The sequence below is a fragment of the Streptopelia decaocto genome (genome assembly GCF_964273445.1).
Source record: "Streptopelia decaocto genome assembly, chromosome: 5".
Lineage (NCBI taxonomy): Eukaryota > Metazoa > Chordata > Aves > Columbiformes > Columbidae > Streptopelia > Streptopelia decaocto.
In genome coordinates, this window is record NC_138659.1 from 15664824 (window position 1) to 15784697 (window position 119874).

Consider the following 119874-nt stretch of genomic DNA (forward strand, 5'->3'; position numbering starts at 1 on the left):
CTTCACATCACCTTCGAGCTGGGCAACATTAAGATGTAAACCAGAGCATCCAAGATACTATTGCTTCGTTTACACGGATTCACTAAACAGAGTCCAGCTGGAGGAATGAACAGGTTTTGTTGTTTGTTTCTTGATTGCTGATGACCTCAGCCAACAGGCAGTGTCCAGTTGTCTATCCAGCCAAAGCAAAATATGATCTTGTATGTTTAATCTGTATTTTGTTGAACCATGTAAATATATTTGAAAATTAAGGGCCTTATCCTGAAAGCATGGAGTTCCGCAGGGTTTTAGTAGACTTTCAGTCGCAGCTCTTAGGAAGTTGCCATGGCTACCCCAGTCATCACCGAGTTTGGGTACCATTCAGGGGAGGAAATGGTCTGTCTTGAGGCACATTCCTCTCACCTGTTCTGTACGAACACTGTTTTCTCAGTCCTCCCCTTCCTCCATGCAGAAGTAGGTGGCCTATTCCCTCTGAGTGGGATGTTTGAGCACAACAGGGATGGATGATTGATGAGGCTGGTGGAGCTTGACACGTGAAGCCACGGGAGGGATTCCCAGATGGAAGTGTATCCTGTAAATGGTCTCTTGCTTTGTGATGTAAAATGTACAGTGTTTGCACTAGAATAGAAATGATCATTTTCAATAAAAGGGGGGAAAGACTCCCCAGTCCTTTCTATAAGTTGCTACTTAAGTGTCGTGTGTGCTGCCCTGAGGTGTTGGCTGGGGCTGGGAACACACTGGGAACACGCCTTGGGCTGGGGGACAAGGGGACTGGGGCCAGTGGAGCAGGGCTCGGGGCTGCCTGCCCAGCGGGCTTATCCTGGGGACACCATGCAGCCGATCAGGGGACCACAGAGAGACGACAGCAGCGATGGGGACCCCTCTGCAGTGTGCGCAGTGCGAGCCAGCTGGTGAGGCAGGCAGAGATGGGCACCGCGTCCAGACCCTGCCTGAAACACAGGATTCTTCTAGCAACACAGGCAGCTGTGAATGAGTTCAGCAGGAACGTAAGGTGGGAAGCATCCACAAAGGCTTCTCCTAAAAGAGACAGTTTTCAGGAAGACATGAGACACACAGCTCCCTCCACCTCACCGGGCTGGTGAGACACCATCATGGGGACTGAAAGTGGAGCAGAAGTAGTGCAGGAGGAGCTGGGCATCCCTGGGTGGGTGCTGGGGGTGGGTGACCAGGAGGGAAAGCCACAAATTAGGAGAGGAAAGGGGTTGAGTCCCACCACCTGTGCAGGGAGCAGAAAGACATGGACTCAGGAGGGAAAACACTTCACTGCAAAGCAAGGGAGATGGTCAGAAGGAGCTCAGAGGCTAATGAGGGCTAATTAGTGCAGTAGGCTATTAAAGGAGTGGGGTGGGTGCTGCAGGAGAGATTTTGCCAAAGGGTGACACCAGGCTGGGCTGGTGAGTTGTGCTTCAGAGAGTAGGTCTCTGCTGGGAGCTGTTGTTGGGGGTGAGGTGGGGGGGGAAGGAGAAGACATGTTGGGCGGCTGGTGTCTTTCTGTGGCTTCCCTTCTTGGTCTCTAATTGATTCATTGAGATTTGAGTCAAATGCTGGGAATCCTGAGTGTGTCTGGGTTGGCCTCCTGTTTCCCCTCTTGACTTGGCTTTTGACTCTCCATGGGCAGTGTGTGTTTGGGTTGTTAACCAGGCTAATTACAAGGGGCAGATAATGTTCTGCATCACAGCCCACAGAGAGACCCTGTTAAGGGGAGCTGGGTATCTCTGCAAAGCCCTTAGCGGTCAGCCAAGCTTGCATTCCTTGCAGAGCTGATTGTTCACCTCTCTGAAGCTGAAATAATAATAATAATCAGCCTCTTACTTATTATTTCTTGGTTGCCAAAAGAAGTAGAATTGCAAATAATGTAGCTTCCAAGTTGTTTTTGAGACCAGAGTGGTTTGGATTGAGTTCAAACAAGCCTCAGATATCCATCCAGACCTGCAGCTGGCTCCCTTTGGGCAAGTGTCTGTCTCCCCACCTGACATTGCTGTGCTGTGGCTCCTCACCTGATGGCTGCCGGTCACCAATGAACCAAGAGTTACTACCGCATGGTGCTCTAGCTCCCAGTTTGGCCTGGATTTCCCAGCAAGACCAGTAAAAGCTATGGCAGAAGCCGTGTATGACAGCCCCTCTGTACACAGCCACCTCAGCAGAGTTCTGCTCAGCGGAATCCCCCTGAGTCGGGGGAACCCCAACCAGGGTTGTTGCACCATCCGACAACCAGGTGTTGATTTTTAAATGAAGTTGGAAAGTAAGGAACTGTCCTCTATCAAGGTGAGGCCAGGAGATGGCTGGGCCTTGCCCTGTACTCCCCTGCAACCTCACAGCCCATGTGCCGAGGTCCCATGGGCGATGCTGAGATGGGGCCCTGGGGTCTCCAGCTGTGAAGATGAAGCTCAAATGACTGAGGCAGGAGGGGTTGACATCTCCATGTCACAGAAGGGAGACGCGTAGTGGGAGTTAACAGCGGGCTGAAGGATGACAAATGGCAACCAGCACCTTATAATGTCTCATCTCTTTTTTTTTTTTTTTTTTAATAACTCTTTTTAAGATTGGAGTTACTCTTTCCAGCGTCTTGGCCAAATTCTGCTGTCCGCCTAGCTGGAGTCCCTCGGCAGCCTTGGACAGACACTGTTTTCCTTCACTTCCTGTCTCTGCCTGACCGAACGATGCCAGATGTTGTCTCACAACTGCTGCTTTCCAGTCCAGAGGTGGTTCCAGCATGGGGCTGGGTGGAGCCCTCTCCTTGCAAATGGGAGGTGCTAAAATTAGCCACGCTATAAACACATCTTGGGATACCACTGTGTACCCCATTTTGGTAGTCAGGCTGCCCCTGAGCTGGGTGGTGAGGCTGGTCCCACCTGCCCAAAAAGCAGCTGCATGCAACGGGGATGAGCACTCCTCCATGGCCAACCTCAGTGAGCAGAGGAGGTGGTAAGGCTTCTTCAAGGTGAGTGTGGGACATGTGGGTTTCCCACAGCTCCCTCCTCCCACCATAGGGCTGGCATGGTGGTGGTCTCAGTAAAGCCCATCCCTGGACAGGAAAGGTCACAGCATGCTTCTGAGGTGGGTCCTCATAATGCTGCTGAGGTAACGGGGTAGCTCTCCTTCCAGCAGATGTGCAGATTTAGGACTGGCTTGGTAACATGTGTGGACTATGGTCAAACTAGAGATGAAGGCAGGATTAATTTAATGGCATGTAGCTCTATGAAAAGCCTTGGCTGGTGGAAAAACAAATGCAGCTCCAGAGTATGCTTCATTCCATGCTATGAGGAGTGTTAAGACAGCTGTGTCCTCCTCCACAGGAAAGCGAGCTCAGGTGAAGAGCTATCCTGCCTGGGATGTGCAGCTTGGTGTGGACCACAAAGGTGTGTGTTTGACCAGGAGGATGAACCAGGTCCGTGACACAGTGGAAGGAGGTGACTGCCATGGCAGGTGCTTTGCCTGTGTGACTTCACCCCACAAAACTGCCTGGCTGTTGTAGCAGTATAGGTAGAAACAGTTTCTGGAGGAGCTGTGCTGGGGAGTTCTCAGTGGATGTGTGGGTTGACATGGCTGAGCTGAGCCTGGTCCTGCTGTAAATCTGAGAACTGAGCTTCTTCCAAGCCAGTCCCATCATTATCTCCCCTGCTTCAGCAACAAGACACAAGTCTTGTAGATATGGGACCCTTGGGGAATAGGGCTGTCTTGGAAGAGAGCTGACGAGGCACAAGGAGATAGCCAAGCTCTCCACTCCTCTGGCTTGGGAGGGCTGGATGGGACAAGGAGCCAGGGAGCTCTGCCATGTGCCCTCTCCTGCTATTGCCTCCCATCAGAGAAGCAGCCTTTTGTGGGAAGCTTCAGCCCATCCTCAGAGGGGTGGGACAGCAGCACTTCCCTGGGCTGGCTGAGGGACAAAGACCATGTTAGGTCCTTATCTGGAAGGCAAGTGCAGATCTCCAGATTGGCAGAAGATTTATCGCTGTGGCCGAAGGCTGTATCTAAAGCCGGTTGAAAAATTGAGTTTCGTTTCCTGCAGCAGCTTCCAAGACTTTGCATATTTGACTTCATCCCAAATCAGGCCGAGGAGTGGAAATCTCTAAAAATACTGTAAGGAAAATGCAAATATGTACAGGCATGGCAGGAGCACTGACACGATAGATTTTCCAGCCTTATTGAAGTGGAACATGTTGAGCACTTGGAAAACAAGCTCCAGGAAAACTGTTGCATTTCTGCAACGTCTGTCTTTGTGACGTGAGTGAAATGTCTAAGCAGGACACTTCACATCCTGAGCTTGGCAGGACATAGGCTGTTTTCTCTAACACCTCTACCATGGGCTAGCTCTAGGTGTCTCCTCCAGCTGTCCAATGAGCCCTGTGGTCAACCTGGGTGGCTGGATCTTGCCCATCATCTCTACAGTAACTTCATGCACAAACAAAACTGCATTGCAGGTTTGGAGGACAACCTGGATGCCTGCTCCTTCCCTATCAGTGAGCTCATTTAGGCTGTGAAGGTCCCATGATGCCATCCAGGTTGGGACACAGGGCAGAAAGAGCAGAATCCCAGGAGAACAGGCTGCCCAAGATCACAGGGACCAGGGCTGGGAGTTATGGTGATGAACTTCTTGGTTGTTTGAGCAACACCTGATGGTTGAATTGTTTCCCTTTGGAAGCTATTTGTCCAGGTGGGGTTTCATGGATGGAATGTAAATGTCCAGGAAGGTTTTCAGAGGTAAATAGGCAGAATCCTTCCAATACTATGACTTGCCTGTCATGTGAGACCAGAGATGAAGGTCCTAGAGGTGTTGAGTACATGCAGCAGAGACTCATTCCTTGCACCTTGGGTCAACTTCTCCCTCCTCAATGAACATCTGCAGGGTGGCAGCTGTGGCCACCCTTGCTTTACCAAGGAGAGCTTGCTGGCCAAGCAAGCTGGCAGCTTTGAATAATAAATAATAATGATAATCTGTCTTTAATTTCCCATCCTTCTTTTTGGTGATGAATGGCTCCCATTGCAGTGTGTGGAGGCGAAGCAGCTGTTGATGCGGACCAGGGTGGCTTCTCCAAGGTTTATTGTTTTAATCATGGCCTGAGTGAAAACGACAGCCCAAAGATGAATTATCTGCTGAAAGGAAACCATAACTCTGGGTGACTCCACTTAGCTCCATGGCTATTAAGAATGTATTTTTGTTGGACACAGAGGAATGTGATTTCAGCCGACTATGTGCTTAAATGCCCCCTCTGTCTGTGTTAAAGCTGTTGCGTTTGCAACAACTCTGGTGCTCCAGTTGAGAGCCCTTAGGCTTACCTGAAGCCTCATGTTGGAGCCTTGGCAGGTCTGATTTTTTTGGTGGAGCTGTGCTGTGCTAAGCAAGAGAAGCCAGGACAGTGAATGGAGCTTTATAATCCCAAAGGAGGCAAGGTGAGTAAGATGATGGGCATGGGGGAAGCTCCCTGCTCAAGGGGAAGGACCCTCCTGGTAGGGGCTGGAGGGTGCCAATGAAGAAGGGGGTGCTTTGGGTGACACCCAGGCAACTTGCACCTACCTTGCACCTACCTTGCAACCTCATCAGCCACCTCTTGCTCTGCCCAGGCTCTTATGTCCCTCTCTGGATGTCTGCAGCACTCAGCACCATCAGACTCAGCTCTCACCCTGCTGCTGGCCCAGAGCCAGCACCAAAAGGTACGTTTGGGGGCTGGGTGGCAGCACACAGAGCACAGTGTCATGTCCTGATGGTGATAGTCTTGGTGTTGGGTGCTGTAAAGCTGTAGATGGACGGATGGCAAAGAAACCAGCCTACAGTGAACATGGTCATCCCACTGTCCAGCCACTAGACTGGGTGTCCTGGTTTTGTTAAAAACAAGTTTCTCTTTCAGTGAATTTTGCCTGTCAGCTAAAGCCTTCATATTAACTGCATTTTCCTGGAGAACCAGACACACGTTTTGGTAAACCTAGCAATGGAATGCAAACTTATTGATAAGCATGGATGGACATCTCGCGAGAGGGGCGACGAGAAACAAGTGACTAAGAAACTGACCAACTGTGTATAACATTCCATTCACGTGAATACTTCATATAAAAGTGGGAGATCACAAGGATCTCGTCCCTTTTGCCTTTTTGCCCTTTTGCCCTTCTGCTTATGGCCGACCTTAGGAGAGGATCTTGCTGGTCGTCCCTGAGAACTGAGGCCTAGTGAGAGACTGAATCCAGCTCCGCTTGGCTGCAGAGTCTAATCCAGGACTTTGGTTGCTGGCTCTGCAGTTGCTGAGACATTCAAGATTGGTTTTGTATATTTTGTATTATTTTCTCTATTCTTATTAGTAGCATTAGTAAAACATCTTTAATTTTTCCAACTCTCTTCTCTCTGTCCTTCTTTCCCTCCCGATCGCGTGTCCTGAGTGGGAAGGGGGGAGAGGGAGGGGCAAAAGGGGAAGTGTCGGGGGAAGAGGGGGTTACCAATACATCTGCCAGGGTTTTATTGTCACCCCGCAATCTTAACCCTCGACAGTGGGACTCCTGCACATCTCTCCCCATGGCGTGGACAGAGTTAAATGGCACATATTGCTGCAAGTTGTATAAACTGGTGCATCTTTCCTCCAAACACCATAAATATGGGGGAGAACAGTTAAAAATAGCATCTTCCATGTTCCTGAAAAGAATGTTCTTGTGTTCCGCTGGCTGTAGATGCTGTTATGAAACAAAATATTTCCCATCAACAGTCATTAGCCTTCTAGTCTGGGCTATGATGCCGTTTATTACAGTATGAGTAATTACAGAGAATGGAACAAGATTAGAATAGAAAAGTTAGCAAAGTTATTTTTCCTAATTAAAAAAACACATCATAGACCACTAATGGTGCCAGGATATTTACCCTCCTTCCATTGGATGGAAGCCCTGACAGCACCCTCACTGCTGTGGTCAGTCTTCGGGCTAAGGTGGCAGGGGGAGTGTATAAGCATGAATGTGCCCATGCAACCACATGCACATGTGTGTGTGTACCCACCATACGCACTCCAAGAAAGCTGTGCATGCAAAAGTGGGTCCCTCCTTTGAGGAGATGGCATTGCTGCCTTTGCGTAACCTCAAGTTAATTGTTGCATGCACTGCCTTTATTGAAACCACCGGGGAGAAGCGTATGCTAAGTGGCAGTTGGAAGATGCTTGTGCCCAAAAACATGAGTTTAGAGAATGTGTCGCAGAAGCTGCACACATGCAACTAATGGTTGCATGTGCTGTGTTAATGTCTGCAGATATTTACTTGAGTTACAGCTGTAGGTGCAAGAGTAAGGACAGCAGTGGTGAGATTTGATTTGTTTGCTCTGGTTTGCATATCTCCCTTCCTTCAGGCTCTCATCCTACCTGGAGACCTAGTGGGACCCTGACCAAGGACACCAGCTGGTGTGGGCATCCCTCTGCAGTGCATTTGCAGCAGGCACACCATGCTCCTCGCGTTGCTGCATGGGGGACAGTTTGGACACGGACCCGCAATGGAGCTGTGATGCTGCCTCCAACTCAGACCTCACAGTGCTGATACACCCCTCTTTGCCCTCTGAGGGTCCAGGCTCTGCTTTCCCATCCGCCCACCCTATGTGCCCCTTTCTTCATCAAACACCAACAGGTAGCACAGCTCCTCTGGGGCAGCAAAAGAAGGGAAAAGAAAGAGATGGAGAGGAGAAAGAGAAAGAGATGGAGAGGAGGTAGGTCCTGGGGAGGGGTGGAGTAACTGTGAGCAGGGCCTGAGGGAAGGGTCTGCTGCGTATCGGGGCTGAGACCATGCAAGGGCTGGGGAACCCATTGGAGAGACCTGGGATGAGTCCTTCTGTCCCTGCATTGGCTGGTACAATGGGGGCTTTTGTCCCTGTTGGTCATTTTCTGGAAGAGAGGAAGAGTGAGTCTGTGTTAGTGTGGCTGAAAAGCTGCTTTCTCTCCATGGTTGTTTGGTTTTTTGGTTTTTTTTTTGGTCACCTTTTCTAGTATTAAAAAAAAAAAAAAAAAAAAAAGTGAGAGTTGGAGGGACTTGTTTAAAAATGAAAAATAATTGTTTTTCCTGGCAAAAAATACATTGAACAAACAAATCCAAAATCTTTCAAGAGAAGACTGAAAATGTGTAAACCCCCTCCAAAACTCTTATGTACTCAGACGTCACTGTTTTAATGAAATCTAACATTCATGGTTTATTTGACACTGGGTGACTCTGCCTCAGCTTGTTTTTCCTGGGACACCTTCAAGGTATGGGTCATTAACCAAACACTGCTTGGAGAAGCTGGTGTGTTGGCTGGGATGGCAGCGCGGTCGTCCATGTCTCGTTATGAATAACGAGGACACGTACACTTGGTGATTAATAGCAATCCCCATGTTAATGATAGAAGTGATGAGCTGGAAGGAGCTGCATTTCAAAGCATGGCGTTGCCGGCTTGCTAATCTGGGGAGCGCTGACTCCTGGTGCCAGAGCCTGCTCAGAGCAGTCAATCAAAACCTGGCCAGTGAGGAAGGAGATTTTTTAACTTTTTGACACTATTTTTTCTTTTTTCTTTTTTCTTTTTTCTTTTTTCTTTTTTCTTTTTTTCTTTTTTCTTTTTTTCTTTTTTCTTTTTTCTTTTTTCTTTTTTCTTTTTTCTTTTTTCTTTTTTCTTTTTTCTTTTTTCTTTTTTCTTTTTTCTTTTTTCTTTTTTCTTTTTTCTTTTTTCTTTTTTCTTTTTTCTTTTTTTTTCCAGTCATTCCTAGGAGGTGTAAGTTGTCATGTCCAACAACAGGTTTCTTTCCTCCCAGTTGAGCTCTGGCAGCTCAGTGGAGAGTCTGGTTGAAGGATATCTGGACAATTCTGCAACTAGTAAATGCTACCCTCAAGCCAAAAGGCTGCTGAATGGAGCAGCTAAAGCATGTCCTGGTCTCCTTGTGATGAGGCTGAACAAATCATGGTGGTGCCAGACACAGCTTCTATTCAGGAAACTTATTGCTGTTGTTTGCAAAAGATCAAACTTGTCCTAATAACTGCCAGGGCTGAAACAACATTTAAAGCTGGTTTAATTCTCATCAAGCTTGACTTGTTGTATTTCTGTCACCGTGAGAGCTGGTAAGCAAAGATGTTGCAGCTCCCAGCATTGTGCTCCTTCAGCTCTGCAGCTCTGATGCTCTGCTCTGGAGCCTTGTTTCTCCCTCCAGCACCTGCTGCTTGCAAAATCAATCACTTTTTTACAGTTATTTTGATCGTATGAATCTTGCTGATGATGTATGTCTAGGCTGAGACCCAAGAGGGAGCAATTTCAACCCAAAGAAATTTGTCTTCAGAAGTACATCAGCTGCTGGGACTCAAGGAAAGGCGATGCTCCAGAGCTCATGTCTGGGAGTGAAACTGAGCCTCTCACAGGGCTATCGTGCTTTGAGAAGTTTACACAGACTTTGCCAACTCTCCTAAACAAAGCAAAAAATCATTATTTTTTTCCTCTTGTACTTTCAAGGATTTATTTGGCTTGATTTCTGGCAGGAAAGCTCTGACAGTGAAATTGCAAAGACACTGGTGAAACTTGTATCGGTCAAAAACCAGTTAAGGAGTTTGTCCCAGCGGAGAGAAGGATCTCCTAAACTTGTTGGAGATGACATTTTGTTTCCTAGCCAGTGACCCCTGCGAAAGCCCAGACACCGGAGCTCTGTGGTACTGGAACTGCTCTGGAAAGCCACCTGCAACATGGAATTTGATTGTTTGTAATGCAGCTTGTCCCTAACTCATACAGTTTATGCTTAAATGGTAATGTTGTGAAATCCTTGGTTTGAAGAGCAACTAGGAGACACAGTCCTCCATCTCTTGGAAAATGGGGTCCTGTAGCCCCATTGCTGCCTCCTGGGCTTCATCCCTGCGCCAGGTATCCTGCTTCTGTCTCAAGGCTCTTGTTGATGTCTGGTTGTGACCCTTTGAGGGACAGCTCTGAAGGACGATGTGACAGCAGTGTGGTCATCCCTGGCCTCTTCCCAGAGAGAACATGAACTCCCTCATGGGGGCTGGGTTGCGACGGGTTCCCCACTACTCTTCCTTGCCTGTTACAGAGCTGGAAGAAGGGAAACACATAACAAAATGCTTTCCATCACCAGGCAGCTCCCTCAGCCCTTGTGTTTAGTTTTATTAATGACAAACATTAGCAGGGCAATATGTCAGCAGGCTGCATTGCTCCAGGACTTGGTCTCTCTGAGGAATCACCCTAAAGCAGTAAGACACAGGGTTCTCGGTGTCTCTCAGAGGGCACCTCCTGTAACCCTGCCTCTGACAGGCCCTATAAATCCCTCTCAGATTGTTGATGGGACATAAATCTCCCTGAAACCGCAACGCTTACCAAATGTTATTGTTTTATTGAGACATAAATCCCGCACCAGCTCAGTGAAATATCTGTGGCTATCAAGTTAAACAAGTCAAGACAGCTACTTAACTATTCCCAAACATTACCTTATTAAAATGCAGGCAAGGAGCATATGAGGAACAGCACAGAGATGTTTTCTGAAAAGCCTTTTATCACATTTGTATAACAAGTCATAAGGAGGTCTATGTGTTTTGGCCATTCCTTGCATTTCCAGGAACGAAGATTCATCTGGGAAGAACAGATACAGGAGAGTCTGTTTAGATGCAGGGTGAGGAGTTTTGGCATCAGCCTAGTTGCTACAGAAAGGACCTTTTTTCTGCTGCAGCCAGATGGTGCTATGGCATTTGCAGCTTCCATTTCTCAGGAACGAGAAGGGCAGCTTCCCAGGAGGGGAAGAGAGATACAGATACACAGAGAGGGCTTATGAGAACTAGGCAGCTCTAAAAACCCACAGTGAGGCACGAAGTTAAATACTATGTACTGTTGTAGCTAAGAAATAATGGAGTTTTTGACATTTTGGGTAAGAAAAACAAAAAACAAAAATCAAACAAAAAAACAAAACAAAACAAAAAAATGAAACCAAATCAAAACAAAACAAAAAGGCAAATAAAAAAAGCCTTTCTGTGCTGTATTTTATCATTCCAGGCTGCAAATGAATCCCTATCTTTAGCTGGAGCATGGTCCATAGCAGCAGTGTCCAGGCTGGACATTGTGAATTCCACCATGGAGCTGCAGTGGGTTTCTGCATAGTAGGGAGGATTTACAGCATTTTGTTCCCATTACACTCTCCTTCAGCAGCAACAGCAAGGGTGCCCCTTCTCCCTCATCTTGGGAGTCCCCTTCCTTCTCACACTTTACTTTTTCTTGTGGTGGAGAATATTTTTTTCCCCCCCAAAGTGCAGGTGAGGCTGTTATTCTGCATCAGCCTTTCAACCCACCATCACCTGTGACAGTGCTCCAGAGGCTGGGGATGCCCGGCAGGCCCTGGGGGGCTGCAGTGGGGGGTCCCAGGATCTGTTCCTTTTGCAGACACTGGAAACTGAGCCAGAACCAAGGAGCCTCTTCGTACACCCAGCCAGAGAGATCTCCTGACAACAAAATGAATCAAACCCGCCGCCAACTGGAACAACCCAATTACGTTGTGTTTGCTTGAGGTCAGGGGCTGGGAAGATTTAAAACTCTTTCTCTCCAGGACATGAAGCCCCGCGATTTGGCCGCTCCAGTGACTGTTACGGTTGGTGACAGTGTGAAATGTCAGCACAGTTGCTCCTCGAGGCCTGTTTGAACTGGTGACGTGGGAGCATCGCACGGGCGGGCGCCTGAGTCAGCACCCAGCGCTGGGACTGTGCCCAGCATTTATGTAAACTCTGAACTGCATACAGCCATGCAGCCAAGCTATAAATCTACCAAGAAGTAGCTCTTGCAAGGATGCTGGGCTTTCCAGGGTAAGCTGGAGTTGGAAGGAGAGGGAAAATAAATTTGCTTGCCGATTGGCACTGCATGGACCTGAATGGAGCAATCTGCTGGAGGATGCACAAGGAGATGCTGTCTTTGGACAGTCTCCAGGGCTTTCAGGACCAGTCCAAACACTCCCTCAGGATGCCTTGGGTAGAAAGCAGCATCCTATTGTAATAGGAGTCAACCTATCCCATCCCCACAAGGACACAATTTCAAAATGAACACTCACACATGCAAGCCATCAAAACCAACAAACACTTCTATTTTGTCTCCAGCAATGCTGTGCTTCTCTCAAAAAAACCCACTTGCAACAGTATTGGAAGACCTCAGGAGGTCAACCCACCAGTTAATCCATTCGGTAGCATGTCCAAAATACGTAGGACCAGGTAATGGAAACATTTTGCAAGCTCTTTTGGTGCATATAGCCACTTTAAATGCTTGAAAGTGAAAAAGGACTTTTTTTCCATGGGAAAAATAAATACAAGGACTGCTGATAACTTAATTTGTTCATGGGATCCCACCCATTGCCTTACATCCTCCTTTAAAGGCTCTTTAAAAATTGTAATATAAAAGCAAAAACCTTCCAAGTGCCTCAAGAACTTTAGGGAACTGTTTTCAAAAGGAAGTTTCTCTTGGGAGACAAAGTTCCTTTGAGACAAAGTGCTCAAAAATCACTTGCTTTTGAAAGTGGAAGTTTGGCATCTGTGAAAGGCTGTCAAATAGCAGTCAGAAAACCACTCCACAACCCCAAAAAATGTGTTAAAAGGAGATTCACATCATACTGTCACTTGCTTAGACCAGATCTATAGGCCCACTCTCCTGGGCTGGACCATGTCATTAATGCCCAACTTGTTTGCATCCTGTGGGCAAGCAGCTCTTGTGCTTCACCTAGTAAAATCACCTGGCAGTGCTGCAGCTGGGTGGCCCATGCCCAAAATCTAAGCATCACACCCAGGCATGAGCCACTCCATGGTGTTGGCAGGAGAGGCACCACCAAGTGGGAGTGAACAAGTGGGTCCAGACCTGTAATCCCAAGTCGAGGAAAACCCAGCCAAGGAGATGTCATCAAATTAACAAACCAAGCAGTTCCTCCCCGAAAAAACTCTGCTGGCTTCTTCCCATCCAGCTGGGCTTTACTCTGTGGGCTTGACCCCTTTCCTCAGGGCTGGAGTTCAAGTGACCTAAGTGTAATTTCTCACCACCTTCTGACGAGTGTTTTCATAAGACTTTTCTCCTCCCCAGCCTTGGAGACCTGCCAGAACTTAGCCAGAGCTGAAATCCTTCTGCTCTTTGACATCTAATTTTGTTCTCCACAGGGTATTTCCTGAAGGGCTCATAGGAGTCTTGAGAGAGGCTGCCCAGCACTATGGTGGAAGGAATCAGCGCTGATGGGGATTGCAGTGATGCTTTTTGATCTTAGACGTGGTTGGCAAGTACCAGGAGTGACGCAGACTTATGCCAGGGATAGTACCAAGCACATCCCTCAGCTGATGGATGCCTGGCAGTGATACAGAGGAGCTGGAGGGGCTGTGGGTTGAGTTAGGAGGGAGGTGGGCAGGGATGAGAGAGACCAATGCATTTCCTGCCCGGCTGTGTCCTCCCCTCTTCTGCCTGTGGGTGACCCCTGAGATTTGTTGCTGGATGATGAGCCAGTGCCTGTGCATGGACCTGAGGTGCTTGAGGCTGGTCCTGACAGCCCCAGCTCTGCCTTCATAGAATCATAGAATAGTTTGGTTTGGAAGGGACCTTCAAAGGTCATCTAGTCCAACTCCCACTTCAACTAGATCAGGCTACTCAGAGCCCTGTCAAGTCTTGCCCCAGGAAAGATGGTGAAAGGCTGGATGGGGGGAGTGGGAGTGGCTGGAGATGCAACAAGAGATTTTGGAGAAGAAAGGTCAAACAACAGCTCTTTGGAGAGGAGCCGAGGAGTAGGTTGAGGATGGAGATGGGGACAGAGATGAGGCCATGACCCTGCCCTCCTGGGAGGGGGCACCAGAAGTGGAAACCATAGAGCTACCATCCGAAGCTTGGTACCGTGCTGGACACCGGCAGTCAGGAGGGATCAATAGTGGGGGGTGGCACCCAGCAGCACAGGGGGTGCAGGGGGAAAGTGTGTAGGAGGGTGCCAGCTGCCATCCCTTCTCTGGGCTGCACTGCCTGTCAGCATGGGTGCAGGGCTGACCTGAAATCACTGCAAGTGGCATCAGGGGCTCCATGAGAGGATGCTGGATTACCTACAGGAGAATTGATTGCACTAGTCATGAAATGCACTTCGATTTTACAGGGACTGAAATACTGCACGTGGAAAGCAGGCATTTCTTCAGCTATCTACCCATGCTGCACTTTGCATTTTCTTTCCCCATCTTTGGAGACATGCACCCTCCTACATCTGCCATCCTCTCCCTGCCGTCTGGCTTCTGGGTGATGTTATTCTGGCAGGACTTTGTGGCTATGTTTTTGCTCTAAGCTCACAGCAGAGATGCATCTCCTGGTCCCTGCTTCCCAAGGCTAGTGGCTTCCTCTCAGGTGCTTTTAGTCCAACAGCCACCCAAGATCTGCTAACAGAGAAAAATTTCCATGAGCCTGGGCTTGTTTGACCCAATCTGCTTTGGTGTGCTATTTTCCCCCTTCCACTAGTTCTTGCAGTGTGTTTGGAGGCTTTTTGGCTGAGATGGAGCCCTCTGAGCCTTTGAAGCATGCAGGTCTGGAAACAGAAAGCACTTTGGGTAACTCTTCGGGTTATGTAGCCCCATTGACAAATAGGAAGCCCACACCTCTCAGCCTTTTCATTGCCCATCAGTCACTTTGTGGGACAGGGAAGCTGTCACATGTCCCCTGGACCCAGTGGCCATGCATTTAGAAATGCCTCTGGCCTGTGCACATGGAGAGGAGCTGTCTTTTGGTGCCTCTGCTCATCAGACATCTCTGCAGCTGCTCTCACATGTAAGAGTCTGAGCTGGTGCCAACAGCCTCGCACTTTGACATGGAAGTGGCCAAACTCCGTTTTTGGTGTCCTTGGCTCTCTTTGATGTGTTGCCTTACTGCCTTAAGCTTACGCACCCCAACCCATGCTATTCCCCAAAGTCGAACCCCTCTTTCTCAACAGCCATGAGAAACATCCTCCTTGTGGTGTTTCCAAAAGGAAAAATATGTCCTTTGTTGCTGTAAATAGCACAGAGAAATGATTTCTCATGATCCTACTAGGACCAGTGTTTCTGTTGCTTGAGCCTCATAAGCTCCCTAGGCAAATGTCAGTGAAGAGCCCTTCTCACCACCCTGTGGCCGGGCCCTTCCCATGCTGTTGACTCCACACAGGCCTTTAGGAGCCCCTGGGGAGTCAGGGGCACGACTGTTTCAGGTGCTGTGAGAAATAGCCCTTTTCTCGGAGAAGTCAGGCCCTACAAAGGGAAGATGAACATGCCCACTTTGCGCATGCCAAACAAAGCTTGGAAACTCTCAATGCACTCAAGTTGCCTGATAATTAGGTGTTGAACCTTCAAGTATGAGTCTGAGATCCTTTCATATGGATAGTAACTGACTTCTGATTGTCTGACCTATGATAGGTATCTCAGAAGCTGTTCAACAAATCCTGGCACTGAAATGTCTGTGGTTGGGTGAAGTGGTCTCCATCCTATCCGGGTACATTACAGTATGCATCTTTTTACTATTGCAGTGACTACGGCAAAACAGCATCTTCCAGGCCACCTGCATGGCCGCTGGCAGAACAGACCAGCCCAAATTCGCACCCACAGGCTCGTGCTACGCAGAGACAGGGCAGCAAATCACAAGGGTCAGAGGTACAGCTGGCCTGGCCAAGGAGAGCATCTGGATGAAGGGAGCCATCACTCCCTCCGTGGGAGGGTGTTTCTATCTGAAAGCAGCAGCAATGTGCCCCCAGAGCACTTCAGGTGCAGTCTGGTAACCAAGTAAGTCCCATGTGGTGTGTTCCTTGCATCTGAGGCTGCCCTCTGCGTCGCTTTCAGGCTGCCACAGAGATAAAACTGGCCAGGGAAAAAAGAAGGCATTTCCCATGTGGGAATAGGACCATACCTAGGGAGCTCTGCTCCCATGCTGCTATGAATCATTCTCTTCCCAGCCCTTGGGGAAAGTGCCGCCAGAGGCAGACTTGGCATATGGAAATTTCAGCCCTTAAGTCAAACATTATTTCAAAGCTAATGACAAACAAAATCTATATTTGCAGTGGTCTTGTTTGAAATATTTCCCCTTAATCCTCTCGAAATAGCAGTAATTGAAAACGGTTCTTTGAGATGCCAGTGCATACTTCTTTAATTATATGCTGCTCTGCCTGTTTCCAATGAAAGGGCTCTATCTGTTTGCAGTTACCGACCTTATGAAAACCAGGCTTGGGCCCAAGTCGGCGGGAACCTGAAATAAGAAACATTTCCCTTCAGAGGCATAATTTGAGCTAATTAACTTTAATCAGCCCAGAAACATCTCTTTGAGATTTCTTCCCCTGCCTTGGAGCTGGTGCACATCCAAGGAGCCTGCAGGGTAAGGACTGGCGGTGCAGTGCCACCCCTTTGCCCCTTCATCCCCAGGTGACAGGCACAGTGACAGCCCTCACTGATGCATCCGAGTGTCCTCAGGCAGAGGCTGGCAATGCAGTCAGTGGCTGACCAGGGCTGCAAAATCACAGCCCAGTGCAAGGCAATGAGAAATCCCCTTCTGGAGCAAAAGTTCAGGACTTTACAGGCAGTATGAGCTGATGAGGAGCTGGATTTTTTTAACTAGGGTGGGATGGAGTCACCACACAAGGACCTGCAGTTAGAAAGAATGTTTTTACAAGGCTACATCAATGATACTACAAAGAGGGAGTGATGAGCCACTGGCTAGAATCATCATCTTTTGAAGGTGAGGACCAGACCTTTAACAGAGGGAGTTTTCTGGGCAGGGAGCGGGTGATGTGCAGCAGAGCAGCTGCCACGGTGCACTCCCAATGCAGGAGCTGGAGCATCACCAGCGTGTGTGAGTTGGTGTTTGGAGGCCCAGACTGCGAGAGGGAAGCAGGTAAAAGTGGGTGGCTGATGTGGCATCTTCCTCACCCGGGGGTTGGCACACAAGCCGGTAGTTTTGCACAGGCTGATTTTAACAGCAGATGCAAAGCAAATCCCTGTCACTGCAGCACCAGCAGTTAAAGAGTTTTGCTGTGCTTAACAGAGGCTTAATTATTAACACTTTCACTCCTCTGTTTCTGTGGAGCTGGTGGGATCAGAGTGATGCTGTCATGCAGGGGTGATGTGGGGTTGTCCTCCCAGTTTACAGGATGATGTGTCCAGGTGCGCCACCAGCGTGGGAACAGAGCAGTGCCTCATCCCAGTCCTCACCACGGCACAAGCCCAAGGACAGGAGCTGTGTGCTGGACCATGAGCAGCTTCCTTAAAAAGCCCAGCCCGGCAGTGGCGGTGCTGGAGCGGCCCCCCCGTGGTCCGCAGAGGGACCTGAGTGCCCACAGCTGCCACGATCCCCACAGGGCTCAGCCCCGGGGCGAGGGGAGGCTGAACAGCAAGAGTTGATTTGGTACCATCAAATGTCCCAGCCTGAACGGTGGGGGTGCTGATGTACCGGTGTGGGGCTGGTTGTGGGTGCTGCTGAAGGAGCTGGTACCCGGCCCGTGGCACCAGCTGGAGCAGGGAGCTCTGTGTCTGCAGGGGAAGGATGGAGTGGAACAGCAAGTGTAGGCTCCATGCACTTCCCACCCACCTGTGTTTGGTACTTGGGCTGTGCATGGAGTGGAGCTGATGGGTTTCCCCACAGTCTGGCCTCCACAGCTCTGGGCTTGCTCAGCATCACGGCTGTGGGCACTGGGGAGCATGGATGTGCTCTGGATCCCTGCACCCAGCAGAGAGATGGCTGCATCCACACAGAAACCAGTCTGGGGCTGTTAACCCTTCCTGCCATAAGCATCTCTTTCTGCATCTGGGCCATTTTGGACCGGAGCTGGGTTAACTTCAGCAAAATGCTTCTCACCTGCTGTTTAACCTACACCATGACTAAGCCTAAGGGAGGAACTAAACTCATTAGCCTGAGTGTCAAGGCCCTGAGGGCACTAATGGGTTTAATTGCCCCAGGCAGCCTCATCTAGGACCACCCACATACACACATCTGTTGCTGGGACCCCATTTAAGGTCAGGCTCAGACACTCCCCCTTCTGAGAATTTTTCCAAGCCTTTATCTGCATTGAGTTGTGAGTAGGGAAGGTCCAGTTTTGACACCTTTCCTGTTGAGTTGGGGTTTGTTTCTTCTCAGGGGATAGAATGCTTCCCTAAGCCAGGGGAAGTGAGCTGGGAGTTTGATGAAATTCACACTGAATGGCACCTTAAAGACCCTTGCTAGGATGGTCTGTGTGCTCCAGCACTGTCCTGGCCAAGCCTGAATGCCTGCAGACCCAGCAGAGGGCTGCACTAACCTGGGAAGCAACCAGCAGACCTTGCTGATCCATTACACATCCCCGGACTGACCCAGACAGAGGCAGTGTGTGAGAAGACCAACCTATGAAGGGCAACTTCTGCATCACTTGTGGAGGGCCCCAGGCTCTTTCAGAGTCCAGAGACAGACTTAAAAATTCAACAGGTAAGTTAATTAATATCTTAATGCAAATGAACTTAACCCTAGAGACAACATCTTCTACCAGCTCCTTAAAACCCCTGCAGAGAAGGGCCTTCACCTTGCAGGAGCAGATAGTGGTGTCAACATAGCCAAGCTGCATGGTTTTAGAGATTATAAAAGGTCTGTGGAAATATGAAGAGACTGCTGGGAAGGGAGCAGCCTCAGGAACAGAAGATGCTGTAGCAGCCCAGTGAGTCCCAGCACAAACTGGGTTCCAGGCATGGCGTTACGCATGCCCAGCAGGCAGGGTTTGGGCCAGGAGCAACCTGTTTCAAGACTGAGAGCTTTTCTGCCCCAGATACCCAAGTATGTTAGGGCTGCATCTGTCAGGCTCTCAGTCTCTCAGCCTGGTGTACCAGGGAAAGCCAAGGGCTGCAGATATGGGCTAGAAAAACAGGGAAAATGTTCTTTGCAAGCTTGCTGGGACAATTGAAAGTAGTTGCAGGAGCATAAATGAGTGATTACATGCTTTGCTGTCTGCTCCCTGTGTACTTGAGGATATTTATTGAATGGTAGCAGAAGATCAGAATGGCCCATTCCAGATTGTCTGTGTGACTGAGCACTAATTATGGTTAATGGTTGTACTGAAGTGGATGATTTTTTTTTTTTTTCCCTAGCATGACAGCAAGTATAATAAGATTTAACAATATCCCTACAGCAAAAAGGCCAGAAGCTGTTCTGAGGTTATTTCTGCAAGTTTTGGACAACAGGCAGAGCAATAGCAAGACAACAATGCAAAAGGGCATTGGCATGGAAGGAAATCAGTTCCACTGATCTGGGGTTTGGGGTAGGCTCAGCCAACAGAATTGCTCATCTCTCTGGGTACAATGGAGCTCTTGAGGCAGCAAGCCACAGGGGAAGAGCCCCAGTGATGGTTTTTCATGCAGAGATTTATTTATTCCAGCTTTCTAGGCTGCAAGCAGCTTACGAGTGCATGGAGCAGAGGTCTGCTTCAGGGAGGCACACAGGGAGAAGTGACAGCCACGAGTCTTTTCCACCCAAAAGCTGCCAGTTCCTACTCAGTACGTGTGCAGTAGAGGAAGAAGGCAGAAATGTGTAGCTGTGTTGGAGTGCAGGTCCTGAAGAAAAAAGGGGCTGTGTTGCACCCATGGCTGGTCAAAGCTTTTTGGTTTTTAACATGAGGAATTTGATGCTTTTGCTTCAAAACCAATCTGATCACTAGGACTGCCTGGGAGTAGGGCATGGGAAGTATAGATGGGTTGTGGGTGCAAAGGTGAGAAGAATAAATAATACAAGCATAAAGACATCTTAGCAGTAGAGATATTGCTTTTGAATATGTGAATCTGGGAAGTCATACAATATGTAAATACATAAAACAGCTCACAGAACCGTGGGCTACATGACCCAATATAGTGTGGAGAAAATGAAAATAAATATAAATAAAATATAGGCTAGCCAGCCAGGCTGGGCAGCTCCTTCAGGCTGCCTTCCCTGGGGCAGCAGTGATTTAGCATCCCGAAAGGGCAGAGCTAGTTGGAATGCGAGTGTGGGTATGAAACCTGGGATGTGAGGTGGGCTTTTGTTTGATGGATCTGAACGCTGATGGAAAAGGCAGCAGGGTTTCACCTGTTCATTCAGTGTTTCTCTCAGGTTGTCTGGCACAAACATCAGATAAACTGGATCGTCTGTGCAATGCTAATACCTGTTTAAGCATCTGGATGCATTTTTCTTATGTGTGTTAAGTAATTCCAGTATATGGCTGGGAGCTATAAATATTCCCATAGAGAAAGCAGGATACCCCTTAGAAAAGCTTTATCCAAGCCAGGTTTAGAGCAGGCTGTATACGAGAGCCACAGGAGGGAGCTAGAGATTAATTTTAAGGCTCTTCTTTAGGGTGTAAAGGGGAAGTTTTTCCCACATACTGCTTATGAACGTTTTCTCTCAGGGTAGTTGCCGCCTTCCTGCTCCAGGGTGGTTAAACCAGACGCCTTCTGCAAGGTCCCTCTCTCCCGAGGACAAAAAGGAGAGCATGGTGAATTAGCAGGAATGACGTGACCATTAAATCCACAAAACCTGTTCTCAGGCAGGTACGATCACAAAGCATCCGGGAGCAGTTTTGTGCTAAGACTTGAGCTGCGGTGTCCTGTTCGCAGAACAAAGGCTGTGTTTGTTCCTTCTGCAGTGGGGGTGTGCAGAAAAACCTTGCAATCCCAGCCGGGGACTTCACTGAGACTTGGGGCTCCAAGCAAGGCTTGTATGTTTGTGATGGAGGACAACCTTTTCCTCAGGGAGACCCCTGTCAAAATACTGGCAGGGCAGGGGTAAGAGAAGCAGCCAGGAGGATGGGGTTTTCTTGTGAGAAGAGTAACCGTGGGATGATTCCCACACTTGGGAGCAGATCCCATGGGTTGTGTATGTCTGTAGAGGCTCTGGCCCCAGGCAAGCTGTGGCAAACACTCTGCAGGGCAAGGACTGTGCATGACGAGCCAGAGTGGTGCTTTGCCAGGGTTGCATGAAGCTGTTTGATACACGTCATCATGGACTGCCAGGTTGTGCAAGGCTTGGAGCAGAGCAGAAGCTGAGTACACATTTGGGTGACTTCATGCCAGGTGATTGCCCAAGGAAAGGATGATTCTGTGTGATATCCTAATAGCCAGGTGCTGCAATGGGGTGTCTGTGGCTTCTGTGAGGCTTTGTCTGTTGCTCTCAGCAGTTTATGGGTGCTCTAGGTATCCTGCCTGCATCAAGACAGCACCTCTAGAAAGCAGAACATGGGTAGGATTAAAAATGATGGAGGACAGAGAGAGAGAGAGACTCTGCCTAAGGATGAACCTCAGAAAAGGTGTGGAGATGAGTTGGAGGTCTGCAGGACACCAAGCTCCAAGTCTGGGTGATAGTGTTGGGTGAAAGGGGTTAGAGGAGAGATTTGAGATGGATGCAGTGAGACATGTTGTCCTGTTGCAACTGCTGTACCTAAAAAAGATTTCATGGGAGAAAGGCATGGTGAGTTTTTTGGTTGGTTTTTCCTTGTCTGGGAAGGTGGTGAGCTGTGAAACTGAGGGAGATGCTCTCAGAGCTCCCACCTCCGCTGAAAGGCTGTGGATCAGAACGGCTCCCAAGGAAACGAAAAAACAAACTTTCAGGGCTACAGAGGGTTAAGGAGAGCAAAGAGATGCTGTTACATTTGCTCCCCCATGGCAAGGCGTTAGCCTCCCTGGGCATGCTCCATTCATCAGCACCCAACCTGATTTGAATGGTCCTGGAGTCCTTTCCTGGAAGGATTTTTCTCGCAAACAAAAATGAGGAAGAAGGGTGTGGAAAAGCAAATGAAAAATATATCTTTAGCCGCATTCAAGAAAAACAAGAGCTGGCTAAGAAAGTGCTCTGACACAATTAGTGCAGAGCAAATGCGAAGCAAAGGCTCTTGTTTACTGCCTCACTTTGTGTAGCTCCAGCTGTGGATTTATTGTCCCCCATGACCGGCCCTGGCTGCTGCAGCGCTGCTGGCTGCTCTAGAGGCTCTGCCCAGCCTCCTGCATGGGGTGTTTCTCATTTCACACTTCAAAGATGGTTGAACAATGTAGCTGCACATCAAAGGGCTGAGCAGGGCTGGAGGGATGCAGGAGGAGAGGATGATCACGGCACCTCTGGCAAGTTTGGTTTGTCCCTGGCTGCCAGCAGAGTTGGGCAGGAGCCCAGCTGCGGCTCTGCGGCCGCGCCAGGTGATGTTATCAGAGGAGTCCCCATGTGCTCTCTGTGAGGCCGAAGGCTGCTCCTGGCTGGCATGGTGCCCAGCTGTCCCCGAGCTGATTGCTGCAGTCAAGGTGCTGCACTGGGATTTATTCCCCTTTGGTACATTGATGGATCTTCCTCTTTTCAGCTGCTTGGACAGAAATGTTCCTTAGGGAAGTACCTGGCTCTCGCTGTGGGTATTGTTTCACACACAGCGGCACAGAGCCCAGTTCAGCCAAAGCAGGAGAAGTGCAGCACATGGACAAGCCGCTGCCCAGCCTTGCAGCCAGCGTCTGTGCCAAGCATCCCTCTGGCTGCTCTGCCAGGGAGCCTTCAGGTGCAGCAAATGAGTCAAAATGTGAGGATTTTTCACCCTCTGCTTTGCTACAGCTACCAGCAGGAGGGTCGAAAGTACAGGGACTGGTTTTGGTGGCCAGTGACCCCTACCCACCATACCCACCACCTGTATCAGCCCTTGGTTAATGAATGCCTGTGTCTCTTGTGGTGCAGCAGCCCTGATAGTAGCCAGGACAAACAGAGCTGCAATCACACAAGCTGTGCACAGGCCCAGGGTCACAGCATGCATGGAGGCAAACTGTGGCATCAGCCTCTCATGATCCCTGTCACTGCAGGTTGTCCCCAGTTGGATTCCTGTTGCCATGCTGTAATCTGCTTCCAGCATCGCAGGAAGCCACCTCCAGCCTTATTCGTGCTGCTGGTGTGAGGCAGCTTTGGGCTGGAAGAAGGCAGGTTTTTGTAAGACTGCTTTTTCATTACTGTTCTTGCTCTTTTGGGGTTAGGAGCCATCTTCTGCTCTCACCTTCCTGTGGCATATGATAAAAAGTCAAACAGGAGTTTGCAGATTTGGGGCAGAACTACTTCTGGTGCCATTAGAAATGTTGAAACTTTTTATTATTTCCTCCCTAGCCCCAGGGAAAACCACTTTAACTTTTCTCCTTCTCTTCCCTTTCTTTGCCTTTCCACACCTGCAGTTCTTCTTCCCTTTGTTTTTCCTTTTTGGAGAGAAGAAATGTCCAAAATATTTTTTTTCTTTTGAAGAAAATGGCAGCTGTGAAATTGAGCCAAGAGGTCCATGACCTCTTCATTTTTCAGATGCTTGACGGCTGCGTCACTCCAGGTAAATGATTGACTCTTCCTGTACCTTTGTTCCCTTCCTCCTGCCTTGGGTTGACCTTTCCTGTCCCCATACCAGGGCCAGGAGCAGACGTGCTCTCTCTCTGCATCACTCCTGGGTGTCATTTTCTAAGAAATGTTTTAATTCATAGAAGTTCTCCTCCTTCTGCAGGTCGTGTCCTGCAGGAGAGGATTCACACCTCCTTTAGGCTGGGAATCCATAAAGCCAGCTCGGCAGTTCATTTGTATTAAGTCAACTTAACCATGACTCCAAAGCTGATCCCTTGGAAAGCCCAAGTACGTGCACAACACCAGGCTCCACATCTGCAAGCATGCCAAGCACATCAACCTCCTCCAACACAAGCGGTTCAAGGTAAAAAGCCCGGAGTGGAGAGGGGAAGAGATTTCAATGCTTCCCAGGATGCGTTCTGCCTGAGGGAAGCTGAAGGCATCTTGACTTTTCTCCTTCATACAGCAATAGCTTATGGCTTTGCAGAATACTCCATGGTTTTATGAGTGGCACCACATAAATGCAAAATAATATCATTACTGTGAAGTCCAGCCTTGTCTCAGTGTGCCATGACCTCATATCTAATTGTGATGAGGTCATTCAACCATTCCCTTTTCAGTGCCTCTGTTCATGCTCTTCTTCCTGCCAGGAGATGAAGAGGTTTACCTGCTCTTGTTTCTTCTAGTCCAAATGACATGTGTGTACCCATGGTTGGAAGAAACCCCTTCTTATGATTGTTGTCCAACTCAAAAGACCTCAGGTGCACCTCCTATCTCAAACACAATTAAAAATATAGTGGCATTGTCTGATCAGTTTTAAAAATTATTTTGCTATTAACAAGTCATGCATGGTGTATCGCTGTAATTTTCTTTCTCACTAATGATGGCAGCCTCGTTAACTGGCTAGGATGTGGCCCACAGGGCTGCTTCCCTTGTGCTGGGTATGTGGGGTGCTGGCAAGACCCATGCTGAATGCCATGGGGGCTGGGAGCCCTTGCCTTTTGGAAGACATGGTACCAAGTTACATGAAAGAAAGAGCAGCAGGGATGAGAGGCAGCTGTTGGTGCTGGAAGCTGTAGGGTGCACTGGGGAGGTGTCAGGAGAATGAATGAAGCGGGTTTGTGGGGTGCTGGCAGGGCAGCTATCCTACCACAGGTACGGCCAAGAAATGGATGTGTGCAAGGCTGCCACAAGGGATTTCTGGAGCTGGCTTACACCTGCAAAAGAAGTTGAATGACCTCATCACAATTAGATATGAGGTCACAGCACACTGACTGCTCTGCTTGTCCCTAGGCACACTACAGGATGTTACTGCTGGCCAGAGTATCATGGAGAAGCTGTACCCAGCTGCTATTTTTGAATTCCTCTGTTCTGCAGCTGCTCTAATGTGTGCAACTCTACCAAGAGGCCAAACCCCCCAAACCAACATCATTCCTCCAAAGGAGGGCACTGCAGGGTAGTGTTTTGCAGAGCAGAGATGTGTCCTGTGTTTACTTTTACACCAGCTACCACCTTTGACCTTCCTCTGCTATTTGAACAATTAATTATTTTTACACATGCAGGAGCAGTAACCACCCATGACACTTTCATCCACTACCAGTTTGCTCCAAAAAGCCAGAATTTTAGCCAGCATTTCATGACATTACTACTGCTAGATGTCTTGGGGATGCCAACACCAAGGCCAGCTGCTGGGTGAATATCAAATGAACCTGCATGGTGTCCTGCAGATCAAGCACCACAGCAATTATTTTTGCTTTGCTGGAGAAAGTGCTGCACCCAACAAGGACCAGTTTGCCCACCTAGCCTGCCTCCTGTGGCCCAAAGTTTGCTGAAATGGTGGGAAGCAACAGCATCAGTGTCAGGGGTGCCTGCTCCCCATGTCACATGCCACTGGGGCCAGGATCTCTGCCTCTGTATGGGTCAGTAAATACTTGTTTCCTAGAAATTCCTCACTGATTAAGGGCAATGAGCCAGGAGAGCCTGAGCTGACCCAGTGCTCACAGCTGGCCCAGCTATTTTAGGGCAAATGAGGATGGGAAGCACAAGTAAGCATCCAGCTCTGCCTGGTTTGCATCAGCATCACAGTGTGCAGGGACCCATAGACTGATGCATTTGCTATGTTTTTCTTTCAGACTACAGTCATCAGGATTAAAAAAAATAAATACCAGGACTTCTCAACCACCTGCCACTGGGTTGTTGTCACCGAAACTAATGGAAGGGAGGAACTGGCCATTTTTGATGCTGTGATGGTTGGTGTCAGTCACCAGATACATCCATGTGTCCTGCTGGAGTCCATGTGAGGTAAAAGCTGTTTATGGAGTGCTGCTAGAGGCACATGTATAGAGGAAGGGTGAACAAGCTGCATGTGTACCAGATGGGGAAGTCATTTGCAGGATAATACCAGCCAAGCAGCTGTAAGGTGGGAAGCCAGGAGGTGCTGGCACCTGGGACTCAGCCTGTACCTACTTCACTGGAGGGGGTGAAAGCAAAGCCTTCAGCCTGTCTTTGGCTGGAAGCAAATGGAAGTTTGTTATGAGGGTTGGAAAGGTACCATCCTGCATGGTTTGGGGAAAAGCAGAGGAACAGCCCAAATGCTCAGCCAGCACCATCCCCTTCCATCAGCATGGGGCTACAGCCGGGCTACGGCAGCGTCCTTGGCTGTTGACACAAATGTTGCATGGCACGAGATGGATGATTCACTGCTATTGGATTATTCCTCCTTAATGCCTCACAAAACGAGGCTTATACCTTTGAAAATATATCACAGCTGTTTTTGCTTGTGTTTCTGGTTTCGTGGGTAAAACCCAGAACTGACGCTATTCCTGGAGACCATGCTGCTGTTCCTGGGAGCCAGTGCAGGAGGCAGGTGATGCAGACCCATGGTCTCCAGCTGGGTTACCAAGCTGCTCAGACACTTCTCCGGAAAACTCCACCTAACTCCTGAAAGGGTGGCTGCAAGAAGAGGCCATGGTAGCTGCTTCCCCACTTTCTTACCAGCTCAGTCCCTACTGCAGTTGGTTTTTGGAGATGCTGGCAAAATCTGACCTGGTGTGCAGAGCAGGTGTTACCATCTAGGTTTACTGCAAAAAACAAAGCTGTTTGTAATCCCAGCTTTTTTTCTGTCTGCATCCCTGACATTTTGCAGCAACAGTGTTGCATGTCTCCTATGTGTGGCATTGGGAAATAGGGTGCTGGGAGATGGTTTCTGAGCTTGGGGGTCTGAGCTGGTCCCATCACTGTGTGACGCTATATTTTACAGGGAGGAGCACACGTTCCTGGCTCCACTCCTCTAGCCAGTCTTTAAATGTCTGCCAAAAAATAACATGGCTGTTTTGCAATACTTAGCACACAGCAGCTCCCATTTCTGCTGTCTCAGCAGCAAGACAATGGTCAATAGTTCTTACAGGCCGTTTACATGCTCTCCTGAAAACTTACGTTTACTGCATTCGTTCACTTCTCACAGCTGTTTTTTTTTCAAGCACAGATGTTTCTCATGAGTCGCCTGAGCTCAGGCAATGGCAGCTCTGTAATGCAGTGGTCCTGAAGAAAGCAATGAAATGAAGCCCTCAGCTCAGCCCTGGCTTCTCCCAATACATATAATCTGCCACGTCCCCATGACCAAAGTCTGGGTCCCAGCACCCTGGGATTTTAGGTTGTACCAAAAGTTGTGCTGAATATTGCAGTTCAAGGCTCCTGCAGCCCTGGACATTCCTTCCATCTCTTCTCCTTCCAGATATTGAGAAGTTCAAGGGCCAATATTTCCATAAGACCCCTGAGGGGTGTGAAGTGAAGACAATTTTGGCATTGGGTCTGGGGAATCTGTGGTTTGACATGGCAATGGGGCTCTCCCTATAGGCCAAGGAGGTGGTGGACCCCTCCCGAACAGAGGGTACGGTCCCTGCTGGATGGTCAGTCCATGCCTTTCCATATGTCCTGAGGTCACCTCCTGGAGCTAGCTCCCTGTTTGGCAACACTGCGATCTTTCAAAACATCTTCAAGGAAAAAAGGCACAGCAGCGATTATCAGAATTATTGTGAAACAGAGCTTGAAAATTCTGGTTTATGTGTCCTGCAGAACAACAGCACTTTGGGCCACACTTTCTCTTTAAATAAGAGGAAAACATATTTTTATTGTGTGTTTGCTATAATGAAATTTTTTGTGGTTTGTGACTGATGTGTTACAAGCAGGTCATTTCACCACGAGGGCTATGGCCCAGTCCCACACTGCATGTATTTCTGAACACAGGGGATGGAGGATCTGATGCCTGGGAAGACAGGTCAGATGTCTTGTTTCCAGTCCTGACCAAGCCATTATTACTCTCTGGATACTAATGCTTCCAGACAGAGGATGTTTTGTTGTTGTTGTATTGTGGAATTGATTACATATTTTGCCACATGATCAAAACCATGGGAGTCTTTCAGCTAAGGAGAAGGCTGGGCTGTCAGGCAGAAGCACTGGAGAGCCTGTATTGCTTTAGAAAAGACAGATACGAGGTGGCTGGTCTTAGGATTTGACTGTCCCAGGTCTGAGTAAGATCAAGATATTAATTAGGAGCAGCTATTGCCAGGTTATTCCACACATCACAGCTCCTGTTCCCAGACCCATGTTGTATGGATTAAATCAGAGGTCCCAGGCTTTTTTCTTTCCATCCCCCCAAGGTCAATGTGCCCCTTCTCCTTTCAGTCAGAGGGGATAGAAGTGGCAGAGCTTGGCTCACAAGCTCCCCAGCAACATTGTGCCTCCTTGCTGCACCTTTCTGTGAACACTGGGTTGTTGTCTCCTCTCATGCCATCAGTCCTTTCAACTATTTGCATGCTGGCTGCCTTGGCCACCGTGATCTAACCTCCTCAACTGTGATCTCATCAGCTGGGTGAAGTTCTCAGAGAAATAATCCAAAACTAGGACCCCTGCAGAACAATTTCCTCTTTAAAAATAATTCCCAAAATATAAATTGGAAACACCAGCTGGTGGGGCTAATCTTCGGTAGTGCTGAGCAGCCCCAAGACCCCAGGACCACCTGTAAGTGCTCAGACCAAGGCATTGGCCAATCAGAGCTCCTCTTATAAATTTAATCCATCAAGTTCCCATTTAAACTGATGGAGAGGAGATGTTGCAAATTCTCCTTTATTATCTCCAAATGTTGTCAGCTTGTCTCTGCTGTGGAGATAAAAAAAAACTTGACAGCCACTTCAAAGGCAAGTATAAGGTTGTGTGGGAGGTGCTGGAGTCTGCATCACCACAAGTTTTTAAAACAGGTGAATGAAACAAGGTGGTAAAGGTCAGTTAGAGATGCTCTGGTGGAGAGGATGGGTCAGATGTTCATGAGGTCTCTTTCCATCTTGTCTCCTAGGGTCTGGTGAAGCTGCCAGAGGCGAGAGAAGGCCTGCCAGCTGATGTGACCTAGTGCAGTTCTTCAGTGCCTGTGCTGGCTCCTTGGCAAGGTACTTCTGAGTGGTTTGAGAGTAACATCTTGCTTAGTGTTGGGGGGTTTGTTCATTAAAAAAAAAATATTTTCTGGAAATAGGCGCACAAAAGTGCTCTGAGGTGGAAGGCTGGGGTGGTGTAGGAGCACATATCTGTCTGAATTAGGAGTGCTGCTGCATCCCTGTGCCAGGGGACAGGAATGTCAGCCATGAGCATGCCTCTGCTCAGTATGGTCTTGGAGGGTTTGCAGGAATCAAAAGTATTCAAACTACCTGGTCTGGGAGCGTGGTCAATATTTACAGGAAGGAATCCATGGCACTGACTGAATTTTTGAAAACACTTGAATGCTGATGGGTGACTTCATGTGGCAGGAAGGGGCCTTCTGGACAGGATTTGCATGTTTTAAACATGTGCTCTCCAGGCTGCTTTTCCTTATGGTTATTTGCTTACAAGTTACCTTAACTGTCCTCCTGTTTGCTCTGACAGTCTCTTCTGTGGTTATGTTTTATTACCTGTGAAATGACAGAGGCAGACCCCAAACTCCTGAGGTTTGGCTCAGAAGTGATGGGGAGGGTCTCGAGACCTTCTTAGTGCTGCATGTTATTCAGGGTGCATCTCCCATGGTGCTTGGAGTGTATGTGTTGATCTGCTTTGAGTCCCAGTACAAAGACATAGTGAGCAAGGGAAGGTGTATGTGTCCATCAGGGTTGTTCTTGTGAAGATTTTTGGGTAGTTGTCTAGGAAAACTCTTAATTGTACATTTTTAAACCCTCAAACCCAAGAATTTTAAAACTGCAGCTCTGTTGGCTTAATTAATGCAATAGGAGGCAACAGATTTAACAATCAATTATTCCTTGACAAAGTCTTCAGGCTACATGCCTGGAAAACACATTGGCTTATTATTAAATCAGGTTAAACTTTGCCAAGTGTGTTGGAGTAAGACACTTGTGCCCTCCCTAGCAAGCAAATCCCATTTCCTATAGCACCTGCTGCAGCCCATGTCTGCTCCACCACATCCTTTGGGTCTCCTTAACAGCAATGTCTCTTCAAAGGTTTCATGAGGAGTTTAAGCTATGGAACACACCTAGCTCTGATTGAAAAAAAAAAAAGACAGCTCTGCCCGTGTTCATCACTGTTTGCTGCAGTGTTTCAGTCTCCTTTATGTGCTGGAGATAGTAAAATAAGTAGCAAAATAGTCCCTGGTGCTTGGGGGAGCAGTTTTGGGTTTGTTTTTTGGGGGTGGGTTTTTGGTGGTTGCTTTTGTTGAATTTTTTTTAAGGAGGAAATTGACTTTTGGCCTTGGGGCCAAAGCACAAGTAATTTTTTCAGGGCCAAAAATCCAGGCTCTAAGAAATGGGGAGGAAAATACATTTTTCCCACCAGCAGCTGCTTGCAGCCTCCATTCACCTCATGCATTGACATATCCTGCAGCCCCGTGGGAGGCAACAGCCATCTTCAGGCTGACTCGCATCCATGTGCATTGAAGAAACGGTGATTAAAGCTTTCTGGTCAGTAAGGGGAGGCAGTGATAATATTGGAGAGGGCAAAATCAGTTGTTTCACTGACGAGCCCAGACCTCACGTTCCATCAGTTTCTGAGCACATGTGGCAGCAGCGGCTGATTGGTGGTGAGAGTACCCTGCTTTGCTCAGAGACTGGCTTAACAAGAAAATCCACTGCTTTTTTTCTTATCCCCCTTCACCATGACACACACCAAAAGCTGCTGGCACAAGCCTAGAAAGAAGCAAAGTGGGTTGTGCTCAGACTTGTCTGTACATAGTTCTGCCCCTCGTTGACTTAAAGTGTTATTTTAAACACTGATGATAAAACTGGTGCCAGAGTTTTGCAGAGAAGGTGTATTTCTCATCTGATTAAGACTGAATGGATATATTAAGTTTCTCTTTCCCTCTGCTTTAAGGATAAAGAGCCTGTTGCAGACCCCAGGCTTGCACCATGGAGTTTAGCTTCTCAAGGGAAGAAGGGACTGGCCAGTGAGACACATGAACATTCTGTTCCCAGCTCTTGTCCTGAGCCACCACTGGCTATTTGCTTCTTCTGACTCTCCCCATGGTCCCCTATGACTGATACACCCCCAGCATGTAATGGGGCTTGTGTCCCAGCATGTCAGGATGTGGACAAAACCACTGTTCGGTGTCCCAGGCTAGGCAGAGGGAAGGTGGTAAAACAGTCCTCCAAATTACATGCCCTCACTTGGCCTCATGCTATCCCTCAGTGAAAGCCCATATTCCCCAGCAGTTTGTGTGTGATACTGGTAGCAGGACCTCCCTTCCCCCAAAACAGGGGTGGCAGCAGATCCTGCTTGCCCAGAAATAGGGACAGTGACCTCTGCAGCAGTGTCTGCTCCTGTCTTCACAATGACAGAAATTCAGGAAGACTGGCCCCAGGGTACAAAGGGATGCTCTAAAGGAATGCCAGGCCATGAAGGCTTTTTCTAGCCCTGAGAACATATGAAAACCCACTGATGTGTTGTCTGTTCCGTCTCTGCTGTGCACAGGCTTTCCCTGGAGAGAAGCTGCAGAGATGATTCCCTGGTGTACTGGGATGCCATCCCCTGCAGTACCAGCAGTAGAGGTGAGTAAAGCAACCAGAATTTCCCTGTGTGTTTCCAAAGGCTTTTCAGTGCCCAGGGCATGAACACACATGTGCGTAATTACAGTAATTACCTCCTTGCTATCACAATGTCCATCTACACTAATACTTTTTTCTGCGTACTTGGTTCAGACCACCTCAGGGGGTGTTTGCAGAGAGGAACAACACAGATCTGAGGCAGATCCCAGGAGAGCTTTAATCCCAGGGCACTGGGGCTTTGGAGATGTTTCTACCCTAGACTCATGTGGTACCACTCACTGCATCTCATCCTGCGCTTCCAGACTTGGCTCCTCATCAGGGATGGTCAGAGCCACCACTGGTGTAAGCAGCTGCAGTAAAAGTATCTGGCCCTATTTCTGTGCCAGTAGCTCACCTACACCAAAATACAACTTGTTCTTTTGGAAAACTTCCCTGAACTGCTGTCCCAAAAGCACTAACACCACTCCTGGGAAGCTGCCAGTGTCCCTCTCACTGTGAGTCACTCGGATGCCTGCTGGGAAACTCAGAAAAGCAGGAGCAGATAAAGAACAAAATATTTGCCTTTGTGGATTTCCTAGTCTGTTGTACTGAGTGTTGGCAAGTATTTTGCAGGTGCAAAGTTTTGTGCATCTGGAGAAGAGTCCAGTGGGAGTAAAGCTGTAGATGTAGCTTGTGCAAACCCCAACAGCATCAAAGATGTGCAAGGCTTGTTGCCCAGTAATGACGTCCCACTGGCCTGGGAGAGCAAAATCCGAATGTTTCTTCACGCTGCTGACAGTGGTTTGAAACCTGAACTCGAATGAGTTTGATTTCACAGACTCCAGCCCCTGCAAGCACATCACTTTAGGCTGCTGCTCGTGAGCTTTGCTGGAGCATGGCTGGCACAGCCAGCTCCAGACCGGGCTTGTGCTCTGGATCCAATGAGGTCAAACCGAGGAGCATCAGGCAGAAGCAGTGGGAAGTCCTGGAGCAGGGGGAGCCCAAAAAGGCTGATGAATCCTCCTGGGTGATGTAGATGGGTGGCAGCCCAGGCTGCTGCACTCCCAGCAGTGCCTCAGCACAGGAGTGGTGAGTTCTGCCCCTCCACAAGCAAAACACAGTTTGCTCAAGTGCCTGGGTTGCTACAAAGCTCAGCAGACTTTTCCTATGGCTGATTACATTCCTTGTTACCAATGTGCATCCTATTTCCACTTCTAGTTTCAACTCCCGTCTACAGCCCATCTCGTGCCTCTGCAGATCTGAACGCAGGCTGGGAGCAGGTGACTCCGTTGGACAGAGCTGCTTTATTTACCACTGTCTGTTCCACAAGACCTTGCATGGGGTTTTTCTCCCCACTTTCTTATAGCTTCCTTGGTTATTCAAGCTGCTTAAAGAGCTGATTTAAAATCTGGGCCCATCGCTCTGAGAGTGCATTTGTCAGTGACATGGACATGCCTTGATGGAGCATGCAGCTTTTATCACGTCCCCTGCAGTCACACTGCAGAGCCTCACTCCCATGGCACAAATAGCACTTTTTTTTTTTTTTTAAACACTGTTTTTCCTGAAGAGCCAGTGCTCTGTCAACTTTCTATCCATGGCCTCTGTATCGAGCTATATTCACATGCAGAGATTTCTCACCAGTCACCCCTAATAAGTTAAGTAGCTGGAGGGAAAGCCCTGTCTAAAGGCACCCTTGTCCCCTTCCTTTCCATGATCATTTACTCCAGGAGACACTTGGGCAGGTGCTGTGTCCTGCATTGATATTTCAGCTAACATTTCCACTTTCTTTGTGCTTAGGACCTTTGCACGCTGATGTCTGTGGCCATTTCACACTCTCCCAATTTGCATGGGGAGCCTCCTGTACATGTGGTTAATGGCAAAATGCAGCCTTCACATCCCGTGAGCAGTGACCAGAAAACCATCTCTCTCTTTTGGAAGGGGTCCTGGGTGCAAAGTTCTGCCAAAACCGCACTGTCCACTGGCTGATTTGTCTCACTTTTGGAAGGCAGCCGTGAGGCAAGTGAGAACATTTCCTAACTGGAGCTCCCCTCGCACACACTGGTCCTCCTTGCACAACCACTGGACACATCTGGACCACTCTGGTCTCTCCCACCCCCTCGATTCACTTTAGGAATCACCAGCCAGGCTGTCCGGCTCACCCCGTGTTATAGTGTGAGAGTCCAGCAGCTCCTCCCAGTGCAAACCCAGGTTGTGCAATCACCGTGGGAGTGGGGTGGCCGTGCTAGAGCGGCGGGAGCTGCCCGCCCGCCCCTGACTCTGCCAAAGCCCCACGTCTCGCCTATAAATCAGGAGCAGGAGAGGTTCTCCGTGAAGCTGCAGGACAGAGCACAGACGGCCAAGGCTGGGAGGTAAGTGTCCACGGGGGTGTGAATCTTTTCCATCCCTCCCTGCTCACGCGAGCACCTTGCAGCACAAGACTGTTGAGCTCAGCTGCTATGAATACTTGCAGGGATGATATGGAAAGTGTGGCAGCACCAGGCTTGGGGTGGCCAAGGCAGTGCTTTTGGTATGTTATTTCTAGCTTCTCTGCAAAAGGGTAGGGGATTAAACAGCACACATAGCTGGGAGGTGTTTGTGTTAACTTCCACCCAATTGGGGAAAAAAGGAAGCAAACCAGTGAACCAATAAGCAGCTTATATTATCACATTTTTCATTTAAAAAGGAAAAAGTCCAGTTGTCGTTCCAAACTTGGGAAGCAAAGTATTCTTTAGGTGTTGCCTTTTTATTGAAAGTTGAAGTTGTTCATGGGGAATTTGTTGTTTTGTAGGAAAAAAAAAATGCATGCAACCCTATTTTCCTACAGAAAGCTTTTTTTCTGGTGAATGCACCATGCCTTTTGTCTGGTAGATTCTGAAAGTGCTTCTCAGAGTGGAGGAGCTGGTGCCACCCGGCTGTTGTGCTGTCCTGTTATGTGGAGTTAATAATTCAGTGGAGCAGGGGACTCACCAGCAGTGCTGGGGTTAAACCAGGGGTTGTAACAGCCCCCCGTGGGCACCTGTGTGATGGCCCCTGCATGGGCAATGTCCAGTCCGAGCTATTGCGCATGGGCATCATCCCTTGCTTCATTGCCCTGCAGTAGCAAGAAGGGTTTGGGTCTGTCATTCCCCCTGCAGCTCTGGGGGCCTCAGAGGGCTGGATGTTGACCTGGGGGCTGCTGTCTTTTGAGCCCTGGGCTCAAGTCGTCTGTAGCCCTGCAAGTCTGTCTGTCTAGCCCAGACCTCCTCAGCAGGGTGGCTTTGGGAGACAGACACAGAAACATCCCTAAAGGCAAGGTGTGCTACATTTGCAGCCCCTGCGCTGGCCTTGGTGGCCATGTCAAAGTCACCAGTGTCATCCCTGGGGATGGGGGACTGGACTACAGTCAATGATGCAGAGGCTGAGTAGTCCTGGTGCACATTTCATTTTCTTTTCTAAGAAAGGCAGAGGCAGCTCTCCAAAAATAACATACAAATGTTTGCTGGGCTGATAAGGGGCCATAGTTTAAACACAACTTGTAAATAAAAACTGGCAGTGATTCATGGCTTAACTACATACTTTCAAAGCGCATTTCCACAGCAACTGCAGGGTTTCAAAAGCAGCCTGGCGAGCATACTGTAAAAGTGGATGCATTTATTTTAAAAATTTAAAAAGAAAAATGGAAAAAATTAAGATTTAAAGATATTTAATCTAACTTGTAAGAGCCCAGAATACTGGTAAAGGGAATGAAGGCTTGGGGGTGGCATACAGAGAAATCCCCTATAGAGGTCATGCTGGCAGCTGCTCCCTCAGAGTGTGGTGACCATCTGCAGGTTTTCCCCCAGGTTCAGCTCTGTTCACAGCTCGGGATTCCGCCAGAGGCAGTGAGGATGAGAGTGGCAGTGGTGGGTGCGGGTGTCAGCGGGCTGACAGCCACCAAGTGCTGCATGGATGAGGGGCTGGAGCCCACCTGCTTCGAGCAGAGCCAGGACATTGGGGGGCTCTGGCGCTACACGGTGAGCTGGTGGCACCCATACCCCTTCCCACGGGACCTGCAGTTTTGTGGGCTGGGAACCGGGTTGAGCTGGGCTCCAGCGGGAGGGGCAGGGGAGGTGGGGGTTTGCTGGGTGTTGCCCTCTCCCAGCTGCACCCCCCGAGACCAGGGGAAGGGGAGTGGGAGGGACGGTCCCCGCCCCGAGGTGCTGGACTAATGCACCCTGGGGTGCCATGCCAGGAGCACATCGAGCCTGGCCGGCCAAGCCTCTATGCATCAGTCATCAGCAACAGCTCCAAGGAGTTGTCGGCATTCTCTGACTTCCCATACCCTGAGGACTTCCCCGTGTTCCTGCCCCATGCCAAGCTTCTGGACTACCTCCGGCGCTATGCTAACCACTTCGGCATCATGGAGCACATCAAATTGGGGGTGAGTGATGGATGCCCCCATGCTCCACCGCTCCCTGCACATGCTGGGTGCCAGTGGTGACTCCACTTCACTTCCACATTCCAGACCACCGTTGTAAGCATCCGGAAACGCCCCGACTTTGCCACCACGGGCCAGTGGGATGTGGTCACGGAGGCTGACGGGAAGCACACATCATACGTCTTTGATGCTGTTATGGTTTGCACTGGCAATTTCCCTGAACCAACCATCCCCCTGCACAGTTTTCCTGGTAGGCTACATGGCTCCCTGTGGTTATCTGCTTCCAGAGGCTGCAGGAAGAAGGATTAGTGGTTCTTCAGGGAACCTTTCCTTGTCTTGCTTCTGCTTTTCAAACCTCCTGGTATGGACAGCAGCTTTGCTTCAGCAGCTTTGTTTTTGCAGGCACAGGTCACTTCAGAGCAAATTTCCAAGGTAGGATGGTTTAGCCTTAGCTAAACTGTCCACACAATATGCAAGATGAGGCAAGGTCCTCTCAGTAATGCTCCATCATCTTTGGCAGGGCTGTATTCATCACTGCTGTGATGAATCTCCACAGTTGTCTGTGCTGAGAAGGTTGCATTGTCATCAGTGTTATCAAGTGCTTTTGAAGGTGCTTATAGGACACCAGGTCTGCAGGCTTTTCTGAACCTCTGTGTCCCCATCTTGTAGAGGCTGAATCTGGAAACTGCACCAGCACAGTTCTTGTGTAATACGTAACTGTCTTCCAAGACGCACCCAGCATGTTTGTTCCTGCTCGCTGCCATGCAGGGATGCACGAGACCCCATTTTGGAGAGGAAGCACCTATTTTGTGTGTGGGGGATGGAGGGCTGGACCTCCCCTCGTCCCCAGTGGCCAGCAATTGCACCTGCACCACTCGCCATGTGGATTGCTTCTATGCCAGAGCTCCCAACAAAACCTGCAAATGCTCAAGTAATTCAAAGCTTTGCTTCTTTTTCCCCTAAGGCATCAAGAGGTTTAAAGGCCAGTACTTCCACAGCCGGCAGTACAAGCGTCCTGATGTGTTTAAGGGGAAGCGCGTCCTTGTGGTTGGCATGGGCAATTCGGGAGTAGACATCGCAGTGGAGGCCAGCCATGTAGCCACAAAGGTACCACTGCACAGGCACCGCGGGGATGTGGGGAGGGTGATGCTGGGGGCAACACCTCAGCCTGCCATTGCTGCAGGGAGAGCAAGCTGGGTTTATCCTGCATGGTGTCCAAACAGTATTTCTGAACCTGCATTTCTTACTCAAAAACCTACCCTGAAAGAAAGGTGGTTGTTCTCTCCTGTTTCACCTCCATCTCCAGCTGCTGGGAGTTCTTAAGGATGCTGCTGCTTTTTCATTCCATGGCTGCCTGCACTGTGCCCTCCCGGGGTTACTTTATAAAGGCAAAGCAGCAAACTCATCCCCCCAAATTGCTGATTCTCTGATCTCTCCCAGGTGACTGTTAGCACCAGACGAGGTGCCTGGGTGCTCGGCCGTGTGTTTGAACATGGCTACCCATGGGACGTGGTTTTCAACACCCGCCTTATGAGCCTGATCAGAAATAACCTCCCTGCACCTCTTGCACGGGCATTGATTGACTACAGCGTGAACAAGAGGTTCAATCATGAGAACTATGGACTTCAACCAGAAAAGAGGTACTTCTTGGTGGCTCCCATCCCACACGGTGTCACAGGGCTAGTGCTGCACACAGGGAGATTTCCAACAGCCAACATCAAGCAATGCCCAGACTGGGGTGATATCCAGTGGGGAGTTTGTAACCCAGGGGTGGAAGATAAGGGTGAAACATGTTGGTGTTTGGAGGGTGGGGAGGTATGGCTGTTTGCTCAGACCAAGTGACACCCAGAGGCTGGAAGGCTGGAAGGCCCAGGGGAAGGAGTGGGGGCACTACAGGGCTTGTTCATGGTCTTCAACACTCAGATCCCTTGGCTCTCTGCAGCTGCCTGGTGCGTGAGCCCGTGTTGAATGACGACCTTCCAAGCTACATCCTGACAGGGAGGATCACCATCAAGCCGGGTGTCAAGGAGTTCAAGGACAACTCAGTTGTTTTTCACGATTGCCCTGAGGAGGAGCCCATCGATATTGTTGTCTTCTGCACGGGCTACGATGCTTCCTTCCCATTCCTAGAAGAAAAAATTGTCAAGGTGGAAAACAAGCATGCATGCCTCTACAAATACGTGTTTCCAACCCACCTGCAGAAGCCCACCCTGGCCGTCCTTGGGCTGATCAGGCCATTGGGAGGCATCATGCCTGTGATGGAGATGCAAGCACGCTGGGCAACCCGTGTCTTCAAAGGTAGGAGAGCAAATGTGAGCTCTCCCGTGTACCAAAATGCAGTTCAGACTGGATACGTCTTGTCCCCTTCATGTACCAAGAGGAATTACAGTCCTTGGGGACTCTGAATCTCACTTCAAAGTGGGTGATGGAGCATTTCTGGGGCTCAGACTTCCCAAGTTATTTCACTTCCGCTGAGATACAGCAACATGAGTGCACGCTTGGTCCAAGCAATGTGCAAGTTCACAACCTTTACCTGAAATCACACTTTTTTTTTTTTTTTTTTTCCTGTTAAGCTGATGCTTTTAAGCTAATGCTTTACTCTACCTGTGGCAAGCCAAGAGTGGGTGCTCCATTCCTTACTGTGACTTGGCAGATGTGCAGTCCTGCACCCAAGCCTGCAAACTATGGTTAAACTAGGTTATTCAAGACAGTATTTTCTTTCTAAAATATGTTAGAAGTCAGAGCACAGAGGTTAATATGTAAACCTGGATGCACAAGTAAGGATTGTCTTTAAGGTACTGTGGGGGATCCATCCTGGCAGAATTCACTGCTCTTTAAGGGACAGGGTGGTTTGTCTACAATGACTGGCAGAGAAGAAAAGTCCTATTGCCCCGCAAGAGGATTATTTATAATTATTGGGGTGAGGAAAAACTACTTGGTGGTTGTTGTTGGGTTTTTTTGTTTGTTTTGGTGCTGTTTTGTATTGTTTGGGTTTTTATATAAAAATAATAATAGGATCCTCTGGCTGGGCTGGCATGGAAGGCTGTATCAAGGCTCCTCCACAGAGCCAGGGGAAGCTCTGGTGTTTGTCTTTGGGATTATCCTCTCTGGGGCTATCGTGGCCCATCTCACCTCGCATCATCTGCCTGTGCCCTGACAGCACAAATCTGTGAAAGCAGGAAAAAGTGTGGGTGAACAAGAAAAAAAAGTGTGGAGGGCTGTTCTCTGGCAGAATTACCACTGTCAAGCTAAATCTGAACAATGAGGCTTTCCTGCCCTCCTGGGGAAGGGCTTCCCATGTTTTGCATCACTGAACAAATTCACAAAGCCCTCCAGGAGTTAACTGCTGCGGAACACTCTTCTCTCTCTTCTAGGCTTGTGTCAGTTGCCGCCTCAGTCTGTGATGGAGAAGGAAGTAAATGAGAAGAAGAAAAACCAAGTGAAATGGTAAGCCATCCTCCCAGAGCCCCAAAGGTTTTTTTGTGGATTGAAGAGCCCCTCGAGTTTGGGGGGGAACAACACACAGTCTCACACTCTGCAGCTGCTCCCTGCACATGTAGCGGAGGTGAGGGGGGGATACTGAGATCCAGCCACTCCTTTATTTACTTGCACTGAGCCAATGTATTCTTTGATTTGATGCTGATATTTTGCCTGTTCATGATGGGAATAAATTAATTCAGAGTAGTTGAGGCTAACCCTTGATTAGGAGTTGGGGAAGTGTGCCAGGGTCCCCAGGGACTGAGAGATAAAATGGCAGAGAAATTACTGGTAATAAATGCAAAGTAATTCAGCAGGGGAAAAAAAAAAAAGGCAAGCCAACCCAAGGCATACTCACAAATAGTCTCACATCTCAGCACAGAGATCTGAATCACTGTGAATAGGTGCCTCGGCACATGGTTCATGGGCAGGCAAAAGGTGGAATCAAATGCTAAGAAATATTAGGAGATGAATGAGACAAAACCAGGAAAGTGGGCAATATCTTAATCCATGATTCACCCAGATTGCTATAGTAGAAAAGGTATAGAAGAGTGAAATATAGAATTGCACAGAACAATTGCAGTATAATACAAGGCTAAACAGGTGAACGTGGGGCATGAAATGGTAAATTCTGCAAAGATGAAATGGAAGCAATTCTTCAATTCACCACGCATTTATTTTTTACATACTCAATGGAAATGATTGCAAGGGAAACTAAAGGATCCTGCCTTTCTCATGCTGCACGTGAGAGTAAAGAGAAAACTATTAAAAAATTAAAAAAAAAAAAAAAAGGAGAGAGAAAGGAAAAAAACTGGTTTCACAAAGTCTTTTAGAAAAGGTCCACCAAGGTGAAGATGTGGCCCGATGCAACTTGTCAGTGATGAAGTGACAGACCAATGTTTTCTTCTCCGATTCCTTAAGGTTTGGCCTGACCTTTGATGAAGTCCTCAAAACCGAGTGGCTGGCCTACCTGGACATGCTCGCCTCCTTCATCGGTGCCAAGCCCAGCGTGCCGCGGCTGCTGTTCCGAGATCCTCGGCTGGCACTCACCGTTTTCTTTGGCCCCTGCACCCCTTACCAGTACCGTCTGGAGGGCCCTGGGCGCTGGGAGGGTGCACAGCAGGCTATTCTCACCCAGTGGGACCGGATCCTGAAGCCCACCAAAACGCGAGTCCCTGCCAGCACTTCCAGCCCTTACCCTCCTCTCCTGATTGTGATGGGGTTTCTCCTGCTTCTGGCTGCGCTGTATTTTGGCTTCCCGTAGATTTTGGAGCTTGTTTAGGTTGTTTTCTTGATGTTATCTCAGGTTAGGCAGCTCCACAGGGTTCCATGGGACATCGGGAAAGGGATTTCAGCAGATCACAAGGTTAAAACTTCAACCAGCAGCACAAACTTCTCTCTGCCCCAGCTCACCACCAAGAACAGCTCTGCAGATCCGACGAGCTGGGGATGGCAGCCTCTCCCCAGCTTTTATGGCCCCTCTGCTGCTCTCCTGCCACGAGCAGAGCATGGCTGTGTGGCAGGGCTATGCCTGGACCAGACTGGCCAGGAGGCAGCAGGGACACCACCAGCAAAACTGGCTTCGGGTGTCACAACCAGAAAGAAGGATGAGTGTCCAACCCTGCCCCAAATCAGCCGGTATTTGAGGTCTGTAGTTCAGCAAGCAGTTATCTGGGCTGGGTAATGCAGATCAGGCTGTCCTTTCTTCCAACCTTAAGCCCTATGAGCCAAAAATCCCAGTTTGGGTTTAATGGGTGCACCTTTCCAGCAAAGGGGCCCTGGCTGGTACCCTTTGAGGCTAAGCAGTCCCAGCTCTGCTTCCCCGTTCTCCTCACCACCAGGCAATTATGGGGCTTTGTTTTGTGCACAGAGAGACTTTTAATCAATAAAATTTCAGAAGCATGTTGCAAACTGCTGCCTTGCTGTCTCCCTGTGTGCATGGGAAGAACTGGTGGGTCCCATGCCTGGGCTGGGACCATGTCAGCAGGTGCCATGGGCAACCCACAAGCCTGGGGCTGCAAGGGCTTTCATTGACCACCAAAAATCAGGCTGCACTGTGCACCACGTCCCCCCCTCCATGCTATCTACTGCAGTGTGGGCAAAGGGAATGTGCTTTGCTGACTTCCCAGGGATGCAAAGTGAGCGCCTGCCCAGCACAGGCAGCATGTCGGGGTCAGGTCAGGACAAGCCTGAACTGCTGCCAGGGCTGGGGCAGCGGCGAGCTGCAGCGTGGGAGTGCTTGTAAGCATCGCCCCCTTGGGATTACAGTCTGGATTTCCACTCCGCACCGCTGCGGGGAGGTTGAGAACTTTCTGCCAGCACATTTGAGCAGTGCAGGGGAGCGCGAGTGTAAAGGTCAGTGGTGCAAAAGCCACGGTGAGCTGCCTGGACTTCAGTCTTTCTTTAAATCTGCAGCTAGAGAAACTCAAAGCGAAGTTTGGCTGAAGCCTGAGCAGCGAAGACGCATCACTGCCCCAACAAGGTTTGCTCCTTGCTTCTCTCTGTCTGGGTTTTGCAGGCTTTGAAAGTGGGCAGGCAGCTCCCCGGGGTTTTGGTGTTCGCCACCAGCTTTGCTTTGCTGCTGGCAGGGAGAAAATGGGTGTCATGGGGACAATCTGAGTGAAGCCATCTGTAGGCAGCACTGGGTAAGAGAGGTGACTTTATTTCTGCAGGCACATGTCTGCCCTTTCCTAAAGCCAAGGGAGGCTTTGGAAAAAGGGGTTGGGTGAGTGTTGGTTTGTCCTGCCCTGTTCCTGCACATCGAGGAGCAGCTCAGGCTGCGAGCAACTGGCAGCCAATCCAACTTTGGATTCAGGAGGGCTGGGGGGTTGCATCCCTCTTGTATTTCACTGCATTTCTGCAGTTTCCTCCAGCTCCTCTTCAAGTTAACTTGCTCTTTTGACACAAAACCAGGTTTAAAAAAGTTACAAATGACTCTTCTTTCAGGCTTTGCCACAGGAGTGTTTGTTATCTAATCAAAGTTCACGTGGGTTCATTTTTTTCCTAGTTTCTTTGCTTTCCAGTTGGGCTCAGTGCAGCTCGGTTTACACACCCCAAGCTTTGAGTTCCGCCCATTTATAACCTGCGTTTCCTGGCTTTCCTAGCTTTTGTATATGCTGTAATCCCAGCTGCACTTTCACAGTGTCTGACTTCTGAATCGTTGCGCTGTGTTCCTGCTCAATCAGGCATCAGGCACACAACACAAGAACTGTTTGTTTTGGGAAAAAAAAAAAAAAAAGCCATTTAATGGGAAATTAAAAATGAAAGGGTGAAAACAAGCCAGTTTAGCTGAAAGCATTTCTTGAAAAGGTTTCAGGAGGTTCACTTTGTGCAGGCAGAAGTGGATAGCTGCAAGCCCCTTCCCCTTTTTTGCATGCCCTTGTTTGGGCCAGGAAAGGGAATAAATAGAAGCAGCAGTGTGAAGAGGTTTAAAAGTGCCTTGTTTTCCCCTGCCTGCAGGAGGGGAATTGTTGAGCCCTTGATTTAGCACAGCAGGAAGGGTAATGAGCAGCATCTGTCTGTAATGCTTGAGTCAGGAGCAGGTGATGGCTTTTTCCAAGGACAGTTCTCCTCCATGGACACCTGCAACCAGAGAAGACAAAGGGTGTTTTCCCAGGGATGGGGTGAAGAGACTGGTGTTTTGCTAATCCCTGGGCTATTCCATTTCCAGGTGCTCACACACCAGCCTGTTGCCTGCTGCGGGACAGCATGGTGCGGCGCGTGGCCATCATCGGGGCTGGAGTCGGGGGGTTGGCCTCTATCAAGTGCTGCCTGGATGAGGGGCTGGAGCCCACCTGCTTCGAAAGGAGCGAGGACATTGGGGGGCTCTGGCGCTACACGGTCAGTGAGCTTTGTCTGCATGGGGAGGATTGGCCTGGGGTTTGTCCCTTCCCACAGATGCCCTGTGCCTGAAGCAAAGAGGTGGCCATGCCCCGGGGAGCAGCCCTGTCCCAAGGCACAGGGCTCCCACCAGCTCCACGATGGAGAAGGAGATGGAGGGAGCAGAAGCCATGGTCACGAGGAGCTAGTCCTGGTTTATTGCTTGTACTTGAAGATTAGGAAAAAAATACGTGAATGAGGGGAGAAAGTCCTTCCCTGCACGTCTGCAAACACCACCACTGGCTTCACACAGGACTCCACAGATGGTGGCAGGGTCACTGTGTACCGTTCAGTCATCACCAACAGCTCCAAGGAGATGTCCTGCTTCAGCGACTTCCCCTTCCCAGAGGATTTTCCCAATTACCTACCCCACAGCCTCCTGCTGGAGTACTTGCGGATGTATGCCCAGCACTTCGACCTCTTGCGGTACATACACTTCAAGGTGAGGGGGGGCTCCAAGTGCCACAGTGAGGAAGGTTGTCAGTGGCTGCAGATACCAGGGCATTGCCCAGGTGAGATGGGAAAATGCTGGGTGTGATCCCACAAGGACAATGTGCCTTTCGCATCCCAAATGCAGCCTTTTCAACTCCATGTTCTAAACTGGGCTGCTCAAATGCGACCTGCCTGATCCATCCCCCCTGCCAGTGCTATCACCAGGGGAAAGGTGCAGGGTGGGATTTAACAGCTTCAGAGGTGACATGCAGCTCCCAAGGAACTCAGCTTGCCCCTGGCAGCCCCAGCCCTTTGCAGGTAGGTCAGCTCCGAAACATGGCACAGTCCCTGACTGCTGTTTTGTTGGGCTTTGGTGCAAGACGACAGCTGTCAGCGTGAGGAAGCGCCCAGATTTCGCTGCCTCAGGCCAGTGGGAGGTGATCACCGAGACCGATGGTGTCCAGGAGTCACACGTCTTCGATGCTGTCATGGTTTGCACTGGCCATTACCAGGAGCCCTACTTACCCTTGGCTTCTTTCCCAGGTAAGCCCTGCTTCAGCAGTCAGGTGGGCTGGGGCTTCCCCCCAGGGTTTCACTCAGCACCCATGGGTCCCTTGCCTGCATTTACCTTTGCGAGCCAGCCTGCTCCACAAAGCCACCATGCTGGGGCAGGTGGGACCCTCACCCTATGGGAATGGCTGTGGGCACTCTCAGAAATGGGAAAAACTCCTCGTAAAGATGCAGACAGGCTCTTGCATGAGAATTTGCAAAGCAGAACCAAGATAAGGTGGTGCAGGGAGGTGACATCATCCAGGGAGACGAGACCATGGGCTTCTCAGCTGCATGGAGGGGCAGAGGGTCTGGGCACCAGATTGGGGCAAGCAAACGTATCTGGTTGTAGGAGATGCTCCCTGTTCCCTGCCTAGGTATTGAGACCCGTTTCAAAGGCCGGTACCTTCACAGCCAGGAATACAAAGATGCGGAGGCCTTCCGGGGAAAGCGGGTGCTCGTGGTTGGCATTGGCAACACTGGTGGGGACCTCTCTGTGGAGCTGAGCCGCGTGGCTGTGAAGGTACAGTTCTGCAGTGGTGCTGAGCATGGCCAGGGACCATGAGAGCTGGTGGCTCACAGTTATGTGGAGGAAGCTTTTCCCACTGGGTTTCTCAATATATAGATCTTCAAATTAGAGGCAGTTGAAGCATCTCTGCAGCTCCTAGAGGGTTTCAGCCACCTCAGGAGCAGAGTGGCTCTTCAGCAGCTGTGGGAATTTTGCAGAAGCCACCACGAGCTGTTTGGTTCATCCGTACACTGGCTTCTTCCCCCTGGGTAAACCTCAGGGCTCCGAAGTGCAGGAGATGGGATTTGCCATTTGGGGTAAAAATTGGCAATGAGATGTCTGGGCAGGGGGCTGAGACCTGTCTTCTCCCCTAGGTGTTCCTGAGTGCCAGGAGCAGCACATGGCTGTTTAGTCGGGTCTCAGACCATGGCTTCCCCTTGGACATGGTTAACACCACCCGCTTCAAACACTTTCTTGACTGGCTTCTCCCATCAACCCTCATGAAGTGGATCAAGTTTCGGAAGTTCAATTCATGGTTTAATCATGCAAACTATGGCTTGGCTTCCACCAAAAGGTGTTTTTTCTGAGTTTTATTGGTTGGTCAGGGGCTTTTAATGGCATGAAATGCTCATTTTTTTAGTTTCATGGGGTATTTGTGGGAAAGCAAAACATTGCAGGGGAACTGTGGCCACAAAAGACATTTCAGGTTGCTCCTAGATGCTAATATTGCTGTCCTTTTTCTACCTGCAAGCTCCTACTTTAAGGTAATTGTCAATGAAGAGCTGCCATTTTGCCTCCTCTCTGGGACCGTCGTATTGAAGCCAAGTGTGAAGGAGTTCACCGAGAGCTCTGCTGTTTTTGAAGACGGAACAACTGAAGAAAACATCGATGTGGTGCTCTTTGCCACAGGCTATATCTCCCCATTTCCATTCCTTGAAGAGTCAGTTCGCAGCCTCTTCAACAATAACCGTTGCCTCTATAAATGCATCTTCCCTCCCCAGTTGGAAAAGCCGACGCTGGCCATCATCGGCTTAGTCCAGCTGACCGGCTCTGTGATGGTGGGATCAGAAATGCAGGCTCGCTGGGTGACAGGGATCTTTGCAGGTGGGAGGCAAGGTGCAGGGATGGGGGCAGACCTGCTGGGGTGGGAGGTTTGGGGTAGCCTGACCTGCTGTCTACAGAGCCTAGGGTGTATTACAGCTCCTGCCACAGTGTCTGTGGTGGCCATGGACATTAGTAGCACCATAGCAACTGCCCTCCAACTGCATCCCCATATCCCTGCTGCTCAGCGCATGCTGCTGTAACCAGCAAACACAAATGCCCTTGATAAAGGGGCTGGGAGCACGGGAAGGGGGTGAGCTCTTCAGCTTAAGGTGCTGCTGGAGGTCTTTGGTTTCTCTGCTCTTCTCAGGCTGGAACAAGCTCCCTCCTGCCAGCAGGATGATGGCTGATGTTTCGAAGAAGAAGCCACCGGTCAAAAGGTGCGTGATGCTCTGGAGTTCAGGGTATGACAGACACTGTGTGTCTAGGTAACCCCAGGAAAATGGGACCCCTACAGCAGCCATGAGACAGACCCTCTCAGGACACCCAGAACTTCTTGGATGTATTTATTCCCTCACCACCCGTAGCAAGGTGGGGAAGTGTTGTTGTGGCTCCTTTACGAATGATGGACCAAGACAGTGGCCTGGCAGTGCTCTGCAGCAGCTCATGGCAAGGCCCAGGACCTGCAGGTCCCCTCTGCCAGGCCTCCAAGTCATGTCCTCATCCCCAGCATGTCAAGATGGAGGTTTGGTTTCCTCCAGACTAAGGGTGCCATCTCGTGGCTTCTTCCTCTCAAATCCAGACAGCACAGAGGGCTGGGATCAGGGCCACGCCCCATCCAGAAACCCCACTGGAGCCAAGCCATGCGGGTGGGAGACAGTTTGGTGGCAATTTTTGGCAGGTCAAACTGAGTATTAGGCAAAGCTGGAACTCATCCTTATGTATGTGAGAACTAAAGTCCTGCCTTGTTGGCACTGGGATTACACAGGAGGCTGGGATGTGTCCTCCAGGCTGTGGGACAGGTGATGGTAGACATGCTTCCTTGCAGCAGCTTTTGGGAGCAAGGGGGGACCTCAGGCCTGGCAGGTGCAGGCTGGGTTAGGTCTGGCAGCAAGGCAGAGCTGCATCACAGAACACAGATGAAAACCTGGGACAAAACAGAGCCACAGGGATTGTCACCAGGAGCCTCAGCAGCTGCAGACGTCATGTGTTACACAGAAATATGGGACTCCAAGGTGAAACAGAACTAACCACAAAGCTGTCCCAAATTTGCAGAAGCAGATTGAGCATATGTCCTCCCTCCTGCAAGAGAGATGAGGCCTCAAGCGGAAAAATGCTGGAGGTCTTTCCCAGCATGGGAAGCTTTCTGCATCTCCCAGTTCTTCCCAGTCCCCTTGGCAGTCTTCTCTGGGAATGTCTACTCCTCTGCCTCTCATAACTGGCCAAAGCCACACCTGTGAACCTCGGTGAAGGATGTAGCATGGGTATTTCTGGCATTACAACGAATACAGTATTATGCTAGAATAATTTTTGGGACACAACTAGGCTGCAGAGGAAAAACAAGCCTGTGCCTATTCCCTGTCCCAGGTAACTGCTGGGTAACAACCTCACAGATGCTCTATTGGTGCCTTTAGCTTTATTGGTGCCTTTAGGTTTATTGGGATTGGGGGCTGAGGGCGCTCAGCTGCAGAGACTGGGGCTCAGCTGTGTCCCCTGCAACACAGTGGCTTGTCTGAGTCCAGAGCTTTTGTGTTTTGTGGGTCTGGGAACCGAGGTAGGAAGACGCAATTTAATTTTGTCTATTTTATGTCCCACTGAAGGAATCCATCCGAGAGGGAGAGCTTGAAAATAGATTTTATCAGCTACACCGATGAAATTGCTTCGTGTGCTGGTGTAAAGCCCAGTGTACTAAGGCTGCTCCTGACAGACCCCCGCCTGGCCCTGGCGATCTTCTTTGGCCCCTGCACATCCTACCAGTACCGACTGGTGGGACGGGGGAAGTGGAACGGGGCCAGAGAGGCCATCCTGACCCAGTGGCAGCGGACACTGAAGCCCTTGAGAACTCGGGTGGTGGATGACTCCTCCGACAGCTCCTCCGGCTGGTGCTGGAGGTGCCTCCTGGCCCTGCCAGCAGCTCTCATGGTGGGTTTTCTCTTTTCTAAATACACCCGGATGGGTTGGAGCTCCCAGGCAGGTTTCCAGTTGTAGAAGAAACAGGGTGAGACCCAGTCGCAGGCTGTCTGGTGCCTGGCCTCCTCTTGCCCATGTTTCACACCCACCAGGGGCCATATGGGTGATTTACCCCAAGCTTGCCGCAATCCATGCCTGCGTTGCACCAGCACAAGGTTGGATCTCCAAAGGGCTTTTGGAAAGAGCTGTTTTGGGATGGGCTGGTGTGCACGGGACCAGCCTTCCTCCCCCCCTGCTCAACCCGAGCTTCCTCCATGACATTTCAGCAAGACCTGCAAAACTTGGTGATTTTCTGAAGTGCTAACTGTAGAGATCTTTGTATTGTTCTGATCACTTCTGGAACATCAGTAAGGTGCTAGAAATAAACCTCACAGATTTGATCTTCTCTGATGGTTTTATAAATGGTTTCTTATCAGTGGGGGGTGTCAAGTAGACCCTGTGCTCCATCTAGTGGCAGAGGGGAGAGCTCCTTCCTAAGAAATAATATATCCAGTGACAAATCCAGGTGGATGAGCGTTCCCACCACTGCTCGAGTAGCCTGGGGCTTGCAGGGAACCCCGAAGACCACGAGCAGAAGGCAGACCCTCCCCACGCACCGGCGGGTGCTCTCATCTGGGGATTTTCCTGCAAACCCAGCGGGTGGGCGCTGCCCGTTTGTGCTCGGGCTGCAACGCCTGCCCTTCGACAGAGCATGTTCCCAGCCCCCTCCCGACGGCGGCAGCGGGTGCTCGGAGCTGCCGGTCACCACGCCTGGGGCAGCACCACCCACCACCCCGCGCCGCCAGGGGGCGCAGAGCGCGCCGCCGCGCGCCCGCCCGACTGCGGCACGGCGTGGCCACGTGAGCGGCGGCGCCGGGGCGGGGCCGGCAGGCGGGTGCGCGCGCGCGGCGCGGTGAGGTCAGACGTCGTTGGCGCCGGCTTGGCCGCCCGCCATCTTGGCCCCTGTGTGGAAGCGGCTGAGGCGGCGGCGGCGTCGCGGCGCCGGGAGCAGAGCGGCCTCGCCGAGTCCGGTGAGCCCCGGGGAGGCCAGAGCGCCGGCCCGCCGCTCTGCGCGCTAGGTAAACGGCGGCGCCTCCGCTTACCCGTGGCGCCCCGCCGGCCTGCAGCGCGGACCGGCACCGGTAGGAGCGGACGAGCGGCCTGCGCCGCATGGCCCCGGGCGGGGGCGGCTTCCGGCCGGCCTGGCGGCGGCGGGCCTGTGGCCAGCAGGGAAGGGGGTGCCCCCGGGGGCAGGCGCCCCGCTGCTCGCCGCGGCCCGGCGGAGGGAAGCGGCGCGGCGCTGGGCCTGCGGCGGGCGGGCAGGCCGGGCCTCAGCCTTACCGCGCCTCTGGGCCGCGCCGCAACGCATCCCCGCCTGGGGCCGGCCGCACCCCGCGCCGGGCACGGCGCCGGGCCTCCCACGGGGGTGGCGGGAGGGGGCTGCCGCGGTAAAGGCGGCTGAGGGCCGCTCTTGCGGCTGTGCTTTCTTCGCCCGCGCTCTTTCCTGTCGTGTGTCCCCCCCATTTTTTTTAACGGTTCCAGGTCTCGGGGGAGATTACTCGGAAGACGCGCCATCCCCTTCGTGCGGTTGTGCTCGCTCTGTGGCTGTGATTCTTTCCCCAGAAACGCGGGGGGGAAGGGAGCCTTTTCTTACGGGATGCTGGAGGCACACGCAGGGCGCGGTGCTTAGGTTTTCTAATTCTGAAATATTCATCTACAGTTCTTGAGGTGCACAGTAAAAGGCTCCTTCTGGGTTATTTGACATAGGACTAAGCAAAGCCCTGATTAAGAGGTATTGTTGTTTCTGCTCCTAGGGAAGAGATCTGTAGGGGTGGGGTGAGCAGAGTCAGAGGTGTTCTTGATAGCGCTTAGAGGATGGTGAGAGCATGGGTAGATGACATGGCTAAAATTCAGGTAGCTTGTCTGCAGTGGGCATAATGCAGTGGGTGTAATGGGAGCCATCATGGAGCAATGCAGGGACTGAAAATCTTGGGGCTGAAGATGGCCCAGAGAGCTTCTGGTTCAGGCCCTCTTTATGGGGAAGGGGACCACCCATGAGAGTGTGGCACTGGGCATTGAATGTTTTTTCTTTTTTATGTCTCTTATGTATGTTTTGTAAGCTTGTGTTCTTTGTGAAAGGTCTCGAACTCTGTATCATTGAGTAAGGACCGTTTTTCATTGACATCAGATGGGCATGTTGGTAGAAACTAATATTATTTCCAAATGAAGGAACAGAACTTTAATTTTTAATAGCTTTATTTCTTCTGAATTGAGGTATTGGGCCTACCCATTGTCTAGTCTTAAGAGCTCAGCTCAGAGAAGAAACTGCTTTTCAGAGTGCGGAGGAAACAGGACATGATCTCATTTGTCCATCAGTGAGAAACAAAAGGATCACCGTTTAATACTGACTTCCAGGAGCTGAATGGCTGTCAATTTTCTTTGTATTCTATAGTCTAGAAAATTTCTCTTTGATGTTAATTTTGGGGTGGTTTAGTACAACTCAGCCATAGTCGCCTTGGGACTAAGGAATCTTGAAGTTTTGGGAGTTCTTTGAACTTGGTGAATATTCAGTGAAAAGGTAATTTGTCCTTCACAATATTGTGCTCAGTGTGTGAGGAGTATGACTGCTTTGGTGGACATGTGTGCTTAAGAGGTCACTGTTTAAAATGAGAACTTAGCTCTCTCATAGGCCAATGCTTGTATGTGGAGACTGGGGTTATGGCCTCTGTGTGTCTCTGTCACCCAGAACTCTGCCTTAGTGTATATGTTTCCTGCATAATGCACGTTGCTTTGGTAAAAAATAGCTTGCAAAATGTGTATAAATCAATACACAGTCACTTCTATGAGTCTTGCTAATATAAATTTTATATCTCTTTGCAGTTTAGTAGCAATTTAAAATTTATTTACTCTCATTTAGACGTCATAACAAGAACCCTAGTTTTTTGTACAGCAAAACGGTTTTAATTTGGTTGCTGGAGTCCTTGTTCGATGGTACAGATTTATGGTATGCATCTTCTGTAGGTCGTTTCCCCACATCCTGGAGTCTATTAGGGAAAGTGAAATGAGCAAGGAAAAGATGATGCAATTCAGAAGGGAGCTCTCCTGTAGGGTTTTGTTCTGTCTGAATGAATGCTGTATGTCAAGAGAAAGAATGTAAGTCAAAGCAGTGGGTATGTTGTATGGGGTTGACTTCAGCCAGGTGTCCTGTGTTACTGAAAGCACAAGTCACTTTGTTGCAGAATATTTTCCAGGCTGCTGAACAGGAGTGATGTGAAAGTGGACAGAGGATGGAAAATTTATTCTAAATACCATATAAGGGTGGTGTGGATAAGAGGCTTAGATGTGCAGATAAAAAGAAAAAGGTAGCTCTTGCAAAAGGATTAAACCCTTTCATAGTGTGCTCCATCAGAGGAATAAACCCTTTTACAGCGTATTGGAGATGTAAGCTAAAAAAAAGGATTGAAGAAAGAGTGGGATATCTTCAGAGGCCATATACAGTAATGGAGGGTTTGAGGGGAAAAAAACCCCTCCACCCTGGAAATACACCACCTTTCCACTAGTTGGGGATGGATGTTTGGCTTGTAGTGATGGGACTGCCAGTGGTGTTTTTACTGGTAGAACCAGTTGTTCACCTTCTGTAAGAAATTTTTTTCTTCACTCAGCTTCATTCTTGCCCTCATTTTTTTGGGGGTGTCTGGGTTTCACAAAACCCCATAGAAACTTCTCATGGGTGAAAGCAGGTGTGAAAATAAAAGCTGAGATTTGTTTGAGGAAATAATAGTGTGTGTGTGTTGGTGAAACAAAAACGGAGTGCACAGGAGTCTTAAAAAATGCATGAAGAGCAAAGGAAGATGAAGTCCTAATAAAAATCAGATGAAGACAGCTTTTATGTCTATGAAGAACAGTCTAGCAGAAATAGGCTGTTTTTATTACAAATACCTCAACCATTACATAACATTCTAACTAAATGCTAACGAACTGGTCTGTTACAGATTGTAAACACGTATTAAAGGGAGAAGCTGTGTATCGTTCACATTGGTCATGTTTTTATGTGTCTGACACTGTCTTGATTAACGGTAAAGTTATAGTGCAGAATCAACATTATGTATCTTCAATCCGAAGTATGAGGTGATAAATTTTAACTGATATGTGTTTGAAAATAAAGTGGGCTCCATTTTCAGGGGATTACAGTATCAGAGACAGGAATTACTGCCATTTATTTTAATGTACATCAAATATACAAGTAGTGCCTGAAGAACTGTGGCATCACCCAGTGCCAGGTGACTGAGAGGAATCTATTAAAATATCTCTTTAAATCAATGTACAGCTGATTCTTAAGTGACTTGGCAGCTTTACTCAAATTTTAGTTAGTTGGAATAGAAGATGTAGCTCATCATGCTCAGAGGTACCAAATGGTTTTTCGTAGTAAACGCAGCAATGGCTGGGTTGCCCATTTTTTGCTGCACTGCTTGCTTAAGCTATCAAATCAAACTTTTTCAGCTTAGAGAAGCAAACTTTTTCAGGCTGTCCTCGTTAAATCATGTAAACAGCCACAGCTTGTTTTATAATGAATATTTTGTAAGAATGTGACCGTAATATTCCTAGATTTCAGTGTTTGTGAATTTTAACTTGTACATCAAAATTGTGATGGTAGACTTAAATTGTGTTTGCAGGAGTAATAGTTCATTACTCTTGTTAAAAGAAATGTTATTTAACTGATTTGAATCTTCAACTAAGGTGAAAGTGCAGGAATATCTTCATTTTCTTAGAGAAGCCAATGATTTTCTCCCAATTTAAGACCTGATATGCTTTAGGAGTGAATTATTTCTTCTATTTCAAACTAACCATATATTCCACTGAAGGACCTCACTGTCTTTAGATTTTGATGCTTTCATTTTGAAAAAGAAAATTATTGTATTTACAGAGCTTGCTTTTATTATAGTGTTTAGGACAGTCTGTGCTTCCTGTATCTAGGTATACATAGGTGCACAGCAGAAGTGTTCTAGTGAGGAGAAACAATAACATTTTCTTTTGCCAATGTGTATAATTAGTCTGGAGGAAAGGCTGCATTCTAGTAAGAAAAATTTGCCTTTGGTTTGTGATACAGCTATTTGGTTAATTTGCTGGAGTCACCATGGTTAGGAGATGTTTTTCATGCTACAAACCAAGCTACCCACATGGACAGAGTTTTGTAGTATGCACTTAGATTTGGGCAAATAAAAGTTTCTTGATACTTATTTTGATAATATATTGAGGCTTAATTATTTACCTACTGCATCTTAAAAGCAGATGGGGACACATGGCATTGTGTTTTTCCAAGCAGAAAAAACAGAGAACCAAGAGCAACTGAGGATGTTAAGCTTCATCTGTAGCCATTTGGCAGATGCAAGTTAACTTCCATGGAAAATGGGTTCTGTAATGCTGAAAGGCAGATGCAGAAAGCTGAGTATGCTGATAAGGCTTTCCTAATTTAGCTCATAACTTTTTTTTTTTTCCTAATGAAACATAAATGAATCCTGTCTAAAGCAGAAGGCTGAAGTTGACCTGTACTGTAATCAGCCACTGTTGTCCAGAACTGTTGTCAGTGTGGTTTTTGCAGCTGCATCTCTTACATGCTAAGCATTCTTTCAGTGAAGAAGATGATCTCTGTTCTAAGAAAATAGTGAGTCACAGGGAAAAATGTGTAACCAGAGATCCAGAGGATAACAGGCAGCAGGTAGAAGAGACGGTGAGCAGCCATGAGCTCTCTTCAAGCTGGACCAGACCAAGGTGCAAATTCTACCATCTTTGTATGCACAGGATTGAAGTTTTTTATTGATGCTGTCAATGGTATGTTATGAGCTGGTACATTTGGCAACCCTGGCTCTTGCTATCACAGTGGTAGTATCTTTGATAGCCTTAAAACCAAATATGCTCTAACATCTTTTAATACAGAGGAGAAATTATTCTTTTTTATATACATGAGTGAGATTGGGAGTATGGTTGGAGTTACAGGCAACACAGAATTTGGGTACTGAGCAAGCCGGGAAGTTTTGAAGGTGGTGACAAGTAGCTCGAGTCATTAGATATCTGATTAGAGTAACTGGTCTTGAACAGTTTTTTTCATTGTGCTAAGATTGTACAGAACTCTGTTTAAAATTTTGTGTTCTGTAGATTCCTACTGTTGATGACTATATTGAGAAGATGAACAGAAAAAAGTTGGAAAAAATAGCTAGAGAAGAGGGAATTCATTTTGGCATAGCTGTTCTGAAGAGGAATGAAAATCTTTGAGAATGTAGCCCTGTAGCCCTGCTTCTTGTGCACTTCCAAAATACACTGAAAGAGCTCATGAACAGAAGGGCTTACCTTGAACATTATTTCAGAGCAACATCTAACTGATTTCTGAAGTCAGAACCCTTAGAAATAACTATTTATGTTACTTAAGGACTGATCTATGAATAGGAGCTTTGGAAAACCAAGTTTTGCATAAAAACCTTTGCTTATTTGCAGCTGAGGTCAGGGATACTTGAAAGGTGCAGAAGGGCATGATGTGGAGAAAAATCAACTGCTCAGAGTGAGTTGTGGTTCAATGGGAAGAATGCTGCAAGTGTCGATTCCTCTGTCAAGAAATGTTAATTACTGCAGTTGGCTTGGAAATTGTGGTGAAGAAGCAGGAAATGGAAGTTTCGAAAAAGGTTCTTTGAGTTATTCACAGTAAGGAATAGCTTTGCATTTGTCTCTTAATCTGTCCTTCCCTCTTCCACTGTCCAGTTCAACATGGGGTGAGTTGGGGAAGGTTGGAAATATGCCACTGGTTTAAATGACTTTGTTTCAGACTTTGTACTAAAGTGCAAAGGCTTTTGGAGCAAGAGTATTAAAATGAAAGGGAATAATGAAACAGTGGAGAAATGGGTGTTTTTAAATGGCCTCAACTTCTGTTCATCTGTCAGTAATCTAGTCTATATTCATGTACCTATTGATTATCTCTCCTCAGCTTCCTAAAAATATTCTTTAACTCTAAAAAGAAGTGTTTTGCAGCAAACACTGTGACTGACTTAAGGAGTCAGCGCTTGTTCAGCTCAGCTGTTTTTTCTGGTAGCTCATTCCAGACAGTTGCCTGCAGAAGAACAGATCATGAGCCCTACTCAGTCTGCAGCTGAAGTCAGATCTGCTCAAGTGCAGCTGAAACTGGCTGTTGCTCTGGATGTTTAGAAATAAGAGAAAATCTGGTAACATGTGAAAACTTCTTGCTCATAACTATTTTGCTGTGGGGTGCGAGGAATTCTGCTTCTTTTCTATATTCTTGCAAATAGATCCTCAAACCCACCATCACCAGTTCTGATTATTCTTTCATGCAATTAATTCTATATGTAGCAAGTGCAGAGAAGTGCCGACTGTTTGAATATTTTGAGCACTCCCGTTTGAACAGACATGGGAACATCTGTATGTCATCAGTTTTGTAGCTGCTTTTGCAGCCCTGCTGTGGACTTCCCTTCTGCTCCCCTGTTCTCAGATGGACAGAGCAACAGCTGCTCAGGATGTCACTAAGGAAGCTCTCTGTGTCACTTTCTGTGTGCCTGGGGACAATGGGTATGCCAGTATTTTTGCCTTTCCAGGCTTCTGCTTAATGAGGTGATGCAGTGGAGCAAGAAACAAAGTGATACTTGTGACAGCATGCTAAGTGTGTTTGTAATTTTTTTTAAAGGGACTGTTTGTGATCTTAAACATTAACAGATGCCATTAGAGAGAGCAGCTGTGGTCAGGATAAACTGACCTAAATTAGCTTGTAAGAGGCCTAGTGAATAGCTGTAACTTTTTCGGTTAAAAAATACTTCTGATAGGTAAGATGGGTCACATTAGTTTTCTGTATTCAGAGAAAAGTGCTGCCTACCAACCTACTGTTTGAATACTATATTTTGATAGCAGGTACATGGCTTATTTCTGTCTTAATTTATTCTGTTATCTTCTTAAATAGACAGCAATTCAGTTTTGAAAGCTTTGAAGTTTTCTCATTCTTCTAAATAATGGAAATTTCTTTAATAAATGCTTTTGCAAATCTTGAAAATAAAAATCTCATTTGGCATCTGCAAGTTGAAGAGCTAATTGGGTGAAAGCACTTACATTGTTCTGTTCTCAGAAGTAATGAGAACACATCTCATTATGATGCTTATTTAATTGTATAGAAATTGTTCTTTTTTATTTTCTAGTTCTGGATTCCTTCCAGCACTTCAAAACTCCTGCCACACTTAAAAATCTACAGTTTTAAAAAGTTTCTTAACCAACTGCATGAAGCTGGAAAATCAAAAATCTGTCTTGCAAGAAAATAAATGCTTAGTGACGAACAAAGACTTGCAAAGAAATTGTCAGGCTAAGAAGGAATAAAATAACCTGCCTTAAATGTGAGCTGCAAAGAAGTTTTGGATCTTGCATTTTCAGAAGAAAAAAATATATTTTTAATTGAAATGTATTTCATAATCTTGCAAAACATTTAAATTTTTCTAAGTGATATTTCAGGATTTTCAGAACATGGCAAGATAGCTGTGTTGTGTTAGCACATTAGCTTTATGGTGTGCTAGTTCTGACTTATGTGTGGCACGCACTGTCAGTTTCTACTGGAGTATCTTGAAAAATCCTTCCTGGCAAAGAAGCTGCTTAAATGTACTTCGATAACTTGAAAATGGGCTCGTACTTGAAAGAATTATTCTAATCCAGTACACTTATTAGTAGTTATTAGTCTGTCATTTTTACTTTAGATGTGGTGGTAGTGTTAAGTTTCTTTGTACTAGTCTGGTTTATGTAGAACGAGTGAAGCGCTAGATGCTTGTAGTACCACTGAAGGTCGTACTGGTTTATGTGGTTACTATACCCCACTGGTAAAATTCTAGTCTAATAAGTGTGTTCTTCTCATATAACATAGATTGTAGTCTTTTCAGTCTTGCGAAGGTTTTCATTCATGTATCAGTGAGATTAGTTTTGTATCAGTGCTTTGTTGTGACTCAACCCGAACTGGGAATTGCACTGAAAAGAATTGTAAGCTCATTCCACTGTCAGTCATTACTGATTGAGCTTGCTGACATGTACAGGGAACTATTTCTTTAAGCATGAGTCCACATTTACTTTGGTCATCAGTGGAAAGCTGTAACCTTCCCAAACCATGACTGTAAGGACAGAAGCAAGGTAGGCTGGATCAGTGTTACTGTTGGTGTGCCTATCCCCGGATCATTCTGGTCCGTTCCAGTAGGGGTGAATGCTGAACCCAACATGCCTTTGGTCTAGTGGCGCATACAAGGTTTCTGATTCCCATAATATTATGGTGCCTGTGGCATGTGCAACTATGCTGTATGAATTCAGCCTTTAAGTCCAGTGTTTTTGTTATTTGGTTTTATGTGAATTCCATCAGTATGTTAATCTAAAGAAGTATCCCTCATGTTGCAAAGAAGTTTGAAATGACCCAAGTAAATTTTCTAAGCTCAGAAGCCAAATTGAAATTATTTCTGTCTATCTATTTTAAGCCAGTCATCAATTCTTTTGACTCTGTAGAAGAGTAGAGACTTAAGGCTGAGTCTAGACATTGCGTATTTCACTTCTTGAAGGTACTTGAATGCTAGAGTAAGTATGGGAGAGGATTTCTGTAGGAGCATTGTGTGCCTAAAGGTCCTGCTGTTTGACATAGCAAATGTTAGATTTTCTGTTCAGAATTGTGATATAAATATTCTAAGTAGGATGATTTTTAGAGAGCAGCTTGTGTATGTAATTTAGTATAAGCTGTATAGTTACTCTTGAATTTATTCAACTGTACTTTAGTTGTTCAGGGGAAGAGTATGTGTGGCTTTGTGTGAGTGGTGGAACAAAGAGGTACAGTGATGAGTAAATATGTTCAAGACTTGGAAGTTGTAGGCAACAGTAGAGGCTTTTTTTGTTAAAACTCTCTGGTGATCCCTGTACCCTCTTTCATTATCTATCTTCTGATAATTCCAAGAATTACATTCAACCACTGCTTTCTTCTGAAAATCTGAAAATAGTGTTTAATGTGACAAGCAAGAAGGGAGAGCTTTGGAGCCTTTATCATCTGTAGGTTGAAGATCCAAAACACATTGAAGAGAGTTTCTTAATTTGACCTTGTTTGACACTTGACTTTGATACTTACAATTAAAATAGAATATTTTTTTTTAACTTATGTTTACAAAGTTATTGTCTTTCCTTTACAGAGGATGTAAATTTACTGGAAACCTGACTAGAAAGAGCGAAAACCTTCATGTAAAGACATAAGAGCCAGTAGTCTGATGAAATGTTTCTCCCTGCTGGAAATAAAAGCAGAGCTGCGTTGTTAGTTGGTCCTGAGCTTCCTTTGTTCATGTGCTGCTGGCTAGCAGGTGTCTGGACTCCAGAACCCATTCACTGCTGGTTGCCTGCGGGTGGCTGTTCCTTTCTTGGTTATGTTTTGCCTCCTTACAAATTTTGTTTGTTTCAGTGGGAAACCCCAATGCTACTTCTTGAGCTTGTTTGTATTTTGGTAGCTACAAAGTGAAAGTTAAATATGTTGCTGGTTCCTGGTGAGTTTCTGAATGGTAACAGTGAAACTATCTGTAGAAAGTTACCAGCCACTCTGCTAGTTTGAGTCGCAGGGTGGGAGCTTTAGCTGGTAGGGTTCTGTGAAGGAGCTTAATTCCCATTGACTTTAGCAGGAGATATATACCTAAATAGATTGAAAAGATATGGCTTTGGTCTGAAATTTGAACTGAAACTTAATTTCAGTTCATCAGCCTCTTCCAGTGAGAGGGGTGGTGCCAGTGCATTGTCCTTCCAGCTTTTTTCCGTATAATTTTTTTTTTTTTTTTAACTTAAAACCATTTCTTAACTATTTATTCTGCCTGAAATGATAAGGATTTAAAGACCCGCATTGAGTGTTATCACAGCCAAAAGAAATCTGTACAGAGGTTGGAGAGAACCTTTTATTTTCAAGAGAACTTGCTTTGCATCTCTTTATGATGACAACAAAAAAGTGTTTTAAAAAAAGGTAGTCAATTGTTTTGTCATCTTTAGGTGCCTTAACTTTTAAAACCTACCTTCATTCATCGCAAAAACATGGATTTTTGTTCTTTGTTAATTTATCACATGCCTTCTGTAGACAGTCTTATACTATTTAAATGTTTCATTGATAGCACTTTGTACATTTTAGATTTGAATCACTTCTTGTGATAGAACTCAGTTTATATATAAAATTGGAAAGAATCTTCAGCTGGGAGAGTACTTTAAAAGCGTAATTATAGAGCTAAAATAGACAGAGGTATTATGTCTTCTGCATATACAATAGTTGAGAACTGAATAAAATTTTTAGGGAGGTGCGTGCTAATTCCAGGATATTGTTCGTAAGAATACTTGCATTTATGTTTGAGTGTCTCTTTACATTATCTCCTTCTGTCCTTGTAAAAAGCAAAAGGAAGTATAAAAGCTGTGTTGATGAACAGCTGCTCTTCTGCACTAGAAAGTGGGAGACCGATGGGGCTGCTGGTGTAAAATGTGGAAGAAAGAGACATATATAAACACTGAAAGCATTGAATCTCTGGGTAACAGTATTGCATTAGGTAATGTTTAGATAGTATTTGTCAAAATACTAAACAGCTTCATATGTTTCTCTGAATATAAACATGCAGTAAAAATAATCCTCAAACTAAGTAAGAGAAACACTGTCCTTTCTTTTCCAAGAGTTCTTAACTAGCTGTACTGGCATCATTCTGTCTGTGAGGGGAGGGGACCATAACTTCTCTGTTACCTGAGGTTACTTGAGAAGATTTCAGAAAAAGTACAAGTATCAGAAATTATCTTAGCTAAAGAAAGAAGCTGTGTGACACATGAAAATACTTAGTACATTTTTGACAGTTATATTGCCAGTATAAGTTTCTCCTGTCTATGGCTTTTGATTCCTTGTTATATGGGCACATTTAAAAAGACATGTCGATCATGATTGATCCTATGGATCAGGCTTCCTTTGTCAGGGCTGTTCCACAGGAATATGATTTCTGCGCATGTTAAGTGAAATATTCTTGCACATATAGTTAAATATATATTCAAATTGGTGGATAGAGACAAATTTGAGGTTTGCATGGTTGCTGTCCTTTTACCTGTGAGGTTTTTTCTTTACTCCAGCCGGCTGCTCTTAACTCATTTTTCCTTTTGTTCTTGAGAATGCGCTGGGGAAAAAATGAATAGAACTGACAGATTATTTTAGTCTGTGCTAATATTTTTCTGCTGCAGGTTGTGTCCTAAAAGTTTATTTTTAAAGTGTTAGTCAGTGCTATTAGTACCATGTTGGGCTTGAGAGACTCCTAATAGAATTTCCCTGAGATGTCTGTGGTTTGTTGTTGGTAGTTCTATTGGAAGGCCATATTCTTGGTGACTAGTATTTCTCACAGAAAACAATTCAACAAGATGCCTTCTAGTCTTTTGAAGGCAGCAAAAGATTTGCTTGCTCTGTAGATAACATATGCTTTGTGGTAAAGTTGGTTTCTTTGTAGACTTTTTTGTGGGTGGCTGATTTTGGTTGTTTTTCATTGCTTAGATTAGTAGCTATATTTAGGCTGTTGTGAGGTGTCTCTTAAAACTGATACAGACATGTTTGTGGATGCTCATTTCTGGCATCTGCAGACTGCATTTTTATAAGATGTGTTTGTGGGACAATGTCCTAAATTGGCTTTCTTCTGTCATGATCTGTTTTCCACCTGACATATCTAGTTTTGGTAATGTTTTGGAAAGACTTTCTTAGGCTTTAAAGGGGAGTAATTTGAAGAATAATAGAACTAGCAAAGCCTGCTTTGCTACAGCCTTTTCTCATGACAGTGTTTGGGTTGTAAGGAGCAAAGCTCATTTTGATTTTTTTTTTATTTTTTTTTTCCCCCCCCTCCCCCCCTTCTCCTGTTTGGTGGCCATTAATAATACTCCTCTATAGGTTGTTTAGTGCCTCGGGGATTATCCTGTGCTACAGTTTTTCCTCTGAGGTGATGGGTGTGGAAGAGAAGGTGATTAAAAGGGTTTTCTTTTTCTGTTCAGCCACCTACCTCCACAGAATTTATAGAAACAATGTGGTCTTTGCATTGTGTACATTCTTTCAGGCTTTGCTAAAAATTGGTGAGCCCAAAATGCAGAGATGGTGAAGAAAAACAGGGAGGGAAATGCATACTAGCTTGGCTTTATAAGAAAATAAAACTTAGAAAATATCTTGTTCAAGAATGAGTTGTAGTGGGATCTACCCAGAACTCTTTGAAGATCTGGAGAGCTTCTATTCTTGTAGGTCATAGAACCATGTCTGAGCTACATGAAATAGAAGCTCAAATGTCCCTGAAGTCTTTACTGCCATTTTCAGCCTGCTTAGCAACAACCTACTTGACAACGAACACTGCTGCAAATTGCTCTTGGAGGGAGAGGAAAATCCTGACCTTAGAAGCTTTTCTTAGTAGATATTTTGATTTGACAGAGCCTTTTTCTACTTAAGTATTAGTGGAGGTCTTTGAGGCTTGTTTTCACATCGTATTAAGCTGACTAATGCTGAAGCTATTAAGAATTCTTAATAGTGGGACAAATACCCAAAATGGTGCTTTGTTTTGTTTGGTTTTATAAAAATTGGACCCGAAAACCTCAGTCCCAGAATGATGCTTTGGGCACTAGAAAGGTGTAAGTGTAATATCATCATGCCAGACTTATAGTTGAAATGAAGCCTTTCCTTTTAATGCCATGTCATTTATATGGGGTTTTGCACACAAGGCTTGTTTGAGAGATCAAGAGTGCTCTTTTGAAATTGATAACACTGAACTTGGGAACATCTGCCTCTAACATTGATTTTGAGCATGAGGCAAAAAAACTTCTTTTTTAACAGAACCACATTATTCAGTGTGCCAGAAACAAAGCTATTCCAAGAAAAGCAGAGTTATGGCTGGATACAAATGACATTCGTATATGATGTTTTTTGCCCCTTAACCACTTTCTTTACTGTGCTCAAAATAGGGTATGAAAAGTCTTTCTAGTTTTGTTTCTTGTTTTCTGTTTTGAGAGAGGTGCTAATGTGTCCCATTATGAATGAACTTTCATGTAGTGTTTTTTATGATGTTTCCCACTTCACAGATGAGCATTTGAGGTACCAAAAGCTGAAGGTCCTAGGAAATCCTCAGCAGGTCTGAGTCTGGAATGATATGCGTTGCCTTAAATAATTCCAGCTCATCCTGCAAATTTAGCCAAAATATAGCCCTTGGAGTGGAGGTGGCCGGGACTAGATATCCCAGCTGTATTGAATAGAGAATGTGAGAATTATTATAATATTTACTTAATGTTTTTAAGAGTTCAGAATCCTGTGAAGCTAATGTACAGTTTACCGGTCCTGACTTTGTGCTTTTAGGCTAAATAGGCATGGGATATGGGATTTATTGAAATGGGACTGCATAAAAGATAACTGTAATATTGCTGAAGTCTCTTGACACTTGTGCAAAAATATGGACTTTTTATGCTTAGAGGTTTAATAATACAACATATAAAAAATGGATCTAGAGAGTTTGTCATGTGGTCATCTGTGCTTACATCAGCTAGGATGGTATGTCTGAAAAATACAAGGAATAGTAATATTTCTCCCAAAGGTGAGGAATGGTGTATGCTGTGCCTCAAACACATACGCAAACATATTAATTGGAAGACAGTAACACAGAGAATATTGTTATTTCCCATTGTAATAAGAAGAGTTGATCTTTCCCTATCAAAAACTGGATAAAGAAGCTAACTTTCTACCTAAACTTCACACAGCTCTCTTCCACTTTCTGTGTCTGTCTGCACTTCTTCACCAAGACAACAAAATACTGTAGCTTACAGAGAATGCTGTTCTGTTTTCACATGTGTGTAAAACTGGATTTTTTCATACGTAAAATAAAACTACAAAATACTGAAATGGACATTGTGGGAGAGAAGGAAGGAAACCAGACAAGAGTTGCTGAGTTGTTAGATGTTTTAAACTTATCTACCACTCCAGTCCTCAAAAGCAACCTCAAAGTATGTAATACTTTCTTCCTTATTGAATCACTTTTTTCCAAAGTGGAGGCAAGATCTCTTCTAGCATGCAGCTGGTCCTAATGGAACACTATGCAAAGTTTACAGACATATGAACTAGTGTCATTAAATGCTAAACAAGTCTTTTTGGGAAATTCTGAAATGATCAGGAGAGCTAGGAATTTAGTGGAAAAGGTTTATGTGGTATGTATGGGGTTTTTGTTTGCTGCTTTTTTTTTTTTTATTATTATCATTAAAATATGGTTCTGCAGTCTGGAATATACTGTGTTCTGTTTGTTTTTCTACCAACTGTAAGTATCTAAGAGGGTACAAGTAAATATTCCTTAAGAGAGACCAGGATATCTAGAATTTATGGCAGCTACTTACTGTACTAATTTCTATACACATGCTTCTTTGTTCATTGCAGGATCTAAATAGGCCAACCATTTGCAGTCTGAAAGAAGTCTGGTTCAGAAATTACAGTAATAATTTTAACCTTAAAACATTAAGGCCACAGTGAAAGGTCAGTGAATTTATGGTCATTCAAAATGAAATACTGACTTCCTTAAACTTAATAGTGCAGTGAACCCAGCCAGCTGCTGTTATTGCTTGTGCTGCTACCTGTTCTTCTGTTCGCTACCATGGTAGTTACTGAATTCTGGTAAGCAGTTCTGACATCTTTTACATGTTGCTACTGTTCAGGGATGTGCAGCTGTCTCATGTTCTTACGTGACAGTGAGTCTAAACCTAGTGGATAGCAGCACTTCGCATTTAAGGATTTGACTAATAACGTTCAGACTAACAGCTACCTTACTGATAATAACAAAAAATATAAACAGCAGGGCAAATTGGGAATTGCTTGTGAGTCTAGTACTTGCCAATCTATTGTATGCACAAATTAAACATGTCCTAGGTTAAAATACCTTGTAGGTGGTTCTACAGAGGGAATGATTCCAATGCTTATGTGTGGGAATGTAGCATATACCACTGAAGTTTGAATGAAAAGGCAGAGGTCTTGGAGCTGGATACATTTCATGTGGCTTGAAAATATACAGTTATCTCTGTATAACTGTTGTTAGATGGCACTGGGTGCTTATTTAATGTGTGACCTGGCAGGTATGTTTATAAGGGCCAGATGGGCTCTTCAGAGGGAGGATTTGTCATCCCTGGCTTGAGTACCTGGTTTAAAAGCTAATTTTGCAAGTGTATCTTCCTTGGCAAGCAGTATCAGTTCTAAAAGAAGCTCAACATGACCCAGCAATGTTCAATTGCAGCCCAGAAAGCCAACTGTATCCTGAGCTGTGTCAGAAGAAGTTTGACTAGTAGGTCGAGGGCAGTAATTCTCTCCCTCTGCTCCACTCCTGTGAGTTGGAACACTGTGTTCAGCTCTGGGACCCGCAACATAACAGGAGCATGGACCTTTTGGAGCAAGTCCAGAAAAGGACCACAAAGATCATCAGAAGGCTGGAGCACCTCTCCTGTGGAGACAGCTTGAGAGAGTTGGGCTTGTTCAGCCTGGAAAAGAGAAGGCTTCGGGGAGACCTTCTAGCAGCCTTTCTGTACCTAAGGTGTACCTACAAGAAAGCTGGAGAGAGACTTTTACCAGGGGCATGTAGTGGTAGGAAAACGGGTAATGGCTTTAAATTGAAAGAAGATAGATGAGATATTGTGAAGAATTTCTTCCTTTTGAGGGTTGTGAGGCACTGAGACAGGCTGCCCAGAGAAGCTGTGGGTGCCCCATCCCTGGAAGCATTCAAGGGCAGGTTGGACAGGGCTTTAAGCAACCTGGTCTGGTGAAAGGTGTCCCTGCCATTGCAGGGGAGTTGGAACAAGGTGATGTTTAGGGTGCATTCCAACCCAAACCGTTCTGTGATTCTCAACTTAGTTAAATATGAATGTATTGACTGGCTTCTTTGCAGTGCTTGATTTATTTTCTGCAGGTCAGATTACTGAGAAATGTGCATTTCTAATTAATTTAAAATATTCCGTTTCTTTTCATTTGTAGAGTAACTTTGGAACAACTTGTCAAACAGTATGCATTTTAGTACTGTGAAAGGCATAGAGCTCAGCTGTAACAAACAGACCATCTTTGTAAATTTGACGTAAAAAGTCATTATTGGGGAACATGATCGCTACTTCCTGTTTTTAAGCTATCAAATGTTCTAGAGAGAATAATTGTTACAATTACGATTTGTCCAAGTATTAATTATGCCTTATTCCGTAAAGAAGAGTGTTATGATTAGGTTTTTCCATGTTTGATCTCTACCAGAGGTATAGGCATTGGAAAGTATGACTAAAACTCAACATTGTCTTAAGCCATCCTCAAATTACATTCTTTGCCTGTATCCGTTAGGGCTTCACTGCTTTGGTGAACTGGGGTACAAGAAATGACCTGAGTCATCTTTTTATTTTGTTGTTTTTTTTACCAACTAGATTACTCACCGTTGCAAAGCTACTTCTTGTTTACAAAATCTGGGCCTGGGATGAGGCTTGGGCTGAAAATTAAAACTGTATATGAGTTCTCATTTGAAAGAGCGTGTGAGCATACCCAAGCATTGTCATTATAGAGTATTACTAGATACAGTTATATGCACACCTGACAGCTTGTTTGCCACCCATGCGCTCCTGGTGATCATCTGCCTAGTACCTTCTCCTCTGATGCTCCAGGATGATTGTGGTAGACTCTTACCATAAGTAGAAGTCTGGGACCAGCAAGTAACAGAAGAATTGAAGGAAAGGAATCTGCCAGGTTCTGTCATGGACATTTTACAGAGGAACTCATGATAAACTGCCTTTCCTCACAGAAGAAGAGGCTAATGCAAGGCCTAATGTCTGATTTAGACTCCAGCTTGATAAACTAGTCTGCCTGGATTCAGGTCTCCAGACAAGCTGAAAGCAGCTGTGTGGCCATGAATAATAATAATGGACAAAGCTTGACATGTTGTTGAATTGCAAATAAGTACTGGAGCAGCCTGAAGAGTGAATGGTTGCTTGAAATCTGCTTGATTGATAGCTCCATAGATAAGCTGATCTAAATTCCCATATCAGGCTATCTTTTTCTCCCTTCCTTCCCTGTGCCTATAGGCTGTATGAGTAGTGAGCTGTGGCTTCCAGTGAAAGCTTGCAGCCTCAATATGTAGTATTTTTGATAGATAAGGGATGGCCTAACAGCTTTATCTGAGGTCTGTGTTCTGGTTACGTGTTCTGCTTGGTGGGCTGGGTTCACCCTGCTTCTTTCCTGTATTTCATTTTTTTGGATAGCATGAGGAATGGCTGTTGGCATAACACATACTGTTGAAATAGCCAAATGCTGACCAATCTGGCAAAAAAAAAAAAAAAAAATCTCGGAGTTGCTTTCTCCTTGTGAGAGGGAGGATGTATTTCTTAGCCACGTGTGTGGCCCAATATGAAGTTGAAGACTGTCTGTGTGGATTGTAATAGATTAGCATCTGGCCCAACTCTTGCTGAAGCTAGACCATCCCAAGGTTGTTTGCCACCTTCATTTATTAATCTTTTCAAGCACAGCTTGTAAATTGAGGTAGTAAACAGAGGAGGGAATGTTATCATCCTCTATAAATGAAACTTCCCTGATCCTTTGACATTGGTTAATGTCTGCAATGACCAAATAAGTGTTTTATTCTTTGGACTGCTTGTCTGTGCAGACTCGTCTTAATACATTAGTGCCTTGCATGTGAATCAAGTTCCCTTTGAAGATCTTCTGAGGCTCTGAGTTTGACCAGGGAGTTTGTCGATCATCAAAGGGTTTGAGCAGGGTGAATTGCTTCTTGCGATTTACTTTTAGAGTGAAACACAAGAGGATTTGAGCATACATAACTATTTTGGAATTCATACGGAAATGTATTTTTAAAATGTTATTGTAAAGAGGGTAGCAGGGCTTTTGAGTGTTGTTAAGATAAATCAACTTTATTAATATTCTGTTCAAGTGAATGTTCATTTGTGTTCCTGTCTGATGAGCAGCAACTCTAGCAAGTTCCTTCTAAGAAGTTCTAGTGAAGTATCACTGATAATTACTGAGTTCTTTATCTGAAGGCCTGCTATTCTGGGGGAAGGAGGAAGGAGAGAGATGACCTGCCATTACAGCCCTGTCATTTACTGCTGCAAGAAGAATAGTCTAACTCTCAGTTTAAGAATTCTCACTCTCCCTGTCTAAGCATACTGTGTTGCCAGTTTTGATAAAGAAAACTTGGTGTATCTAATTTCTATAGTTGCTGAGTTCATGATGATTTTAATAGAAAAAAAAAAAAATCCAGAAATATTGTACCACAGTTAATAGTATCTCAGCATTTTGCTTTGGGAGCAGGTGAAGTCATTGTTCTCCCCCAGCGGGGAGCGAGCTGCTAATGTAAACTTTGCTTGTGGGGTTCTTCTGTGAAATTGTGGACAATATTTACCACTTTTACAGGGTTTGATATTAATTAAATGCTGACCTTACTGATTTTGTGACATTCAAATTGTGGAGGTGGAAATACTTGAAAGTTACATAGTGTTAGATAAGGCTAGGTATTTGTGGGGCTAAAGTACTCTATGCTTAAATGAAACACTGCTAGTGGTGTTAAATATGCTGTCCACATTTGTCCTGTGAACTATGTGCTAGTATCGACTTATAGTCAAATTGATTTACTTTTCCGTTGTTTTTCTTTTCAGGCAAATTTTGAAGGGTGAGCAGGAGGTACCAGACTCGATGATTTTCCATCGAAATGTCGGAAAAGTCAGGCCAGAGTACAAAAGCAAAGGATGGAAAAACAAAGTATGCAACACTCAGTCTGTTTAATACTTACAAGGGAAAGTCACTGGAAACTCAGAAAACCACAGGTGAGTAAGCCCAATTTATTTTTGCATTCTGTTTCATCATTACTGTAGTACTAATTAAGAGTGCAAAGTACCTGAGCACTTAACCACAGCAAGTTTTTTTTTAATTCTGGAAAGCGATGTTGATTACAGTTTCTGGTTAGCTGTAAACAAGAGTATCAGTTCAGGGAGGCAGCATTTGCAGTCTTGTAGGGAGTATAGGTAAATAAAAACTGGTTTATAGGTGCAGTCTCCATTTGTTATCAGCGTATGACATGCCATTCCCCAGCTGTGCCCTTTATTTCAGAAAATGTTTGCAGCACTGGAGGTGTTGGATTAACAAGAACAAAATGCTCAATTTCAGATCAGGTGCTGTGTCTGTTTTGCAGTCAAAGACTGGGTGAAACTTATACTGATGTTTCACATAAAGCCTCTGTGGGCCTGCTTTTCCATGATTTGAAAACTAGGGGGGGATGACACTCTGGAGGCTTTGAATTTTATCTGACATACCTGCATAAATTGGGGGGCTGAAAGAGTGCAAGTGTGTTCAAACTGTGTTAAAGTTTGCCACAATATTATTTCTAAAGGTTGAGACAGATGTTTGTAATGATAGGACATGCCTACAGTAGTGTTTTGTATTTGTTCACCTGAATTGATCAGCTGGTAGGTTGAATGTTTCCTGTAGTGTGTTAGCTTTATATTGCTTTTCCTACTTGTGATCTGGAGTAAATGCAATTTGTAGCAATGTTTTTGCAAGAGCAGCATCTGCCAACTGAAACTGGCAGAAGAAAAAAATGGGCTGGACCCATGTGGGTATTCTTGGACTCATTAAGGTACATTAAACTCCAAAAGGAGCAAGATAATGATGCTTGGAAATGTATAAAAGGATATTAAGACATCAGCATCGTATTTTTAAATGGTTCCTCTAGCTTTCTCTTACTGAGCATTGTGTATAAAGGTGGGGCTGTATATTCTTTTTAATCTCTGGAATAGGCTAACCATAGTGACTCACTATTCAAAAAGTACTCAAGTTCTCCCAAAGCAAGTATTTCTAATTCTGTTGGGGTTTTTTTTTGTTTTGTTTTGGTTTTTTAATTAAACCATGAAGAATTTTGAATTTCTAATTCTTATACTGTTATTTTTTTCCGAGTTTCTTGAAAACCATTTTATTGATTTATGTAGCTTTGCATGAACACTACCTGCTAAACAGCGTTGTTACCTTACACTTTCTATTTTGGCAGTTGCCGCACGCCATGGATTACAGAGTCTTGGAAAAGTTGCTATTTCAAGGAGGATGCCTCCCCCAGCCAACCTCCCCAGTCTCAAAGCAGAGAACAAAGGCAATGACCCTAATGTGAACATTGTGCCTAAAGATGGCACAGGATGGGCTTCAAAACAGGAACAGCACGAAGAAGAAAAGTAAGTGGCTGATGAGATCTGGGTCATTTTGCTGTGCCATTGCTCTCAAGTTTCCCCAAAAAACACCCCACCCCCAGAACTTCACACTTAAGTTGGAAGCAATATTATGAATTCCATCTGAGGTTCGCCACCTGAGGTGGCTGCCTTTGTGTAAGTTTTGAAGGCTACTTACAGGAAATGCTATAACATGTATTTGTAAAATCAGTGTAATCAGCTTAAAATTCTCTTGAAACTCTAGGTACACTTAGGTACATAGCAGATAAATTAAACAGTAACCTGAAAGTTTGTGAGAGTGTGCATAAATCTGTTTAATTTGGTGTGGTTGTGCTGATGCATGGCAGAGAAAGGTAAAAAATTCTTGGTTTGTATACATTTCTTTGAATCCCTGTTTTATTTTTCCTAATAATGCTTAATATTTGCACTTTGGTTAGTATGCTGTATATGCCATAAATCCTACAGACTTATAAAAAATTTGTATCTTAAACTTTACACAATTGTTTCACACTCCCTCAATATGTAATATAAACAAACTAGAAGTGATGGTGGTATTGATGCACTGCTGTATACTGTGTATAATTTTCCATGGTTACTACAGTTTCATCTGATAAGTTTGTTTCACGCTTGTACAGAAGGTCAGCTAAATAAAATAAAAAAACTTTTCAATAAGCTAATTGGGAAGTATTTTAAAGCAAATTTTTGCCATGTAAGCTGAAAATAGGATATGATTCTCAATACAGAAGTAGAAGTGGGCTTTAAGTGTTTGTTCTTTGACATAAATTGTTCTGAAAAACACTTGAAGGTAGAGGCACTGATCGTATGTCACTAGCACTTGTGAAAACAAAAGGTTATTAAAGATTTTCTTCCCTTCTTGCTGTCCCCTTATTTCTCCCTGTATACTTTCCTATATTTAAATGTCAATTTTTGACATCTCTCTGAAAAGCTGTTAGACTTAAGGAGTATACTGTTGTGTTTAACTTTTTATTTTAAGCTTGTGAAACTACAAGTTTACAATTTTAATCCTTCTTCTCTTGTATCACTGCGTTGGAGTTCACATGACTGAGTTACTGCTGTGGTTATGGAAATTTTTTCTGCTCCTTTCCCAACGTGCCACACTTTCTGTGGGTATTGCCTTCAGTCTGTTTTTCCTGGATAGTGCAGCTTGTTGTGTATTGATTTGATGAATTCAAATCAAATCAGATTATTAAGGGAGTGGAGCACCTCCCTTATGAAGAAAGGCTGAGGGAGCTGGGTCTCTTTAGTTTGGAGAAGAGGAGACTAAGGGAGGAGACTAAGGGGGGGACCTTATTAATGTTTATAAATATATAAAGGGTGAGTGCCATGGGGATGGAGCCAGGCTCTTCTCGGTGGCAAACAATGATAGGACAAGGGGTAATGGGATCAAGCTGGAACACAAGAGGTTCCACTTAAATTTGAGAAGAAACTTCTTCTCAGTGAGGGTGACAGACACTGGAACAGGCTGCCCAGGGAAGTTGTGGAGTCTCCTCCTCTGGAGACATTTAAAACCCGCCTGGACATGTTCCTGTGCGAGCTCACCTAGGTGTTCCTGCTCCAGCAGGGGGATTGGACTAGATGATCTTTTGAGGTCCCTTCCAATCCCAAACATACTGTGATACTGTGAATTCAGCTAGCACCAAGCTGAGTTATTTCCCTTATCAAATGGCACACCTATAGGACAGTGTTTGCATAACTCAAATTCCGAATGGATTTGGCTTTGAAACAGTAGAAGTGAACGTAGTAAACTCTTAACAATCTTGTTCCTTGTTTCACTTCTGTGTGACAGAGTACAGCCATGTAAGTTCCAGCTTCCCAAGTCTGTTTAGAAAATGTAGCTGTAAGTGTAGCTGTAAGAAAATACAACTAAGTGGAAGCAGAAAAGATGAGGATTATTTTTATTATTTTTCTGGTAATGTATGGAAGCAAATTTGCATTCAGTTATCCGTATGAGAAGCCACTGTGTTTCTCTGTGGCAGTGATTTTTTTGTTGGTGGTGGTGTTTTTTTTGTGTGTGTGGTTTGTTTTTTGTTTGGTTGGGGTGTTTTTTTCGGTTGTGTTTCCTTCTATGTCCCTTCTGAGACTACCAGATAGTGCTTTGGACTGATTGCTACAGGACCCAAATGGAACTGACTTCTCATTAAGTCATTCTGGGCTACTGGATTTGCCCCGTAATTCTTGTTATATCAAAAATGAGTACTACTGAGCTGGAGGTCTTGAATTGTAGATACTAATGCTTTGGAGTCTTAAGTTGTCTGAATATGCAGATTTCAGAAACAGCTATTCTTGAAAGAAGTTAAACATCATCACTGAAGCTGTAGAATTCAAGAATATGCCTGTTCTTATATTGAACAAAATGAGTGCTTATGTCTGCCTCTTCATTGTTACGATGATGAAATTGAAACTTTATTCTTAATAGACTTAAACTTCTGGGATCTGGTTCATGATACCAATAAATTTGTATCACAAAGTCTTTAGCTTTCCTTATCAGTTCCTTTTACTTTATAATTTCAGACATATGTTTGTCTTCTCTCAGTTTATGGTGGTCTTTAAGTGCTTTTCTCTATTAGCTCCTGAGGCAAGAGAACATTATTCCAAATTATTTGATTCCATAGTTGTAGATTGATTGTTTTTTGGTTGTCCAGTACACTGCTTCAAAAGTTATAATTCCATTCATGCCTGACTGCATTTTCCACCCAGTCATTTTCATTCATTCTTCTGCACTTTGGGAAGTCTACTCTTGAAAGAATTAGCTAATTTATTCCAATTTTTAACTGTTACTATAATGACTCCTTTTATATAAGAAAATTTTTTTCTGCAGAAAACTATTTATTGGTTCTTCAGCTGCATAGCTACCTCGTTTGTTTCACTTGCTTGCAGTGGTAACCCTGATGATCTTATTCTGTGCTCACCCTTTTGTATTCAGAAGTGTTTATCCTCTCATTCCAGACAGCCAGACGTGCCGCAGACACAGCCAAAACCTGCTGTTCCTGCTCCTCCAGAGGCAGCTCCTGTTGCCAAATCATGGGCCAACACCAAACCAGGTGGACAAGATGGTAAGTCATGTTTGAGGTGGAGGGGTTCTTGACTGGCCTAGCAGGCTGTGAGTGCTGCTGTGAGACCCCAAGACTCAGCAGCTGTTTGAGTCTTGACCTGGGCCAGTTGGAACCAAGAATGTTGTGGAAGCAAATTTTGTGGCCAGAAGGTAAGCTGGTCCCTTGTCACTTGGGTGAGCTCCAGCCTGATGTAGCAGCTGGTCTGACTACCTTTTAAAAGGCTGGCACAGTCACCTCTTCTGGATTGACAGGGAATTGGTGGTGACAGATCTTGAACATGGCTGTGGTGACAAAGGAAAATCTCAGTCAGTAGTTATAATGCATACAATTTTGGCATGGGAAGGAGAACCATAAACAGTTATTGGTCATTCTAGTCATAATTTTGAATAATTTTGTGCAAAATGTAGTCTTGCTTCTATTTAAATGTCTGCTACTGCTACAACAATACTTCTTCCTTTATTTTAAGATTCCTTGGTTATTTTGTTTTCAAAGTGATAGTGTTCAAGTAGAGGTGTTTTTCTAGGAAAAGCATTAAAGGTGTGGTTTGAGTTTTTTAACATAATTGTATGAAAGGATGGAAAACTATTTCCATTAGCCTGCACCTTAGTTTGAGTGGTTTCATTACAGATGTAAGATCAGAGCTAAATCTTTAGCATTTTTTTTTTTTAATTGCTTGTAGAGTGAGAGGTTACTCGGAATTCCTGTGTCTCCATTATGAGAAATAACCTACAACATGTTTTATTCCTTAAATTTGAGACTTGCAAGCTTTATGAGGCTATCAAATAGAGTTTTGCATTCCAAGTTGAAGTCAGCTCTCTTCTGGATAGACCTATGAATAGTAAAATCTGAATTGCATAGAGCTAACTTCTAAGACATTATCTGGAATTTGTTAACATTGCATATGTGATTTTGCCTTTTTTTTCAGTAAGTATTAGAAGTGACAATTCCAGATTCCCCACTTCTTGCTCTCCTCTCTAACTTTTAGTGTTTCCTCCTTTGTCAGATATAGGAACTCTCTCTGCCTTTAAGCTTTTGCAGGAGTTTTGTAGAATTAAAAAAAAGGGAATTAACACTGATGGAAAGTGATCTGCCTGCCAGCCTTTCTACATAAGCTGATAAGATCGTCTCTGTGACACAGGAAATAGTGATTTGGCTCAGTAACTTCAAAATGCATTTAGCTAATTATGTTGTAGTTACTGTGGCAGCTTGTGTGCCAAGCCCAGATGGTGCTCCCTCATTTCTTTTAATTAATGCAGTAGTGGGTTTGCTGTTTCAAGAAGAAATGCAGAATGTGAATTGGTATCAGCTGCTTGTTCTCCTCCTCAGTTTGAAACTTGGGTTACACCTGTTGTGCTCGTGCTTTCCTGATCTGCAATTGGCTGGTGGAACTTGTAGTTTTTCTAGATGCCTTGAATGCATGCCAGACGTCACTGTGTTCAGCTGGTGCCTCATGAGGCAAGACTAAATTCTTCTCTGATGCTATTGGTGGTCATGCAGAAAGGGAAGACTTTCAAAATGTAATGGCAGCATGCATTGGCTAAGAGTTGGAGTTAATTGCTACCATAAATAACATCTTTGAATTCTTTAACTTCTGAACTGTTGGCTGACCATCTGGTTATTTCAGGTTGATAGCTTAGGTGCTGTAAAGCTGATCACTGAGGATGCTGTTGCTTTACAATTAAAACATTATTGCTCTCTCTGTGTAGACTTAAGCAGAAAACATTTTTCAAGTTTCATAAAACTCATGAATGTTGCATGGCACAGGACCTTCAAAGAGGCTCCCTTCCCTGGCAGGACACCTGGTTAGAGTGGCTGCAGTTTTCTGTCCCCTTAAGTCACTGGATGTAGCTGCTTGGGATCGTCAAGAAACAAGTTAATGTGATCTGTAGTAGGTGAACTTGTAATAAAGATTGAAAGATTCAAAGCAGTTTGTAGGCACAGGGATAAATAGTGGTATTTGCTGTTACGCCTTTACAAAGAAAGTATAAAGATTAAAGAGTTTATTCTGATTGGCTCTTAACCTTAATCAACAAAAACCAACAACAACAAAAAATCAAAACAACAGAATCCCTGTGTTTTATTATTTCACAGATAGGAGAAAACAGAAGCTTTTCTACCTGTTAGCTAGAAAAATGTCTATCATAGAGGTTGGGGGGTTTTGGATGGCATATGCTCAGATCCTTTTTTGTGAGTTTGCCCTATAGTCCATGTAGGCTAGTATGGTGTGTCTTATAGTAGCCAGTAGTAAAGACAGATGTCGGAACAGGGCACTATTCAGACTATTGGAATACAAGTCTTCCCTCAGTAGGATTATCAGTGATTTGGCACTGGAATGCTGTTGACCTAATAGGTAAATACCCATTAGGTGTAGGGGGAGTGTGGGAAATGGATTCAAAGTAAATGCTAAAAAAAGCTGCTAAAAAGGAAGACAATCTATATATTTTGCTTCCCTACCATTTGCAACAGAAGTCTTAAATTCCAATCCAGAGTTAGGATGTCAAGGATTTTAGAAATCAAAGAAAGCTACAGTTCTGATACTTTTCTCATAATGTAAATATGTGACCTTTTAAAGTCCTGAAGAATTGTTTGTTATTAGAACAGTAATTAATCTTAAAGGCTTTTGCAGTAACATAGCTGCCGTTTCTTGGATTGACTGTAGTTGCAGAATAAAACAAACGAAATTTCTATCTGGAAGGAGGGGCAAAAAAAAAGTGGTAACAGAGCTGACGAACTTCAGGTCCTCCGGTGTTAAGTCTTGTTCCATTGCCCATTATTGTTCTCCTGTGCTTCTGGATTTTTCTCAGCCGCAACAAGTGTGATAGTTGGCCTAGTAAATTCAACTTTGGCAGCAAATGTGAATACTTTACAAGGTTTGCTCTTCACTCATTTGAGTTATGTTACCAACAAATTAATGTGGCTTTAAAGATGATTTTTTTTAAGGATGATCAAGCTTTTAACTCCTTCTGAACTGTTTTGACTACAGAAAGTTGTGACTTTGTGTATATCTTACTGTGTAGGTCCAGCTATTCAAGTAAATAGTTATTTCCAGCAAGAGTTTCCCAGTCTGCCGGCAGCTGGGGATCAGGAAAAGTCAGGCAAAGAGAAAGATGCTCCTGAAGAGCTTCATGGATCAGGACCCAACTTGCGACCGCAAAGTAAGTATATGCTACAAATTTTTGTGAAATTGAATGGGTTTGTGTGGGACTCATTTATTACAAGACTACTTGCATCTCATACAAAGTAAATTGATGGATTGGTTTAATCAACACACTTCTACACTGAACAAACAGATTTTTTAGGGCTTTCTTCTGCTTTATTGTTTTCCTGGTGTGTGGAAAATAGGGTATTTAATCCTATACTGCAGTTCACTTTTGCTTTCCACCACTTAGTACTCCACTTGTGCTCTGGGGAACATTTGTTACTTGCACAGCACTGGAATTTTCTTCCAGTTGCTCGATGTCATGAAAGCTAAAATACATTCTAAAATAAATCTCCTGATATTAACTAATCATATAAATCATCATTAAGGTTGTCCACAAATGTTAGTACTCCTGAGAGAGTAGCCTGAAAAATCCTGTAATCTACAGAAAGTGCTAGACAAGATGTGTGTTGCTTTCAGAGGGCTTGGGTTCTCAGGGGATCATAAACTAGTTACTGTGTTCCAGGCCTCGGTTTATCTCAGTTTTTTGTCAGGTCCTGCAGACTGAGGCCACGTGCTTGTTCAGGTCCTCAGTTGATTTTGGTGTAAAGAATAAGTTGTCAAGAAATTTGAGAGATGTCCAACATCAAATTGAGAAACTGGCTACACACGCCTGTTCAGCGTGCTTCAGACAGTTACAGTTTTGGTCAGCACTGTACATGCTATATTAAGCCCTTCTTTCAGGTCTGACAGCAGAAAGCAAAATGAGCTTGGCAAGTGCTGCCCCTTTAGCAGCTGTGCTCCCCAGCAAAGATAAGTGGAAGAACTGTAATGGATACGTAGGAGCACAGTTTAGCACTGCTTAAAGGGCTTGCACCCCTAAAGGAACATTATTTATAGTGTGCGTTTGAATTTTTTTTGGTCCCCATGGATCTGAGCACTTCTGCTAAGTTTACTCTTTTTTTTTTTTTTTGTCCTAACCCATGTTTCGTAGGCAGAAACTCCTAAAGGAATGGTCTGCCTGTCACAAGTGATAGGCCATTAAAATCCTTTACTTTTCCTAGACTTTTTGCTAGATATTCACGTCCAGAAGTGCAGCTCTCATTGCTTCTGTTTCATTCTTATCAGACAGAGATAAACTCTGGCTACCTGTCTTTACTTAGAAAGACAAAGGTATGTGTTATTTTGAGCTGCTTGAGGGTTCTGTGGTGGACCTTTGCTGCTTAAGAAGCTTCATCTTTCCCTTAACAGCATTCTCAAACTGAGTCAACAGTGGCCCTGACTTGCCACAGCTAAAGCTCTCCTCTGCTGTTATCTCTATCCTTCTTAAATTGCGTTGTGTTTTGGAAGGTAGAATAGGACAACTAGAGCAGTCTATAAACTTTAGTCTTCAGGCGCACAGCTGGATGTAGGGCTGAAAAGGATGAGAAAACAGACCCTGTTTTCTCAAGTGGCCCTTGCTTGTTTCAGTACCACATATGAACGTGTGTCTGCACAGATCGCTGTGTCACTGAAAACTGGGTGGGAAGAATGTGTGTTTCATCATGCCTGCCTGTAAATCTGTAATATAAAGTCTGTTCTTGTTTTTTCTTGTACTGATTCTGTCCATGTAGATGCTACTAGTTGGAGAGAAGGTGGTAATAAGAGCAACTCACCCAGTTCTCCATCTGATCAAGAAGCTAAGGCTCTTGGACAAGAAGATGGTAACGCGACATCTGCAGAACAAAACGATGGCCAGAAGGCAGCAGAGAAGAGGGATGTGCGGTTACCACAGGTTCCTCAGCCCAAGCTGAATGGCCAGCAGCCACCACCTATCTCATCTCAGTACAGAGCAATGATGCCACCTTATGTGAGTGATGGTCACATGAAAAGTTTTTAAGAAGCAGAGATCGGTTATTTGCTTATGTGATTTCCTAATGCCCCTTTCTCCTCCCTTTGTAGCACACTTAGTAGTTCTGCTGGAAGGGGCAGCCGATTGCAGCCGACTCCTCAAAGGATGTGGCTGTCTGTTGCGGCTTCTGCTACACTGAGTTTGAACTTGCCAGGAGTTCATTTACACGCGTAATCACTCCACCTTGGTGACTTCATGTCACACACTTTGTAATATTAAGCAAACTGTCTTAAGAGTCTTGCTGTATTTCCAGTGTGATTCCTTTGATTTCAGTATGCTTAATGCAATAATTTTAAATGAATGGCTTCTTTTTTTAAATCTTTCTTAGATGTTCAATCAGTATCCTAGAATGGCATATCCTCCTTCCATGCAAGGTCCAATGAGATTTCCCAATTCTGAGCCTAGCAGGTAAGAAACTTTGTGTTATTTTTGTCTGAGTATGAACTCTCTGAGTCAATGGAAACAAACAAGCAAAAATAAAAAAACGCACTGAGTATTTTTGGTTGAGTATGCACTGCATAAGAAATACCACTGGTCAGTCTCATAAGTTGGGCTTCTGTGGAGCAGTGCCATTGAGTGGTTTGTGTCTGACAACTCCACTACAAAACTTGAGGGAATTTTCCACATTACAGGATTTTTGATTGGGAAGAGCAGGAGTCACCTGAGGACACTGTTCAGCCAGTATTTAGCCAGTAAAAGGATTCTTCCATTGTTATAATGAAAGGAGTTAATTCCCAGTTCTCAACTCTACTGCTCTCCAACTAAAGTAGAACTGTAATGCATTATAAAATTAATTTTCCTCCTTTCTGTGCATTTCTCCATAGCTGAGGATGGCTGTGCACATGCATGAGGAAGCAAGAGATGCTATAGTACAAACTTTGACAAGTGATCTGTGGTTGGGATCAGGAAGAGGACTGAGAGGCTGAGAAGGATGGCTGGGAGAACTTGAGTATAGTCATAGGGAAAATGTGCAGAACCTTTGACAGTGGGAAAGCATGGAAAGTATAAAGAAATATCTGAGGTGGATACATTGGTAATTAGAAGGATGTCAGATCTATGCAGTATGTTGTTTGAAAGCGACAAGGCATTCTGCTGTCAGCTAATGTTTCACTTGTTTGTGAAGTGGACAAGCAAGACTATAAGCATCTAATCTTGCATAAAGAACCATCTGGTGGTGTAGCAGTGATTATTTTGACTACATGTGGATTATAATTCACATATATACTGTAGCTGAGAGAACAGTATTGTATACTTCAAATAATTGTCATACAAGTTGACCCTTTATCTAGTAATTTTTTGGGTAAATGGTGACAGTGGCCTTTGTTTCTCTTTTCAGAGGGCCAAGGGGAAGAGGGCCACCTTCATGGTGTTCAGAACCCATTGAGCGCCCATCTATTCTTAGTGCTAGTGAACTTAAAGAACTTGATAAATTTGATAATCTAGATGCTGAGGCTGATGAAGGCTGGGCAGGTAAGAAATAAAATTAATAGTTTCTGTTATTTCTACATTGAATCTTTCTGAAAGATTAATTGAATATTTGCTTATGCATTCAGGTGCTCAGAGTGAAGTGGATTACACTGAGCAGTTGAACTTCAGTGATGATGATGAACAAGGAAGTAGTCAAAAAGAGAAGGAAAGTGGGTGAGTTGGTATTGCCAATTGGGTGTGAATGCCACTTAACTAGCTTAGCTTTTGGAAAGGTTGAATGAAATGAGTGCAAGTACTCATTCCCATAGCATTTATTCCAATAATTTAATGCCTTATTAAATTGCATTAGCTGCCTGTAGACTCCAGTCAGCTGGGCATGTAGTAGAAATGATCCTTGCTGAAAAAAGTTCCTTATACTTGGTAAAAAACATTGGGGATAGAAGATACCTGTGTGGAGTATACCTTCAATTTTTCTTATTTCTTTGCACATAGTGATGAACAAACACCATCAAAAGATTCCCAGAGTCCTGATGGCCAGAAGGAAGCAGAAGAACAGACTAAGTCTGCCACCCCGGTTTCCACAGCAGCAACCAAAGGGTCTTATAGCAAAAGCTCTCAGCCTGATCAGGTTTGTGTGTTCTTTGGCTCTTCTGGCAACAGCCTCATCAGGGGAGGTCTGACTCAGGTGTCAGGTCAATTAAGGTTATGAACATGAGTGAAAACACTAGCTACTACTTATCTGAGCTGTGATAACTGATCAGGTGCTGCTTAGTCAACTTGGCTGCTTCTGGTCGCAAAATAAAAATAGGATGTCTTTATCTAGTGTGTTCTAATCCACAGTTGCGAGGGGATGAGAACTCTTGTGTCAGTTACTGCGACTCAGCTGACAAACTTTAACTCAATACTTGTCTGTCCATCCCTGTAATAGTGAATGAAGTCATTCTGGTGTCCGTCATGTTTCATAGTGGCACAGAGTAAATAGCACCCTTTTGGCACACACATCTTTCCTGGGTGTGGGGTTGGGTGTGTTTTGGTTTTTATTTTTTTTGGTACCATGACCCACTTTCTTCAGAGCAACTTAGCAGTAATGTGTCAGCTCACTTCTGACATCTCAGTCAGATTTTATACAGACTTCGGAGAATTCATCAGCTCAACTATTTTGGTTTTGGGTTTATCCTCTAGAGGAGGAAGACTGGCAACCACCTCAGCTTGTGCTTGCTTCAGCCCCTTCTTTTTTTTTCCTCAGAAAAAGCTACTGTTGGCTTTATCTGAAAATTTCCCAGAAATGTTTTCTCTTGATGCTGGTAATAATAAAACTGGAAGATCTTGAATTGGTTTTACTTGCACTTTCTCTGTATATAAATGTCCCAGTTTCTTTCAGGGTTTGATGCTACATTGAATCTGAGGAAAAACAGTACAGTAATATAAACTCTGAAATTTGGATGTTTGAATTGTTAAAGTAATTGTGTAGCTCTCAGTACATAAAGTGGAAATGTTCTTAGCCTTGGTTTGCATGCAAATTTATATTGTATGCAGATCATTAGGTGTAGTATCTTAATGCAGTATAATGTAGTAAATCTGAAATTTGTCAGCTTGACTGTTGTTATAAGCTTTCTTAACCCTTGTACTTCATCTGATCCAACAGGATCGGGGTCCAGCACAGCCTTCTATACATGAAAGAGGTGGTCCTGCTCTTCATCCAAAATCTATTCTACCACCGGTAAGAAAGATTAGAACTTTCCTCATGTCCTTGAGTTAAATTCTTTAATGCTGTGGTGGAGGGATTTTGTCTCAGAAAAGGAAAAATATGCTTCACACAGGGATAAGCCTTTTGTTTAGCAAGTGAAATGGTCGTAGTGCCTGGGACCAGTAACAGTGGGACTCCAACAGAGCTGTGCTGCTAGTTGTGTAAAGCAGCACCATCTTGTAAGTGGCATATGAAATGCATGAGAACTTCAAGAGCTTTCAGTTCTCCAGCCCCATTTGGAAAGTAGAGAGGACAGGGGCATGGGAACAGTACTGGAGGGCTGGCTGCCAAGGCAGGTGAGGAGATGAAGTCCCAATTGAAATGTGTGTGTAGTACCTTCTTACCGATTTTTCAACAGTCCTTATTAAAATCTCTGTTAACCTGAGCTACCTTGCATTTCTTTGGCTCCTTGGGGGACTTTTGTCTGAGATCCGCCCTGAGTATCTGTGATTTAGGGCGGTGTGTAACCAAGTCTAAAAGGTGTTTGTCATCTTTACTGTCACTGTGCCTTAGTGATGGGGAGAAGGAGCGACGTGAGCCCAAATAAATCTTTACCTCTCCTTTTTGAGCTCAGGTTGCTTGAGTCTGAACTGGAGCAGGAAGGTGGAGGCTTGCTTTTTTTTATCCAAATCTTGATTTTTAAAGGTGCCATGCAAATACATGTGTTGACAGATAGTTATAGTATTTCAGCTCGTTGTTTATATAATACGTGCTTGACTTGACCTAACCAATGCTAATATTGCAGCACCCACCTCCACCTGATCGCCAGATAGGACCTGGAAGGCAGGGACCCTTTCCCCCTAAACCAGTACCAGATGAAGATGAAATCTGGAAACAGAGGAGACGACAGCAGTCAGAGATATCCGCTGCGGTTGAGCGAGCCCGTAAGCGACGAGAAGAAGAAGAAAGAAGAATGGAAGAACAGCGAAAAGCAGCTTGTGCTGAAAAGCTGAAACGGTTAAATGAGAAATTTGGCTGCATGACAAAACCCTCCCGGGAAGACCCTCTGAAAGAGAGGGAGAGGGAGAGAGAGAGGGAGCGGGAGCGGGAAAGAGAAAGGGAGAGGGAGAGGGAAAAGGAGAGGGAGCGGGAGAGAGAGCGAGAAAGAGAAAAAGAAAGGGAGAAGGAAAAAGAAAAAGAGAGGGAAAGGGAGAAGGAAAAGGAAAAAGAAGAAAAAGAAAAACTGGAGAAGGCAAAAGAACAAGAACTAGAGAAAGAAAAGGAGATAGAAAAAGAAGATAAGGAGATTGAAAAAGAGAAAGAAGAGGAGAAACAAGTACATGAGGTTCCTGAGCCTGTAGAACCTGTGGCAACACCTGTAGTAGAAAAACAAGAAAGTGAAACCAGGAACAACAAGGAAGAAAAAGGTATGCTTGCATGCGAGTAGGAGTTGTCTGTCTTAAAGCTGAGTCACAGAGCATAGTTGTAATCTAGGAATCTAATTTGCATACCTAATTAACTTAGTGCATCTAGACCATTTATTTTCCTGGTACATTACAGCTGCTAACTGTCCTTTTAGCTAGACCTGTTTGACCAACTCATCAAAATGTTAAAGGAAAAACTGGGCTCTGTCGTTTGGGCTGGACTTTGAAGAATACAGAAAGAAAAGCAGTTTTTCTTTTCTTGCTAAAGGAGGGTCAGCAACTCATGCTGCTAAAAAGCAATGTAAATTATTTCAGCTGTTCTGTTCTTTCAGCAAGCCTGGAGAAGTAGACACAAAGAGCGCGTATTTAAGCTCGGTGCATTTTTTTTTTTTATAGTGGAACTTGAATGCCACAAGATAACTGTTAAGACTGTGCTTAAGAAGGTTGTGTTATCCTTTAAATGGATAAAAGTGATTGTAAAACCAAACCTTGGATTATAAAAAAGTTAAGTCAAATGTAATACGGTAGCACTGAGACAGCACTTCTTAAATCACATAATAGCTACAACCTAAATGCCAGTGGTCGATTAGCCAGCGTATTTGAATTTAAAAGGGACACTGAGAGATGTATTAACAACATTTGTTCTGAGGGGTTGTTTTTTTAACTATTTTTGCCTATATTGGTTTTGCAAACTAAGGCTCTGAGGTTAGAGAAGGCAGACTGTTTTCATTTTAGAACAAAATCCTCTATCTGACATTGTTGTGAAATTGTTGTAGTTTTAAGATTCACTTTTGTCTCCTACATCTCTTTTTTTTTTTTTTTCAGAAGATCAAGCAGTCTTTACACGACAAGACAGTGGTCGGAATGAGAAAGAGATTTCACAGGTGACTCATGAGAATGAGCCAGATTCAGGATCTCAGCCTCGTCCTGCTGTTTCCTCAGGCTATTCTAAACAGTTCCAGAAATCATTACCACCAAGATTTCAGAGGCAGCAGGTAACTAACCAGTTCATTAAAAGAAGGAAGTTCATTAAAGGAATAATTTCTTCTGCCTCTTTCTGAATAAGAATGTGACCACAGGAGTTTCAAAAAGCTTAAGTTGTTGGTTTCCAGCTTCTATAATATGTATGGAATTGGCAGAAATTGCTCTGCATTGAAACTCTTCTTGTCACTTGTAAAGTATGCAAGTGAGCAGAAGGCAAGAGGCTTTTAGAACTGGCCATTTTTTCATCACTTGCCAAAGTGGAGCATTGCCCTGTGGAACCTGGGAGTTGATCATTGTTTCTGCAGCTTTTCCGTAATGGACATGACACTCACAAATATTATTTGGACTTGGATCCTATGATCTGATAGAGCACTCTGCATTAATGACATGCCTGAAGTGTAGGTTGTTCTGTGTCTCTGCTGAATACCAGCAAATCAGTAGCTATTCTAAATTGTCCAGTCTGGTTTTCCCCCTTTTCTCCTAGTTCATCCTCATGCACGTTTGCGATTAATTTTCAGAATGCTTAGTGTCCTGGACATAACTGTACTTGGTGTTTCCAAAAGTTATTTAAATTCTGCTCAAGTCTTCGTCTTGACTAAAAGTCTTGTACTATTGTTTTCTGTTACGCAGGAGCAAATGAAACAGCAGCAGTGGCAGCAACAACAACAAGGTGTCCTTCCACAGTCTGCTCCCTCGCAGCCGTCGAGTGGTCCTGTCCCGCCTCCCCAGCACAGACCCCTTTACCAGCCCATGCAACCACATCCTCAGCATTTAGCTTCAATGGGCTTTGATCCACGGTGGCTTATGATGCAATCTTACATGGACCCACGAATGATGTCCGGAAGACCTGCAATGGATATGCCTCCTATTCATCCAGGTAAAATTCAGCAGCACCTTCTGACCATTGAACTTTTTTGGTTTTGAAATAGAAGTCTTTTGCTGACGACACTATGTGTGGTAACAGTGAATGGGTAAGGTTTTTTTAGAAAGAAAACTACATTCTTTCGTTGTTTGAGACAAAATAGATTTTAGTAATACTGGAAAAATTATAGTCATGTGCCAATGTGTATCTTTGACTATAAAGTAAAATCACAGCTTTCTCCTGTAATGCAGGTATGTCAGTGTCAGTTAAGGATGTACTCAGAATGTTGGTGTAAGCCTTGCTTTGTTACAGATATTAAGGCTGGCATGGGTTAAGTTGAACTGAGAAAAATACTGTATTTACTTTTTGTGTTTCATTACATGTTAGCACTTGATACTGCTTTGCTTATTTAAAACAAACCATGAAATTTTGTTTATTAGCACTTCTAGAGTTTTACTAAATTTGTGTTTTCAGATTCTTGGCTCTAAAACATCCTTTTTAATTTGTGGAATGGCCATCTGACTTGCAGCTAGGAAAGCTATTGTGAATAAATAATACAAGTCTGGCATGCAGTATAACAGAGATACTTACCCGGCTAATGAGCAAGAGAATAGGTATCCTGAATGAGTACAAGGAATGAATGGAAGAAATGGCAGGCTAAGCAAAGACAGTGAAAACTCTGGAATTTCTTTTAAATTTTACCCTGAAAAAGGACCCAGAGTGCTTAGTAGAGCACAAAAATCCCACCTGTGTGTACACTCATATTGCCTTTTCCCATTCAGATCTTGCATCAGAAACTTCACCCACAAGTTCACAGGTCTACAGACCTGGTTTGTCCCATTACAGTGGAAGCAGACAGGTTTTCCTTTTCTTGGTACTAGTGGGGAATATGATTTAGTCATTCTGAGGTCAGCTGACAGTGAGTAGACATTTGATTTCAACAACAGAAGGCACAGAGGAAGGGAGATCAGAGGACAGAGAATAGTCTTCTTCAGTACCTCCTGATATGCTTTGTTTGTCTTGAGGTGGGGTTGTTTGCTAATGTTAAACTGGTTTAAATTGTTGAACTTAAATTTGTCACAGGAATGATGCCTCCCAAACCACTGATGAGAAGAGACCAGATAGAGGGATCAGCAACTAGTTCAGATTCATTTGAACATATAGCTCGCTCAGCAAGAGAGCACACCGTTCCTCTGTCAGAGCCCCGCATGATGTGGGGGTCAGACCCGTACCCTCACGCAGAATCTCAGCAACCTAGTTCTCCTCCCAAAGTGTTAGAAGAGCCTGATGACTTGAGGTAAGCCCGAGTTACGTGCTCTTGTGTGTCTGTTCTCCAAGCCATCCGTGCTTACATGCTTGGCTGTAATTTGTGTTGTAAAACGCAGTTTAAACTGAGGCATAGCTGCTTTTCACGCAAAACTTCAAAAGGAGCTGAGACTGGGGAATGCTTGGCGCTGTTGTATAAGAGACATGCCTGCCTAGTACAGAGTGGGATGTAGAAGGACAATTTACCCCTTGTTTAGCATCTTTAACCTAGTTTGATGAATGGTGATTGCAGTAATATTTTGAATTTTAGGTTTTCTAGAATACTCCTGCAGTGCTTTCATGTTCTCCATCTGTTCTCCATACCCCCATATCAGAGAACTTCTGTCTGATGTATATTAGTTTCAAAAGTGGCATGTTAAGCACAAGTGGTATAAAGCAAGAAAGTCACTTTGGACCTTGGCTGCATGATGAATGGCCAGGAAGGCTTCCTCTACATCTTAAAAGTACCCAAAAATTCTTTTTGCTGTACTAATGTCTGGGTAGTAAGTGTGATATTAGCCTGCTAACTTGGAAGTTCCATTTAATATTGCGTGTATAGCCAATAATAGATTCCTGAAGCAAATTGTACATTTAACACAGAACTCTTAATCAGGATAAAAGAAAACTGACCTCCACAACCAGCAGCCACTGTGAAAATTAATACCTGTTATTTCCTTGATCTGATATTAATCCTTCATAGAAACAAAAAACTATTTCATTTAAGTAAATACTGACGAGTAAAATTTTCTCCCTCACCCTAACATTCTTTATTGCTTGCTGTTTAGGTCTGAGGCACACTTGGAGCAAGAACGTGTTGCTGTCCCTGCTGCTGCTTATCCTGTAGAACACAACCAGTTGGACCCTCATCCAAAGACAGACTTTTTCAGAGAGTCAGGGGAGTTGGAGATACAGAAGTTTCCAAGCAGGCCTTTGGAAGACGTGCAGCCTCTCCAAACTGATAAACCTAACACTGCTGTTAATTTTGAAGGAGTGAATGAGAAAGTTACACGTAGCTCTCCAGAAGAATTGGTGCCTGTGGCTGAAAGTCATTCTTCACTGAAGAGAAGCATTTCCCATGGTTCAAGTCACTCTCTAAAATCGGAAGACCAGAGGAATGAGACAGTAACAAATATCCCTAAATTAAGTAACAGGTCTGTTGAGACAAAGGAGACAATTGAGAGACTCGAGATTAAGCCCAAAAAAGAAATTTTGATTAGTAATAGAACATCAGAAGGACCAAAACCTGAAAAAACTTTCAAACCTAAGTCTGAAACAAGATGGGGTCCTAGGCCAGGTTATGGCAGAAGAGATGAAGGTGGTGATAGACCAGTAAGAAGATCGGGTCCTATTAAAAAGCCTGTGCTTAGAGATATGAAGGAAGAGCGTGAACAGAGAGAAGAGCGTGAACAGAGGAAGGAGAAAGAAGGAGAAAAGCCAGCTAGTGAAAAGCCTGGCAAGTCTGAAAAAAGTGACAAAAAGGAAGCACCTCAAGTGCCTCTGCCTCCGGCTGAGCCTGAGACATCCGCCTCCAGCAGCGCTGCTCTGGTTAAGAAGATAACCCTGGATGCTGCTCCGACACCAGCAAGCCAGGAGAGCGGTCAAACGGAACCTGCAGCTAAAGCTGTGGTTCAGCCACCTGCGCCTGCAGTCATGCAGCAGCTACCGGCTGCTCAGCCTGCTGCTCCACAGCTTCCCCCTGCGCTACCACAGCAGCCGCCTGCTCAGCCAGCAACACAGCAGCAGCCACACGTTCAGCAGCCTGCTACTGCAGTGAAGGAAGAAAAGCAGACCGAGAAGGTTGTTAGCAAGGAGGTTGTGGAGAAACCACGCTTAGAAACCAGACCTGTGAAAAGAGAGCCTGGCTTACCACCTAGGACATACTGGAAAGAGGCTAGGGATAGAGACTGGTTCCCAGATCAGGGATACAGAGGCAGAGGTCGTGGGGAGTATTATTCTAGAGGTCGTAGCTACAGGGGTTCTTACGGAGGACGTGGTCGGGGTAGTAGAGGCCACAATAGAGAGTACCCACACTACAGAGATCCCAAGCCTAGATCAGAACACGTGCCTTCAGGGCCTGTTAGGCAAAGGGAAGAGAGTGAAACTCGTAGCGAGAGTTCTGACTTTGAAGTAATCCCAAAACGGCGGCGACAGCATGGTTCAGAGACGGATTCTGACAGTGAAGTTCACGAAAGCGCAAGTGACACACTGCTTTCAGACAAAGACAGTCTCATCAAAGGCAAGCACCCAAAAAGAGAAGAGCGAGCTGATGTCAAGAAACCTCCAAAGCCCCTGTCATTCAAACCTGAAAATGCTATCAGAGTAGACAACAGATCCCTAGAAAAAACATACGTCAGAGATGATGAGAACAAACCCAAACCAGGATTTCTTCCTAAAGGAGAGCCTTCTAGACGGGGCAGAGGCGGAATGTACAGGCGTGGTGGCAGGGATCCTGGTGGTCGTCCTCCACGTCCATCCACAATAAGGAGACCAGCCTACAGAGAGAATCAGTGGAACCCTAGGCAAACAGAGATCATTAAACCAGAAGATGGGCAGCCTCCAAGAAGAAACGAACATTATGGTCCTATACCAGTTGACAAAAGACCTCCAAAATTTGAGAGAAAATTTGATCCAAATAGAGAGAGGCCACGAAGACAGAGGCCTGCTCGACCTCCAAGGCAAGATAAGCCACCACGCTTTAGGCGCCTAAAAGAAAGAGAGGCCGCATCAAAGATAAATGAGGCGGTAACCAGCTCATCAACAAGTGCCACAGTTAGTAATGCGGTTAATGAACCCTCCAACACTGCTTTGGATGTGTCAGGAAGTAAGACACCCGACTTGTCCAACCAGAACTCATCAGACCAGGCAAATGAAGAGTGGGAAACGGCTTCAGAAAGCAGCGACTTCAATGAGAGGCGGGAGAGGGATGAGAAGAAAACAGCAGATGCAGCAGCACAGGTGGCTGCAAAAGCAGGTGAAAATGCTGGAGCTCCAAAAAGGGAAATAGCCAAGAGAAGTTTTTCTAGTCAGCGGCCTGGAATAGACCGTCAAAACCGACGTGGCAACAATGGGCCAACTAAACCAGGGAGGAACTTCTCAGGGCCTAGGGGTGAAAGGCGGAGTGGTCCTCCTCCCAGGAATGGAAAAAGAGGGTGAGTACCAGCTTCTGTTAGGAAGCACATATGGTCTTAGTCTTGTCCTCTTGTGGTTCAAAATCATGAGTAGTTATTTTAGATTTGTAATAACTGTTAGAAAAGAGAATAAGACTTAACACATGCACCTGTATTTGTGTACTTTCTGTTTTTTTTCGTTTATATACAGACACTTGGAACACAGGGTTAAGAGCAGAGTATTCTTACTGTGTGCAGTGTTAAAGTCTAATTTTAAAAAAATGCAGTGCTGTTTCTCCGAGTTAAGCTGTGTTTTTCAAGATTTGGATGCAAGCTGAAATGCTAGTGTGAGCAGTTTTGCACTTTAATATACAGGTTGCTGCATCACATTTGGCTTTTTGTATTTTTAGATCAATCACCTAGCATAGACAAGCAAGTTGAGGAATGTTTGCCCATGGGACTGTTTTGTTTCTCCATGCTAAAATCGATTGAAACATGATCATTATCTAATGTTACTATTTGCCCACTGTTTTGTAGTCACACTGCACAGTAGTCTGACAAGTGGGAGGCAGGACAAGGCATTCCTTCACTGGATGCTTACCCTGTACTCCAGGACTCTTGTGCTTGTAGGCTGTTGTATCCTAAGTTCAGGTTTTACTTGGGCTTAAAAATTTGTGATCAGTGCTCTAACCTCTGAGTGAAAACTATTAAAAGTTTCTTTGGCTAGTCACTTAAAGATGATGTTAAAGCAAAAGCTGGGTATTTCAGGTTCTGCAGCAAAGTTAGGATGCTGCAAATCTGATTCTTATGGCTTTAGATAGCTTTTGGGAAGTGAGCCTGTGGAGCAAGTATGTTGTACCTTGTTTATAGATTTGCTCACATTGCATGCTGTAAGCTGCTGTTCGGGTTTTTTTTCCATGGAAGGCTTTACTGAGTTCTGAATTGCATACTTGTTGAGTTTTAGTGTCCCTAGCTACATAGACCAAACCAGAGTTGACCTTAAAATTATGCATTTTTTAGTGTGATTCCTTTTGGTAGCAGGACATTTGATATGTCCCCAAAACGGCTTTGCTGCTTGCTGGCTCCTTCCTGAGTGTTTTCTATGGCTGGTCATTAATTTTGCCTTTTTTTTTTTTTTTATATAGGCCATTTGAAGAGCAGACAGCAATTGTCCCTAGTGTTGATCCCACCAACAGCAACTCTGTGCATCAGGAGGAAGGAGGTGTTACTGCTGCAGGACAAAAGACCACCAAGGATGCAAGTAGCAAAAAGAGAGAAGAGCCTAAGGCTGGTCCAAAGAAGCCTAAAGAAAAAGCAGATGCCTTGTCTCAATTTGATCTTAATAATTACGCAAGTATGTACCGATAAAATGCTAACAACAATTTGTAATCTTGCTAGCTTTCCTGCATATAGAGCTAGATGTTGGAAAACTTAGAAAAGAGGAAAGGTGATCGTTTTTTAAAAAACACCAGAATAATTGTGTACTTGAGGAACGCTACCTTTTTCGTATCTAATTAACAATGTGTGCGCCTCTAAAAGGTGGCAAATCTCATTGTGGTTTTATGAATAGATTAAGAACAGTCTTGTTCTGTCACCTAATCTTAACTCTGTCGTTCAGACAGCTTTCCACTACACACTAATAGTTTGCTTAACGTTCATAAGCAAAGGTGGATCACTGATAAGCTTACAGCTGATATTCAGAAATGCTGTTCATTATTATGTTTTAGTTCTTATTTCCTGGAGAGTCTGGTACAAGAACTTCCAGTTTTTCAGTTCTTAAAGATTAATTCCTTGTCTCCAAACTCAACAGGAAAGAACTTGTCAAGCAGCAGCTTACCTTTAATCAGGGCCACCATTTGTGTGGGGGGAGAAATTGCTTCCACTCTAAAGCAGATTTTGGCTTGGTGCACTGCATCTGAAGCTGTTAAAACAGCAGCATTTCATTTTTCTATAGGTGTTGTGATCATTGATGATCACCCTGAAGTGACAGTAGTTGAAGACTCCCAATCTAACTTGAATGATGATGGTTTCACAGAAGTGGTGTCTAAGAAGCAACAAAAACGCTTGCAAGATGAAGAGCGCAGAAAGAAGGAAGAACAAACAGTGCAGGTACAGACCAACATTTATAATAGGAACGAGTTCCTTGCAGTACTGAGAATGTTGTGAAGTGTGTAGTATCTTCATTTCCAAAAAGCTATATTTTCACCTAATAACTAGATAGCTGTATTAATATTAAGTTGTTCAGACTTAGTAAATGAAATTCATTTTAACTTAGTCATCTTAGAATTCCATACATCCTGATTGGGCATTGTCAGGCAGGTGGAACTGGCAGACTGGAAACAGCATTTTTCATACTGTGATATTTGTACTATTGCTTGTATATCAGCTGATTCCAAGAGGGAAATGGATGAGAAATATATCATTGTTCCTGTAGTTAAATACCCCTGATGAAAACTGCTTTAAGACTGGCTTAACCAATTTGGGTTTTGCTGCTGCACAGTGTACAACTGGTTGTTCATACAATCAGCTGTAATAATTGACTTCTGTTTACAGGTTTGGACCAAAAAAGGATCAAACGAAAAAAATCGAGGTCAGAATTCCAAGCTCCCACCCAGATTTGCCAAAAAGCAGCAACAGGCAGCAGCTGCAGCTGCACAGCAAGCTCAGGCTCAGGCACAAGCTCAGGCTCAAGCTCAGGCACAGCCTCCGTGTACAGCACAGACTCCAGGTCAGCCACAAGCAGCCCCTGTTCAGACACAAACCCAGGCTGCAGGAGGGACAGCCGGCACGGAATACACAGTGTCAGGCAAAGTTCTGCAGAACACCCAGGCTCACAACGGTCTAGGAACTGAATTATGGGAAAACAAGGTGCCTCCTACAGCAGTTCTAAATGACATCTCCAAAAAATGTAAGTGGTGTCTTCTGGTTTTGGGGTGGGGAGCAAGTATTGTAGTTAGAGAATGCTGATTGCCAGCTCACTGTTGGTGTCTTATTTGAACCTGCAAATGAATTTTGCATAGGGAACAGAGTGTGGCATTCCCGAGTGCAGTGCTGTAACCTACAAATACCTCTGGAAAGAGATTTCTGCAGTATGATATTATTCAGTATTTTACATTGTTGTCATGTTCTTCATTCACTTTGAATGAGCAGCTGTTATTTCCTTCAGGAATCTCTGTTCTTTTGGGCTTGGTTATGTTTCCAAATGTGATGACTGCCCCACTTGAAAGCAGACAAATAGGTAGCATGTTGTTAACTGCTGAATAGGTTGACAGTTTCTTAACCAAACCTCATTTAATCAAGACTTCCATAATTTCAATTCTCAGTGTACTGATAACTTTAGTCAAATGCATTTAGCAACATGGGGTTTTTTATAAACTCTCGTTTCTTAATTACCAGTGGGACCCATCAGCCCACCTCAGCCACCTTCAGTCAGTGCTTGGAACAAGCCTTTGACATCTTTTGGTTCAGCTACATCTCCAGAGGTAAGAATGGTGGGAAGAAGAGTAGCTGTATGTGAAGCTTACCTAAACTGTATCTCATTGGGATTGTGTACAGTTTATCCATTTATTCAGGCATGCACATACTTACAAATATGTGTAGAATTCCATGAAGTTAAGAGCTAGAACAGGAACACAGGATACAGGCTAGTGCTTTTATGATTGCAGCGTGGAAAAACTGCTCTCTTAATAAAATGTTAGCCCTTCACAGAATCTATAGATAGCTGTCACTCAGTGCTTTTTTTTAAGTAAAAATATTGCCTAGTTAGCATCTGTACAGTTCAGTAATGTAGGCAGAAGCAGGATATCTCCAAGGAACAAAGTGGTTTTTGTGTACCTTCTTAAATCAGAGGTAATAAAAGCAGTAGATGCTGTCTGATTGTATTAGCTCAGCTTATCCTATGTAATTTGCATAGCCCTAAATTTTACATTTAAACTCCTGTGGTTTTGTTTTCTTGGGCTTTTCTGATCTTTATTGTTTCAAACTGTAAGAATGTGACATAACTTTCTTAAGAGACTGTTCTAACTGCATAACGAGATCTGGAAATAGTTTTTAATTTCTTATAGGTCTTGATTAGAATATTAATTTTTGAAATTTCAGGAAAATGTAGTGAAGTTGAATCTGGTTATTTTTATATTACACTTGTCCCTCTCCCCCTTCTCTACCAGTTAATCATCTTGATCTTGTTTACATATTTCTCTACTGTTTTTTTCCTTACTCTTGAGCTTGTATAAACAATAGGGACTTGAGGAGGAGGAAGTGTACATGCATAGATTGTTTACTCTTGTAAATCTGTTGCAGTCATAAATAATGCTTTTGCTGGCAGAAGGTGAAAGTACCCTTTTAGTGGTTTTCAATCAAGCATTTTTTGTATTCTTTTCTGAACCAGTGACATTGTACTAATTTTGAAATCTTTTGAAATCTGTTAAATGTTTACCTTTTAACTAGGGGACAAAGCCTGGGCAAGAAGGTGGAGTCGATCTTGGTATAGAAACTATTCAGTTTGGAGCCCCAGCTTCCAGCGGCAGTGACAATGAAGTTGGCCCCGTACTTTCTGAGAAGTCCACTGACAAGCTGCCAGAACCAAAAGAGCAAAGACAGAAGCAGCCTCGGGCTGGACCCATCAAAGCACAAAAGGTAAAAGGTCATATCGTCAGTACAGACTTTTAAACTTAAAGTTCAGCCAAAAAGAGATCACAAATAACGGAATGCTCATTCAGTTAGGACTACACCTATAAAAATTGTGTTCCCCTTGTATATTTCCTAAAACAATCAACAAGTTGATTCTTTCAGAGAAGATGGGGGGATTCAGTTCAAGAAGCAAGTGTAGGAGAGCAATGGCCCAGCCCAGCAGAGTTGGTCCATTGCTTCTGTGTTTGGAACAGATGGGGCTCGAGCAGGGGTGGGATTATAGTTTGCAATAGATTTGGGAGACTGTGGATGTGGTGGAGTGTTTTATTTTTGTTTTCTAGTTTGGAGGTTTTGATTTTTCTCTTGAGTTTACTTTGCTCAGGCTATTTTGAAGCAGACATTCTGTATCTGCCTTGGCTCTATTTCCAGTTCCAGTATTTCTTCCTGCCACCGTGCCTACCTTGTTCTCATTTAAATGATGATGCCCTGCTTAGGTTTGTAGCCAGATTACCAAAACAAGTAATACATCAAGTTGCAGGAAAATAAGTGTTTTGAGGAAAAAAGAAGGAACATTAGAGCCACTGATCTGAAGTCTCAAATTCACATGCACAGATGTCTGGATAATTATTTGTAACTAATCTAGGAAGACTGGATAGGTAATCAAAGTTATCTCAATTTTAAAAAGGTGTTTCACTTGTCCTCTGGAGATTTAGGAGCCCCATTCAGTCATCATCCTCTTGTATTTACATTGTTACCACTCATGAAGAGTAATAAGTTCTATTGTTATTTAGGTTGCACTTAGTGATATTTCACATTAATGAAATTAACTTTCTTGTTATTTCCAGCTCCAATGCATACTTATCTGTGCATTGCTAACACTCATCACCAGCTTCTTACTCCCAGAAAGAGATGGTTATAGCAGATAAACTTGGCTGGTTATTATAGAACTAGCTGTTTCAGTCTTTCTTGATGTCTGAGATTTGGCAGCACTTCTAATGCGATTAAAGCCCTTTTGTCTTTTTAGAAGACTGGGTGTTTTTTTGTGTTCGTTGTGTTTGGTTCTCAAAAAAAAAGCTGGAATCTGAAAGTGTGGTCCTACGTAGAATTAATTTAACTTCTGCTATATGAGGCGCTCAGTGAATATGCTGCAGTTCATGTTTTTTATTGTAAAATATAAAAACCATACAGCAGAAAAATACACAGTAGTTAATATTGGTGGTGAATTGTAATAGCCCAGCACATTCAAAACCTGTATCTCAGGAATACTAGCATCATGCCTAAAACTGCCCCCATAAATCACTTAAAGATGCTGAACTTCACAAAGTTAAATATATTGAGAGTCTGCTTTTCACTGTGTAGAAAGTTCCTTTTTTCTGCTTGGTTATGGCTATCAAGACTCCTTTATATTTTGTTGAAAGACAAATGTGTGACTAAACAGTAAATTCATTGGAATTGAAGGTTTTTTGTGCCCTCTTCTGAATATGAGGGCTGTAATCCTTTCACTGTCTTGATGACAAAAAAAAAAATTCCAACAAACCAACAGTTCCTACATACCCACCACCCCCATGGTGATGATGTTTTTTATGAAGCCTAAATAGAAACTTATGGTCAGGATTGGAGGTTGGTATTGTTGTACTAATATGGGCAATGTAAGAAGACCATACTTGGAATAAAGCAATTTACCTTTCCAAGTGTGACCTTAGAGTGTCTGGAGGAATTTCTGCCTCTCTAAATTGTTAGAACAAAAAAATATTTGGGGTGAGGTGGGTTTGATGTTCCTGACTGCTGCATTGCAGAGCTCAGGCATCTGCTTCCACTGTTGTTTTCTTCCTTCCCTCTGAAAGCCAGTCTCTGTGGCCTCTCGAGGGTACCAGATACCTTTGGGAAACTCCATCCTCTCCAAAGCCCCCAGGCGCTGTATTGTAGAGAGTCTTCATCTACTCCTGAAAGAGCTGGTTCGTATTTATAGAGGCAATACCAGCAGCTTCTGCCTTTCTACTGTGGAAGCCTAAGGAATAGGATTTTAAGGACTCCCTTTAAGGAACTTTTATGCTGCTCTGCAGTGAAAGGAGCTGAGTTGTCTCAGCCAGAAAGGATATGACTGTTAAAACAGCAGAGTATTCAGGTTCCCTGAGGGTCTTCATTCTGCTTTAATTCAGCTGCACAAAAAGGAACTACTGAATTGCAGCAGTTATTCCAGCCATGCTGTCTGCAATATAAGGCAGTGAGTGCCCACTGGTGTTTCATTTTTTTTTTTCTGGATATCCCCTTAGTGCTCAGTTCCTAGGGAAAAATGCTGCCAACATCCACACACTGACATATCTTCAAATGAAGGTAGAGTCTTCTGTTCTAGTTTCCTGGGGCCCTGTGAAATCCTGGTTCTCTGAAAATTAACCTGTTTGTGTGCTTTTCTTGTAAGGAGGGTCAAGCTGGCTTTCTTCCATAGGTTTTAGTTGAATTCTGCCACTTTACTTAGAACATCTATTGCTTGAAAACAGTGGTTTAGATTTCTAATGTTTAAAATGAATGCATTTAATGTACATACTGCTAACTTAGTCTCAAATGATTTATCTGTTAGAAAATGCTTACCCTTCAGGATTGGTAGATTTAAACAAAATTATTTTATGCATGTTAGAGTATTCTTGTGGGATAAGACATGGGGGGAAGACATAACTGACAAGTTAACACTAACTTAGCTTCCAGACTTGAGTCCGGTAGAGAACAAAGAGTATAAACCTGGTCCTATTGGGAAAGAGCGTTCTTTAAAGAACAGGAAGGTGAAGGATGCCCAACAGGGAGAGCCTGAGGGACAGGAGAAGCCATCTCCCACCTCTGTCAGAAGTCCAGAACCTGTCACTACAAAGGAAACCAAAGCAGCAAGTGAACTGAGCACGGAAATAGGAACGATGATATCTGTGTCAGCTCCAGAGTTTGGAACAAACACAAAGGTAAGAAAATATTCACAAATTACTGAGCACTATGTGTAAAAATACAGTCACAATGATGTAATTGGCACTTGGTTGTCTGCTGGTTGTAGTTACCTGGACACTAGAGCCCACTAAATTAAGAGATCTGAAACATATTGCTACTGCTTGAATTAAACAGTTCTCCAGAAGTGGTATGGAGACATGCTGTTTGTCATAACCCTGTACAGGGATCAGCTTGGAAAGTTTTAAACTTTTTTTGCTGCCTTATGAATGTGAAAACTCTGTCCTGAGCCTTGCTGTGGAGTGGTACTGGAGCCTGTTGTAGGTAGATTCTGCAAGCTCAAATATATGTGAAATATTCAAGATGAGTGGTTTTCAGCAGAGAACTGAAGTGAAGTAGTGTGCACAATCATTGTTTGAGTGTGTGGATGAGCTGCAGCTGTGAATGAAGTGCTGTTCTGTGAAAAAAATACATCTCTGTAGTAGGAGTATGCTAAAGCATTGGGCACGGAAAGGGTCTGTACGTCAGCTCCTGTTGGCTTGGATATTGTCAAGATAGCCCTGGCAGAACTCCTTCAGGATGCTGAGGACTCATCATAGCTGTCTGTGTGGAACTCTGCTGACTTCTCTGTAACTGCTCAACAGTGAGATGGTGACTTGCCGTCAGGATTCGTTGTTCTACAGCTCAGTTCTTGGCTGTGGTACATTGATAGCACTGGTTGAAAAACATCCACAGAGGTGCTTTCCTTTTTGCCTGGGGACGATATTTTATATTTAATTCTCTGCAAGTTGAACCAACAACGTGCATATTTATTGGGTAAGCTTCATGTAGATTTTGCAGGAATAAACTGGCCTTGCTACTTTTTTAAGTGTCTTTTAAAATGGCTTCAAATACTGCTCCAACCCTGGAGTTCCCATACTGTATCACAACTGCTTTCTTCTTGTTTTTGTACTCTTTCCATTGCCCATTAGAGAGGGGAAGAACTGATGACAACCTTCAGTCTATTTGTTTGCATGTCAGATGTTCAAGTTTTAGCAAACCTCAATGATTTCTATTTTGACACTAACATCCTTCTCAGAGACTACTACTCAGCTTCCAGGAAAGCACACTTTCTTTAGTGTGTTTGGCGATTTAAGTGTTTGTGAAAGTCAAGCCAACTGTCCTTTAGAAGCAGGTGGTTTGTAAGAGTACCCCATCCATCCAAAACAAACATCTTAGTAAGAGCATGTTTTACCTTAGAAACTGTGGAAATATAAATCAACTCATATTGGTGAGAAATTTAAGTTCAGAACATAAGCATGTTGCTCTGAAGCAGTTGCAGATGTTTCTCTTGGGTTTTGCAGTATTTTTGGAGTAAAGACTATCTTGTGTTATAAGTCTCTGAATGGTGTAAGATACCTTACCGTTTGCTTTTCCCCACCCTGCCATCTCTAAAGTTTTGAAGCTTTCGGGTCACAGGGACGATCAGTACCTGGTTGTGGACATGGCACTGAAAGGTTTGCACAGGTAGTTGATAACAGCTACGTGTCACAGAGATTATGTCTGAAACGACACAGGCTGTACTTGTGAATAGTTTTTCAGTATCTGACAAGCTCCCTCATTTGAGTGATTTACATAAATCAGTAATGAATCAAACAGCTAATTAACACCATATATACCGTGATCCTTCATAGCAAGGTCAGCTCTGAGGTCTGCTGGGTCCTTTTGTTCATAAAGTCACTTTAGGTTTTGTGATCTCTTCTTTTTGGCAAAGTAGGTAGTTATAAAAAGTTCACCTGTTCTTCAGGTATAAATAACTTGTAGGTAGGTAACTCCAAAAAGCATATACAGCTTTTTGCTCTTGCTATTATTACTCTTACTCTTTTATAATAATCAGTTGGTTTCTTCAATGAAGTAGTTGTACAGGAGGATCACTTTAATTGAATTATAAAAGCTGCGGTGGTAAGCCGTATCTAATGGAGATTCCTAGGCTTAATGTACCAGTAAATGAGGGGTTGTGGTTAACCTACCATTTATGGAATGGTTGTCTTATGGCTAAAACATTTTCTTACCTGCATGTTCAGCATGTAACTCATCCTTGTTCAGCATTTCACAAATACTTCTAAGGGCGCCAGACCTGATATGGTGGTTTGTTATTAATTCTAGTGAAAAGCATTTTTGTGCTGTTAAGTTTCTGAAGTGAGAAAACTAGTAATTTAAGTGCTGAGACTCTGTAAAATTTGCATCCAAACCTTGAAGGAATTTTAGTAACATTATATTAAAAGATTTCTCTTTCTTATGCAGTAATGCATGTTTAAAAAAAAAAAAAAAAAAAAAAAGCCAGTTATTACTTCGTTAGAAGGACCTTGTGATTAAACCTGCCTCCGGTGCTTGCTTTGTTCTACCCAAACTAAGGTTACCTGTTACAATCAAATACAAATGTGCAACTTGGTAGTTTGGGTTGTGGGAAACATTGTATATCTCATATTTCACCAGTTTAATAGGCAAATGAAATAACTAAATGGAAAAAAACAGATCTCTTTGCTTCATAAATACAAAAATAAGTCAGTGTGCACATCGTGTCCTCTCTCACCCCGTTATGGCTTAGCTTGCTGTGCTAGGCTTGAAAAACTTGATTTTGAAGCAATAAGTTTTGAAGCAATAAGGTCATCCTTTTAAGGAAGATTCTTTGTTATTTGGCAGTATCTTGATGCTTTAATTGCTCTTTTAGGAGACATTGCCGTAGGCTTCAGGAGTAAATTGAGTGTGCAGTTTTTAATAGCTTATCGTACTGGCAGGATGCAAGCAGGCGAACATGTGGTTTGTGCTTTCAAAATCATTATGTGTTGGCAAGTCCAGCACTCATCGACAGTTCTGCTGCTAATTTGTCTTTCAGTTCCTTGGTGTTTGGCTCTGTAAAAATGACAGCTTTTTTTGGGCTTCAGACATGTAAAACTGACGAGTCTGCAGTGCTTGCTAGAGTATTAATCTTGGCTAATCCAGGGTCACACTGTTTACCTAACAGAGTCTCTGGGTCAGGTTCTGATAACACCTGTTTGCCTGTACAGAATATGCTCAGTAGACGTGGCTTCACAGAAATACTTGGTGCCATTTTCATTCGTTGTAGGTCATTCTCTAGAGAGCTAACAGCGTTCACAATGATCAGCTTTAATCAGGCAGTTTGTACCTACAACTGCAGAAGTCCCTGGCTACAGCTGGGTCCACGGGACCTTGTTCATTGAGTGCATTAAGGTCCACTTAACTGTGACAAATAAGCTTCAAGGAAAGCTTCTGGGTAGAATGGAAACTTCAGCTATTTTCTTCCTCGAAATCACTGCCCAGTGCAGAAATCTGGAGGTAGACTTCACCATCCAAAGAAATGGAGTCCTGTGGCTTTCAGAGACAAGACTTAAAGGAAAGAAAATTGTTTTGCAAATTGCAGCCATCACTGTGTGTTCCTTTTAATCTGGGGTGGGGGGGCTTGCTTGTCATATGTTTACCCAAGAAATTTCTGTATTTATTTAAAGCTACAGAAAGCTTTCAGCTAATAGATTTTACTTTTTACATAGGGTTAAAGTGCCTCCAGGTGGCTAAAGCATCTTGGGTGACAAATGCTAATTGTTCCTGCTCCGGCAGGGAGGTTGGACTAGATGATCTTTTGAGGACCCTTCCAATCCCTAACATTCTGTAGTTCTGTGGTTACACCACCACAGTTCATTATGTCTGGTGCCCAGGCAGTACATTGCTCTATATGTTCTTGCTTTACGTACTGTATTTTGACTTGTCTCCAGCTGTACATAGTAAGGTCATGAGACAAGCTGTAATGTCCCAAGAATTCTTCTAACCTCAGTACAATTCAGCAATTAGGATTGCTGGACATGCCTTCTAAGAAAAAACTAAAATTGGTGTGACATTCTAATCTTCTGTTGCTTGGTGAGCTCCTCCTGTAGAAAGGCTGACATCTGTCCAAGAAATTTAAATCTAATTTAGGTAAGGGAGATATTTTAATGGAATTATTTTTCTTCACAGGAGTCTGTAACAGACTACACTACACCTTCTTCTCATCCTAATACAGTGGCTACTAGCAGTACAAAAATGGAGGAGACTTTGGTGACGAACGTAAGTCTATTGCAGTGATCGTCTTGGCTTTGAAGACAAGAAAATATTTTCACACTTCTTTAAAGCACAAAATAGTGCCTTAAGTAAGCAAGTCACTAGAGTTTCTTTCACGTTAACTAGCTCTGCATTATCCAGTAATCATACTCTGAATGGCACTTGATCTGTTCTGGAGTTCTTCAGGTATTTTCTTGGCTTTTGAACAACCACAATGAGCTAAAGAGCACAGAAAGTGGAGATGTGTGTAGGGACAATTGTCAAGAAGCCAAGATAGGCACAGTGAGGGTGTGCGTGCTCAGCAGCAGTTGGGGCTTGAACCTGGTACCAGCAGCAAAGCTCTGCAGGGGGATTTGCAGAACGGCTTTTACAGATGAAGCAATTTTGAACTGTAGCCTGAAATCACAGCAACTGCACATAAAGAGAGCAGCCGAATGGTTTCTGAAAGCAACGAGCAGGCTTTCTGTTGTTCAGGTGCTACGGAGATAAGATATTTGCAGTCCTTGTAAAGTTGATGATCCTGACTGTGTGAGCATGGTGGAACGATTGAGAGGAGCAGCTGGCTTGTGACTTACAGTGAAATCAAGTTTACCTTGAGTGTGCTGGCATGTCAGGGAGCTTGGATCTTGTGGATTTTGTTGTTTGAGTAGCAGACATAGAATTAGCTCAGAGTTGAGTCACTTGTTGATTGGGGGAGGAAAGAATCATACAGGTTTTTATGAAGCTGCCTTGTGAATTCCATCTAAGTGCTTTTCCACTTACTGCAGCATCCTTTAATGCAGTTTTGAAGCAATATTTGTTGAATTTACTCTTCTGATGGATTTTGTGGCGGTGTTGTGGTTTGTGCCTTTGGTGGTTAGTGTTGAAGACTGAATTCTTCAGTGTTAATGGTGTTAATGTATGCTCCCCTGTGGCGTGTTGGAGTTGGATTTCCAACATAGGGGCTCCTGGCTGAAAAGGAACTGTGCTATTACCTGCTTCAAAGCTTCAGTTATCTGTGTCTTTCAGAGGAGCATCATCTCATCCAGTTGAAGTCATTTAGCTCTGCTCTGAATGGAGAAAGGAATAGAAGTAATTGACTGGTCACTGCAGTATTTTTGTTACATTTAATTTAAAACTTCCAGGAAATCCAGCAGTGTTTTCTAAGCAAAGGTAGCAATAGCATTATGTCAAGTTTCTTTCCTGAAGTTTCACCTTTTTCGTAGTTGAAAGAGAAGGTAACTGATTGGAGGGCAAATCTGTTTTGGTTTGTTTCATGGTCCTGTGACTTTGGAGGTTTACAGCTTCCTTTTTCCAGAAACTGCATCTCAGACCTCAAGGTCATGAAGCCCCCCATGTGTACTCTATTGGTACAAAAGGGGACAAACTTGGCTTGGGAAGAATTTTTGCATATCACTAAACTGAAATGGTACTTTAAAGTAAATCCCAAACCAGAAAATTGGTATTTGTTAATGCAGAAGACATGGACATTTTAGAACCTTAGTCTTCAGCCTCTTAGAAATGAGAAGCATCTCAGCAACTGCTGGATGACCTTTCCCCACCTACCAGATTTTCACCTTATTTTATCAAAATCTCCCTGCCAAATGCTCAAGCCTTGAAGAAATTGTAGCTCACTTAATAAAGCTTGAGCTTTGCTTTTCTGGGGCTTTTGTAGTAGACATAGTTAGAATGTGATGTGTGTTGCCTGCCTTTCAGGTGCCCCTGCCCCACACCCTTCCCCTCCCTAGGAGGGAGACTCTACAACAGAGCTCCAGCCTAACTCCAGTTTCTCCCGCTACCGTCGACCTCACCCTCAAGGTATGTACCACATCCCTCTAAGGGTCGTTTTCTTGCATGCAGGGGAAAAAGTTAATGGAGAACTTGCTGGTGAACCTTTTTTTTAGAGCCTTCCTTTGTTTCCTCTGCTGAACTGCTTTCGCATATAAACGGATGGCTGAAACACAAGACTCTATCAAAGGATGCATTTAAATTATAAATCTCTAACCCCGTTTTGCATTAACACTTGGCATCTCAACCAATCTTGGCTCCCACTGCCCTGAAACAAAAATCTTAGCATTTTAGCATTGTACCATAGTGTTCATGACAAACTATAAGACTCTGAGGGTTTCTTGAGAGTTAAGCGTAAAGTAAGGTGCCTGGGCTGTTATTAAAGGCTGTAAGGAGTCGCTTCATTTCTTCTTAGCTATAAGATTTTGGTGCAGTGATAATGTGTTTTTGAGTTGGATGGCTAAAGTTCTAAATAATGAAAAGTAGGTGGTGTGTTGATGTCTATAAGGGGCAGTTTGATCAGCTAGTCAGAGTGTGTTTTGTTGTGTTAAAAATGTTCTGTTGTTTTCTGCTCTCCAGTGTAGAGCGAGTGTGTAGAACATTTTGAATGGTGTTTTCCCGTTTTGTTGGATTTTGAACTGTGTGCATTGTATAACTCACTAACATAGAGTTGGGCTCTAGCTTTGCTACTGTTTCTTTAGAAGTTTTTGGTCTTTTTTTTTTGTTGTTGTTTGAGATCTGCTTTGTGATTGTGACTGCAGGAGAGAACCAGTGGAAATATTGTTGCTGCTGCTAGTATACAGGGAGAGTGATGTTTGAACTTTCAGTTTCTCTAAATTTTTAAAAGAGGAAATGAAACTAGGGATCAAATGCAGAAACTAACATTTTGGAGAAACTTGCTTGTCAATCCCAGTGAGGTCTGCATCTCACTGCTGTGGTTTGACAGCTGCTTGCTCGTGTTCTCTACAGATGACAATTAATGATCTCTTGTTGAATCTTTGCTTTTCTTTTGTTAATGCTTTATTTTCTGAAAAAAATGTAACATCACTTTGAAACAATAGACCAAAAATGGGGAGAGGGCTGGAGAGGGACAAGTAATTTAACAAAAATCTGGTTTTCTGTGGCATTCTTGTGTAATAAAATACCATAATCTGACTTTCTGGTGCCTAAAAGCATTTTTCTAAAATAGCAGTCTCTTAACTGTTTAGCAGCTGGATATCTGGTTCACATGTAACACAGGTAGGAATGTTACTATAGCATGATGCTGCAAAGAATGTGACACCACTCAGTTCCAAAGCAAATTGCAGTGCTTGTGTCATTCATCCTGCTGTTCCGGTGTCAGTGATTTGATTGCTTTCTCAGTGGATGATAGGTCTTGGATGTGTGCTAACAAAATATGTTGAAGATCCATGTTTTGAGGCTGTTTTGAAGAACACTTTGACCAAAATCTGAATTGAAAGGCATTTGGAAGCAGCTTTGTCTCTAATTTCTCTATTCTAGCCACTGGAGCTCTACCTGGAGCATTTTGCAAATGCCGAAGGCAACAAGATTCTCCTGAGGCATGCACTGAGATTATCACTTTCACAACAGGCCTTCTGGTTCAGACAGAGCAGAGCTGCTCTTTGTCATCCTCTTCAATATAATCCTTGCTTCTTTTAAAAGATACTTTTGGAGCAGCAGAGAGGAAAGCATTTCCTTAAAGAACAAAATCTCCAGGCTCTGCCTCCATAAAGGAATAATCCTTGCCTCTCCACTTTCCTTCATCCTCTGTGACAGAAAGCTGTTTGTGAGGAGACTCAGCAGGGCAGCTGAGCCACAATTGCTCTCGCTACTTGGCATCATTCTGCCAAGGTGTAGGTATAAGATGCTCTTATAGGAAGGCTTGTTGACATCTCCTTGGAGTAACTTGCTAAAGACACCTTTACTAAGGCAGACATCCTCTTAAGGACTTAGCTGGTAGGTAAGGAACTGAGTAAAAGAAAGTCAAAGCAATCTGAAACTGAGCTGATTGGACCTTTTCCATGTTCTGAGGTTCCATCAAAAATGCCTTTGTAGGCATCTGGTCCAGAATCTGACACATTTCCCCTTTTTTTCCTGATCACTTAAACTTTGTCTTACTTAAGGATATGCACACTGGTATTTTACCTCCTGTGAAGTTTTTGGGTAACATGTACTGGACCATTATTGCGATGCGAAGGTCCAAATGTGTCACCGGTGAAGAGAAGCCTCGAGCAACCATGATCTCCAGCTTGTGCTCTTCTTTTCCCATAACTAAACAAGCAGTAAAATTACAGCACTTTCCCCAGCTTCAATTTTGAGCCTCTTACTCCTTCAGGTCCGGTCTGTAGATGGTGCTGTGTAGGCACTCCTGGAGTACCAGTTGCTCTTGCATCTTTTTTTCTGGCTTCAGAAGTCAGAGGTTGTTAAGGAGCTGTCTAAAAGCAAAGCTGCTAGGATTCTGTTTTATGCCTTTTATTGCAAATTGGAAAATAGAAGACAAAATACAATATGTAAACTCAAGCTTTTGCTATTGGTAGTTTCTCTAGAACATCAAGAATCTCTTTGAACATAGAACTTCTACACCTTCTGTATTCAGACATTCACAGGTGGTACTTCACTTTCTCCTAATACCAGTGCAGAACAAGACCATTACCCTGTCTTAGCAGAGCCTGTGGTGTTCAGAAAGGAGACTGTAGTCTTACCTGTATTCCACCTTAAGCAAAATCCTCTCCAGTAGATTAGTAATAAATTTTATAGTTTGCCCTGTCTGCCAAAATCAGAACAATTTGGAGGAGAATGTTGTGGTGGAGAAACTGAGAATGATTGCTGGAGAAGATGGTCTCAAAAATGAAAATACGTGACTTACCTCCAAACAGCTTAATGTGTAACAAAGGTTTCCTCCTTCCCTTTTACTCCCTTGAGTAATACAGATCTCCACTTTCTGTGTGGATGTGTATTGATCACCTGTTACTCACTTCTTTCAATATTTGCTTTGCTTTTTTGATCACTTCTGAAGCATCTAGACAAATAAACTTAAGTCATGTTTGGTCTGTCCGGACTGTGCCTAACTCATGTAAAACAGAGTAGGTTGAAGGTATGACTTTCAGAGACTGCAAGTTGAGTTAGGGGGCAGTGAGGTCAGATTTGTTGGTGAGCATGTATTTGCCCCTTTACATACACTGTTATAGACAGCACCTGGCCTTGAGAAGGTTACAGTCTGCAGGTGAGCGATTTCAGCCTGTGGCATCCAGCTCTCCTAGCAGAATCTTTTGTTTGAGCTGGGGACAGCTGAAGGATGTAGAGAAGTCCACGGGCTGTGTTTGAACCTTTAAATTAGTGAGTGTAGTCTGAATATTATTTCCTTTTCAGTTGTCCCTCAAAAATGTCACAACTCAGATGTGGTATTGTGTGTCTAATGTAGCAATAATTAGGTCATTATTGGCTGCAGTAAAACAATAGTTCTTTCCACTTTAAGTGGAAAATAACTGTGTATACAATATTTAAAATGAAGTTTCATCTTTCTTGCTGTGCAAGACTTAAACTTATAATTGTTATAGAAATAGAGAGCATGAAGCATTTTTAGTATTAATGTAAAGCAGTGTGCACAAGCTGTGCCAGCTCGTGATTGTTTCTTGAACAGCAGTTGCTTTGGAAATCTAAACTTGACTACTCTCATGTTTACTGAAGTGTACATTAGGTATTTTTGGTGGTCAAAGTGGATGATTTATCAAGTAAGCAAGGGGCTGTTCCATGTAAATGGCCCAAGTAACTTGTAAGTAAAGGACTTAATGAAAATATTCAGAGGGTTTTTTACCTTTCTTTTTGCTCACTGTGTCTTTTGCTCTTCATGTCAAACAAAACCAAGCCAAATTAGTGTGAGTGAATCCTCTTTTGAGCATTGAATGTTAAGATGATGAACTGTGCACGTGTGCAGCTGGAACAGATAAGAAGCTCCAATTTAAGGCTGTATGCTTTTTGCATGAACAGAGTTGCACGATTATGGTGACTTTTAAAAAAGAGGCTCGCATGAAGCCTGAATTGCCTTTTGAACTAAAAAAAACTGTTAAAAGAGGAAGACTCTTTGACTAGTTGAAACTTCCTAATAGATGAGGGAATTTGTTTTCTTTTAAATAGATGGAGTCTGCACGCAAAGCATGGGAGAATTCCCCAAACATGGGGGAGAAGAGTTCACCAGTGACCTCGGCAGCATCTCCTATCACTGGTGGCAGTAGCAGCAGCAGCAACGCTGGGCCAAGCAGTGGTACTTACAGCTCTTTCTCTAGTGCTTCAATGCCTCCTATTCCTGTGGCCTCAGTTACACCAACAACTTCACTATCAGGTACCAGATGTCAAGGTTGTATAATCCTGTTGAATTGTTCCTTGGTTATGTTTTTCAAGAGGTCAGATTGCCTTTGGAATTATGTTTAACACAAAGTTAACAGAAGTTTTATGCTAGTATGAAATGTCAGATCTAGACAGCAGCTTCCCAAATACCTTTTAATTAACAAGGAGTTACTTTGCCTGTTTCACTTCATTCAGCTGAAAATAATATTAAGATGACATCTCTCTGCCTGTGCTACTTACATGGACTCGGAAGAGGAGGTAAACTTCTCCTGTTCGTTGCCTTATTGGTTTCATTTTGTTCAGCTGAATGAAGGCAAGCAAGTAGATTTTGGAGCAAATGATAGTTCTGATATCTAACTAATTGCAGTCTTTCTTTGGTTTGTGGCCTTTCTTTTGGAGTCAGAGCATTGACAGCTTGTACCGAAAGCCCTTCGCACTAAGCAGAGCAAATATCCAGATGCTCTTCACAAACAGTGCTGGTTTCCCCCTTGGTTCTTTGTAGCAAGCAAAAGGTGCTATATCTGGTTATATCTTCAGACCTTGGAATATTAGAATGCATGCCCAAATCTCAGCTGAAATGTTTGAAAGAAGCCTTTTTTTGGCACTCTGCTGTCAACCGTGAGACTCACAACCACCGTACATTGCAATATTTTGTTGCATAACTAACCAAGATGTCTACTTCAGTATTTTTATATGCTCCTATACTTGAGGAGGGAGACGTATTATGGTTGCAGCACTTCCTATAGTGAACTAAACAGAATTGTCCTCTCTGTCCATCTTACAGTGATGGAAACAGCTGCATCAGGTTTCAGTGTTCTTTACCAGTTGTGACTGTGCTTGCATAGCTGTCCCAAAGCTTTGACCACTGAAAGATGAGGCCTTGCAATATCTTTAGCTGGTTTATGATGTATCAGTTGCTTCTTTCCTTCTAGGAGCTGGAACATACACAACCTCTTCACTGAGTACGAAGACTGCAAGCACCTCAGACCCTCCTAATATATGTAAAGTGAAGCCACAGCAGTTGCAGACCAGCAGCCTGGCTTCTGCGAGTCACTTTTCCCAGCTGAGCTGCATGCCATCCCTCATTGCCCAGCAGCAGCAAAGTCCCCAGGTCTATGTGTCTCAGTCTGCAGCAGGTAATAGTGTTTGTGGCCAAGAAGCCGTGCATGTGCTTTTTATGGAGTTCTGAAGCTGAAGAGTGGAATTCAGTTCTGATTTTATCTGCAGTAAAGAGAGAATGATGGAGAGCATTCTTTAAGCAAATACTCACAAATTGTGTCTTACTCTAAATATGAATGTTTCTATGAGTGTCAAGATAATGCTGTTGTTAGCTTATTGAAGAAAGTAAATTTGAATCTCTTGATGTACCATTTTTCTGTTGCAGACTTTAAATCACTATTTAAGACCAAGAATGACCAAGTCTTGAATTCTTTCTTAAAGTGTTACAATAGTTTAGAATCATGGCATTTTTTTTAAAGAAAACCTTACACATAGTTGACTTAAATTACATTACAGTATAGTATGTGCTTCCCCACCCTTCACCAAAACTCCTGTTTTAGCCAGAATCTCTTGGTCATCCCCCAAGAATTGCATGGAACTGAAGATGTGTATGCAAGCCTGATAGATTCTGGGGTGAATTGGAAATAATACCAAAGCTGGTTAGGCACCTGGCTCTTTAGTTCTGTTTCTTTCCCAGTCTCTCTGGTAGCTGTGACACTGACAAGTACTGAGGGTGGCTGCATCTCTAACTCTTGATTAAAACCTTTCTAGCAAGGAGTTTTTTGGAATCAGGTACTAATTGTATTGCTCTTCCTGAGGTACTGCAGCTCAAATCCCAGCATTTTATATGGATACAAGTCATCTGTTCAATACCCAACATGCACGTTTGGCACCACCCTCTCTGGCCCAGCAGCAAGGCTTTCAACCAGGGCTTTCTCAGGTATTTGGGGATTTCTTTTTTCTTTTTTTTTTTTTCCCCTCCCTGTCCATATTGCCTTTAAAGCTCTACTGCTGAGCTAATGGAGGCAGAGGAGAGTAGGACTCTGCAAAAATGAGCTCATGCCTGCCATTGCCATTTTATTCTGGTGCATGCAGATGATGTTTGATCTCTGCTGTTCCTGAGAATGAAAGCATTTGTCATGAAAGCAGAGATAATAAGCTTTCACTCACAAATATACTTTATGTAAAAGTACTTATTCACAGGAATTTTCTATGTGGCCATGTTAGCACAGGCTTATTCAACTTTTGTAGCACAAAATTATATGCAATCTTGTGCAGTTGTTTTGTACGCAAATCTAAATGATACATTCAGCTTCTGCTGGCTATTTGCAAGGAAAAGTGTAAAATTTAACTAGAAAGTTGTTTTCTGAATGGGAGCAAGTGTGCAGCCTTGGGATTTGACATTCTTTGTTTACTTTTTATAATGTTATACAAATCCTGGCACACATTTAACCATAGCTTTTCTCTGTGACTTTTGTCCTCGGATATTTAATGGTTTCTTTTTTTATGCAGCCTGCTTCAGTTCAGCAGATCCCCATCCCCATCTATGCACCTCTACAAGGACAGCATCAAGCTCAGCTGAGTTTAGGAGCAGCACCAGCTGTTTCACAAGCCCAGGAGTTGTTTAACTCCTCTTTACAACCCTATAGGTAGGTAGTGTATGCAGATTTCTTTGGGTTTTTTTAAGCGGTAGAATTTACAGAACTTGCTTCATTGCTGACTTGTGTTCTGTTCTCAATAGCTGCCTCATCTTTCTGCCTTCCCCAAAATCTCTTTTGTCTGGATTGTCTGGCTGGTCTGCCTGCACAGATGTAGTTGTGAAATCATGGGTTCAAAAATTCTGCATAATACTTATCTCTCTAGGAAATGAGGCTAAAAAACTGAAAACATCAGTCTTTCATACGAAGAGAAAAGCAAAGAGGAGTCTGTCCCTTTCATTCAGTGATTTGTATTTATTTTCTAATCGGACCAACATTGGAGCCTTTGAAAAACTTCAAAATACTATTTTGAACCCCATAGGTGGTAGAAACTTGATTTCAGATGCATAGGGGATAGCAAGGTACATTTTAGAAGAAATGTTTTTTGTTTGCTCTAAAACATAATAGGCAGACCAGTATCTCTCAAATGGCATTGATAGCCAAATTTCCACTCTAAGCCTTTCCAAAGTTTTCTTGCAGTTCCTCTCAAAACTCATTCAACAATGGTATAATTCTGACCAATTTTGTTAGTTTCACTTTGAGAAAGATTCTTTGGAAATTTAATTACAGGTTTTGCGTGTGCTGTAGAAAAACCTGCTCGTTGCATTGTAGAAGGCTGAAGCCAAAGAAGGTTTAATTGACTACATGTGTATCCCGACTTTGTTCATGGCTGACTTTGTTGGACCAAATATTGCTTGTCTTGCTACAGCTGACAAAAATTGTTGCGAACAGTGGGCTAGTTGGAGAAACACAATCAGTCTGGCATGCAGTCCAGATTAAATAAATGCTGCTGGCTGATCTGGTCGCGCACAAACCCAGTATTAATGGAGTTTTGGGTTGCGCTGTTTATGAGTCCAAATACTTTTCCCACATCTTTAAAGGTGCAGAGGAGGATAAGATTTGAGATGTACAGGTTACTGGTCAAAACAAAACAAACAAGAAAAAACAACAACAAAAAGTTTCTGAAAATGTTTTTGGCTACATTGAAGACAGTCCTCTGCAGACATTCTGGAAAAGTTTCTCTAGTGCTCAAAGTGCAACTATAAGAATGTTTTGTAATTAAGAAAAGGTACAGAACAAAATTAACCCAAGTGTTTTGGCCAGCAAGCACATGGCCACTATGCTAACAGATGAGCAGGACTAGTGCTATGCTGGTACATACCACCCAAGTGATAGAGTGAAAAGTGGTTTTATATCAAAAACACTCTCCTCTGAGCTGAGGAGCTTTGAGAAAGGCATTTATTTAAACACCCTTGATTCTTTAGTCCAAAGGTGGCTATTCATTGGGCTCTGAATGGAAACATTTAGATGAATAAGTGTGACGGACTGAAACAACCCGTTGGTGGTGCATCGCTGTACTGTTCTTGTCTGTTAAACAGACTGCAACTTCCCTGTGCTAGTGACAATGGAATTTAATATGTAGTTAAAATTAAAGGCTGTGGTGTGTGTCTGTGTTGCTGTTTTGAAGCCAAAAAATTCATTTGGAAGCTTCAGTTGTCAGCATCTAGTGATTTAACCTGTAAGTATTCAGAATTGGACTATGGAGATCTGTGAACTCAAGGGAACAAAGCAGTTTACTTTATGACTAGGTGGAACTACTCACATGTGGTACTTTACCACCATTCTGCCTTATAGCACAGGAACTGAGAACCAATAGCTTTGGTATATTACAGGTAAGTTATGCAAAAACTACTATGGCTTGCACATCTACATAGCTAAGTGTGCTTAAAGATTTAAATAAAAAGCCTAGTCATTTTTTCTTGTGACCTTAAGTAGCATCTGTTACTTTATAGTGTGCAGAGTGACTATAAAAATCTACCTTTCTCATGTGAAAATCTGTTCAATAGAGCTAAGGGTTCTAATTCTGTTTGAGGAATATAACCCATGTTCTTATTTTTTGGTGGCTCATTGTTGAGTTCTGTCTGCATTTTTATGTATAATGCTTCAATCTCTTGTAGATCCCAGCAAGCTTTTATGCAAAGCGGTTTGTCTCAGCCGTCACCAGTAGTTCTGTCTGGTACAGCCTTACACAACTTCCCAGCGGTGCAACACCAGGAGCTTGCAAAGGCACAGTCAAGCCTGGCTTTTCAACAGACTTCTAATACACAACCTATCCCTATCTTATACGAACATCAGCTTGGTCAAGCTTCAGGATTGGGAGGCTCTCAGCTTATCGATACACACATTCTTCAGGTAGGAAGTGCTCCAAAATGCAAAACTTAATGGTTTGATACAGACAATGCAGTGATAATTCAAGTACTGCTCAAGCTTGGGGTAAGCCTACCTCTGTCATAATTGTGTGATAGTCGAGGTGGCAGCAAACTTAAGACTCTTGGAAGAGAATGTTCTTTTAATTTCATAAAGGTACATTAGCATAATCTCTGAGGAATGTTCCCCAAACTACAGGGCTCCTTGCCCTTCTATTGCTAATTGGAACTTCAGGTTTAATTTCTGTTACGGTAGGTGATACACAGCTATTCTGCCACTTGCAAATGAGAACTTTATCACCACCTGAAACCTTCAGGTTGTCAGCTTGCTATGCTGTGGTTTCTACTGTACTGGTTGAAATACAGAATAAGGTGCCATGCTGTCTCTGAACTGCTCTCTGAAGTGTTCTTAATATAATGGTGTCTTTTGCTCTTCCTAGGCCAGAGCTACACTCACCCAGGCTTCAAATCTGTATTCAGGACAAGTTCAACAGCCTGGCCAGAGCAATTTCTACAACACTGCACAGTCTCCCAGCGCTCTCCAGCAGGTAAACTATGGCATGGTAAATTTCCTAAATTGTATACTTCTTAAAAGCATGTTGTCGGTGATGTTTTTTGTGGGGTGGGCATGGAGATGGGGGCTGAAATAATCCTTAATTCTTCTAAAATGCAAGAATTGAAAATTGATAGCAAAGGAGAGCTACTGCAGCAGCACTGAAAAACTGAATTGCTGAGAAGTTGAATGGCCTACAGGTTCATGTTGATCACTTGTCTCTGGCATCCTTCTCTTCCTTTTCCAGTGACAGGCAAAGATTTAGTTGGAACAGTGATGCTGTTAATTGATTGCAGCATATGCAGCCTTTGTGGGGGCAGCTATGGGTTAGCGATGGTGGAGAGAGGAACAAACTCCAGGTGCTTAGTGTAGCCATAATTCTTAACACCAAGTCTCATGGAAATGAAACCTCGGAGCCGCTACATGTATCAACAATTTCAAATATGTAGAAAACAAATGAGAAGTCAGCAGATAGATGATCATATAGACAAACAGTACAACCAAGTCAGTAACCTGTGTCAGGTGGTATATAAAATAACTCCAGCAGTTTTAAGTCTTCTGAATTCTTTTGTGAAAGACCTGTTCATTTGCTATGTGTAAGTATTCCATTGTATTCACAGGATGCTTTTTAGTTCATCTTCTGATTAATTTTTTTTTTTTGTAAGTGGCTTTAAAAAAAAACAGCTTATAATGGGATGGTTTATCATAACAGGCTAGTTCATGTCCATGAAAAGTTGTCAAGACCGATATCTGAAAAAGTCTTAAAAAATTTGATCTCATTTATTGAAAATCTAGAATAAAGTTTTAAGGACCTTTTATAGAAGGGTTTATGTTTTTAATGCATTCAAGCTTGGATGCTTCTATACTTTTAATCTGTTATCCTTCAGAGTAGAACCTTAGTGAATCTTTCACATCTGGAGAATATATCATTCTTCTAGTCACATTCAGAATATCATTTTTGCAGGTTGTGGATTGATAGTCAGACTAGGAAATGCAGCAGGTTCTGCCAGTCAGGTCACTCTGGTCTTTTCACGTTTATCACTACCATTCTGTGGTGCTTTCAGCTCACAGCACTCCCTGTTAATCCAAACAAGGAGCAGGGCATGGTTGGTTGATTGGTTGTTTTTAAGCTCAGAAATGCTGGCTGTTGGAACTCCCAGAAAGTAAAATCTACTTTTCATCCCAAGCACTGTCCTTATAATGACTAAAATTATTTGAAGTTCAAAAAAAATTAAAAAAAAAAAAAAGAAAATCACACCATAACAACTGGCTGTTTCATTCCAGTTTTGTTTTCTGAGGTTAATTAAATTTACTTCTTCATACCATGAAATCACGTTGAATGATGTTGGAGTTAGTACCTTTCCATGTAACTTTGTTTCTGAAAAGCAAAGACCCAAACGCCACTAGAACTGATGATAAAGACAGGCTAAACAATAAATTATTTACTTTCAGCTCTCTGAGTAAATGTTTGAACTCATTAAGCCATTTACTTTGAACGTAGCTGAAATCATAGAGCAGTAAAGAAAGTTAAATAATGGCCCTTGTATATGTTACTGGTGGATTTGTATTTTTTTGCAGGTGACAGTACCTTTGCCAGGATCACAGATTTCTTTGCCCAACTTCGGATCCACAGCACAGCCGCTGATCGCCCTACCCCAGTCTCTACAGCCGCCACTACAGCACACACCACCACAAGCGCAGGCTCAAAATTTAAGCAGACCTGCACAAGTAACCCAGCCTTTCAGAGGATTAATCCCAGCAGGAACTCAACACAGCATGATTGCCGCAACTGGAAAGGTAACAGTAAATCTACAGTACAAAAAATAGTACAAAGCACAGCTATATGCTGATTTATAGCACCAGCATGGCAACCTGTTTTGATTCTTGCATCTGCATTGACCTTGAAAGGTAGGGAGGGGAAGGTAGAAAAGCCAGTGAAGTTTAATCATGGACTAGTAGGGTATTTAATGTAGAAGCTCTCTTACCAGAGTATATAGTGATTTTTGCAGCATGCAGATTTTTTGCTTCATAGGATCTGTCCAAACCCTTTTACCTTTATAATTTTTATGAACCCATCTTCCAAGCAGCAGTGTACTTCTTGCTACAGTTAACACTGGAAAATGATCACTCATTTCAACAAGAAAAGAGGAAGAGCTACAGTGGGATGGTGGCCTTAGGTGACTTTCCTGTCCTGTGTTAAGGGTTCTATCATGTTCCTACTGAAGAAAGTCAACTTAAAGCAGCCACTGGCTTGAAACTGACCTGTCGTTAGCGTTTTGTTTCATGGCTGTGTGTGGACAGATACTGTTCCAGACTAATTTATTCTGTCGAGTGGATCTGCAAAATAACATGAGGATTCATTGCTCCGTTTAGTCTGCAGATTCTTTCATGAATGGCAGCTCTGTTTTTGCTGTGCCTTTGGGTTTTTTTTTAATAGAACTGGGTTATTTTACAACACTTCTCACTTCAGCATTTTTCAGGATTGTATCGTAATAGTTTCATGTGGTACCTGGGATGGAGAAGGAAATTTCATCCCCAAAACATTTTTTTAGGGCAAAATATGTGAAATGAGTCACAAATCCCCTTTCATTATGCAGGAAAATCAAGTTAGAAATCTAGTACCATTGCTGGAAGTGCCAAATGGTGCAGGAAAATTGTACACAGAGGTTTTTATGCTGCTGGGGTTGTCTTAATTATAAGAAGCTGTTTTGCAATCTGGCTTTCACCTCCACGTAACTGATCTATTTTCATTGGGAAAAAGGTGAGGTAAGCTGACATTTAGTAAATGTAATTTTTCTTTGAATAAGAACTAACATGTCAATTGCTGTGTTTTTCAGATATCAGAAATGGACCTGAAGGCCTTTGGAGGTGGCATTGATGTTAAACCTGGAACACCACCAGTTACTGGTAGAAGTACTACTCCAACCTCCAGTCCTTTCCGGTAAATCTCTCTTAAACTCAAAATGCCTTGAAATCAGAGCTAGAAAATGTGCCTAGTCATGTGTGAGCAGCTAATTCTGAAAGGTATGAGGTGAGAGGCTACTAATGTAAAATACAGTGCTTAATCTTAGCCTAAAAGCAACATTCCAGTAGGTCATCTGATCTGCTATACTTGACTGGAAGTAAGTAGCTTGGAAATACAATGTTTAAAATATTTTTAAGTTAAGCCAAACAAGTCATGTTAAAATGACCTGGGATTGTACCAGGAAAACAAAGAAGTGGCAGGGAAGCTGTACTTGGGTAGAACTCCTAAGATATTTTCTTAGCTGCGGTGCTTAAAGTAAAAACACTTAAAGGCTTACATCTTAGTTGTGTCAACACTTCTGTTAGAGACCTAAGAATTGGTGCAAGATCTATAAGTTTCTCACAAGTGAAATTAGTAAGCTGCTCACAGGTTTGCTTGATTAATTGTCAGAATTAATAGAAAGTTGTTCACATGCACTTCATGGTAAACCTGTTGGGCTGCTAGTGGGTGAAGTTGTTAGTGGGCTGAAGGAACTTGGAACTTTGCTTCAAGATCATTTTGTTCTCAAAAGCTGTGCTGCCATGCACAGAAGCTGTGTTTGGTGGCTCTCACTGTAGCAGACTGACCATGTTCAGGCTTTTCTGGTGAAGCAGAAAAGAGGGTTTGACCTCCTACATGCAGTGCTGAAGTTGTGCCTCCAATACTTTACGTAAGAAAAAAGTGAAGGGATGAGGAAGAAGAAACATTTGAATTCGCAAGCTAGTCAGCATTTAGAGCAAGTAACTGGATGGTGTATCTCAGATTCTACACGAGATGGCTCTTCCAGCAACCAAAGCAGGGCTTATCATAAGCTTTTGCTCTTAAGTGTACAGGTACTGGGAAAACTAATAGGTCTCAAGGGTTCAAAGTGAAAACTGAACACAGACTGCTTTAAGCTTACAAAATGTTGTTATGCATTGAGTTTAGCTCTGGCTTCCTTACCACCAGTGCCCTGCTGCTCATTTTACTTTAAGTGAATCACCCACACAGTCTGCATGAGAACTCTCTGCAAGTCAAGGTCCATTTCCCAAAGAACACTGTTCACTCTTTCTTTGAGGGCTGTTTGGTGCCCTTCCCCCTGATAATCTTTCAGGCTTCATTTAATTCATGGTCATTCAAGACCTCTTAAGATTTTTAATAGAGGGTTGTGTTCTTAACCAAATAAAATAGGGGGAGAGTATTTTCTGTGAATTCTTCAAATCTGTTCAAGTGCATTTTGAAACATTTGACAAGAGGTCAGAGTGGAAGCAGCTGCACATTGCAGCTTCTGCTGTGCGTGCTTAATGCCTGTTGTGACAAGCTCTGAATTTGACACTACGGAGCAAACAGTGTGGGGGAGTACAACTGAATGTAAGAGAGCAGGGAGGGGAAGGGGAACACACTTTTAACGTCAGTATTTGTCTTGTGAATACTTTAGGGAAAGGTCTCTTCCATGCAGACTACCCTGGGGTCTTTCCGTAACCTAAATATTCCTGATGATAGTTTCTCTATGTATTCTTAAGTTCTGAGTTGTTTGTATTTGAAACTAACTGTAGGTACAGAAGAATATGAGACCAGGTTCTCTAAGAGATTGCCCTTCACTCCAGTGCTGAATTTCTAGTTTAGTTGTTACTAAAGGCAGAAACATTCTTTTGATGAGAGCAGTGTGATTCTAACTGGTGTTCTCTTCTTTAGGGCCAGTTCTACAAGTCCTAACAACCAGTCCAATAAAATGAACAGCATTGTTTACCAGAAGCAGTTTCAGTCAGCAGCTGCTGCTGTGAGAATGACACAGCCATTTCCTGCACAGTTTGCACCACAGGTAGGTGACTGGTGCTGCCTTCCTACAAACTAATCTGGTTCTCTGTGTAACCTGGTGACTTTAACTCGGTTGTGATTCCTCAGGTTTTATCATGGGGAGATATAAGATGGAATCCTTAAAATGAAATGGCATGAGAAAAATGATTTCAAGATGAAGGCAAAAAAAAACCCCTCTCTGATCTTGCTAACTAGTAGTGCAGATTTTGTGGTGTGTTTAATTTTGAGAGTTCTGTGCACACTAAGGAGTTTAACACAAGTTGCAAATGATGTAAAACAGATGGTTGGTTGCTTCTGCTGACTTGCCCATGCAGCTGTAATGCACCTTGTCCTGCAAAACCTGATCATTATGTCCTGATCACCATATTATGAATTGAATCTAGCCAATCTTAGCACATACTAATACGCAGTCCTGGTTTTCTGACTCTCCCTGCAAACACTGCTGAGAAGAATGTGAGTTATTCTGTCACACTTGGTTACATCTGATCAAGTCATCCAGCATCCCAGCCTTAACCTCAGGGGACGGCTGAAATCAGTGCAAAAGATTTTGGGTGTCCATCTGGCTCCAGTAACATCAGACTATTGTTGCAGTCCTGCATGCCAGAGTTCATAGGTTTGTTTTTTGTTGCTGGTTGAGTTACTCTGAGCAGCTACACAGTATTAATGCCACGACCTCTTGCTACAAGCTTTTGCTGTTTTAGTTTTGGGTTTTGTTTTTTGTTCCCCCTCCCTCATTTTCTGTAAAAAGCATAAATACTTAAAGAGGTATGTGTAAGCTTAATGTCTCTATTGTGGTTGTGGTTCCTTGTATAAGATAGACCTTTTTCATTTCAAAAGAGGTGTTTGACTGCATTGGGTTTGATCATGCTGCTTCCAAAAGATTGAACTCTTAATGCATCTCCTGCTTTGCTTGAGTCTGGGCAGAAAAGCCAAGTGCTTGGTCTGAAGCATCTGGTTTGCACCCTGCTTCACTGCCAAATGGAAGGTCCAGTGTAGAACTGGAACATAGAAGCACAAAGGCTGAACTTAACAGGTGCAAGTCAAGGTTGCCAGTAGGATTCAGAGGAGGAATTTAAAGGAAGCCAAGCAGTACGTTCTGCTCCCTGGAATGAGCGCCTGCTTTGATTGGGAAGCAGTTAAGGCTTCATCTTACGTATAACACAGCCTTGAACCAGGTTCAGTTGCATCCCCGTTGAGGACTCTGACGTCTGTGTCCAGAACAACAGGGGGAAAAATGTGGGTGCTCAGATGAGATTCTGCTGCTGTGATACAGCCCTTAAGAGGTCCAGACCATGCGGCAGGAGAGACGGCAGCTGGCACGGACCTCCTGTAGACAGCATTTATACTTTTTAAGCTTCACAATAATAGTAGCATAAAAAGATGTTAAATAATGCTTCAAACTGTTGTCCTTGATCCTCGTTTCTGGGGTGAGTATTAGGAGGAGCAAGGGAAACCTGGGCATGACATTGAAGTACTGCTGAGGAGCCAAGCACCCAGATGTGGTGACAGCTAGGAAGCAACTGGATGGACCCTGCCTTTCTAAGAAAGTCTGGCCACTGTGGTCAGTCCTTCCTCTTTTGTTTAGGGAAATACTTTTGTGAAGTCACTTATTCCAATGTCCTCTCTTCAGTAAACGTATTTTCTCCCTTTAAGGCAAAGCAGAGAGCAGAGGTGCTACAGTCCACACAGAGATTCTTTTCGGAGCAGCAGCAGCAGAGCAAACCCATGGGAGGCAAAGCACAGAAAGTGGAGGAGAATGGAAGCAAACCCGCCGAGGCAATTCCTGACTCTTCGGGAGTCTGCCAGGACAAAGCGGAGGAGAAGCCTCCCCCTGCGCCTGCTGCAGCAACGAAACCTGTCAGAACTGGACCAATCAAACCTCAGGCAATCAAAACTGAAGAGACAAAATCTTAGAGGCTGTGTTTCTGTGGAGGCGGGGGAAGAGGGGAGGGCGGGTGAGGTGACAGCAGCATGAACTCGTAGCCCAAAGGATGAGACAAGAGTCTTCTCTCCTGCGGGGCTCTGAACAGTGTGAAGGGGCATGGAAGCTGTCAGCAGTTATGGGTGCGAACTGCTGCGTATCCAGCTGAGCTTCTGGGCTCTTCGGGCTTGTATCTTCTCTAACAGCACGAAAGCTGCTTTTGGTGTGTGCACATTCTACACGTGTGCGCGTGTTTTGACTTACACACCTGTATGCTTCCCAGAGTGGAGAGAAAAAAAAAAAAAAAGAGAAATGGCAACAGTGGGGAAGAAGGTGGCTGGGGTGGCATGTTCCAGGCTGACAAGATGAATACTCTCTATTTTCTTCAGGCTCTGATCTTCAGCTGCTATTTATCTTTTTATAAACCCATGAGTATGAGAAATGCAGATCTGAAGATGGTGCTGGGCCAAGTAACGTGTGTTAAGTTTTTAGCAACTTAAGAAGCTTCTGTCTTATTCTAAACAGAGGGATTCATATCGCTGGCAAAACTGCCTTTGCCACACGACATCTAACCTACCGTAACACTCAGAGTAACGCTGATGATGTTGAATTTCCCTCTGAGGGCAGTGCTTTGCTGGCTGCTGCTTCTTGGATGACAATATACTGTATTTAGATCACCACATGAAAATGCTACTTGGCCACTTGTGTTCTTTACACCCACTCCCCCCCCTCAGTCATTCACCTCTGGAGTTGGAAGGTTCATTGCATCAATATTCGAATTTGTTCTGTTCACCTCTGTCCAGCTGTCTTTATATGATGCGAGTGATCTTTAAACGGTTTCCAGCTTATGTCTGTATACAGCAACGAGCACTGAGCAGTGCGCCACAAGAATAAAAGAAACCTTATCGGATTAAAGAGAGTTTTATCTAAAAAGGTGCATTCTTTATATCAGAGCTGCATCGCACCACCTCCTTGCCCACAGTGTGCTGGAAAGTAGAATCAAGTCAAATAAATGCCTTTTTAATTGTATCCTCTAGTATTCTAGCTGTAGGACAGTACTGTATGATACTTCTGTGAATGTAAGATATCCTGTACCTGCTTATGATATGTAGTAGTGACTGTGCTATTCTGGAGCTGTTTTTAATAATGTTATTCTAGAGGTTTTTTTTCGAGACAATGATTGAAAAAGCTAATAAAAAGCACCAGGTACCACATCAGTAGCAGAATTTGCTGTTTTTTTCTGGGATTGTTTTTTTTACTTTTTTTTTTTTTTTTTGGAAGGAAGAGTGAGTTGAAAGTCTAATGTGTATAATTTTGTTCAAATGACTGCAGAAGCTGGAAAGGCTGTTGCTGCTATTGATGCCTAGTGAATCGCTATTGGTTATCTTTTTATATAAATATATATATAATTTGAATTTTTGGAAACTTTAGCTGTGATGTCAACTTTGGAAAAAAGTATCCCACTTGTAGTGTGAGTTGGCATTGTACAGAAATTAACAGCCATATTGGTCTAGAAATGTTAAACTTAATTTTTTTTCCATTTGTACAGGGGTAACGCACTGTATGAAATATGTACGGTCTTATTTACATGGGTTTGATTACAGAAACTAATAAAGTATTCTCTAAATAAAGTATCCGGGTAATCTCATGATTAGCACAGTGCTGCAGGATGCGAGGAGAGCGCCTGAACACCGTGTGCCAAGCGAGGAGTGGGTATTACACCGTGAGAAAACAGACTTCTATAGAAAAACAGTTTGAAAGAGCTTATTTCTCTTTCTCTCAGCACTTTTGATCTCGTCCTCCAGTGAAGGTCTCGCAGAACACGACTTCCACGTAGCTCTGGAAGGACCCGCTGGTTGGGTTTGCAAGACGTTGCTTGTCCAGCGTGTCGGTGAGCTGCCTGCTGCTGGAGACTCAAGTTTTCTTTCCTAGAGGGGGAACCGCTCATCAGAGGAGACCTGGATGAGCCCAGCAAGTTTCTCTGACTACAGGCTGCTAAAAGCAAGAGGTTTCCTTCCGAGGATGTGGATGTTCCCTCCTTGAGCTGCTCCTGACCCGCTCCCTTCCCACAACACACACTCGCCACCACACATTCAAATCGCACCATT

General features: G+C 44.1%; 3 protein-coding genes across 21 annotated transcripts; all 3 read left to right on the top strand.

The window, feature by feature from the left end:
• Nucleotides 1–33504: 33504 nt before the first annotated feature.
• On the top strand, nt 33505–41035 carry FMO1 (flavin containing dimethylaniline monoxygenase 1). 4 transcript variants are annotated; one of them, XM_082054365.1, is made up of 9 exons: nt 33505–33620; nt 35073–35243; nt 35462–35650; nt 35735–35897; nt 36612–36754; nt 37088–37287; nt 37590–37945; nt 39022–39094; nt 40046–41035. In XM_082054365.1, the coding sequence occupies exons 2-9, from the start codon at nt 35118–35120 to the stop codon at nt 40386–40388; spliced, it is 1593 nt and encodes a 530-aa protein (XP_081910491.1). In that variant the 5' UTR covers nt 33505–33620; nt 35073–35117; the 3' UTR covers nt 40389–41035. The 4 variants fall into 4 exon arrangements, with proteins under 4 accessions (XP_081910491.1, XP_081910490.1, XP_081910492.1 ...); XM_082054364.1 differs by having other exon boundaries at nt 33573–33620; nt 35061–35243; XM_082054366.1 differs by lacking the exon at nt 33505–33620 and adding an exon at nt 33716–33778.
• A 104-nt stretch (nt 41036–41139) lies between these two features.
• Nucleotides 41140–48108, top strand: FMO4 (flavin containing dimethylaniline monoxygenase 4). The gene is made up of 9 exons (XM_082054367.1): nt 41140–41606; nt 42795–42964; nt 43257–43445; nt 43816–43978; nt 44362–44507; nt 44867–45066; nt 45244–45596; nt 45904–45973; nt 47354–48108. Exons 2-9 carry the CDS (start codon nt 42833–42835, stop codon nt 47739–47741), a joined length of 1641 nt encoding a protein of 546 aa, XP_081910493.1. The 5' UTR covers nt 41140–41606; nt 42795–42832; the 3' UTR covers nt 47742–48108.
• A 516-nt stretch (nt 48109–48624) lies between these two features.
• Nucleotides 48625–119397, top strand: PRRC2C (proline rich coiled-coil 2C). Of its 16 annotated transcripts, none has more exons than XM_082054585.1 (34): nt 48625–48733; nt 67371–67538; nt 68756–68933; nt 71895–72001; nt 75019–75156; nt 76739–76989; nt 77360–77439; nt 78368–78501; nt 78585–78672; nt 78952–79087; nt 80105–80179; nt 80952–81573; nt 82396–82565; nt 83185–83431; nt 84500–84713; nt 85507–87870; nt 88974–89182; nt 89783–89937; nt 90382–90736; nt 91225–91310; nt 92275–92463; nt 95154–95405; nt 99394–99483; nt 101173–101274; nt 105379–105583; nt 106521–106724; nt 107406–107527; nt 108100–108236; nt 110243–110477; nt 110932–111054; nt 112623–112841; nt 113882–113985; nt 115723–115849; nt 117499–119397. In XM_082054585.1, exons 2-34 carry the CDS (start codon nt 67424–67426, stop codon nt 117757–117759), a joined length of 8094 nt encoding a protein of 2697 aa, XP_081910711.1. In that variant the 5' UTR covers nt 48625–48733; nt 67371–67423; the 3' UTR covers nt 117760–119397. The 16 variants fall into 16 exon arrangements, with proteins under 16 accessions (XP_081910711.1, XP_081910703.1, XP_081910716.1 ...); XM_082054577.1 differs by having other exon boundaries at nt 48635–48781; XM_082054590.1 differs by having other exon boundaries at nt 48635–48781; nt 110932–111039.
• The last annotated feature ends 477 nt before the right edge of the window (nt 119398–119874 follow it).

What these genes read in the sequence shown, in the direction of transcription:
- FMO1 (XM_082054363.1), top strand. Translation starts at nt 34,974, where the DNA reads ATGAAGGCTTGGGGGTGGCATACAGAGAAATCCCCTATAGAGGTCATG. An exon ending in CCCCCTGCACAGTTTTCCTG is followed by an intron (nt 35,898 to 36,611) that starts GTAGGCTACATG and finishes TTTTCCCCTAAG; the next exon opens with GCATCAAGAGGTTTAAAGGC. An exon ending in GGACTTCAACCAGAAAAGAG is followed by an intron (nt 37,288 to 37,589) that starts GTACTTCTTGGT and finishes GGCTCTCTGCAG; the next exon opens with CTGCCTGGTGCGTGAGCCCG.
- FMO4 (XM_082054367.1), top strand. Translation starts at nt 42,833, where the DNA reads ATGGTGCGGCGCGTGGCCATCATCGGGGCTGGAGTCGGGGGGTTGGCC. An exon ending in GGGGGCTCTGGCGCTACACG is followed by an intron (nt 42,965 to 43,256) that starts GTCAGTGAGCTT and finishes GGCTTCACACAG; the next exon opens with GACTCCACAGATGGTGGCAG. An exon ending in GGCTTGGCTTCCACCAAAAG is followed by an intron (nt 45,067 to 45,243) that starts GTGTTTTTTCTG and finishes TCTACCTGCAAG; the next exon opens with CTCCTACTTTAAGGTAATTG.
- PRRC2C (XM_082054585.1), top strand. Translation starts at nt 67,424, where the DNA reads ATGTCGGAAAAGTCAGGCCAGAGTACAAAAGCAAAGGATGGAAAAACA. An exon ending in ACCCAACTTGCGACCGCAAA is followed by an intron (nt 75,157 to 76,738) that starts GTAAGTATATGC and finishes TTTCTTGTACTG; the next exon opens with ATTCTGTCCATGTAGATGCT. An exon ending in AAAGCTCTCAGCCTGATCAG is followed by an intron (nt 79,088 to 80,104) that starts GTTTGTGTGTTC and finishes CTGATCCAACAG; the next exon opens with GATCGGGGTCCAGCACAGCC.